Genomic DNA, 144,179 nt, shown 5'->3' with positions numbered 1-144,179 from the left:
CTTGAGAGCCTGCTAGCCCGGCCATACTTCCCTGCTCTCACACTTTTCTTCATCTTGATCCATTCCCAGCTGCCATGTCCCCCGTACAAATGAACTTTTGCTCACACTTTTAATTCAGCGTCTGAAAAGAAAAAGAGAGTGACAATTAAAATGAAAGGAGGTGCTGGTTTCAGGTGCCAGGCAGCAAACTCTGGCTAACGACTCTTGTTCAATGCAGCTCTAATTCATGGGTGAGGAAATGGGGGTGAGAGAGTGGAGGAGGGGGCACTGTTGGGGTGAGACCCTTTCAGATGATGCGAATTATCCTGGGTGCCTTGGTGGCTCTTGCGGGAAAACATACAGCTGGGTTTGCTCATGCCTGCTTTACTGGAAATGACAGTGTGCTGTGAGGAGCCAGGGACTGGGAAACAGGGGTCAGACAGTGTGGGGACAATGTAATCTCTCATTCGGATCTCAGCCATTGACTGCAGCACCTTCCAGAAGGGATAGGTAGGTAGGTAGGTAGATAGATAGATAGATGATGGGTGTGTATGGAGATAGATAGATAGATAGATAGATAGATAGATAGATAGATAGATAGATAGATAGATAGATAGATAGATAGATAGATAGATAGATGTGTATAGGGAGGATAGATGGATGTGGGATGAAGCACCAAGTCTGGCTTCTCTGATGCTCTCCTAATTAGATTCTGCTAATAAACATCCTGCTCAGAATGTTCCGGCAGGGCTGTGGATTAATTAGACGCACCCCCACCCCCACCCCAGTAGCTGGCCTTGCTTGGCTGCTCAGACCCACCGTTTTCAGCTGGGAGACATGTGGCAGCCAAACAAGCCAGAGGAAGTAGCACCGCTCGTCAGGCAGATGGGAATTTCCAGAGCAGATCAGACCTGCGCCATGTCTGTTCTGTCTGCTCGCAATGAGGCCTGATCCTCAGCTCGTGGAAATCAGCAAAACTCTATGGAAGCCAGTGCGACTAGCCAATTTCCACCACCGGGGGATCTGGCCACATGAGTCCCAGTTGTGTTAAAGTTTCCTGGGGCTCCTTACAAGCAAAATGAAAATGAGCACTCAGCAAACTTTGCTACCTCTCTCGTCACCCCAGGTCATCCTCGTTAGCACATAGGCTGAACAATAACCCAAATAGCACTGACCCAGAAGAACACCCCCCCCCCAGGTCATTTTTTACTTGCTGAAAATCAGCCATTCATTCCTATTCTCTCCACCAGTATTAATCTATCACAGGGATTTAACTTCCACCCACTGGTCAACACGTCTCCTTAATATCCTCTTTTGGGGGACTTTATGATAAAGCTTTTGAAATTTGGAGGACAAAATATCTCTCTTTATATATTCACTCATTCCTTTTTATCCACTGTTCTCTTAACTCTTCCAGGTCAGAGAGGCTCAATTTACTTTTGCACGAGCTACGGAGATTTGTCTCTTGTCCTATAGAAAGAGCTAAATTTAGCCTCTGAAAGCCCCCCGCGGTGGGAGATGTGAAAGAAGTTGTCCTCCTTTGAGGCCGTGACCCGTGCATTGTTCCTGCTAAGGACTGGCAGGTTGTGTCACAAAAGGGACAGTCTTTCACAGTCATTTGGAGAAGCCAAGAAGGATGTGCCTCTTCCTTTCCTTCTCGGTCTTTCTTTAGCTCCATTCCCTTGAGTGCCTCCCCTTTCTAGAGTCCTTCTGAGGGGGACTTAGATGGTTTCAAAGGGACCCTGGGGCCAAAGGCTGAAGTGGAAAAATGTAGCTATGGCGGTACTCTGCTAAACTCTGTCCACCAACCAAGCTCCCCCTACTTGTGACCCAAAGGTGAGAGGCTTCTCCTGGTAGATTGTGCATCTCTGCATTTATCGATAGGGCTTTCTACAGGGCTTGCCACCTTAGTATCCAAGCAGCTCGCAAACATTGACAGAATTAGCCTCACAGCACCCCAGGTAAGAAGGGGTGTTTTAATATCTTCATGGGATCCTGAGAGGTTTAGGGATTTGCCCAGGGTCATGCAGAGCTTCTGTGGCAAAACCAGGAATAGAACCTAGATCTCCTGAACCTAGAGCTCCAGTATCTCACCCACCAGACCCGTCTTCCTTCCCGACAAGAGTCTCTCTCCAGTGCTTTGATCAGGGGTGAAAGACTTAACACCCTGTTCAAATGCATCAGGCAATCTGCACTTCTTCAGACTCAGGCAGACAGCACTGTATTGGTTACACTCGGGTCATGCTCAGTGTTTTTCTTCACAGCCACAGAGGATAGAGACTTGCCTTATGGAAAGCTTGGGTCATGTGTTTCTGAGCCAGCCCAATCCAACCCTTACCAGCTGCAGGGACAGGCCTTTATGGCTCTTTGGTCTTTGGGACTGTGGCAGCCCAGGGGTCCATCCTCTCTCACCACAACCTTACAGAGGTAGATTAGGAGTTTGTGGGGCCCTGTCGGGGAGCTGGGTCGGTGTGCAGGGGCTTTTCCGGCCCTCCCGGTGTTTTTGGGGAGCAGGGTCAGGGCATGGGGGCTTCCCCCACCCACTCGACACTCCTGCTGGGGAGAGGGGGAAGCCCCCATGCCCCGACTCTTCTCCTTGGCAGACAGAGTGGGTCGGGGTGCCAGGGGGTCCATTTTTCCAGGGGGCCCCCAATTGGCTGGGGTGCTGGGGTACAGGCCCTGTTGGCCCAGTGGCTCATCTGCCATTGCTTTTATAGCACTAGCTGGCCCCCCTGGAGAGATATGAGGAAGCCAAATAAAGGATGTACCTCAACGAGAGGCATCCACAGAGCACGTCCACCCCTTGCTGTTCATTCCCAAAGTCTGTGAAGGCCAGGTGTGCATGACTGATCCCTGGTTTCAATTTCATTTCATGCACTTCCTCTAACTCGAAGTCCCCGGGGGAGTGTGGGGTGAAAACCCAGGCGGGATTACTCTTGCCCTCTGTGCCCACCTGCAAAGGAGAAACACAGCGCTTGGGACAGGAACCTGTATTATGACATGGAGCCTGGAGGAGTTGGGATGGGTGTGCAAACCAGGGGCGTGTTTGGAGGGGGAAGGGAGATCCTCCATAGAGAGGCCATGAACATTATACTGCCAAAGCTTTCTCAGGCCTCCAGCCACAGTTCTCCAGTGATATGGGGCACATCTACACCACAGCTAGGAGGTCTGACATGGGGTAGACACACACACACTAGTGCCGATCGATCTAGTGGCTAAAAACAGCAGTGTGACTGCCGTAGCCTGGGTGGTGGCTCGGGCTAGCTGCCCTCAGTGTCTAGCATCCATGACGGGCTCATCTGCGGGGTGGTTGTTCCTCCCACCATGCCGGCCACTATGGCCACACCACTGCTCTTCGGAACGAGTTCAATCAGGGTTAGCAGGTGTAGGTCTACCTGAGCTGGGAGTGGCTGTGGAGACATACGCCACCCACTGATCTGATGCGCCATTAATCTGCACCCTCGTGACATCTGTAGCACATAGCGTGAAGCCGCACAACCGGGGTCGTCCAGTAGGTAGCTGGATCAGGAGCCCAAAACCTTGGTTCTTTTCCTGTCATTGCTTTGCTGTTCCAATCCTCTTCTGCCCTCGGTTTCACCATCTATACAATAGGCCTAAGGGAACCTGCCTTTGAGATCTAGGAGAGCGAAGTGTTTATTATTATGATGGCACCTTGTGGCCATCTGATGACTCCTCTGCCAAAGCAGCGAGACAGGTTTAAACAGAGCTCAGGTATCTCCGGGCTCTGCGATCCGTTTCCTTAATGCGGCTGTCTGACAGGTAAATCTGCATGTCGTCTCCCAGGGAAATGCATGCCTTGTGAGCTCTGTGAGTTCAGGCAGCCCTGTAAATCTACTTGATGTATTCACTTCAACTCTAACCCCTGCCAAAGTTACCTAATGACCGGCCCTGACGCTGTCAGCTCGTGAAGGATAATACCATTACGGGACTAACGGAGAGCAAAGTGCAGGGGGAAGCAGCCTTGCTGTACGTTCTCCCTGCTTCGCTGGCAAAGCTGCATGTTCAGCCACACACACAGAGCCTTGCAGCCAGGTCTCTGCTTGGGCCGGTGGGCTCCATCCAAGGGCCTGAAAGCACTTTGAAGACATTCGCTTATTAACCCTCACAGCCCCACAGTGAAGCAGGCCCCAAGATCCCGATATTTACAGAGAGGGAAGTGGCGGGGCAGAGAGAGGGGATGGGTTCCCGTTGCAAAAGTGGACACTGAATTTAGGCCACTTTCATTTTTGGGTGCCTAACCAGAGCTGCCTAGAGGCTAGTATGTGCAGAGGGGGCTGCCGAGGGGCTGGTATGAGCACCCACAGCTCACTCTGCCCTGGGTAGGGCTGCCAACTCTGACTGAAGCTACTCTGGGAGAGTTTTTAGTCCAGCATGACATAATGTCATTTTCTTAAAATATCCTATTAAAATCTCATAGGCGCACGTAGGAGATGCATGCAGAAGGCCGATCATGCAAAGGACTGCATGTCCCTCACTCCCATGCCAGCATTCTGCTGGATCAGGCCCCTAATAAGCACCCGTGAACTTCTAAGGGAACATCTAAGGAGCATCTGTGCTCCATCTCTAGGATCTGCCACTCGTCTCTTGGAGGCTAAACCCACCCTGCTGAGGCCTGCTTTGGAGCATGATGAGTCAAGGACGACAGGTCTGTCTACATGGCAATCATGGGGTACTGGAGCCGTGAATCAGCAGCAGGCTTCAGTGCAGGCTGTATACGGCTGCCTGCAATCCTGCATACTGACTCGGGTGGCTGGCCCACACAGAAGCCCCAGCTGCTGCTGCAGATTCACTGCACCAGGACCCCGAGATAGTTACAAGTACCCAAGCTAGCTTTAATCTAAGCGAGCTACAATCACACCCCATGATTGCAGTGGAGACGTGCCCTGAGATCCCCCGGCTGGAGTTTATCCAGCGGCCATCACAGCTTTGATCAGCTGCATAACTTCTTTCTGAACCTTAGGATCCCCACAACCATCAAAGCTCAATGCAGGCCAGCCTCCTTTCTTTTGCCAGCAACTGTCCTTTTGCCAGCAACTGTCCTTTGGGCCCCTGCTTGCTTCCTCAGCGCCGAGTGTAATTGCTTCCCATCTCCGAGGATCCTGGGGAGGATTTATGTATCGCGCCAGGCGCGGAGGCAGGCAGCAATTTCGAAAGGCTGCTTTCAGATCAAAGATCTTAACGTTACACCAGCCTTGGGGAAAACAAGCCAAAATCCTGGGGAGGGTTTCTCAGCGTTTGCAAGGCGATGCTTAAGCAAAAGGCTCTGAGGCACCGTGGGCGGCTCTCAGAAATTCCCCCTCCCCAGGGTGGGGGTGTCTTTAGGCAACAATTTCGTTCCTTCCCTGTCTCGTTATATTTCAGCTTTACCCGGAAGGCGGGATCAGGAGGCAGCAGGCAAATGTTTAGAGTGGCTAAGTAGTTCAGAGGCAGGGGAGGGCATCTTCCACACTGCAGGGCTTGGGTGAGATTTTTTTTTTGCCCTGCTCTCCCATAAAGCCCCTGCTCACTTCAGAGCCAAGTCCTCTGCTGGTGGGACTCTGCTGACGTCCATGGGGGCGACACCAGCCTGTGTATTTTTATTCATTTCGCTTTCTTTATGAGGAAGGGGCGGCTTTTTGGAGCGAGATTATGTTAAGGCTCCCGAAACGGAGGGATTGGTGGCAAGTGCTGGAGCTCTGCACAGGGTCCACACGTGCAAACTTCCCAGGTGACGTGCTATAGGTACATATCACTCCTGACTCCCTGTCATGAAGTGCCTGTCATCCCGACCTGCAATGCCCCTGATATTATGATCATAGGTAACAACACACAGCTCTGATGGTACACCTGGATCCGGGCTCAAACATTTCCTGCTATCCCAGGCCGAGCCTTCCCCGGGGCTCAGCCGAAGCAGACCGGCCTCACCTTGGCTGGGTTCCTCTCACGCAGAGCTTTCCAGTCTTGTGAGAGGGTATCAGCCGTGCTGTTGTGGAACCAGGCTGTGTCCTCCAAGTTCTGTTGTGTCTTGGATCCCTCCAGGGATGATAGATGGATAGGAAGATAGGGTCTGAGCGGCTTCTTTTGAGCCACAGGAATCAGGTCGCAGTTCCCTGACCTGTGCAACCAGCAGGCCCAGAATGGCCCAGGCACCAGCAGAGGAGGTGTTAGCAAAGGAAGAAGACAGACAGATGACAGTTTAGAAGGGCAGCACACTGCTCAGCGTCCAACCCAGAAACTCTGACCTTTCACATGCTACCTCCAAGCCAACACATGCCCTCACCCACACGTCTTTCGGCAGTGTTCTTCGCCCCACGGCACCTGCGTGTGGAGGACACAGGGCTTGGGGGCTGCCCAAAGGCCACCGGCCATATGGAGAGGTATGGCTCTGGGCTGTTGTTGGTCAGAACAGACAGGCTGGAGCTCACAGCAGGATCTAGGCCCATTCAAGCTACAAAGTGCTGTGGAACACAAAGAATGACACAGCTAAATACCAGCGTTAGCTTGTGAAGAACAGCACACAGGGTTCCTCGGTGCTGCTTATCTCCCTCCAGCTTGCAGTCCTGCCCTCCCTGTCCCGGAGACAGAGGAGTTGCTTCACATCCATGCGGCGACCGAAACCATTTCAGCACTGCTTATCCCTGGCCTGCTGCAGAGCCAGTGTGCCCCACCAAGCCATGGCATCACTGTGTGAGAGGGGCCAAAGCCAGAGCCTTGTACCCAGCCCTCCCCTTGGCTTTGATGATTCGGATCAAATGGAACCCAGATGCAAGACACCCTTTGCTTTTGGTTCTGAACCCATGCCCCCCACCTCACCCCCACACACGAGCCAACCTTCTCTTCCTGTTCCTAGCCATGCTGCACAATAGAGTTCTTCTCACCCATACAATGTTGCAAAGACTCTCCCTTCTCAGCAGCTGGCATGCACCAGGCTTCTCAGATCCAATCCACTTCAGACTCTCCCCATCTGTGTCCGGATATTGAAATTCACCCTCGTGCAGAGGACCCACGCCAGGCGATAAACTACTCAAGGCAAGGCCTAAGTGGTTGCATTGGCCTTCTACATAGGGGATGAATTTCACCCACAGCCCTTAGCCCTTAGGAACTGTCCACTCCCTGGCAAGCCACCCTTCCTCTGCTGATGCTGTTACTCCCCCTTGCTACCTATAACATGGCATAAGAAGCTCAGCAGGCCTAGCAGCCTTTCTGTGGAGCTGCAGTGTGGCATTGTCACATTCCTCCCTCTCCAGGGGATGCCATGTGCAAAGCTGTTAGGCAGGCAGAAACGGCCAGAGAAGAGGCTGCCCATGAGAGAGCTATGGAGGCCCAGCGGGAGGCCCAGAAGCATGCTCAGGAGGAAAGAGAAAGAGAGAGGAAGCATGAACTGGAGTTAGAGATGGCAAGGGCTAAGCAAAATATACCAGACAACCCTAGCAATCCTTCTCCAGGTACTGCTTCCCATCCCAGAAAGTTCCCCGCCTACAAGGCAGGCGATGATACAGAGGCCTTCTTAGAAAATTTCGAAAGGGCCTGCCTTGGGTACAGGATCTCTACAGTGACCAGTCAGCTGGGCAATGTTTTAAATGTAATGAGCTGGGGCATGTGAAGGCCAACTGCCCCAAGAACCCCAACAGATTACAGTTCATTGCACCGGAGTCACCCCAAAGGTCCCCTGGCCCAGATGCCTCCTAGATACCCTCAAAGCGAAGAGAAACCATAAGTGTGGGTGGGAAGAAGGTTATCGCGTAGAGGGACACTGGAGAACAGGTGTCAGCTATCCACCAATCCTTAGTGGACCCCAAATTCATCAACCCAGAGCCCCAAGTGATGATTCAACCCTTTATGTCAAAATCTTTAAACCTGCCTACAGCTGAGTTGCCTGTCCAGTACAAGGGCTGGTCAGGAATGTGGACTTTTGCATCTATGATAATTATCCCATTCCCATGCTGCCGGGGGAAGATTTGGCCAACCATGTGAAGCTAGCCCAGAGGGTGGGAATGGTCACCTGCAGCCAGGCTAAGCAAGCCGTCCCGCCTAGCTCTGACCCTGAGCCTTCCACCAGGGCCCCGTCAGTGTTACCAGAGACCCCGACGAAGGTGATGGAACCGGATCCCCTGCCAACGACTGCAACAGCTGTAGTGGATCCAGTCCCAGAGACCCAGCCAAAGCCAGTCCCAGAACCAGAACCTAGTGAAGCAACCAGCACTGAGTCCAGCGCTTGCAACCCCGTCTACATCTCCAACGACAGAGGGCACCACCGAGCCTGCACTGGCAGCAGCAGATAACCCTACGCAAAAGGCTCAGCCGGAGCCTGAAATACAACTTCGTGCACCAGCGGAGAGCAGTTTCACAGCCAACGGAACCAGCCCCATCCCCTGCATTGCTTCCCGAGGGACCAAGCCCAAGTCCACAATCCAGTGAGGAACTGAGGTCTCCAGCATCAAGGGAACAGTTCCAGGCCAAATAGGAAGCAAATAAAAGCCTCCAGGGAGCTTGGACAGAGGCACGGAGCAACCCACCGCCTCTCAGCTCTTCTAATCTATCTCAGTTTGTTGTAGAAAAAGGACTTTTATACAAGGAAACTCTTTCTGGGGGGCACCAGGAAGACTGGCATCCTCAGAGACAGTTGGTAGTTCCAACTAAGTACCGGGTAAAGCTCTTGAGCTTAGCCCATGATCATCCTAGTGGCCATGCTGGGGTGAACAGGACCAAAGACCGTTTGGGGAGGTCATTCCACTGGGAGGGAATGGGCAAGAACATTTCTACCTATGTCCGGTCTTGTGAGGTGTGCCAAAGAGTGGGAAAACCCCAAGATCAGGTCAAAGCCCCTCTTCAGCCACTCCCCATCATTGAGGTTCCATTTCAGCGAGTGGCTGTGGATATTCTGGGTCCTTTCCCAAAAAAGACACCCAGAGCAAAGCAGTACATACTGACTTTCATGGATTTTGCCACCCGATGGCCGGAAGCAGTAGCTCTAAGCAACACCAGGGCTAAAAGTATGTGCCAGGCACAAGCAGACATTTTTGCCAGGGTAGGTTGGCCCTCCCGACATCCTCAGAGATGCAGGAACTAATTTCCTGGCAGGAACTATGGAAAGCCTTTGGGATGCTCATGGGTTAACCACTTGGTTGCCACCCCTTACCATCATCAAACAAATGGCCTGGTGGAGAAGTTTAATGGAACTTTGGGGGCCATGATATGTAAATACGTGAATGAGCACCCAATGATTGGGACCTAGTGTTGCAGCAGGTGCTCTTTGCCTACAAGGCTTACCACATCCCAGTTTAGGGTTTTCACCATTTGAACTTGTGTATGGCCGCAAGGTTAAGGGGCCATTACAGTTGGTGAAACAGCAATGGGGGGTTCTATGCCTTCTCCAGGAACTAACATTCTGGACTGTGTAAACGACCTATAAAACACCCTCCGAACCTCTTTAGCTCTTGCTAGAGAAAACCTAAAAGATGCTCAGGAAGAGCAAAAAGCCTGGTATGATAAACATGCCAGAGAGCATTCCTTCAAAGTAGGGGACCAGGTCATGGTCTTAAAGGCGCTCCAGGCCCATAAGAAGGAAGCATCATGGGAAGGGCCATTCACGGTCCAAGAGCCCTGGGAGCTGTTAATTATCTCATAGCATCCCCCACCTCAAACCTAAAGCCTAATTCTCTAAAGCCCTTTTATTCCAGAGAATTAAAGGTTTGTCGGTTTACAGGCCAGGGAGGAAATGACGCTGAGTGGCCTGAAGGTGTGTACTATGAAGAAAAAAGTCACGGTGGCATGGAAGAGGTGAACCTCTCCATGACCCTCAGACATATGCAGCGCCAACAGATCCAGGAGCTGTGCACTAGCTTCGCACCGATGTTCTCAGACACCCCAGGATGGACTGAAAGGGGAAACCACTCCATTGACACAGGTAATGCTTGCCCAATTAGAGCCCAACCTTACGGGGTGGCTCCTTAAGCAAAAACTGCTATAGAACGGGAGATCCAGGACATGCTACAGATGGGTGTAATCTGCCCCTCTAACAGTGCATGGGCATGTCCAGTGGTTCTAGTTCCCAAACCAGATGTGGAAATATGCTTTTGCATGGACTACCATAAGCTAAATGCTGTGACTTGCCCAGACAACTATCCAATTACTTGCACAGATGAGCTACTGGAGAAACTGGGATGGGCCCAGTTCATCTCTATCTTAGACTTAACCAAGGGGTACTGGCAAGTACCGCTAGATGAATCCGCCAAGGAAAGGTCAGCCTTCATCACCTAAGTTGGGCTGTATGAATTTAATGTGCTCCCTTTCAGGCTGCGGAATGCACCCGCCACCTTCCAAAGACTTGTAGATAGTCTCCTAGCAGGACTGGGAGAATCTGAAGTTGCCTATCTTGATGATGTGGCCATATTTTCTGACTTATGGGCAGAACACCTGGAGCATCTCCGGAAAGTCTTCGAGCACATACAAGAGGCAGGACTAACTGTTAAGGCTAAAAAGTGTCAAATAGGCCTAAACAGAGTGACTTACCTTGGACACCAGGTGGGTCAAGGAACTATCAATCCCCTACAGGCCAAAGTGAATGCTATCCAAAAGTGGCCTGTCCCAAAGTCAAAGAACCAGGTCCAATCCATCTTAGGCTTGGCCAGATATGACAGGCAATTTGTACCACACTACAGCCAGATCGCCGCTCCACTGACCGACCTAACCAGAAAGAACCAGCCAAATGCACTTCAGTGGACTGATGAGTGTCAGAAGGCTTTTAACCAGCTTAAAGTGACACTCATGTCCGACCCTGTGCTCAGGGCCCGAGACTTTGACAAACCGTTCCTAGTCACCACAGATGCATCCGAGCATGGTGTGGGAGCAGTTTTAATGCAGGAAGGACCGGATCAAGAATTCCACCCTGTAATGTTTCACAGCAAAAAACTGTCTGAGAGGGAAAGCCACTGGTCAATCAGTGAAAAGGAACGTTATGGCATTGTCTACGCTCCGGAAAAGCTACGCCCATACGTTTGGGGACGCTGTTTCCACCTGCAAACCGACCATGCTGCGCTGAAGTGGCTTCACACCGTCAAGGACAATAACAAAAAACGTCTCTGGTGGAGTTTAGCACTCCAAGGTTTTGATTTTGAAATACAACACATCTCAGGAGCTTCTAACAAGGTGGCTGATGCACTCTCCTGTGAAAGTTTCCCAGAATCAACTGGTTAAAATCATCCTTGAAATGTGGAAATTATTGTTAGTTTTTATATAATCAATAGTATATCTAGAGATGCATGTGTCTTATTAACTCTATTTTCTCCTAGAGCTCCAGGAAGAAATCACAGCCAGTGTAGAGTAGGCTGTCCTGCACTGTCTACACTATCTATGATTTGGGGGGGGTGTCATAAACATACAGCTAAGGGTAGCCTAGAATTCCTCCTTACCTGTAAGGGGTTAAGAAGCTCAAATAACCTGGCTGGCACCTGACCTAAAGGACCAATGGGGAAAGAAGATACTTTCAAATCGGGGGTGGGGGGGGTGGGGGTGTGTGGAAGCGGGGGAAGCATCAGGTCAGAAAACTCCTTCTCCTAAAATGAGTCTCAATATTGCAAAAAGAGTACGTAAATAAGGCAAGGCGCGTTAGATTATCTTTTGTTTTTAGCTTGTGAATTTTCCCTGTGCTAAGAGGGAGGTTTATCCCTGTTTTTTTGTAACTTTAAAGTTTTGCCTAGAGGGGAATCCTCTGTGTTTTGAATCTGATTACTCTGTAAAGTTACCTTCCATCCTGATTTTATAGAGGTGCTTCTTTTACTTTTTTTCTTTATAATAAAGTTCTGGTTTTTAAGAATCTGGTTTACCTATTTGGTTGGTAGATTATTCTCAAGCCTCCCCAGGAAAGGGGGTGAAGGGGATTTGGGGGGGGATATTTTAGGGAAACAGACAAAGATTCAGGAAAAGGACCACTTGGAGTTCCTAAGTCACTTGGTGGGGGGCAGCAGTACCCATCCAAGGACAAGGAAAGGAATTTGTGCCTTGGGGAAGTTTTTAACCTAAGCTTGTAGAAATAAGCTTAGGGGGTCTTTCATGTGGGTCCCCACAGCTGTACCCTAGAGTTCAGAGTGGGGAGGGAACCCTGACAATCTCGCATACGGAATGCGAGTGGAAGCCTTGTCCGATAAACACACTTGCACTTACCTTTCTCCTCTTTCTTGGGTATAAAAACAAACTAACCAAAAAACAAATCTCGAGTAAATTAACATTCTGGTTGAGATTTTACACGCACAGAAGTCAGGAAGTTCAAAGTTATGATTCCCCCATCGGGCACGTTCCCATATATATTAAGACATTACAGTTAGCCCCATAAACTGTAGCACAAAATACTACACGCCAGCAAAGGGGCCAAGTTACGATTGCTGGGGGAGCCATAACTCTGAATGTGCCGACGTCCTGGCGTGTGTTTTTGCCTCAAAGATGGAGAAAGTCAGTTCTCATTCACTTGCAATGCAATGTTCAGAATGCCGAAAGGAAAGAAAGAGAAAGAGAGAGAAGCCAGAGCACTCTCTTTTCTATCTTTTTTTATTTTTACTGCTCACACAGTTGCTGCTCTAGTTCCTTGCGATCAGTGCTCTCCCTCCATCTGACTTTGATAGATCGGGTAAAACATGGACATGTAATAGATAAGAGATGGCCTTTGATTGAATTTACTTAATTTATACAGATGATGGGACACAGGAGGAATATTAAAATACAAATTAGCGGCTTCATATTTCGTATGCATTGAAATCTCCCTAACAGATAATGAGCTTCTGGAAACTGAGTTGATAAAGGCATATCCCCAGCCATACCTGTTCCCATAGGAGCCTGTGGGGCTAGGAAGCTTGATACATTATAGAGCTACATTTTCAATCCTTAAAGGGACAGGAATGCTGCTAAGTACTTTTATACAGTGGGAACTGCTCGCGCAGCCCAAGGGTTCTCCACCGAGAGGTGTCTCCCTCAATAGGTTTGGAGGGGTTGCAACCATCTTCTCATTTTTTATGGCTAGATGCACGGGAGCTCCCCAGACTATATCTGTTCCAACATGGGACCAGGGTGTGGGAAAAGTTAAGGGCTGGGTTAGGACACTGACCAAGTCCATCTCTGTCCCTCTATAGTAGCTAAACCATAGCTGAGAGGCAATAGCAGACTCTATCTAAGAAAGTTGGGATAAAATCCTGGCCCCTTTGAAGTAAATGACAAAACTCCCACTGGCATCAACGGGGGTAGGAGTTCACACCTGTTGTTTCAATCTGTGCAGCAGGGACTCCTGCTTCTCCATCCAGGGGCCCAGGGCTGCATTTGGATGACCTCTCTGGAGAGTCATTACGCCTGTAGGACAGAGCCTACATTCACACAACATCTACCTCCCAACAAAGAACTGTCGCCCTAAACATGACGCATCCCTTTTTCAGTCTCAGAGTAAAGGTTCAGGTTGGCCATGAGGACCTGATCCAGGGCCAATGTCCTTAGCTTCAGTGGCCTCTGGATCACATCCTAGATGTACAGATACAAATATGGCCCAACTACCTATAGGGACATATTCCAGCTGTTTCCATATCAGATCACTGATCCAGTTAGTCTGGTGTCCTTCCTCCTGCCTAGGTGGATCACCCCATTGGGTCCATCTAGTCTTGAAGCCCTCATCCTGCATCACATCATTGGCCCATGTAATTCAGAGGTGTCTGGTAGACAAGGGCTAATACCTGCTGTTTCAGATGAAGGCCTGGGGACGGTCATGATGCTCTGAGTCAGGAGCCATGGGGCAGCTCCCTCCAGCATAGCATTAGAGCTGACTCTGACTACCCTAAACCTTTTCTTAAAGGTGCACGGTTCAAAATGGAAGGCATATGCCCCACTTGAGAGAGACCTTTAACCTGCTTCGTACCATGGGGCCACTGACAGCCCAGGTTTGGAACTGGGGTTGAGCAGAAGAGATGCACAATGGTATGGCCGTAAATTAAGCTGTGTCCTGCAAAGCTCAGAAGGTCTTATCATTCATAAAGTCAATCTGGAAGTCAGGCTAACCCTGTGTGTGTACATCAAAGCTAGGAATGATCCCGCTTCTCTCTCCAGAGCCTGTGATTATCTTTTTTCTTCCCACCTGGGCCACTATGAAGGCCATTCTCCCACCTGGGGATCAGGGGGATGGGGGGATTTCAGGAAGATGAGTAGTTGAACCCCTTATTCCATGCCAGGGGGCGGCTGCCCTCCCTAGCCGGAGAGGCTCTGGAGTGGTTTATTATTGCCGAGCTGAAGGCATCAGTAACAGGAGAACTTAATTTGCTTCACAAGAGATTAGACACAGCTCAGGTCTCATTGACGGTGATCAAGTGCAAGGTGGAAGATATTTCACATAAGCTCCTGGCGATGGAAGCCGGAGCGACAGACTTGAAGGGTACACCATCTGGCTGTGATTCACTGCTGTCTGTTGCAGGCTTAATGATAGTAAATGGCTGGCAAACCACTTGGACGAGCTCAGGATAAGAGCAGCATTAAGATGCGATGGTGAGCTCTAGTCATTGAAAGGCAGTGAAGTCACCTTGACAGGTGAGTTGTCTTTTCTGCCAATGGTTCTGAGGCCTGTGACCCCAGAAGGCCTCAGAACCATCGCAACCTTCAGCTCAAGGCAGGATGACTGCAGATCTCACTAGGATTTAGGTGGGTGACAGGAAGTAAAACTTCTTCACATAACACAAGAACTAGGGGTCACTCAGTGAAATTAATAGGCAGCAGGTTTAAAACAAACACAAGGAAGTATTTCTTCACACAACGCACAGTCAGTCTGTGGAACTCATTGCCAGGGGATGTTGTGAAGGCCAAAACCATAACAGGGTTCAAAAAAGAACTAGCTAAGTTCCTGGAGGAGAGGTCCATCAATGGCTATTAGCCAGGATGGGCAGGGATGGTGTCCCCAGCCTCTGTTTGCCAGAACCAAGCAGTGGTTTGGGAAAGAACTAAATGAGATCGCTTTCTGGTCCAGTGGATAGGGCCCTGACCTGGGATCCAGCAGATCTAGGTCCTATTTTTGCTGTGTGACTTTGGTTAAGTCACTTCCTTCTCTCTAGAAACGTCTACACTGAAATCCGGGGGTGTCACTGCAACACATATAGCGATATCCTGGCTAGCACCAATAGTGAGGGGAACGAGGGACTTTAGCATAGACTAGCTGTCTGGGTGGGTTCCCTGGTCCCAGGTGGGCTTGTACAGCTTAGGCTGACGTCCGCGCTTCTGGGTCTTCACCGTTATTGGTGCCTGAGCTAGCTGGGGTATGTCTGCACATGTTGTAATCACCTCCCCGGTCTGCAATGTAGATGTCAGATCTGTGCCTCGTGCCCCGCCCTGAAAAGCTTACAGGGTAAAAAGTCTCTCACTATGGGCCTGTACTAGGGCAGGTCAGCACAGATTTTCAATAGAAAACTGAAAGCTGAAAAATTTTGGCTGAAAACCTACAATTTTTCCATTTGTGGCAGTTTTCAGCTAAAAGGTTTAGGCTTGAAATTTTTTGGTTTTCGGGGCTTGAGGGCAAAGGCTGAATTTTCCATGGAAACCACCCACATATGCTGCCTAGCTCTGGTCCATATAGGCCACCTAGCACGAAGCCACTCTCGTCTGGTTTGGAGCCAGTAACAATGACAGTGACATTCAACCAGCTCCACTAACTACTAATGAAATCAGCCCTGTTCTGATGCAGTGAAACAAACAAGGTAGCTAAGGGTCTCTTCTCACTGAAAGGGTGGGTTTTTTTTTTATTTTGATCTTCTGACTCTCTTCTCTATTAGCAGGTAAAATGACCGCGGGAAGACAAGTCACTTTGAAAACTGATAACACTCAAACATGTTACTGTGTGTTAACAGCTCTCAACCCTTCCAAGCAGGAAGCTGGTGTTAATTCTATTCTCGCTGTCATGCTTCTTAGCCTCCTCCGCTGCTCCTGTTAGTCTGGGAGTCTCTGACATTCACATCTGGGAAGGTACTGGCAGGTGAAGCTCCAAAGTTCTGAAGGTTTGCTTCAGACAGGCGTCCTATCGACCATGGTTACCTGAAGCTCTGAGGTCTAAGTTGTCATTTGTATGGGGCGGGGAAGCAGTTGCCTTCCCTAAACCTTGGTTCCCTCCCCCTGACTTTTAAGCAGCTGCCTAAGGCAGCAGATTTGGTCATGACGGAGGGCGGCCGGGCCAGATCTGCTGCCCTAGGCCTATGAAGGGGTAGGCAGCTTCTGAAGCAGGCTGGGCATGGAGCGAGCCGGGCCATGTTTCCTGCCTTAGGCTGGCCATCAGTGAGGCACACACACCCGGCCCACTGCTCCCCCCTACTCCCCAGGACATGGATGGGACCAGCCTGCTAACCCCGGTCAAGCAACCGAGGCCTCAGCAGGGTGGCGGAAACAGGGCTGCTGACACAGCTTTGCCCCCTCAATGGAATTCCGTCCCAGTGTCATTGCACCACTCTGAGGTCATGGTCCTAGAGCAGGGGACAAGACTACCACGGAAGGCAGCAGAAGCTGGCTCACCTTCTTGCAACAAGCTGCTGCCTTCTCTGGGGAACAGCCATTGCTGCAACAGCAGACACCGTCTCATGGCTGCAGCTTCTGTGGTGGCTTGCCAAAGCAACCTGGCCTCCATGAACACTGCAAGCAGTCACTCCCCTGCAAAAGGCAACATGGGGTGGTGAAGATGGCTGTGGTGCTATGAGCTGTGGCATATGCTCCCCGAAACGTCTGTGCCTCCCATTGGCTGGGGCCATGAGGCTGGGGAAATGAGGGAGGGAGGAGCATGCTTCTGTGAGGGTTTATCTTTCCCACTTGTGGAACTCCACTGTTCTTCAACAGTGGTCACACGCAGTGCAGGGAGATATGTAACTCTGGATCGTGGCTTGTCCTCAGACAGGACCAACCCAGTGACCCAGAGACTTCAAGGCCAGAAGGGACCATCATGATCATCTCATCTGACCTCCTGCACATTGCAGGCCACAGAACCTCACCCACCCACTCCTGTAAGAGGCCCATCACCTCTGACTGAGTTACTGAAGTCCTCAAATCATGATTGAAAGACTTTAAGGTACAGAGAACCCACCATTTACAATAGTTTAAACCTGCAAGTGAGCTGTGCCCCAAGCTGCAAAGGAAGGCGAAAAAACCCCAGGGTTTCTGCCAATCTGACCCTGGGGGAAATTCCTTCCCGACCACAAATATGGCGATCAGTTAGACCCTGAGCAAGTGGGCAAGACCCACCAGTCAGACACCTGGGAAAGAATTCTCTGTAGTAACTCAGAGCCCTCCCCACCGAGTGTCCCATCACTGATGGTTGAAGATATTTGCTGCTAGCAGTCCCAGAACAGTTACATGTCATGGTAGGACATCTCATCACACCAGTCCCTCCATAAACTTGTCAAACTCAGTCTTGAAGTCAGTTAGGTTTTTTTTCCCCACTGCTCCCCTTGGAAGGTTGTTCCAGGACTTCGCTCCTCTGATGGTTAGAAACCTTCAACTCCAGAAGCATCCTCCTCTCCCTCTTTCACTTCCCCAACCACACTTTATCAAAGTGATGAGACCCTCATCCATAGCAGTCAGGCTATGGAACATTAGAGGGGATTCTGCCTGGTAGTTAAAACAAAGAGACAAGATTTATAGGTTCTATTCCTAACTGTACCACTGACTTGCAGTGTGACCTCTGGATGGTCACTTCACCGCCATATGCCTCAGTTTCCCCTCTGGTATAATGGGGATAACGATGATAACTTGGCCAAACAAAGAGTGTTGTAAATGGATGCAAAGAGCTTTGAGATCCTTAGAGCTAGCAGAGGGCATTGCATTTATTATTCTAGGATCCATCTGCTGTCCTCTCCCTGTAAGATGCCCAGTCCACAGTGATTAGAGGAAGACGTGTTTCCCCAAAGCTCTGTGGATCAGGTGCACTGCTGCTAGCATCCACAGATCCTACCAGGGTCTACAAGGCTGGCAAAGCTGCTGGAAGGTCCTTGTGAATTTACCTTATGGGTTCATCTCTGAGCACAGACCGCCCTGCTCTTTGGAAAGAAATGATCCTAAAGGGCCTCTTCTCTCTTCTTCCTTTGACCAAGTCAACAATCCTAGACCGTTGCCGGCCTTTGACTCTTTATTAGTTTAATTAGATTATTTTCTGCATGATTGATCCTGAGCGCTGCAATTGCACAATCAAATCACAGATCGGTTGACAACTTCATTTAAAAAATTAGCGTTTGGCAGCTTTGTTGTCTCTAAAAGCACTGTGGACATCTGTCAGCGCTGACCCCGTTCCTCGGATGACAAAGCATCCCCGCAGGCCAGCGTATCTGCAGGCTGCCCAAAAAGCAAGCCAGAGACGTTTTCCTGGCTCATTTCTGCACACTCTCCCGCCCTTCACTCTCTCGTCTCAGGCGCAGAAATGCTGCATGAACATTACCCTCACGTCAAGGGAAGAACAGCTCCATTGCTAAGAGACGTCTACATTCCCGACGGGCCTTCGGGTCCTGCTTGTGAGTCTAACGATTTGGTAAGTGACACCGGTGCAAATCCTGAGTGCTCTGGAGACCGATGCCAAGCATGAACACAGGGCTTGAAGCCGCCTTTCCTAGCCAAAGGAGAACAGCTGGGAGGGAATATAGGCCTAGCAGACCGGAAGTCTGGAGAGGGGGATGCAGCACCCGAGGGCTGGGCCTAACCCAGCTCGGGCACCAAAACACTGTTTTTTAAACTGAACAATGTACCCAAAACAGCTCCCAGAAGGGCAGAACAAACCCACTGAGGGTGCCTAACATGCCGCTAGCTCGCTGCACCTTCAAGAGCCAGGAAGAACTGGAGAGTGGGTAGGGCCAGGGCCTCCTGTACACCCAGGGAACCCTACCCAGAGGGGCAGAGAGTGGGTGGGGACACTGCGTTCTAGAAGATTCTGGGGTTTCACGATCCCAGGGGCAAGAAGCGCCAGGGCCAATCCTACAAGGAGAATCACTGACTTTGTGCTACAGAGAGACCTCTTGGACAGCAGGGCCCATTCCACCAGCCGCCCCTCACTTCCTCCCTTGTCTAGTTTGGTAGAGCAGATTGGCTGCCGTACCCCGTCCTGGAGGGGGCTGAATTTCAGTGGTGGATGGACGATCCCTGCCTATGTCAACACAAGGCCAACGCTAAAGACGTGACCCAGGTTTAACTCTGTCCTCCTTCTTCAGGTTGAAGTTGATGGAGTCACTCCTGGTGTAACTGAGAGCAGAACCAGAGGTGGGATTATCGAAGGAGCCTGGAGGGAGATAGAGATTGAACTCCAGTGGAAGCTGAGCACCGAATTCCCTCAGAACTCTTTGAACATCCCAGCCCCGGCTCTGAGGTAAAATCCCATTGACTTCCACGAGAGCTGGGGCTCGATTCAGGAGCTCAGGGGTTGGCCCACATTCTCGATCTTCGGCAGCTTCTGATGGTGGTTATAAGAACTCGGCCAACTAGACCGAATTAAAACAAAGCCCCAGCAAACCTGGTGTTATGTGGGACATGGGAACCTTTTATGAGGGGTCCAGTAGGATTTCCCCGGGGTACCTGCTCCAGATTTCTTTCTCAGAGTCAGACTCCACTAATGGGCCTTGCTAGGGAAGAGCCCAAAAGGTCACCAGCTTCCTCCATTTTTCACGTTGCCTCCTAGTGACTGAAGCGACAGCTGCTTCCCCTCAGATGAACCTCCTCCTCCTCCTCCTGGTCCTCCTTCAAATGTTTGCTTCGACCGTCGTTCAGTTTCACTGCTGAAAAGAAGGACCCGGAAAAGGAGCTAATTAGAAGGAGACAAAGGGAAGAGGATTAAGAGCGGGGACGAGGGAACAGGAGACTCGTCACAAAGGGAGATGCAGGCCTGCAAGGGACCACACAGAAGCAGGGGAAATTGCTGAGCGGTAATTTAACAATCTGCATCCCCCTGTGCAAGAAGCACCCTGGCTTTTCAGCTAGTACCATTAATACCCAGGGATCGGAGCAATTAACTGATTTGTTTTCATCCTGATAAGGTCAGTCGGAATCTGGTGGGACAGGGAATTCCTCAGGGAGACCGGCCTTTTGGAAGAGGCCGTTGTGTGTACCACCCTGAGGGCCCTGCGTGAGGTCATGGCCCCTAGCAGGAACATCGTAAGCTCTTCAGTGGCACCGGATCCCATGGTTCTCTCAAAGTTAACAAAGAGTCCCTCGACTTGGCACCACATCTATGGGACACACCTGTCTCGTGTCCAGCGCCTGCACTGATGCAGGGTTGGAGCCATGGCCCCTTTGGAATATGTCTCACCCTTAAGCACTAGTGTCATACAGATCCACAGACAATGGCTGGGAGCAGCGGGGAACTGAAATGCAGCGACTCTAAGGTGCTGGTTGCAATCCAGCCCTGGTGAGCCAACGTCACTGGTGTCGCAGGGCTGCTTGCCGGCCTCCACCATGTGTGAAGTGGATCTCACTTTACTTCCTACCTGGCCTGTGGTCACACTGAAACTGAAAATAACCCTTTCTCGCACTGGCTAGGAGAAAGGCTCATGGACTCTGTAACTCAGCAGTGTCCCTTGCGGCGTGGGGTTGACGCACGGATGGGGGAAGCTGCTACTGTCACTGCACTTGGCCCAAGAAACTCAAATTTCTCTGCAGATCATCATATTTCAGGCCAGATCCTCAGAGGGTGAAAAATGACCAAGCTGCACTGACTTCCATTGACACCAGCTGAGGATCTGGCTCACTGACGTCAATGGAGCTCCAGCCAGTTTGTACTAGCTGGCCTGAAGTCATGGGCATTCAACTGAAAATAAAAAAAAATCTCTATTTAAAGGTGAAAGGCATCTCACTAGCCAAGTCAGCTACTGAAATTGCCTGACAGTAAAAAGCAGCCAAAGGCGTTCATTCTCTAGTCATGCAACTGCCCTGGTTTTTCCAATGGATCCTGGGGGATTCATTAAAAAAGGTGACATGTAATCTGGAAAGGATGCCTTTTTCGGAGCTCTCTCAATCGAAAACATCCACATCTGGTGTCAAACCCCTTGACTGCTGATCACTGAGCCAGGTGTTTGGAAGATGTAAATAGCCACAGAGCAGCACGAGCGTGAAAGGGAAGATGAGGAAACCAAAGACACGTTCTTCTGGGAGAGAGGCCAGGCTGATCTGAGCAGCTACTGCCACTGAAGGAGTTAAGACACAGTGGTAGAGGGAAACGACAGCATCTGCGCTGACAGCTTGCATGCCGCGTCTCTGCCCGACAGCCGGGAGAGAGCTGAGAGCTGCAACAAATCGGGTTTTCTGATGGAAGCAACAAAGTAGCCGCAGCAAACGGAGGGCCAGTCTCTCCCCAGCATTTCTTCTCTGGTGATTGTCTTAAATGTGTGAGTGTATTTAATGCTCATGGATGATTTAGTTGGGGATTGGTCCTGCTTGGAGCAGGGGGTTGGACTAGATGACCTGCTGAGGTCCCTTCCAACCCTGATAGTCTATGATTCTAAGTGAGAGATGGAGCGGGCCTGCACAGAACAGGCAAAGTGCTGGGCAAGGTTCTCTGACACATGATGTACCTCAGTCCTGACCCACAGCTCTGCCAATGCACCTCAGTCTGGATTCACAGTCCCCCTGCTCTCCCAGTATACAGCTCTGTGAATGCCCCTCAGTCCTGACCTGCAACCCCCTGAAAAAGAAGTAAGTATATTTCGGGAAACGTTTGAAATAAATGAATATTTTTCTTCTTTTTTTTTTTTTGCAGAAAAAGTTCCCAGCCAAATTTTTTCAAACAATGCTATTTTGTTTCCGTTGAAGGGAAAAAACCACTTTCTTTCCATTTTTTTTTAACTTTCCTCCACTAAAAAAGCAAGAAGAGAAAGTAAAAACATGAGAGAAAGTGGGGTTTAGACCATTGAAATGCAATGAACATTTTCAGTCATTTTTGTAATTTTTTCACTGGAAGCCCCCAAAAATGTCAGCTGCAATGAAAATTTTGAGTGGAAAAGATATTTTCTAATTAAAAAAAAAAGATTTTGATGGAAAATGTTCCATCGGTTCTAGTCTGGAGCTTTGGACACGGAGCTCTGCCAATCAGAGAATCATAGAAGATCAGGGTTGGAAGGGACCGCAGGAGGTCATCTAGTCCAACCCCCTGCTCAAAGCAGGACCAATCCCCAACTAAGGGGATTCCCCAATGCACCTCAGTTCAGACTTACTGTACCCCCTGCTTTTCCAGTCCTGGTTCTGCGTGAAAGATCAGCTGATGCCTCTCAGCCTTGACCTGCCGTTCCCTGGTTATTCCAGTCCTGTGTCCCTACCACTTTATTTCAGCTGATACAATTCAGTCCTGCCCTGTGGCTCCCGCTGCTATTCCACACCTGATCCTCCCATGCGCACAGCTCTGTTGCACTTCAGTTATTCCTTGTCAGTAGTTTATCTGGCGAATTTAGCCCTGCATTAGGTTTAGAATTGATCTAGGAACAGGCTGTGATTTCTGCACACTAATCATTTGTACGAGCACATTCAATGTAGACAGTCTTAGTCGTGGTGATCTATGTCATATGATTGGTCCCACAGGTCACACGATGTTTGTTGTGTTCTCTGATTGGGTAAAGCCAGCCTTATAAAGAGAAGACAGTCCCATTTTGTAAATGTGGCTCTGTGTCCTGGCTGTTTTCTTGAATATTTTTGCCAAAAAAAACCCCAACCCCAGCCTGAAGCAGCTGCTGCTGTCACACTCTTGGGCTTCCGCTGTATAGGGCTGGCCCAAATTATGTAGGGGTTCACTAGCAAAGTAGTATGATCCAATGGTTAGAGCAGGGACCTAGCAACCAGGTCTCCTTGGTTTTGTCTGCATCTTCAGCATCCACTTACTGTGTGACCTGAAGCGAGTTGCTTTATTTCCCTGGGCCCCACGTTCCCCATTAGTAAAACATGAACGTTCATTCCTACTTCACAGGGTTGTTTTTAAGGCTTAATAAATATATGCCCCCCACACATGCTTTGAGATCCACAGATGAAAGATGCGACAGGAGAGCAAAGAGTTTTGCAGTGTTGATGTTTGGGAGTTGGGATGGGAGGTCCCCTGTTTCTCATGGCCCAGATCCTCAGCTGGAATGGAGCTACGCTGACTAACACCAGCTGGGACGGTGACTCTGTATCTGGCAGTCTGGGAATTCATCACACCCCCGCTTAGGCCAGAGGTGAAAGGAGCCGTGTACTAGCCTGCAAACCCCAACTCCCCTCTTTGTGGAACAGTCTCCTATTCCACGGCACCATGCCTCATTACTAAAATCCCCTTAAGACACCACTGATGATGGAGGACCAGCGCCCGTTTTGGAGAGGCAATTAGAAAGAAGTTGAAGTGAATTACATAAGCAGGGTTTATTTTCTGTTTTCTGCCGTTGCCATTGCCAATTATTCTGTAATTAGGGCACCTTCATTAGCAAATGAGATTAAAATTAACATTGTTAATTACTCGTTCTGTTAAGCAGGGGAAGCAGGCATTTAGGCGGACGATGCAGGGAAAGTTGTTGTCAGAGCAGATGGGGAATAACAATTTTCCTTTCAAGGCATCATTCCGCTTTCTTCAAGGGTTTCGCTGGGTTATTAAATTCCAGCTTATTTGGTGGGGAAGAGAAATGTTTAGAGCAATTTGAAAAGCAAGCCGCTAACGCGAGACCTTGTGGGAATGCATCTCGGGGAGCAAGAGAGACTCAGAGCTTAGTGGCAGAGAGATTGCCCTAATGGGTATGTTGATTAGCCAGCGGAATGCTCTCCCCAGAAGGTTGCTGGGAGCTCTGTTGCTTGAGTTATTTCCAAGCCAGTCTGATTGTCAAGCAGCCTCTCACTGACGTGTGCAAAACTGCATACACAATAGCATGTTATCAACCTGCAGTCGACAAAGGCACAATCAAATCAGGTGTTGTTATTAGTATTATTTGCTGTAGTGCCCTCCAGGATGCTACATGCTTTCCAGAGACTCAGGATGGTGTCTGCTCTCAGGAGCTCACAGATCAAGGTCAGGGGGAAGGGAATAGCAAGAGAATGCAACTTGATTGGAAGTCAACTTGATTGGCTGGGTAGCTGGATATATCTCAAACGCTGGCTGCATGTGCAAATCCAGGCTACTAACATAGACTGTGCAGCTTTGGGAATGGAAATGTGGAGACTGGATTAAAACCACGTGGAAAATTTGGCTTCAATTCAGAGGAACCAGAATTCCAGCTTGAAGCTTGTCAGGCCGAATTTTGCCCTCACATCCAAGCAAGCAACAGCCCCTGAGCTCCACAGGCCTCTCATGCAGCTCAGAGCAGAACTGGGGCCCCTTGACTGATATTTCCACAAGCTGGTGCCAGGGCTGTGTAGTAGGAAGAGAGCCTGAGACATAAGCCCTTGTAGCAGAGGCCTGGTATGAGGCAGGAGCTGCTCAAAGAATTTGGCAAGAACGGGGCTGATATTGCAGAAATGCACATTCCTAAGAAGTGCTAGTCACAGAGTGCTCACGCAAACACATCCCAATATCAAGGATGGAACAAAAACATTCCCCAAGGATAACAGGAACACACTGACCCCCTCCTAAAGATAAGGTCAGAATGACAGTACGTAGTAGAGATGTTTTGATCAAACCAACATGTACAAGGTGATGGATGATAACTAGCCATGTCAGGGGGCAGTAACTAACTTATTTGTATCAGGGTACAAAGATATATCTCAGAGGGAGTATCTTTGTCCGGCCTTAGGGAGGAATGGAAAGTCCCACTGTTCACTGAGCTGGTCCATTGTTACAGGCATTCATGTATTAATGGTCCAGTAGAGTCTGTGGGATACTAGTACCAGGCTTTGTCATCAATAAACCTGGCTGGATGCCTTCGTCTCTTAACAGATCTTGTGGTCATTGGGTGGTTTGCTCGAAGTCTGCTATGCCAGCTGTCTGCGCAATGCTGGGGCAGCACACAGAGGAAACACACACACACAGCCAAACATCTCTCAACATCTAACTACAGGCTGCATCTGCAAAATACACAAATGTGCAAACAACTATAGTGCACAGGCATGCAACACCCATCTGGACCTACGGAACAAGTACGCACACGCACCAAACTAAGGGCATTCCAAAACACCCACCCCTCCACATGCACAACCTGAGCATGCACTGAAGTGTGATAAGCACCTCTCCGCCTGTGTATGAGAGCAGCCATCTTGTTCAAAATCCCAGGAACTGACCCAAGGTCCTCCAGAGCTACAAGCGTAAGTGTCTGCAGACTGAGCTAAAGAGCTGGGCTTTGTAGCTGGGGGCTGTGACGTACCCACCTCGTCTGTGGATCAAGCACAGAGAGGGGTGCATAGCACACACGTCCCAGTGAGTTGCATGCCCAGCTGCCCGTCTGTGTGCATAATGCCCTATAATGTGTGCAAGCCCAATTGCTTACCTGCAGTGCGGTCACCTCCAGCGTCTGTGGGCACCGTTGCCAGCTTGTGCACACACAAGACTGGAGAGGGCAAATGGGGTCCCGATGTTTTAAAATGTTGCCCCTTTCAATGATACGTCTCTGGCCCCCATCACTCGAGGTAGTAGCCCCTGGGTTTGTTAACCTGGGGCTTGAGCATCTACACTCATTTGCAATCCCAGGTTAGGAACTGTTGAACCTGGATGCCAGTCTGGGGTTCCAGCATCTACACTGCATTATGCAGGCCCAAGGCCAGCCATATCCCAGACTTCCAAGTGCCCTCCCAGAAGGTGGCCACTCTAGCCCTTTGTTCAGGGTGCATTGTGGGCAAACTTGATGATCCACCAAATTTGACTGTCCTGAAGACAAATTAAATTGGCCTGTTGGATTGTAGGATACTTTTGGTGGACTCCCCTATCCTGAATCCAGTGTGGCTGTGTCTACACTAGAAAGAAATAGGGCTTGAACCCTGGGTCCCAGCTTGACTCAGGCTCACACCCTCCATCCCCATGGGGTCCTGGAACCCTCGGTCTGAACCTTGGGTTAGCGTGATATGTGTCTAGACAAAAGGTAGGGGATAAACTTGAGCCTGAGTTCAAACATGGGGCTTACATGGCAGTGTAGACATAGCCTACGGGTATGTCTGCACTGGAATAAAAGACAGGACCCTCCCCCTCACCGAGTCCCAGAGCTCGGGCTTCAGTCCAATCCTGAACATCTAAACAGCAATTTTACAGCCCTACAACCCGATCCTTGTAAACCCAAGTTAGCGGACCCAGGCCAGCAGCGGGTGTTTAATTGCTGTGTAGACATACGCTAAGTGACTTGCCCAGGGCCAAACAAAGTCTGTTGCAGAGGAGGCAACTGATCCCGTGTTTCCTGCATGTGAATCTATCACCCTAACCACAAGACGATCCTGCCTTGAATTTCTTTTGTAACCTCCTGAAAGCAGACACTCTTGCCCGGACTCTGAGACCGTGCATAGGCAGAGCGCTAAGCAGCGTTTCCTGTATGGCTAGAGCATTAAGGGCATCTTTAATAAGAGTGAGTCTATTGTGTGCACAAGAACGCCGCATGCATAGTAATGAAGTTCCTGGTTCTGCTTTGTAATCGTCAAAAATGAAAGGAGAAAATAACCAGACGGGGTGAGCCAGGGATTTCTGGTGCCCTGCCTCCCGGAGAGGAATAGCCAAACTAAAGAGCCTTTTCCATCGCTAATGACTCTGTGTAGAGTTAGATTGCGTGGGCCAGATCCCCAGCAGGTGTAAGTCAGCACAGCTCTATGACATCACTGGAACAGCTCCAGTTGACACCAGCAGAAGATCTGCATGGCTGCCCCATGCTTATGTGACACACTGGTCCTGCCCCGTTGTCTGCCTTGTGTTACGTGAAAGGAGTTCCCGGTAAGTGAAGCCAAAGGCCACCTGGGAGTCCGAGAGCAGCACTGGCTTCTTGCTGAAACTATTAGGGAGGGTGACGCGTCGGTTGCAAGAACGCAGAGCCTGGAGCTGCAGAGCTACCATGAGAGCAGCCCCGCTTCTGTGAACTTCCGGACTGCCCCACACCCTGGATTCTAACGAATCAGAGAACCATAGAAGATCAGGGTTGGAAGAGACCTCAGGAGGTCATCTAGTCCAACCCCCTGCTCAAAGCAGGACCAACCCCAACTAAATCATCCCAGCCAGGGCTTTGTCAAGCCGGGCCTTAAAAACCTCTAAGGATGGAGATTCCACCACCTCCCTAGGTAACCCATTCCAGTGCTTCACCACCCTCCAAGTGAAATAGTTTTTCCTCATATCCAACCTAGACCTGCCACTTGAGACCATTGCTCCTTGTTCGGTCATCTGCCACCCCTGAGAACGGTCTAGATCCATCCTCTCCCTCACACGTACTGCTCTCTCCTCTCCAGATCAGCGGCTGTTCCGAAGGACAAAAGCTTTGGCCACTCTGGGATAGGAGTCAAGTGGAGAATTGACAGGACGTTCAGAGGAGCCCCAAACCGCGACACCCAAAACTAGGACAAAGTTCATGAGTCTCGAAAGAGCAACAAATTTATGAGCGAGAGCACAGGCGACGACGCTGTGGGTGCTCCGGGGCTGGAGCACCCACAGGGAAACATAGTGGGACCTCAGCACCCACTGGCGGGCCTACCAATCACCCCCCCCCCCCGCCTCCCACCTGCCGCTGATCAGCTGTTCAGCTGCAGGCAGGAGGCACTGGAGGGGAAGAGGGTAGAGGTGGGGGCAGGAAGAGCTGGAGTGAGGGCAGGGCTTGCTCAGGGGCGGTGGCAGAACAAGGCAGGAAGATGCAGGGTGGGAAGAGGCGGGGCAGGGGTGGGAAGAGGCGGGGCAGAGGTGGGGCCTTGGGGGAAGAGGTGGAATGTGGGAGGAGCCTGGGGTGGAGCCGGGGTCGAGCAACCCCAGGGAAGTCAGGAAGTCAGTGCCTGTGAGCAAGAGAGAGCGAGTGTATTGAGGGGGATAGGCGAGGAAGAAGGAGACAAAAGACAATGATAAAGAGAGAGGTGTGTGCATTACAGAGAAAGAGATCGATATCCCCTCCGTGGGCGGGCTGGTGTGTCAGACTCCTCGGTGAGGGTAGATTTATCTCCCTCCTTCTCTGGAAAAGTCATTAGGCATTCGCGCTGCTCTCTCTCTCCCTGGCAACATGCACTAGCTTCACTGTGGAACCAAACGGTAATTCATGCCAACGAATTATCACCCCATAATAACAGCAACTCGGGTCCGCGGCACTCCAACCCCCTTTTGCTCTCTGTCCGGCTTGTGTGCGAGGCGAATTGGGGCCAGGGGGCAACAGGGCTGGTAGAAGTAGGCGTGGCAGAGACCCTCCTGGGCTTCGGGTGCGATGCAGCTGAGAAATGTATGGTGGGATTAGCAGGGACACACCTCAAGCTAACCTGGGCACTGCAACTCAAGACTGGTGGTTGGCCAGCGTGCTCTGCGGTGTGTACGGGCGGACGTCAGAGGAAGACCCCGGCTGCTGTATGAAATTTCAGCTTTTCATCCAAATTGGGGAGGAAAATAAATGCTGCAACGTTGGGATTTCTGGCGGGACCGAAATTCTGAATTTCTCTCGGCCCCAGTGACCATGTTTCAGATGCAATCCAGAAGTGGCTGGCTTGGCCTGGGCACTGTGGCTTCATTTCCAGGAAAGCACAGTGCCCCTCCATGCATCACATGATAGCAGATGCAGCTGAAAGCACATCTCCATGAACTGCATGCCCAGCAATTATGGGCTGAGGCTGCATCCTGCCTATACCTTGGCGTGTGATGACCATAACTTCTACTGGGGCAGGAAGGAGCCAACACTTCCAAGGGGGGTCCTGTAGGGCCTATAAGCCATGTGCCCCATACACACGTACAGCTGCTGCAGGAGGAGAGGGCCAGTAAAGCATGTGTTAAAACCAACTGCAGTGGAAGATCTGCTGCTCTGTAGGTCCGCTCGTACCCAGCCCCACTACATGGAGGGGTTGAGCGTCAAGGCACCAGCCGCCACAATGGATGGCTATGTGGCCTGGAGGTGATACTCACTTCCTCCTGCCCCTAGCACAACTCCCCTGTCTCCAGCTGGTACCGGCCAGGCCCCTTCCTAGACTGGATGGAAAGGACCTAGCGTGACCTAGCTCTACATCTAGCCAGTAGAGGACTCCATAATCCTGCTACTCAAAATGCTTGAGTGTTTACGGGAACCCACCAAGGGCAAGAGTCTGGAGCACTTGCCTCCGAGTGCATGGAACAACGATCACACGACCAGACATCAGCGGGGCCTGGTGTAGCACAGCACTCACAAAAGCGACACTCGGCCATGTGGCCAGGTACCACATGCTTCCTTGCAGTACACTATTCAGTGACTAGATATCTCTGTGAGCTGTAGAGAGTTCCTGTCAAGGTGTAGTCCTGGTCAACAAAAGAGACAAAGCTGGAACTCAAATTGTGTGGAAGCATGTTCATTTGTGTTTATAGTGCATAACTGATTCCTTTAATAGACACCTTCTGTTCGAGACTGTGATGGCGTCTTTCATGACACAGCACAGCTACCCTGTTCCGATTCCCTGGGAGAACTGACTCCAGAAAACCATGATGTGATTGTTCATCTCAGTTAGCGAAGTTACAAGCTTCTCTACTTGCTTTTTATTGAAATAATTATTGTGAAGGGATGACAGAATCATGGACAGTTTGAAATGGGGAGGGCTAGCAGGGGTACACATACCTCGACAGAGACACCAGCATTTTGCAATAGTAACGGCGGCAAAGCTGTGAGCACATGCCGCTGTGTCTGCAATGTGCTGCAAATTAAACGCGAACATTGGAGTTCACATGAGTGAAATGTCAGCTCAGGGGCAGATTTCGTTCACCTGACATTCCGGTTAATAACAATCCCTAATTAGCAAGGCTTTTAAGCATCCGCTACATTAATTTAAAGTGAAAATCTCACAGAGCTTTACTGGAATGTTTTTTTTTTGTAAAATTAACCCTGCGGGCTTGTTACACATGTTTTCATTCGGGATTGTGAGCAGTGGGGATATTTGATGAATTAGAATCAGGCCCTTGGAGTCTTGGAATAAAAAGCAAAATTAAACACCAAGTTCTTTTATCATTATAAAAGCCTGTTTTGCCCCTAATAGTTTAAATATATGGCTACAGTTGTCCTAGCTCTGTGGCTGGGGGCTAGAAATTCAAACTCACTACTGCCAAGTTCTGTGTAATGTAGAAGAAAAGCTCAGAGTTTAAAACCTCGAGACCAGATGGTATCTAGCAGTGGCCTGTAGCCAGTGGTGGTCCATGTAGAGTTTCTTGGTCAGGTGACTCTCCTCCTCATTTCCAGCTGCTAAGCCTCATTAAAAGAAGCTACCAATACATTCAATAATTCATTAACATTACTTTCCCCTACAAGTGTGACGACCAAGCTGCTGGCACAAAAAGGATTGCACCAGGAACCACCTGTCAGTGACTAGGACATGGGCAGTCATGCTACTGGTCAGAGCAGGAGTCAGGCCCAGCTGTTAGAGCAGGAATCAGCAGCCAGGAACAGGAGCCAGGGTTAGAGATGGAGTAAAGGCTAGGTGCCAGAGCCAAGGATCAGGGCAGAAGTCAGGAATCAGAGCTGAGGGTCAGGAATGGATTTCCTGCAGTAAGGTAAGACAAGGGCAAGGCTGAGATCAAGCCAGGAGCGGGACTGGGAACAAGCAGGCACAGGATCGATCACAGCTGCGGGGAAATGCTTTGAGAAGCCAGGGAATCACTGCCGCTGCTGGGCTTAAGAGCCGGTGTGCTGACTCTTCCAAGCTAGCAGGCGGTGGGAGCTATCAGGCAGCCTACTGGAGGCCAGCTGCACTTGCTAGGTTGCCCGGGCATTGGCTCTGCTGAAGGCCCTGATTCCCGACACGTCCAGAGCTAAAAAATATGAGCTGCCACAGCTTGCCGCGGAAGGGCTGTTACAGCGAGGAACTGTAACTACTCACCTCTTCCGTGGATGGGCCCAGAGTGGGACATGGAACACACGCTCGCCAGTGGGTTACCTGAGCAATTGCTGTCTTTGCCAGAAGGATGTGATTCAGTCACCATGGTTGCAAATGGATGACGAGGTGTCTAAGAGACGATCTCCCTCTTTGAATGTAAATCCATTGTGACAATGTTGGAGAACCCTGGTTCTAGCTCTGGATGGCATTCTAGAACCTAGAACTTCTAAGAGCTTTGTGGATTTCTAGCACTTGGCACTTCTTGTTGCATTAGACCATGGAGCTATTTAGAATTTCCTGACATGCTAGAACTTAAAAGGTGCTCAGAATCCTCTAGAGTTTAATGATGTTTAAAGAGTTGATAGGTGTGAAAGCGTGGGAGAGAGGGCCAGATTCCCAACTGGTGTAAATGAGCTGTGCTGATTTACACTAGTTGAAAATCTGGCATGAAAACTTTAGCTGCCTGACAAGATCTAAAAGTGTTGCTAAAGTTACCGAAACTGAAACGGAATAATAAGAGAATCATATGATCATAGAAAGTGCTGATGGAAAAGAACTTGTAGGTCAGCTAGTTCACCCCATGATCAATGCAGAAAGGTTCCTCACAGTACATTTTGCAGTCCCTGTCTAGATTTAAATTTCCCAAGCACTGGACTTTCACTGCTTCCCTTGGGAGACTATTCCACCGTTCAGTAGAGCAAAATGTTTTCCTGATATTCAACCTAAATTTCCCCTTTCTTAATCTTTGCCTTGAACCCCTGTACATAATTCCTCCCTATGCTTGGTGTTTATTCTATTTAAATATGTATAGACTCCTATCGTGTCACTTAGTTGTCACTTAGCCAAGCTGCACATAATTAGATTTTTTAATCTTTTCTCATTAGTCAGACCTTTTGACCACCTAATAATTTTTGACACCCTTATCTGAATGTTCCCCAATTTGTCACTATGTCTCCGGTAATGAGGTGTGTAGAACTGCATGCAATGTTACAGCAGTCCCACAAGAACCATACCAAGAGAGGATGTATTGTCTCCCTGCTTTGTGATGTGGTTTGGGGTTGTAGGCACATAGGCAAAATGTTAGTAATGTGACATAGCATCAATAAAAGACAGATGTGATGCCTAACATGACCCCCCAGCCCCAGCCCAGTCTCTTTCATCATTACTTCTCTGTGGGGATTAATTCTTGGAGATTCACCAGACAGATGCCATGAGAGGTGACTAGCTATTTTGTGCAAACTAGGTGTTCTCCTGTCTTCCTTCTATCCCTCTTCTTGCAGACAATGTTGTCTTTGACACCAAACTACAAGACCATCCATACAATCATAGACCTTAAAGAACCTGGGAATGAGCCGAGAAGATCATTGTGAACTTACTGTGCCAGATCTCCTCCTGGTATAAACCAGTGTAATCAATGCTGAATCACACCAGCTGAGGATCTGGCCCAATGTGGCCAGTGCTGAGAAATCTCTCATGGATATTTGTTCTGATAAGAGGGAAAATTCCACTCACTGCTCTACATCATAGAATCACAGGATGGGAAGGGACCTCGAGAGGTCATCTAGTCCCGTCCCCTGCACTCATGGCAGGACGAAGTATTATCTAGATCGTTCTTGACAGGTGTTTGTCCAACCTGCTCTTAAAAATCTCCAATGACAGAGATTCCACAGTCTCCCTAGGCAATTTATTCCAGTGCTTAACCACCCTGACAGTTAGGAAGTTTTTCCTACTGTCCAACCTAAACCTCCCTTGGTGCAATTTAAGTCCATTGCTTCTTGTCCTATCCTCAGAGGTTAAGAAGAACGATTTTTCTCCCTCCTCCTTGTAACAACCTTTTACGTACTTGAAAACTGTTATCACGTCCCCTCTCAGTCTTCTCTTCTCCAGACTAAACAAACCCAGTTTTTCCAGTCTTCCCTCATAGGTCATGTTTTTTAGACTTTTCATCATTTTGGTTGCTTTTCTCTGGACTTTCTCCAATTTGTTCACATCTTTCCTGAAATGTGGCACCCAGAACTGGACACAATACTCCAATTGAGGCCTAATCAGCACAGAAGAATTACTTCTCGTGCCTGGCTTACAACATTCCTGCTAATATGTCCCAGATTGATGTCTGCTTTTTTTGCAACAGTGTTACCTATTCAGATCAGAAGAAGGATTCAGATTCCAGTAGGATAAGTGTTTGCATTGAAATTATATTAGGAGGCTGTTGGGATCAAAAATGGGGTCAGGACCCTGCCAGTATCAAGAGTGGAGTGAGTAGTCTTCCCAGATGGGGTAGTGCTTCTACTAAAATCAGGCCCAAGTCTGAGATTACACTAGGATCAGACTAGTCATTGGGATTATAATGGGATCTGGACTGGTATAGGAATTCTGCTAGGAATAGCCATTGGGTTTGTAATGGGATCAGCATCACATTAGGAGTTAGATATGGAAACCCAAACCGAGCCCTAACATCACAGAGCGTGCCAGCACTGTATCTCATGATGACTATTAACTCTTCCTGGGGGCTGAATCTCACCACACATCATAAGGAGTCAAAGCAGGTGACAAAGGCTGAGAAATGAGTGTGCTAATTACCTGCTCTCTGCTGCTCTCTGGGATACTGGAGACTTCAAAATATAGGTGATGTGTGGGTCATAGAATATGAGCGTTGGGAGAGACCTCAGGAGGTCATCTAGTCCAACCCCCTGCTCAAAACAGGACCAATCCCCAATTTTTGCCCCAGATCCCTAAATGGCCCCCTCAAGGATTGAACTCACAAGCCTGGGTTTAGCGGGCCAGTGCTCAAGCCACTGAGCTATCCCTCCCCCCCATAAATTATCCTAGGAAAGCCCATCAAAGTCCTCCTTTGTTTGGAGTGGTTCCATGATTCCACCAAAACTAGGGATTCCTTACTGCAAGGCTCCTGCATCTTTTACACTCCAATGCATCAGCCTTTCTGAGAACATGCCTTCCTGTTTCAGCCGCACACCAAAGAGTAATGGCTACCAGGTAATTTCTGAAATGGGGAAGGGGGGTAAAGAAGGTGCCCTGCTATTTGGACAATCTGCAGCTCTCAAGGGTATCCACCACACCATATTGTGGCTGCACTATCCTCAGCCAGGGATTTGATCTCCCAGTGATCCAGAAGCCAGTGCCACAGGTAACTCCCATTGTCATGAAACTGGAGCATGCAATGCCTTTCCAACTCCATGCAAAGGGGGCGGAGAATTAGCCCCTATGAATTTAGGGAGTTGCAGCATCCTTGCCTCGTATTTTTGTGAGTTTGTCCCCAGAAAGAACCAAGTGTTACAGGTGCCTATTCCCACCCACGAGTGCAGGGAAATCACCCCCTGCAACACCTGATCGAGGTAGATGAATGTACAGGGGCTCAAGACAAAGGTTAAGAAAGGGGGAATTTAGGTTGGATATCAGGAAAATATTTTGCTCTACTGAATGGTGGAATAGTCTCCCAAGGGAAGCAGTGAAACCCCAGTGCTTGGGAAATTTAAATCTGGACTGGGCATAGCACCCAGAGGTTGTGTGAGATCAGGGCCCTTTTGTGGTAGGTGCTGTATACACACATAGTGGGTGACAGACCTGTCCTGAAGAGGTCACAAACTAAACAGACAAGACAGACAAAGGAAGGCTTGTTATCTCCATTTTACAAATGGGAAACTGAGACACGGGGTGATTCATGTGACTTGCCTAAGGTCACAGGAGGAGTTTGTTTTGGATCCAGGAGTTGAAGCCAGATCTCCTGTGTCCTAGTTTAGTGCCTTAGCCACAAAACCTTCCTTTCTGTCTAGAAGTGATCGCTTTTCCAGGGGCAAGTGAAACTCTTGCAAAATCCCTGTTAACATGCCCTGGGGGCAAACTCCACCTTAGACACCCCCCAAAACTAACAATCACTCCCTCCCAGAGCCTGCAGCCCCCCAATAACCCAGCACCCTGCCCCACCCCAGAGCCTGCACCCCCAGCAGAGTCCTCACCCCCTCCCTCACCCCAACCCCCTGCCCCAGCCTTCTCCCATACCCTGAACCCCTCATTTCTGGCCCCACCCAGAACCTGCACCCCCAGGCCAGAGCCCGTATCCTCCCTGCACCCAAACCTCTTGCCCCAGCCCAGAGCCCTCTCCCACACCCCAAGCCCATCATCCCCAGCCCCACTCCAGAGCCTGCACCCCAACCCCTGGCCCCAGCCCAGTGAAAGTGAGTGGGGAAGAGTGAGCAACGGAGGGAGGGGAGATGGAGTGAGCGGGGGCAGGGCCTCGGGGCAGGGGCGGAGCAGGGCTGTTCAGTTTTGTGCAATTAGAAAGTTGGAAACTCTATGTGTGATAGACGGATGCTAGAGAGAGGAATGTGGTTCCAAGAAAGGAAGTATGGCCCAGGGGCTAGGGTGGTAGCCTGGGGATTTAGGAGCCCTTCTTGTGCGACCCGGAGCAAGCCAATAAGGCCTCGTCTGCACCAAAAACGTAGGTCAACCTAGCTACACCGCTATGGGGTGTGAAACAGTAACACCCCTGAAAGACGTCATTCTGCTGACCTAAGCCCTGGCGTAGGCACCTCTGAGTCAACGGAAGAATTCCACCATCGCTACCGCCTTTTGAGTGGGCGGACTGACGACAGCGATGGAAAACACCCGTCCGTCACTGTAGCAAACGTCTACACGACAGCTGCCGGCAGTGCGGACACAGGAAAGGGGGCCATAGAGGTACCGTAGATAGAGAACAACGGTAGAATCCCGCCCCGCCGCCCCCCTCTTTAACATCTCAAACACCATCCCCACCATTTCCTTCCTGACAAACAAGGCTGGGAAATAACTGTTGAGTGAGACAAGAGCCAGCTTATTGGGTTTTTGGAAGGGGCGGGGTGTGCCAGACGGGGAAGGAAGGCAGAGTGGGGGGCATGGAACAAAGCCGATGTTTTGTTGGGAGAAGCTAAATGGTATAACGTGGCAAGCGCCTCAAAAGGCTCTTTGTCTCAGCTGTGCATGAGAATGAGGTAATGATGGGGTGGGCTTTTTCCACTTGTCAATTAGCACAGCGGCAGCTCCCACTTCTCTTTTCTTAGGCCCGTCTTCTCCCAGCAGGCTCTGAGCGGATTTGCATAATAATGCGCCCATTTGCACTTTGCTTCATTGACTCCCGACAAGAGACAATATTTTTGATTAAATATCTTCCCGGTTTCTGCCTTAAATCCCGCTTGCTCTCCCTGACCCTGGGTGCTCATTAGTGCTCCACTCATCCACCCTCCTGCTGGATGTTACACTCCTGTGTTTGCTCTTGCTCCAAATCAGACTGTAAGCTTGTCAGGGCAGGGGACACCTCGACCTGTGGGTTTCTACAGCCCCTGGCGCAGCCTGACCCATTCCTGACTGCAACATTTTGGTGCTGCCATGATATTAATAACAAATATCTCTGTTAGACACCGGAAATACGGAGTGAGAGAGACACTTTCATCCTCTTCTGTTTCCGAGCTCACCTCCCTCTATCACTCTCTGATCTCCCTCCCCCATCTCTCTCTAATATTCTCTCTCTCTCTCTCTCTCTCTCTCCTCCTCTCTTTTTCTCTCTCCATAATGACCAGCCAACAGACAGACAACCATAGATATAGTGTTAGGCCAAGGAAGGCAACTAGTCCATATATATTTGTGCAGCACTCAGGTACGAAAGTGAGAGTGGATAGATAGATAGATAGATAGATAGATAGATAGATAGATAGATAGATAGATAGAGGGGGTGTATGGGGATAGATAGATAGATAGATAGATAGATAGATAGATAGATAGATAGATAGAATCAGTAAAAAGGGAATTATATAGCTGGAAGCAGGTGAATTTATAGCCTCAATTTCAGTAGATTACCAAAAGTACCGTGGTGGCGAGAAATTGCATCCCAGCACTGCAGCTTATAGCGAAAACCCAGTATGGCTAAACAAGATTCATGAAATACAAGATAGAGAGCACATCACAGCACGACTCAGACAGACCCGACACCTGTTGGAGGAACGTTCCTCTGTATCTGATAAGCTTCACACAGGAAATATAAAAGAGACAAGATCTGCTTTGAGCTAAGCCTGGAGTGTATTGTGCCAAGAATGAAGTCACCCTCCTCCCTACACACGGACACACACTTGCTACACACAGTGCACACCGCATTCAGGCAACAAATCTGGCCCCTTATGCTCATAAAAGAGTCCCACTGGACCGTCCGTTGCTCATCCTTGTCAATGCAGAATTGTTCCTTAAAGGTCATTTTTTAGTGTTCTGGTTTTAATAGTAGGTACTTCTCCGTCCCCCTTCACTGCAGTGTCTGAGCACCTCACAGTCATTAAGGTGTTTATCCTCACAGGGCCAGGTTAACATCCTCATTTTGCAGATGAAGAACTGGAGCACAGAGAGGCTAAATGACTTGCCCAAGGTCACACGGGAAGTCTGCAGCACAGCAGGGAATTGAACCCAGGCCGCTCAAGTCCTTAATCAATGGCCCATCCTGCCTCTGTAGTGCTGCAATACAAAGCCGCCGATGTGTCTGTTGAGCTGCACGTTTGTGCGTGCACTTGCCCTTTACCCCGCTACAAGATGTGAATACACAGCGCTTAAAAAAACCCCGCTCCAGTAAAGATGAGCATGGAGCAGCTGGCATACACGTCCATAAAGAGGGTGCACAAAGGAAAATGTGCTAGATAGATGCAGCCTACTGGCTAGACGGTCGAACAGCCAACTTCTGTGGAAGCAAACGTGGCAGCTGAGACTGTGTGAGAGGTGGCAGAATGCAGGCCCTGTGCTAGAGAAACTTGAAAAATAAAGACAGGAGGAGCTAGATTCTGATCTCCATTGCACTGATGTAAACCTGCAGCAATGCAGGGAAGTCTGCCTAAGGAAGTCGGGGAATCTCCATCACTGGAGGTTTTCAAAAGGAGGCTGGAAAGCTACCTGTCTCGGATGGTTTAGACACAAGTACTGTATCTGGGCAGGGAGTTAGCTGAGATGACCCTTGCGGTCCCTTCTCACGCTTTGGTTTCTATGATTCTATGAATGCCAGGAAGCCACTGGCATGACTTCAGATTTAGACTGGAGTAAATGAGATCAGAATCTGATCTGGAGCAATGCCATTGGACTCAGTGGAGCGAGTCTGGATTTACAAAAGGGTAACTGAGATGAGAATCTGATTTGAAGCAACGCAATGTTACACCTGATCTGGCCAATGTACTTTTCCATGCGCCACCCTGGGCGATCAATGACGTCTTGTGACAAGTGGAATAGCATAAGCACCAGAAGGCAAACTGGGCATTAATGTGGCTGATGCATTTTAAAGAACGGCTGAAAAGCAGTGAGAGGGAGTCCAGCAGAAACCAACTAATATGAACAACTTCACACCAGGAGTGGTAAGAAGTGGATGCATTTGGTGAATATTAAGTAAATGAAAATTACAGGCTTTAGTCAGAGAAGCTCCACGAGCTGGAACACTGGAGAGAGGTCAGAAGTGACTCAGAAACTTCTAGTGTATTGAGCAGGAATAATTGAAGAACTAGCCGTATGAAAACCTTGAAAGGGGGCGTGAGCGCTGGGTGAGAGCAATATTTCAGTTTGCTGTATACTTAATTTTAGGCAATTAGCACTCATCCAAGGGAAAACAGCAGACAACCAAGACACGTGAGCCTGAATGTAATCAGCGTCAGCAGAAACAGAAAGAGCCAGTTTAGCATGATCGGCATAAACATTAGGAGGGAAAACATACCATGAGATGATTTATATTGCCTTATGCATCATTAATAAGCAAGTGCACGACAAGGGGATCCTACAATGCAAACATGATAACAGGCTGTGGAAGGGCCTAAGGGAGGAATGTGAAGGCACTAGTTTAGGTTGCATTAGGGGAAAAAAAAAGTAATGGGATTTTCAAGGAGATTTTGTCTGATCAATTAAGCAAGGAACATAAAGGGATGGAGTACCAGAGAGAGACGGAGCTAGTAATTGGACAAAGCCAGCACTGATTCAGGAAAGCTCTTGAAACAAATCCTCATGGTACTTAAGTGCTTTCCTCAATCAGGGCCCAGGAGAGGACCTAGTGAGAGATGTTTCTCCCAAGCTCCCCGTGCCAATCCATAAAACTTCCATATCATCTTCCTTCAAAAGCCTCCTTAAAACTCACTTCCGCAGTGATGTCTGTAAACCACTTGACAATGGCTCAGGAGACATGGCCTTGGCTAATCATCTCATTGCTAGCTTTGCTACCCCATGTGTTTGTTGTAGCCCCTTGTTATCTTGTCCTGGAAGGTAAGTTCTTTGAGGCAGGAGATCTTTTTGTTATCTATGTTTACAGCACCTTTTACAGATGGGCCACAACCCCTGGTTGGGACCTCTTCAGTATTATTATTAATTAATTGTATTAGGACCAAGAATTGAACCTTGAGGTACATCCACACATAACAACGGGTCACTGGGGTAAATGGTATCATAGAATCATAGAATATCAGGGTTGGAAGGGACCCCTGAAGGTCATCTAGTCCAACCCTGATATGGTCATCAAATGTATGATAGAGAACATTTGAAAAGTGACCCAATTGATATGATGAAGCTGAATATAGTTAACAGTGAAAATACAGGTTGAAAGCAAAGTTCTCTCCATGATGGTAAATATATTTCACTAAAAGGCTTTTTCACTTATTTTTTCCCAAACATTTTCGGGGGGGTTGTTGAGGCAAAAACAAAAATGGAAAACTTTAACTTTTCTTTCCCTTTTTGCCTCCCCTCTCTTCAGTGGCAAAATGAGGGGAAGAAAGAGGAGTGAAAAAAGGTAAACGAGGAGAAAAAATAAAAACCCCAAGCCCCCAAAATGTTTATTTTTGTTTTTTTAATTGAAAAATTGGAACATTTGGGGGGGGGATGAAAATTTCCCACAAAGTTGTTCCTACTTAAAAAGGCCATTTTTTCAAAGAGGAAATGTTTCAAACAAAAAAAAATCAAAACAGCTCCAAACCATACGATGCAAGCGAATCAGAACGGAGAGTGTTGTGCTCTGAAAAGTGACTCCACCCAAACCATATGATGTGGGTCCATATTTCATAGAATCGAAGAACTGCAGGGCTGAAAAGGACTTCAGAAGGTCATCCAATCCATCCCTCTATGCTGAGGCTGGATTAAGTCTTCCTAGACCACCCCTGACAAGAGTTTGTCTAACCTGTTCTTAAAATCGCTAATGATGGGGATTCCTCTGTGACAGATATGACAATTTCCTGCATTTATCCTGGGCAACCTTATTGAATTAAGTTTCGGTATTTTAGGAACTTTGGGAATATTAAAAATGCAAATGTGTATGTATCAGGGAGGAATTGTATGGAACATCTCTAGGCATGAGCAGCGGGTAGAGCTCCCCTTTGGGGAGGCTAGTCCCAGTTCTGCCCCTTCCGCCCTCCCCCACCCAGAGGAGCCCGAACATACCCATACAGACTCCTCGGCCAGAGGAGCCCCAAGCTGGCCAAAGCCCCGAGACCCTCCACCTCCCTTGGACAGGGCAGCTCCAAGCTGGCCAGAGCCCCAAGATCCCCCACCTGGAGGAGCCCTGAGACCCCGCCTTGGCCAGAGGAGTACCAAGACGGCTGAAGCCCCAAGTGTCCCCCCTACCTCTACCCCCCTACCAGGGGACAGTGGGATCGCACTGGCAGGCTCCCAAGGCCCAAGTCCAGAGGGCCCATGCCTGAGCTGCATCCAGACTGCAAAACAATGGAGTTTGGGCCCAATTCCCAGCAGGACCAAGGCTCAAACCCACCCACCCTGTGGAGTTCTGGGGCCCTGACCTGACTCAGATAGAACTGTGTATAGAGGGAAGGGGGGGTTGCACTCAAGCCTGCCTCTGAGGTTGGGCGTATGTCGCTGTGTAGACATACACACAATCAGCAAAGGTGCTGATATGGCTCTAAATACAGCCGGGACCGGGAAGATCAGCTATTTTGATATAGTCCCCATGGTGGTCACACTTTATAGTAAGGTTCCGTTTATAAATAGTTTCTAAGGGGTTAATAAATAATGAATGGATGTTTTAATAAATGACTAATCCATAGTTACAGATTGTTGTGAAGTCCAACCAGTCGTTAGATGACTTATAATCATCTGTAGCACCTTCCACTGATGTGCTTCTCCTCACTTGCACCTTAGTGCTGCAATTGTCTGAAACGTGCATACCGCACGTATGAATCATTTATTAACCTTCTATAAGCCATTTACAAAGGGAACCTTAGTATGAAGTGTGACCCCATTTTTCCAGGGAGAGCCACACATTATGAATCTTCACATGAGGATCTTCTGTAGAATGACAGACGGTTGATCTAAGACAAGAATTCTGAGAAACCACATTAGCCATTGGGCTATTTGCTGCCGTCCTCAGAATTTGAGATTAAAACAAAAATGGAGCATCTGGATGATAGCTTTGTGTTAAAGACGACTCTAAAGTGGTATTCTTCAGACAAGATGAAATGGTAACACACATAGATCCCCATAGAGAAGGATGAATTAACTATAAGAGTTGAAGCAAGAAGAGGAATTGAAGCAAGTAGGAAAGGGTGAGAGAAAATAACATCAAATCATTCCAAGTAATCACAGTAAATCCAAAGAAGTTTTGACATGAAGACAGTAAGAGGAAAAACAATCAGCAGCAAAAAGCTCAGAAACTTTTTAGCAAATAAGACTTATTTTTGTAAAATATATATAATTTCTCGAGAATGTACCAAGTTATTTTCCTCTACATTTGCCACCTGTGTATGCCTTTTATTTTAGGTAGCATTGCCGAGAGTTAAGGTTGCCCAACGGTTTCCATTTTAAGACCTGTTTTCGGCTGTTTATAACTTTAACCTTTAGGTTGAACTCTTCCATGCCAGTGGTCAGCCTCATATAGTATATGTATCATATATATATTAATTTCACTAAAAATGGGTCAGTTGTTTCCAGAATGAGGTTCGGGTAAAATACATTGGTTTGTCCTGGTTAAAAAAAAAAACAGTGAAATGACAGTACCGAGAAACTCCAGCATCCCTATGCTTTGGAGCAAGGACTTGAACAAAAGGCACATCCCTGACACAAGCCCACCTCTGCTCAATTTCATGTGGAAAACAGCTCAGATTTGGTCAAATGTTAAAAAATCTCAGTTTGCACAGGCTCAGCGGAGACTTGTGCGAGTTGAGCTACTAAATGCTCTGCAACCATGCAATCGTGCACCAGGCCAGGGCTCCGGCACGTGGCACAAGAACAGAGAGTCAGGAGACCATCTCGCCTATGCTCTTCATGCTCACGAAAAGGAAAAGGAAATGCACAGTGGACAAGAGCTGGGGGGCAGGTTGGGATTTTCAAGGGTGGGGCGAAGGCGGGGATGGATATTGGATGAGGCGAGGCTGGGACTGGCTGCGTAAGGAGTCTGGGGTAAGGAGCTGAGGGGTAGAGAGAGACTGAATTTGAGATAAAGGGGGAAAACTGGGACATGGGGACTAGGCGTGGGAACCAGTGGGGGAAAACTGAGTCTGGATGGAGACTGTAACTGGAATGATGCACCTGGAGCGGTGTGTGTGGAGACGAGCAGAGTCATCCTTACGTGTGGCATTTCCTAACTTCTGAGTGCTTGATTTCGACACCTTAATCATATTCTTTTAACACGGCTATTCACATGTCATGTTATACGTAGGTATCCGATAATAAACGGCATGTGTAGGAGACAGGTGCACAAGCAAATCACTAGTTTGGTGACTATCCCATCGGGGGATTCAGCCAGGTGTGTAACAGCACCCATCTGCTGTAACTGGACCCAATCTTTGGCTCCCACGTGCATCCAAGCCAGCTGGATCTGAGCAGAGTCCAGGCACTGTTTCAAGCTCTGGAACTGTCAGGCATGACCCCAGGGGCAGCCCCCCTTCTAGCACCTGCCTTGGGAAGAGGGACTCCACAGCCCAACTGCCCCAGGCCCCAGGGTTGGGCCTCCCAAGCCTGCCCAGTTACTTATGCAGAATCCCCCAGAGTGCTGGTTCCCCGGGGGTCCTCTGGTGTATAATTTAATCCTTTAGGGGCCGTGTGGCAGGTAAACAAGGAACACAGGCTTTGCACAGGACTTTCTCAACCAGTGTCTCAAAGCATACAAGGGTTACAGAGAAACAACAATAGTCTATACACTCTGCTCCCTGAGTCTATGCTCAACCCTTCTGTGACTCCTTAAATAAGGTTTCTGTCCCCTCTTTCATGCGGCCAGTTGACCAGCTTCGGGCCCCAGTCAGGTGGTGGTTAGTCAGGAAGGCCCAGCCCCTGCGAAGTCCAACCTGGGAGAATCAGTTGCCTCCAGCCTGGCTCCTCTTTGTAGCAAAACCCATTGTTCTAGGGGTGGTGGATAAACACAACTGATGACTCTTACAATAGCCCTTCAGGGAGGAGTCGTAATTACAATGAGTGGGCCTGGGTCCGCCCTGGACAGCTCTAGGCAGGTATGTTACATGTGCAAAACATAGGTCACGTTCTTCCAAATCGTGTTTACAATGTCAGTGGAAGGTCCCTATTTGTTACAGACACGTCCACCCCCAATACACACTGCTCCGTCACCGGTGCTTCCCTGAGATTTTGGAAGAACAGAGTGTGTGGTCGGCTGGGTGGTCATGCAGGGCAATCTGCACTTGTTCTGGTCCTGCCAGGGCTGCAGCCTCCGTCTTGACCCACCACACAGGGGGCAGATACAGTCGCTATCCCTGCGCTCTCCTGAATGCATGCTCTGTGCCCTGCTCGCTCCCTCGAGGGGCATGAGGGGCCCCCTGCAGAGAAAGCCACCTCCGGGCTCTCTGCATCCCAGCCAGTGGAACCGGACGGCTGCAGAGAGGAGTTCCTGCTTCACCCTCACCAGACGCGATGCCGCAGGCCTGCTCCCACTGTGAGCTGGGTGCTCTGAGGGTGATTGTGCCCGGCAGAGACAGAAGGGCTCTGGGAGCCCGCCCTGTGGCTGTACAGTGCCACACCCCCCTCACCCCCACCCCATGCCTTGGATTAGAGCTAGACAAGACCACCTAGGGCATTGTGTGCATCCCTCTGGGGGGCCAGGGCGGGATCCCGCCCTGCAGTCTGCCCGCAGGGGCCCCGTTTTTAATGATTCAAGCCGTAGGACTGCAGACACAGCTTCCTGGTCCAGAGATACAAACCCGCCGACCTAGCCCAGCTCCTGGGTAGCTCCCACCATCACTCCGCTACAACTGCCCACTCCTCCGCGAGCCCTTTCTCCCACGCCACCCCTTACGTGTGGGAAAAGCTCCCATCAAAACTCATCAGGCCCCTTCCTCCTTCTCCATCCAGCCCCTGCATCACCAACCCTCCTCTGCCTCCGGAAGCCCACAGCCAGGAGGGGGAGAGCTGTGATCAGTGTGACCCCTGAGGAGCTAAGAAACGAGGGCCTCCTGCTCTATTCATCCGTTACCCCCTCTACGACACCCCAGCACTAGGGTTGCCAACTTTCTAATTGCGCAAAACCAAACACCCTTCCCTGCTCCTGTCCCGTCCCCTCTCTGAGGCCCCGCCCCCACTCACTCCAGCCCCCCCTCCCTCCGTCACTCGCTTTCCCCGTCCTCACTCACTGTCACTGGGATGGGGCAAGGGGTTGGGGTGCAGGAGAGGGTGAGGGCTCCATCTGGGGGTGCGGGCTCTGGGGTGGGGCCAGAAATGAGGGGTTATGGGTGCAGGAGGGGGCTGTGGACTGGGGTAGGGGGTTGGAGTATGGAAGGGGGTGTGGGCTCCGGTTGGGGTTGTAGATGAGGGGTTTGGGGTGCAGGAGGGAGCTCTGGGCTGGTGCCAAGGGGTTTGGCGTGCAGGAGGGGGCTCAGGGCTGGGGCAGGGGGTTGGGGTGTGGGAGACGGTTCAGGGTGCAGGGTCTGGGAGGAAGTTAGGGTGCAGGAAGAGGTTCCAACCTGGGGCAGGGGGTTGGGGTGCAGGTGGGGGTGTGGAGTCTGGGAGGGAGTTAGGTTGCGGGAGGGGGTTCTGACCTGGTCAGGGAGTTGGGGTGGGGTACAGGTGGGAGTGCAGGGTGTGGGGTCTGGGAGGGGGTGAGGGGGGTGAGGGAGTTAAGGTGAGGGAGGGGGTTCCGACCTGGGGCAGGGGATTTGGGGTGCAGGCTCTGGCCAGGCAGCCCTTACCTCAGGCGGCTCCCAGTCAGCGGCTCCCAGACTCCAGAGGTCCCTTCCTACTCTGTTATTCTATGATTCCATGACCTAGTCCAACCCCCTGCCCAGAGCAGGACCAATCCCCAACTAAATCATCCCAGCCAGGGCTTTGTCAAGCCTGACCTTAAAAACTTCTAAGGAAGGAGATTCCACCACCTCCCTAGGGAACCCATTCCAGTGTTTCACCACCCTCCTAGTGAAATAGTTTTTCCTAATATCCAACCTAAATCTCCCCCACTGCAACTTGAGACCATTACTCCTTGTCCAGTCATCTGCTATCACTGAGAAGAGTCTAGATCAATCCTCTTTGGATCCACCTTTCAGGTAGTTAAAAGCAGCTATCAAATCCCCCCTCATTCTTCTCTTCCATAGACTAAACAATCCCAGTTCCCTCAGCCTCTCCTCAGAAGTCATGTGTTCCAGTCCCCTAATCATTTTTGTTGCCCTTCGCTGGAATCTCTCCAATTTTTCCACATCCTTCTTGTAGTGCGGGGCCCAAAACTGGACACAGTACTCCAGATGAGGCCTCACCAGTGTCAAATAGAGGGGAACGATCACGTCCCTCGATCTGCTGGCAATGCCCCTACTTATACATCCCAAAATGCCATTGGCCTTCTTGGCAACAAGGGCACAGTGTTGACTCATATCCAGCTTCTCATCCACTGTAACCCCTAGGTCCTTTTCTGCAGAACTGCTGCCAAGCCATTCGGTCTCTGGTCTGTAGCTGTGCATGGGATTCTTCCATCCTAAGTGCAGGACTCTGCACTTGTCCTTGTTGAACCTCATCAGATTTCTTTTGGTCCGATCCTCCAATTTGTCTAGGTCCCTCTGTATCCTATCCCTACCCTCCAGAGTATCTACCTCTCCTCCCAGTTTAGTGTCATCCGCAAACTTGCTGAGGGTGCAATCTACACCATCCTCCAGATCGTTAATGAAGATATTGAACAAAACCGGCCCCAAGACCAACCCTTGGGGCACTCCGCTAGATACCAGCTGCCAACTAGACATGGAGCCATTGATCACTACCCGTTGAGCCCGACAATCTAGCCAACTTTCTACCCACCTTGTAGTGCATCCATTCCGCCCATACTTCTTTAACTTGCTGACAAGAATACTGTGGGAGACCGTGTCAAAAGCTTTGCTAAAGTCAAGAAACAATACATCCACTGCTTTCCCTTCATCCACAGAACCAGTAATCTCATCATAGAAGGCAATTAGATTAGTCAGGCATGACCTTCCCTTGGTGAATCCATGCTGACTGTTCCTGATCACTTTCCTCTCGTGTAAGTGCTTCAGGATAGATTCCTTGAGGACCTGCTCCATGATTTTTCCGGGGACTGAGGTGAGGCTGACTGGCCTGTAGTTCCCCGGATCCTCCTTCTTCCCTTTTTAAAAGATTGGCACTACATTAGCCTTTTTCCAGTCTTCCAGGACTTCCCCCAATCACCATGAGTTTTCAAAGATAATGGACAATGGCTCTGCAATCACAGCCACCAGTTCCTTTAGCACTCTCGGATGCAACACATCCAGCCCCATGGACTTGTGCACGTCCAGCTTTTCTAAATAGTCCCGAACCACTTCTTTCTCCACAGAGGCCTGGCCACCTCCTCCCCATGCTGTGCTGCCCAGTGCAGTAGTCTGGGAGCTGACCTTGTTCGTGAAGACAGAGGCAAAAAAAGCATTGAGTACATTAGCTTTTTCCACATCCTCTGTCACTAGGTTGCCTCCCTCATTCAGTAAGGGGCCCACACTTTCCTTGGCTTTCTTCTTGTTGCCAACATACCTGAAGAAACCCTTCTTGTTACTCTTAACATCTCTCGCTAGCTGCAACTCCAGATGTGATTTAGCCTTCCTGATTTCTCTCCTACATGCCCGCGGAATATTTTTATACTTATCCCTGGTCATCTGTCCAATCTTCCACTTCTTGTAAGCCTCTTTTTTGTGTTTAAGATCAGCAAGGATTTCACTGTTAAGCCAAGCTGGTTGCCTGCCATATTTACTATTCTTTCTACACATCGGGATGGTTTGTCCCTGTAACCACAATAAGGATTTTTTAAAATACAGCCAGCTCTCCTGGACTCCTTTCCCCCTCATGTTATTCTCCCAGGGGATTCTGCCCATCAGTTCCAGGAGGGACTCAAAGTCTGTTTTCTGAAGTCCAGGGTCCGTATTCTGCTGCTTTCCTTTCTTCCTTGTGTCAGGATTGTGAACTCAACCAACTCATGGTCACTGCCTCCCAGGTTCCCATCCACTTTTGCTTCCCCTACTAATTCTTCCCTGTTTGTGAGCAGCGGGTCAAGAAGAGCTCTGCCCCTAGTTGGTTCCTCCAGCACTTGCACCAGGAAATTGTCCCCTACACTTTCCAAAAACTTCCTGGATTGTCTGTGCACCGCTGTATTGCTCTCCCAGCAGATATCAGGATGGTTGAAGTCGCCCATGAGAACCAGGGCGTGCGATCTAGTAGCTTCTGCGAGTTGCTGGAAGAAAGCCTCGTCCACCTCATCCCCCTGGTCCGGTGGTCTATAGCCGACTCCCACCACAACATCGATCTTGTTGCTCATGCTTCTAAACTTAATCCAGTGACTCTCAGGTTTTTCTGCAGTTTCATACATGAGCTCTGAGCAGTCATACTGCTCCCTTACATACAGTGCAAGTCCCCCACCTTTTCTGGCCTCCCTGTCCTTCCTGGACAGTTTATACCCATCCATGACAGTATTCCAGTCATGCGAGTTATCCCACCAAGTCTCTGTTATTCCAATCACATCATAACTCCCTGACTTTGCCAGGACCTCCAGTTCTCCCTGCTTGTTTCCCAGGCTTTGTGCATTTGTATATAGGCACTTGAGATAACCCGCTGATCACCCCTCATTCTCAGTATGAGGCAGGAGCCCTCCCCTCTCACGTGCTCCTGCTCGTGCTTCCTCCCGGTATCCTGCTTCCCCACCTACCTCAGGGCTTTGGTCTCCTTCCCCAGATGAACCTAGTTTAAAGCCCTCCTCACTAGGTTAGCCAGCCTGCTCGCGAAGAGGCTCTTCCCTCTCTTTGTTAGGTGGAGCCCGTCTCTGCCTAGCACTCCTCCTTCTTGGAACACCATCCCATGGCCAAAGAATCCAAAGCCTTCTCTCTGACACCACCTGCATAGCCATTCATTGACTTCCACAATTCGACGATCCCTACCCTGGACTTTTCCTTCCACGGGGAGGATGGACGAGAACACCACTTGCACCTCAAACTCCTTTATCCTTCTTCCCAGAGCCATGTAGTCTGCAGTGATCAGCTCAAGGTTATTCTTGGCAGTATCATTGGTGCCCATGTGGAAAAGCAGGAAGGGGTAGCGGTCCGAGGGCTTGATGAGTCTCGGCAGTCTCTCCGTCACATCACGAATCTTAGCCCCTGGCAAGCAGCAGACTTCTCTGTTTTCCCGGTCCGGGCGGCAGATAGATGACTCAGTCCCCCTGAGGAGGGAGTCCCCAACCACCACCACCAGCCTTCTTCTCTTGGGAGTGGTGGTCGTGGAACCCCCAACCTTAGATGACCTCCTGAGGTCCCTTCCAACCCTGAGATTCTATGGTTACAGCAGCACTGTGTAAGAATGTGAGTTCCTCCAGATCTTTCATTTCGGGGGGAGGGATAGCTCAGTGGTGTGAGCATTAGCCTGCTAAACCCAGGGCTGTGAGCTCAATCCTTGAGGGGGTTGGACTAAATGACCTCCTGAGGTCCCTTCCAACCCTGATATTCTATGATTCTATGAAAGTGAGATCATATCAGTCTCTATTTGTGAGGATTTGGACAACTTGTGGAAATTTTCTCTGATCTCTAAAGTCTCCCAAAATTATTATTTGACCATAAACTGGTTTCGGAAAAAAGCACAACTTGTCTTCACCAGTCTCCTATTTAAAATGTTTCAGACGTCCAATCAAGAAGCAGACGTGATATCATGTTGACTTTTAGCGACCAGCTGCACAATTTGAACAATGATTAGCAAATAGTCAGTTGGAAAAGGTCATGAATGTCCCACAGGATGAAAAGTGTGCAGCAGAGCTGCTAGGGAAAAGAAGGGTAATTTCATCAACAATTTGGGGGAATTTCCCCCTTTAAATATATAGATATAGACAGGTTTCAGAGTAGCAGCCATGTTAGTCTGTATCCGCAAAAAGAAAAGGAGGACTTGTGGCACCTTAGAGACTAACCAATTTATTTGAGCATAAGCTTTCGTGAGCTACAGCTCACTTAATCGGATGCATTCAGTGGAAAATACAGTGGGGAGATTTTATATACACAGAGAACATGAAACAATGGGTGTTACCATACACACTGTAACGAGAGTAATCAGGAAAGGTGAGCTATTACCAGCAGGAGAGCGGGGGGAGGGGGAGAAACTTTTGTAGTGATAATCAAGGTGGGCCATTTCCAGCAGTTGACAAGAATGTGTGAGGATCAGTAAGGAGCGGAAATAAACATGGGGAAATAGTTTTACTTTGTGTAATGACACATCCACTCCCAGTCTTTATTCAAGCCTAAGATTCAAGATTGAAGTCATCAGCCACACTATCAGAGGCTCATTCACCTGTACATCTACCAATGTGATCTATGCCATCACGTGTAAGCAATGCCCCTCTGCCATGTACATTGGCCAAACTGGACAGTCTCTGCGTAAAAGAATAAATGGACACAAATCAGATGTCAAGAATTATAACATTCAAAAACCAGTCGGAGAACACTTCAAGCTCTTTGGTCACTCGATTACCTAAAAGTGGCAATTCTTCAACGAAAAAACTTCAAAAACAGACTCCCACGAGAGACTGCTGAATTGGAATTAATTTGCAAACTGGATACAATCAACTTAGGTTTGAATAGAGACTGGGAGTGGATGTGTCATTACAAAAAGTAAAACTATTTCCCCATGTTTATTCCCCCCCACACACACACTATTCCTCTCACATTCTTGTCAACTGCTAGAAATGGCCCACCTTGATTATCACTACAAAAAGCTCCCCCCCCCCAGCTCTCCTGCTGGTAATAGCTCACCTTACCTGATCACTCTGGTTACAGCGTGTATGGTAACACCCATTGTTTCATGTCCTCTGTGTATATAAATCTCCCCACTGTATTTTCCACTGAATGCATCCGATGAAGTGAGCTGTAGCTCACGAAAGTTTATGCTCAAATAAATTGGTTAGTCTCTAAGGTGCCACAAGTACTCCTTTAGATATAGATAGATTCAAAATTGAAAAATTTTCAACCACTTCTATAGCTGGTTGAAAAACAGGGCTGTGTGGAGAACCACAATTTCACTGAAATTTTTCCTAATGTTGACCCATATTTTGAAATGTCATCAAAATGTTGGAATTCAAAAAATCACATCCAACTGTACTGTTCATTTGAACAGCTTGGCAAACACCTCGGAATAACAAAGACGTTCAGTGAACATCAAGAGTGGAGCTGCTCGAAAAGGAGACTAAATCTGCATCTGAATATCCCTATCCAGCATTGTCCCACCTCAACCAACCCTAAAGTGGAGGGACCAAAAGGCTCAACACAGCCCAGTCAGTCCTTGGTCTCTCTGTTGAGGCTGCCAGCAGGAGAAACAATTGATGGCAATATGATGTTGGCACCTGTGTAAGAGGATCCAGGATGAGATCAGCAATCTAGCTCACATAAATCAGCAAACCACTGTCAGAGGATGATGACTGTTGGTCACTGATGAGCCTGGTCTGATTCGAACCCGTGACCTAGAGGTTAGAAAAGACTCTGTTCTCATCATTAGTCTCCTCCTGAGCTACTCCTCCCTCCTGCTGCTGGGATCATTTGATGAATGTGGCTTGGTTAGCTGATTTGTGGCATGCCACAGATACAACAGTTGTCGAATCTACATGGGGTCAAGACATACTTAGGATAAATCGTGACCAGAACCATACGGGGCGGGGGGGGGGGGGGGGAGGTTTCCATTTTAGTATCCACAGTTAGCTCTGTTCGCACACCAGCCGAGGTCCTGAGATCAAACAACAGTGTCAGAGATCAAACATCACCTCAGCTTAGGTCCCATAATTGCTGAGCCTGCATAAATACTTTCCACCCTGTGCCAGTTCGGAGGGTTTAGGTGCCTCTAGGCAAACTGATCGTGATAAAAAACTCTTCTGTGCCCCACAATTCCTTGCACTCCCCGTCACCAAGCATTTGCTGTTCTGAATATATTGCCTATCTACAGGCAACCATCTGGTCTGCCCTGTATGATAGAGTTGCCCCCCTTCTGGCTGTACATTTGGGATCATCAGACACAATGGCATATACCAGGCACGCCCAAGCTTTGAGATGCAGCAGGTTACTCCTGCGACTTGCCAGGAGCTCAAGAGGTGTTACACGTTAGCATGTATTTAATCCCCAAATAATACACAGGATCTTTATATTTGCTGGTTGCTGCTTCTCCATAGAAACAAGGGCTTGAGCCTGCAAGGTTCTGCGTATGCCTGGCATCCCCAATTCCCACTGTATGGCGAAGGGCTTTCAGCACCATGCAGCTGGTGCTGAGTACTTCACAGAATCAGGCCCTCAGGTGAAGAGACTGAGGCAGAGCTGATCATGGTTTCCTGGATAGAAATTTGCATCTAAATGCTATTTGCAATGAACAGTTCACCCTACACTGTCCTACCCCACCCCACCCTATTCTGGAGGGGATTAGAGTTTGGAATTATAATCCCGTTCATTTTATCGACTGTAAAATACAGCAGAGGACCCTAACGCTCAGTGACACGTTCCTGAGCACGGATAATGTCAGTTCTTGAACGCTAAGTGGGATTGAACTTGATCAGTGCATGGCACCCAGCACTGCCCCATTGTCTTGCAGTTCAAGACACCTCGGTGCTGCAGAAAGTAGAGTTACTTTCTCCAGCTGGGACTGGGACTCAGGGTTACGTAGGGTACGTCTACACGGCAATAAAACACCCACAGCTGGCTCATGTCGGCTGATTTTGGGTGTGGGGCTATCAAATTGCAGCACAGCTGTTTGGATCGGGCTCTGGGACCCTCCCGGCTTGCGGGTCCCAGAGCTCCAGGATCCAGACTGAGTCCCAGTGTCTATACTGCCATTGTATAACCCTACAGCCTGAGCTCCACAAGCCACATACCCTGGGGGAGCTGGTGGCCCAGCTGCTGGTGAAGGACATTGTGCAGTTAGATGGGCCTTCTTTCAATCAAGACACCAGAGCAAGGTCTTCCACTGCTTGGGGCTACAGAAAGTCCCCAGGCACGTTTTGCAAAAGCAAGTGTGTGAACTGTGGTATCCTGCTTACAGTCCAACGCAGGTAATTCAATTCTGCTGCCCTACATTTCCTCTGTCACTTCAGTTCGCTGCTCTGTAATGTCTTCGCTTCCTGGCCGAGTCTTTTGGCTGGTATTACTGTGCGCTTTTCTTTTTAATTGCTTTTTCATAAGGAAACAGACAATGAAAAGTGCAAACCGGTACTTATCTACTAACAGCTTGTGCATGTTTCTAAATACCACGCGCTTCCCGGGATTGCCAATGGAATGAGGGAATCTAGCAGGTTTACGACTTGTCAGAGCTGCAAGACCGGACGATAGGCAGCCGGATAATACCACATCGACATAACGTGATAGGGTTGGGGAAACAGTAATAAAACAGGGGATGACATCCATGCTTGGGGAGAGGAGGGAAGGAGGGGCCAGTGCACGGAGAGAGAAAAAGAAGAGGGGTTAAGTGGAATGGAGGTCTGGCACTCCTGGAGCCGTCTGACCGTTTTTACCCAAGTGTATCTAGAAATGGGATCCAAATTGCTTCAAATTCCTATGCTGTACTTTGTTTAACAGCCGTCTGCAGCGCCAGCGACAGGCTGGAGGTGGAAGGAAAGGTCTTTGCACAGTTTATTATCAGGGCTCGGGGACCCTTCCAAATGGAAGATGCTGCAAGGGTCGGTTATCAGGTCCATCCTCACTGTGATTAGAGAAGGAGAGGGCTGCCAAAAGCTATATTTTAGGCCTCCAGAGGTGTATATAGCACTGTTATACACACACACACCTGCACACACGCTTTGCTTTGTCACCAACAAGGGCTGCAAAGCAGGCTGATGACAGACAGAGACTTGGGCTCGCAGCGGTGCCAGCCAGGAGTGACGCCGCTGTATTCACTGGACTTCAATCAGTATCAAGCCAGTGTAAACGAGAGAGGAGTCAGACCCATGGCACTCCGGGGAGAGAGAATGCGTTCCAGTGTTAGAGAAAGGGGCGAGGAATCAGGCCTCTGTCTGACTGACTGGTGTGACCTTGGGCGAGTCACGTAGGCTGGGCCTTTCAAAGGGGCTTAAACGAGTCAGGCCATCAAATCCCCCTGATTTTCATGTGCCCGTCTCCTTCCCAATCACCTCCGCGGCCTCTTACTCCACAGCTCTCAGCACCACGAGGTCCTGACATGCTCAAGCCAGCCCTGGCTCAGCACGAAGCTCTGCGGGCATAATTTTCTCATGGTGTTTCTGATTATTTTTATGTAACTCAAAATCGGCTCACGTTCTCGCTCAAGGTGAGAGAGACTATGTGAGCGGAGTGTGTGTGTGTGCACAGAGAGAAAGGGGACTAAAAGCCATTACACTGGCATTTATCCCTTGACAAGTCCTCCAGCTGCTTGACCTACATGCTCTTAAGATTTGCTGTGTTTGTTTTAGGTTTTCATACCCTAAGTGCCAGAGAAATTGATTCAAACCTTAGTAAAATACCTGTCCTTATCGTCATCTCACCAGCTGAATCCTTAGCAGGAAAAACAGAAGTTTTATTTTTTGGCTTCATGAATCCCTCGATCCCTTTTCATGGGATGTCAAGAACCTTTTGGATCATGACAAAAAATAAACAACACATTTTGGCGTTTCCCTGCCTTCCTTTTTATATTGTCCACAGTAATTTGAAGCAGATTCATTCCCGCTCTGATTTTCTTAAACAGAGGAGCTTTTTCGGCACAATATCCCGACAAGCAATTGTGATTCATAGCTTTCAACACTCTCAATCAATCAGTTTGAGCAGGTGCTTAAGACCATCCCCGTTCAGTAAATAGCTTTAAGCATGTGCTTAACTTTAATCTCCGGCTTAACTGCTTTGCTGAACTTCAGTCTCCCTGTGCATGTGTGTGTCTTTCACTTACTCTCAGACTCCCTCCCTCCTTCCGCTTCTCTGTTTTCCCTCACACGCTGTTACTTTATTTCACTCTCACTTCCTTGCTTTCACTAAGGCAATATATCACTTGCTTTCACTTTCACTAACCCTCTCTCTTTTACTAACTCCCTTTCTTGCTTGCAGGCATTCCCTTTCTCTTCCCTTCGGTCTCACCTGTTCCTTATGTATTGCAAAGAAGCTGTCAATATTTTCTGTTATTCAAATCAGATGGAAATCACCCACTTGGCATTCCATTTTGACACTGAAGCTTTAATTAGGTGAAGGACCCTATTCCCCTGGTGCTGCTCTGCCCAGGCTGGCTTTGCCTCTCTGCTCAGATATTTGCATTCTAATTAGGAAACCAAGGCTCCTGCTCCTGCTCAAATAAACTAGGGAGCAAAGGAAACCAACCCCGAGCCCTGGAAAAAATGAAGGCAGCCAATGTGCAGAGCAACCCTGATTGCTGGAGACATGAAGGGGAATGCTAGCAGGGGTGTGGCTGGCCAGATAAATTGCGTACCTATAGCAGGCAATGCAGTGCCCAGCCACTTCTGAGATCATTCACGCAGGGCCAGATTTCCAGGGGCTCCACACCCACAGTCAGCGACAAGCCTTCCAAAGAGCTCTCGCAATTTCTCCCCATCTCCCCAGGTTGCAGTAGCCTTATGGGTGGTTGAATGGATTTCTCTCTTAGTAATAGTTATTATTTGTATGGTGGTAATACTCGTAGCCTTTAAGGTCCAAAGGGACCATTATGATCATCTAGTCTGATCTCCCGCCCATTGCAGGCCACAGAACTGCACCCACTCACACTTTGCTAAAGTCTGTCCACATATCGGAGGACAGTTTCTGTCGCCCCAAAATTTACTATCCAACTATCCCCACGCTCTACCTTCTTTCTTTCTATGGTGTATGTGTCGGGCACCAATCACCACTGTGTCTAGGCACAATCTTCAGCCCCATACCTGCACTGTGATCTGAAGGCAGGAGGTCTGGTGTCCATCGCTGACAACAAATAGCAAATGCTTTGCTCAGTGCAACCTGCCGCAGCCCCCACAGTCCTATGGTAAATGCAGAGGTCCCTCCCTGATCTGAAGGGGCCATGCACGAACACATGGAAACCTGAAGAAGCCTGACTCCAAACAGGGCCAGCCCCAGGCCCCAGCGAACCAAGCAGGTGCCTGGGGCGGCCAATGTAAAGGGGGGCAGGACATCGGGCTCTGGGGTCGCAATCCGCCCGCGGCAGGGGCAGCAATTCGGCGGCGGGGATGCGACTCTTCTACAGTCGCCGGTGGCAATTCGGCGGCCGCACCATCACTCCGCCTCCCCGTTCGGCGGGCAGCACTCCACCGCCCCGTTGGGCGGCAAGTTTGGGGTTTTTTGCCCCTTGGGGCAGCCAAAACGCTGGAGCCGGCCCTGGCTCCAAAAGAGCTAATCACGTTCTTGTCCTGTTCACACCTGATGTCGGCAGATGTCAGAGAAAAGAAGCGGGGCCAGGGCACCTCCCAAACTGTAGGCGGCGAGGCTATGAGACGGACCACAGGAACGGCTATAATGTGCCAGACCAAAGGTCCATGTAGTCCTGTCTGCCGACAGTGGCCAATGCCAGGTGCCCCAGAGGGAATGAACAGAACAGGTCATCATCAAGTGATCCATCCCCTGTGGCCCGTTCCCAGCTTCTGGCAAACAGAGGCTAGGGTCACCATCCCTGTCCCTCCTGGCTAATAGCCATCGACGGGCCTATCCTCCATGACCTTGTCTAGTTCTTTTTTGAGTTCTGAGACAGGGAAAGAAATGCCAATGAGAGGGAGGGGCATCTAGCTTGCTTCTTATGTGGCCACTGTCACCATAAGCTCCGATCCTGAGAAGGGAACACATGAGGAGGGCAGGGGGAAGGTGATGAAGAGGGGAAGGAGACTGTGCAGCTCAAAGGGTTAGCGTTGGGTGAAAGTTTTTGCCTGGAACTTTTTTCAGCAAAAAAAAATGCAGATCCAGTGACACCAAAATGTTTCATGAATCTGTGGCAAGTTCATCAAGTTGTTTTGGTCAGAAAAAATCCCGCCACCCAAAAAAAAATAATCTGAAAAAACCGAAACATTTCATTCTGCCCTTTCTTGAAGGTGAGGTGCCGATATTTCAGTTTCAAAGGACATTGCATTTCAAAACTGGCCATTAACCGTATTTAAAAAACAATCCAGATGTTTTCAAAAGGTCAAATCCAAATAAAATATGTTGATTTGTTCAACCCAGCGTTCTTTTCCCCCCAGATTTTTCGTAATTGCCAGTGAATCAAATAATCCAGGATTCACCCAGCTCTGCAAAGAATAAAGAAGAGGAAGAATGGAAAAGGGGTATTATTATAATTAGTATGGAATATTTGTATTATCATATAGTCTAGGAGCCCTAAGCATGTTGTGCAAGGTGCTGTACAAAATGACGTTCCCTGCCCCGGGGTCGTACAATCTAAGCAGGAGAGGGGAGCCTGATCTTCATGATCCCCCTATGAACTGCTGGTAGATGGAATGTCTCCCTGTGAACTGCAGTTTCAGCCCCATGTCAGCCATCCATGCACTGGACCACTGCCGGCTGCTCCCTAAGCCTGGTGGCCGTGGGTTCAGGGGTTAGCTTGGCAACGATGGGCCAAGTTTGCTCCCTCCGTCCCAGTCCCGTTGTCCGGCTCTGGCCCCGGGACCAAGAGCTCAGCAGATTTCTCTTAGCCCCTTCCTGCTGGTGAACGGTTTCTCTGTTTGCCGTGGGTGAGCGAGCACACCGACAGCTCACAGGGGGCCTGACGAAAACCGGGAACCTGTCAAGTTGTGCACTGATCTTGCCGACATATGCAAGCCGGTAAACACCAGCCCGACTCTCGAATAGTGAACAAGCCACCACCAGCACTGCGTTCTCTATTACCCCAAAGTCCTTGAGGTTGCTACCCGGCCCCAGCTTTGCATTCGCTAAGGCCCTGGAGTCACAATGCTGCCGATTCACCGAGCCAATGCTAGTCTCCCTGCTTTCCCCATGGCCTCAACCCGGCGCTGCAGCCTCGCTTAGCCCTCTGCCTATCAGTGCCCCTGCCTAGAGCCTGCACCACTCTGCCAGCCCTCAGTGGGGCTGCCCAGGCCAGTGTTGCGTTACCACAATGTTCCCAGGGCTGTTGCCAAGAGCCAGCTCTGCACCCTATTATTCCAGTGAGTTTGGGGGTCACTGCACGGCATCACCTCCATGGCCTTTATCTCCCTTAAGCCCCGGGGGCTTCTGCCTAGCATCACATTCTGTCTTGCCCTGAAGTCCCCGGTGCTGTCTTCTCTTACCGTGGGCTGCTCCCTGGAACCACCACCTCCTCTCCTCCACAACGGGGGTGCCTAGCACCCCACAGACCTGTGCTCTGCATTACACAAGCGGTCTACAGCCCGGCCTGGCTTCCTAGCATCTTGGAATCCAGCTGCTGTAGCAGTTGATCACTGTGCTCCCAGAGAGGATGGATTTGTCTCAGAGAAATGAGAGAACCTATTCAGATGAGACAGCCCGGATCTCAAACCTCAGGTTTTTGGTGAGGTCTGAAAGAGTCTGGGTTGTTTTTCCCCCTTCCAGCTGTTTTCATGGTGGTGTCTACACCTGATGGTTCCGGGGGGGCGCAGAATTATCTCTGGCATGACCGATCTTGCAGTGTTCATGGCACAGCAAGGAGCAGGACGTACTGTCGCTCTGATGCAAAAGCCCCACATGCAGGGCCGGCTCCAGGCACCGGGGTTCCAAGCAGGTGCTTGGGGCGGCAGTCAGAAAGGGGCAGCAGAGTTTCTGCAGCGGTGGCAATTCGGTGGCAGCTTCTCTCCCGCCTGCCATTGCAGAGGTAATTCGGCGGTAATTTCACTGCTTGGGGGGGCCAAAAACAGTCATAGAATCATAGAATATCAGGGTTGGAAGGAATGTCAGGAGGTACCTAGTCCAACCCCCTGCTCAAAGCAGGACCAATCCCCAACTAAATCATCCCAGCCAGGGCTTTGTCAAGCCTGACTTTTGTCAAACCAGTCGAGCCGGTGCTGCCCACGTGTGAGCAATGGGGAAGCTGGAGCCTACAGAAATGCCCCTGACTGGTAGTACAGAATACTCCTTTTTATCCGAAGCCCATTAGCCGCCCTGACCAGCTGCCAGCATGCAACCCCCAGGGAAACCCCCTGCCACCTCACCTCCTCCCCGCACCTCTGCCATGGGGTTGCTCTTCATCTGGTTGGTGGTGTAGCTCGGGCCCTGGCTGATGCAGCATTGAGGTGACCGGCTCCCTCTTCAGCTCACCCTCCATGCTTCTCCTCCCCTCCACGGCCTGCAGAGGCCGGTGCTGGGACGCACGTGCCCCGAGCGGAGCAGCCACAGGAGCAGTATGGGTGCTCGGGAGTCTGCTGCTTTGCTGTTACTGCGCGTGCGTAGTGTCAACAGGAAAGTCTGTAACACGTCCAGCTGTATCTGATTCCAAGGGAGAGCGCTGTGGGGGACCGGGGCAAGTGGCTGCTCTCTCGATTATCCAGACTCCCAATTAGCCAATTAAAATCGGTGTTCCCCATGCTATTTGGATAAACGGGAATATACTGTCCGGCACGTGACACAAATTCTGTTCCATGATTGTGTGGATCACAGTAGCTCAGGGAGGTCCCAACTGAAATTGGAGCCCCACTGTGCTAGGCGCTGTACATAGACATAGTGAGAGATGGACACTCCTGCCCCACAGATCTTCCAGTCGAAACAGACAGGATGGACAAAGGCTGGGAGAGGAAAGAGAGGCCATGGAGGTGAGCTGTAACATATGCAAAAGTACCTAAGTGACGTAGAAGCTTAAGAGTCCTGATGTCAAAAGTGACTGAAGCATTTAGTCTCACTCTCACTGAAAGGCACTTGGACTTGGGCTCCTAAGTCACTTAGGCCCAGCTCCTCAAAGGTTCGTTGAGATCAGTGGGAGTTAGGTGCCTACATACCTTTGAGGAGCTGGGCCTTTGGCACGTAACTGCAGTGACTTGCTCAAGTTCCCACACAGCAGGAGAGCAGCAAGCCTGGGCTAGAAGCCAGGTAACCTGACAGCCAGCGCAGCGCCCTAGCCACTAGCCCACACTGCCACTCAGTAACGGCGTTGTCTCATACTGTTGTTCGATTGCACTTGTGCTGTATTATGCCTCATCGATGGGCATCTCCCTGGCTCCGCTGCTCGCTCGCTGATGAATAGGCATGCGTGCTCATTTGTATGCTGCTCCGCTGCTGGTCCGTGAGCAATCGGGAATGATGGCCTCCCACACAGCATCACTTCTGACCTTCCAGGCTGTGACACCTGTGACTGAATGGCAATCGAGCAGGGTGTTTTATTTAACACTGGCTAATGCTGAACAAGGCCTGATGCGTAACCACAGAGTGTGTCCCATTCGCCCTTTGCCTGCTTGTACCAGTGACCAGCTATCTGGGGCAAAAATTGGGGGTTGGTCCCGCTTTGAGCAGGGGGTTGAGGTAGATGATCTCCTGAGGTCCCCTCCAACCCTGATCTTCTATGATTCTATGATCTGGTCTCAGCTGCTCTTGCCAGGCAAGGCAGAGAAGCTGGATTCAGGATATGGGTTACTCAGAGAGGCAGGTAAAGTCACAGCTCTGCAATGGTACATTTCAATGCATGAAAAGGGTGATCGCTTCAGGACATGAGACAAATTCAAAGGCCAGAAAAGATCCTTGTGATCATCTAGGCCACAGAACTGCCCCCAAATAATCCCTAAAGCAGGAAAACACCCACTCTTGGTCTAAAAACGGTCAGTGACAGACATCCCCGGGAAATCACACAGAGAGCCCAGCTCAGCTCTCTGCCTGAGATCTCTGCTGTCAATTAAGTTTCCTCCCCCAGTTTGTGTGGGAAAGATGGAGAGAACATGCCAGCTGCTGCAGGGCACTCTGAACAGAGCCGGCGCGTGTGCTTAAAGCACTAATAACTCCCTTCTTGCTGAGGGAGTGACGGGATCTCTCTTCCTCCCGCGTGCATCAGTAATGAGAGAGCAGCGCAGATGGTGCCAGCAACTTCGTTTGAAGTATAGTAACGTGCCCATTACAATAACCTCAGCTGCTGACAAGTTACCGCTAGATCCCATGCATCAAGCATCTCTTCCGGGAGCCGTGTTCCAGTGGAAAGGCTGCACAAGAGGCTCTGTGGGGCCAGCCTACGCGGAGTCCTCCTGCCATGGACCCAAACCTGCAGCCTGGTAACTCTTGCTGGTGGAAGTTTGCCCTCCAGGCATCCTGCAAACGATACACAGATCCCACTCCTAGAATATGAGGGTTGGAGGGGACCTCAGGAGGTCATCGAGGCCAATCCCCAGCTCAAAGCAGGACCAATTCCCAATTTTTGCCCCAGATAGCTCGTCACTGTCCAATTAGCACATCCCAAAAGATGAGCCAGATCTGGGCCTAATTACCCAATATAAACCCACTGAATTTCAGCAACCTTCCACCTCTTAAATAAGTTTCTGATGGGCATTTAATTACTCTGCAATAATGACCTCATTAAAGCTTCAGGAAGGGTTTCCTCTTCCCGCTTCACCCTTATTTTTAAAGAAACAGAACTCCTTTAAATTTCCATATTGCTTGACACAATGGTGTCAAAAGTCCATAGGGGCAGAAGCATCTCTCTCCAGACTCAGCTGTATTCCAGAAGGAAGCACTGGTGAACAATGAATGACACCTCTCGATCCACTACTAGAGGCAGGCCATGGAAGGACTTCAGCCGGTGGTGAATTGAGAAGTAGGTGGAAAATAGGTTTTGGTATTTTCCCTAACTTTGAACCCACTGGCAGATCCAGGGCTTGAAAGCTTGACTCAGACTCAAGCATTATTAGTAGATCTGGTGAGAAATGTTCTAATGGAATGTTTTCCCCCCCCCATTGGAAAACGCTGAATTATCGAAGCTGAAATGCTGATTTTGACAAAACTTCTGGGGAAACCAGTTTCTCATGGAAACCTCCCGGGCTTCCTGCCAGCTCACCTACTCGCCTGGCTCCTCAGCAGCCGGCCTGAGGTGCCTGGAAAACATATTCAATGCCAGAAATGCAACTGATGCGGGAAACGTTCTGATGTTTCCAAAACATAACGAAACAGGCTCCCCATTCCATGGGGGGAGGAAATCAAGGATTTACACAGTCATGTGTAAATTCATTCAGGATGAAAAATTTAAAAAAAAAATTAAAATTTTTGCAGGCTTGGGAGTCCCTGCAAACAGCCAGCTTTTGGGTCCTTACACTGCAGACTCTGAAATGGAACATCTGAAATGGATGCATCTGAAGAAGTGGGGTTTTTACCCACGAAAGCTTACGCCCAAATAAACCTGTTAGTCTTTAAGGTGCCACCGGACTCCTCGTTGTTTTTGTGGATACAGACTAACACGGCTACCCCTCTGATACTTGAACTGGATCAGGCTCCTGGCAGATTCCAGGGCTGAGCTGTGCCTTGCCACTGAGAACTCCCAAAGCACAATGGGAGAAGGCGATGGGGAAAGCAGAGGGGGATGCTGGATGCCAGGCTGGTGGGGGTAGCTACACTTCTAGAGTTTTATTGCCCTCAAACATGAGAACTCAATTCCAAAGCACAGCTGCAGAATCAAATGAAAGTCCGACCCAGGGGCAGGAGCTGGACTCAGGGTGGCTGCGGGGCATTTGTTAATTCTGTAAGGTTTCCCCATTGCGCTACTTCCCGCATCAGCCTCCATTCAGCCCAGTACAGCCGGCGTCACCTCTGATGAGAACATCTGCTCCGTGGGCAGGCGGGTACCATGGGTGGGAGAACGAGCGTTTCCTGTCTGATTCCACCTGGGAAAAGTCCCTGGAACTCATTATTTTGGCTCTCAATGCATATGGCTTGGCTTTGGTATTGCGATCAGCCATTAAACGGTACTCAGCTTGGGACAGCCTGTTACTGGCTCTAAAGTATCTGCTGCCCTAGACAGCCTGGGAAATGTTCTTCACTTAGCCACTGACGGGTTTGCTGCCTGGAAGGTTCTGTCTACACTGCAGTCAGAGGTGTGATTGCAGCACTGGCTGCTAGCCCCATGCTAGCTTTCAGCTAGCTAGCGTGGCTAAACTACCAGGGAAGACGCAACAGTGCAGGCTCTACAAGCCTGCCTGGAACCCTGGGTAATTTCTCAGGGTTTCTGCCCCATCGACACTGCTGTTTTTAGCTGTGCCAGCTAGATCAAAGCTAAGTCAGGTATGCCAACCTGTACGTCAACCACACCCCCCGACTGCAGTGTAAACATACCCTGACTCAAAGCGTCCAGCACCCACTTGTTCTCAGTTACATAGAATCATAGAATATCAGGGTTGGAAGGGACCTCAGGAGGTCATCTAGTCCAACCCCCTGCTCAAAGCAGGACCAATCCCCAACTAAATCATCCCAGCCAGGGCTTTGTCAAGTCTGACCTTAAAAACTTCTAAGGAAGGAGATTCTACCACCTCCCTAGGTAACGCATTCCAGTGTTTCACATGGATGACTCCAATGGTAATCATGGGTGACTCCAATGGTAATCATGGAGCTGAAAGCAGAATCTGGCCCAACGTTTGGAAAGTCAAGCTGCCCATGGGATTAGAGACATCAACAGCCTCAATGAGGAGTGACCGCGTTAGGCCTCTGGTCCCTGCTTTCGCTCTTGCCCGTGGCAGTGGGCTCATGAAGAGAACCATGAATGTCCTGGGGCCAGAAGCCAAGAAAGGAAGCAGCATGTCCAGTTGATGCCACTTAACAAGGCATCAGGAAACGTATGTCCTCTTCCTAGCTTTGTTGCTGGATGACCAAGAGGAAGGCATTGCCCCACTCCATGCCTCGGTTTCCCAACTGTAAAATGAGGATAATGACATTTTAACTTCTTTTGCAGAGCACTTTGGAATATATAAATAAAAACACTACATGGGGTTGCTCAAAAGCTAGTTGAAATCAATGGATCATACGCTCTTCAAGCCAGGGACCATCTGTTACTAAGTGTATTTACAGTGCTTTGCACAGCAGGGCCCTGATTTTGGTAGGGCCTACTGTAATACCAGTAATATTCCTGCCCTTCGCCCTTTCATTCCTTCCTTCTAGTTTTGGAGGACAGTTGAAGTTAGACAAATTCAGACTGGAAAGGAGGCATACATTTTTAACACTGAGGGTAATTAACCATCGGGACAACTTATCAAGGGTCATGGTGGATGCTCCGTCATTGAGCAAAACCTCCAACCCTGATTTTAAAATCGCCAAAGATCTGCTCTAGGAATGACCTTGGGGAGTTCCCGGGCATGTGTCGTGCAGGAGCTTGGCCTAGGGAATCACAATGGTCCCTTCTGGCTTTGGCATCTGTGAATCTTTCTCTCTCTTTTCTCCTCCCTCCTCCCACTTAGTTAAAAGTAAAAGGTGACGGTCAGAATTGCGTCCCCAGTAGCTGACACATCCCTACCCCGAACAGTGCTGTTCCATTCATGGAATTCTGTGCTAGCCAGGCCTGACCAGCCTGGCAGCTACGAGGGAGGGGAAATAAATAAATAACTCTCCCAAAGTCGACAGAACACACAGGCCTTTTCCTTGCAAGCAGGTTATTTTCTTTGATCTTCCCTCCCCGCCCCCCCCAGGTAACAGGCTAGGGGCTATATTTCAAACCGTATCTAATTTGAAACACAGAGATGAAGGGGCGCGGGATGAAAGGAAAGCATTAATCTCGCTCGCTCCTGCAGTGCCGCAATAAATTTCATCTCCGAATTGCTTTTGCTCTCGGCCGGAGGTTGGCATTTTCTGCGAGAGAGACACGCAGAACGATGGAGTATGAAAATGGGACATTGTACGGGAGCGGCTGATTCCAAGTCCCATCATCCCAGGGCATGTGCATCGGCCGGGTCTGGCACCGCTCATCTGCATCAGCTAGGCAAAGTCACGTCCGTCTTTGCAACTGACTTGTGCTTCACGTAGGGTGACCAGATAGAAAGTGTGAAAGATCGGGACACGGGGTGGGGGGGGTAATAGGCGCCTATATAAGAAAAAGCCCCTAAACTTTCCCTATAAAATCAGGACTTCGGATCACCCTAGCTTCACAGGCCTGATTCAAAGCCCAGTGGAGTCTTCCTATTGATGTCGATGAGCTTTGGCTTCCAGTCTCAGTTCCTTTAGGGCCCCATTGACATCAATCTACCCTGTGGCCAGATCATGGCCTGGCTTGCGCTGTGGACACCTCCTTACTCCCTTGTGCCGGCTCCCCAGCTCATGGGTTGCAGCGTGGCTAAGAGAGCAGGCACCACGGAGCTGCTACAGGAGGACGGTTGAGAGAGGGCAGACCCCGGGGTCCTCCCCCACAATGCAGGATAGTGTAGCTACACCAGCGTATTGGGGGCAGTAGGCTGCATTCGGGTACAAACTTTGGGGTAGGGCACTTCCCTGGTTGAGTCACAGGGCTGGCCCCCAGGCTGCTCCGGAGAACATTTAAATGCACTCTGCACCTGGCACAGCCATGATGGTACCCACGGGAAACAAATGCAATCTAAGGATCCCCGCCTTTTTCATCCCTAACCCCACACCTGTCCCGCTTGCCATTCTGATCAGCAGAAAGCAGACAGTCGCAGCAGTACACTCAGAGGAACACAGCTCATTCCTAAACCCCCAGGCCCAGCAGCCCCTAGGAACTGCAGGGAGTCAACAAAGCTCATTTCACATTGACCACCAACCGGGGAAGATCTTCAGTAGCTTCTGGAGACAGACGGGCTAGCTTAGATCAGAGCAGGACCTCTCCCAATAAACACCTTCCCCCAAACTCAAGACGAGGCTTCGCTGATGTTTGAAAACACTCATTTCGCTTTGCATTCTTGTGAGCGACTGGTTCAACCAAGGATGAAGAGCAAGAATTGCCACCAATTGTTCTCATGTTGTTTCCAGCCAGAGGAAAAGCAGGACGTACCGAGAAACCTTACAGGAGAGCCTTTCATTGAGAAATCTGTAGGCCCAGCTTTGCAGACATGGGGCTCCTGCATCACTAAAATCAATGGGAGTTTGCCATTCATTTCAAATGGATCCAGCCCTAGAGGTTCAATTGAGCTTAAAACATCTCCAGAATCTGGAGGGCTTATCCCAACCAAACCCAAGCAGCAATCCCGGGGGCTCGGATTCCCACAGAAGTCATTGAGATTGCAGAGTGTAAATCTGAGCAGAATCTGTCCCCTCTGAAGTTATTATTATTTATTTGTATTGCGGAAGCACTTAGAGGCCCCAAAAGAGATCAGGGCCCCATTGTGCTAGGGGCTGTACGTACATATGGTGGGACAGTCCCTGCCCTAAGGAGCTTCCTGTTGAAATAGACAAGAGAGGCAGAGGGTGGGAAAGGGAAAAGAGGACCAGCTGGGAGACTTGTCCAAGGGTGAAGGTTATTGATGACTCATTGCTACAGACCTGGGCTGCATTTGAACCCTGGATTTGGTGGTCAAGGGCTCAGAGTGCCATAATCAGCCCCTCTGGGAGATTCCACATGAGGTTTCCTTTTTCTTCTGGTGGGAAAAAAATGTTACCATCTGCAATGGTGTGATGTAAACTCATGACAGGAGTGAAAGGCACAGGAATGACAGGGTCGGGGGCTCAGACTTGTATATTCAGTATTTCCCTGTTTGTAGGTTTAATGGTGCTTTTCATTTTATTATTGATTTTTTTTAATTTTACAAGGCACGTTTCATTAAATTTGAATTATGGGAACCCAGGAGAAGAAATATCCCATTAAAATTACAATGAAAACATCTTTAAAAAAGGGCTACCAATTGCTATTTCTGCTCCACTAGGTAAGGAAGCAACAAAAGGAGAGAAGAATGTTGCCACTTATTAGAGGTGACGTGAGTTGGATTTGGGGTCCATACGCTCAACAATCTTGGCCTAGGGATCCTTCTGGCTGGGGAGGTCTATGTGAGGAAATCCAATTGAAAATGCTCTTTTTAGAGACCTTTCAACCTTTGGAATGTTGCCACAGAAATATAGGATTATTACACTAAATTCACACGTGGGTTATCTTCATTCAAGTCAACTGAGCAATACCACATTAGCCGGTGGAACTCATTGCCACAAGATGCTACGACCAAGATGCTAAGACCAAGAGCTTGGCAGATTTCAACTAAGGACTGAACTTTTGTACAGGCAGTGAGAGCGGCAGTAAGGATTTATTTTAAAAAAGTTTGTAAAGGATCTAACCTCTCATACGTCAGGACATGAACCCACCTCTAACTGATGGGAGTCAGCAAGTAAATCCCCTAAGGACATATTATTCCATAACCATCGACTGTGGGAGGCTTTGCACCTTTTTCTGAAGCATCTTGTGCTGACCACAGCAGGAGACAGGACACTGGAGTAGATGGGCCACCAGTCTAATCTGATCCAATGGTTATGCTGTGCTCATATTTTCATTGCTTTGTCACTACTGTAGCAGTGTTGTTTTCAACTGAGTGAAAAAATGGATTAGAAATTAAATTTTAAAAACCCAAGCCCGCTCATTTATCACTATTTGTAGCTGAAAGTTCAGCTCTAGTCTCTGGTCCTACGGCTTCATGAGTCCTGTCACTGTCCTATTATCTCGCACCTTCTAAGAAAACAGAACAGAAACCTTCCTGTGCGTTTCAGCATTGTCATAAATGTGTTTGCGGAAGAAAGTCTTCACCTAGGAAGGAATAAAGGCCCGTTCGGCTGAAATGAAATAGAATTGGAGACTGCGTGTCAATTAGACACATACAAAAGAAACTAATAAAGTTAATCCACTAAACTGGAAAGCTGTGATAAAACAGCCCTGCAGGGTATGTATAAAAGAAGCTGTGAAGGGGGCAGCAAACAGACAGGGAATGGAGGGGAGGAATAAAAGGAGGAACAAGCAACAGCATAAAAGAGAGGGGAGAGATAAAAGTGATATTTATTTATGAAAAGGCAAAAGCAAATGAAAAGAGATTAGAATGAAAAATGGGGTCCAAACAACCAAAAATGGGCAATTCTGAGACACTTCAAGACTGGGGGCTGGGACTGGCTTGTCTAAGCAGCCAGGACAGCAGAATATGTTGCTCCACATCCCCAGGAGAGAGACAGATAGAGAGTGTAGGTGACAAGAGGGAGGGATAGCTCAGTGGTTTGAGCATTGACCTGCTAAACCCAGGGTTGTGAGCTCAATCCTTGAGGGGACCATTTAGGGATCCGGGGCAAAAATAGGGGATTGGTCCTGCTTTGAGCTATTATTATTGGTCCTGCTTTTAGACTAGATGACCTCCTGAGGTCCCTTCTAACGCTTATATTCTATGACAGGCAAGGATGGGGGAGGACCAGATGATTTTAAAAGTTTTGATGATGAGATAGAGCACATTTCATTTTTAGGTCACTGGTGCCAAATCTTATCCAGCTTGGTAATGACCAAAAGTCATGGTCATTCTAATAATCACTGGTCTATATCTGATGAGTTGAGGGTCTCAGTTCAGTTCTTCAGGGAGGCATTCACATAATGTCTGGCAATAACCTCCAATTTTATTAAGAGTCTCAACGAAGCAATGGAATGGACAGACCTAGAACTAATGCTCTGATCCAACAAAACATCCATGGAATTTCTAATATTACAGAGGACAATTTTCTAACTCAAAAGATGTTGCATCCAACATGTGGGGATTCTATAGTAGACCTTGTCTTCACAGATAAAGGGGAACTGATCACAGAAATAAAAATTTATGGGAACTCAGATACATATGATCATGACTTGATCACATCTATAATGTGCAAATCCAACAAAATCCAGACCAGTGATATATATCATATGCTTGTTGCTTTAAAAGGGCCAATTTCACAAAGCCAAAAACAATTTTGAGCCAGATCATCTGGGAGGAAGAATTTAATCAGAAAAATGTGACTGATAATTGGGAATTATGAATCCTTTACTAGATGCCCCCAAAGCCACAATCAAGGAAGGAGATTGTATTGGTTAAAAAATGCTGGTTTAGAGAAGAGAAAACAGCCACAAAAATATAATATATAACAAATGAAAGAAAGGGGATGTGGATAGTAATGAATATGAATCAGAAGCAAGGAATAGTAGAAAATTGACAAGGGAAGCAAAGGGACACAAGGAGAAATCTAGGGCCAGCAGAGTTAAGAGCCAGGAGGAGTTTTTAAAGTATATTTGGAACAAAAAGGATCCTGACAACAAATATTTCTGTTCCGTATTTGGGGGAATACAGATCATGTAGTCATATCATATGATAACACACGCTTACCATTCCACCTGTATCTCAGGAGGTAGTTAAACAACAGAAACTCAAGTCAGACATTTTGAAATCAGCAGGTCCAGCTAACTTGCAGACAAGGATTTTTTCAAAGTCTGTCTGAGGAGCTTGCTGGATCATTAATACTGATTTTCAATATGTTTTGGAACACTGAGGAAGTTCCAGAAGACTGGAAGAATGCTAATGTTGTCCCAATATTAAAAAAGGCTAAATGGGATGATCTGTATAATTATAGTCCTGTCAGTCTGACATCAGTCTTGGGCAAGATAATGGAGTGGCTCATATGGGACTCCATTAGTGATGAATTAGAGATTAATATAATTAATGTCCATCAACATGAGTTTATGGAAAATGGATGCTGTCAAACTACCCTGATATATTTGTTGATGAGATTACAAGTGTAGTTGATAAAGCTAACATTATTGATGTAATATACTTAGACTTCTGGAAGGTGTTTGTCTTGATTCTACATGACATTTTGATTAAAAAACTAGAAAGATATCAAATGAACATGGCACACATTAAATGGACTAAAATCTGACTAACTGATAGGTCTAAAAATATAATTGTAAATGGGGAATCATCATTATTTGGTTCTTGGCCCTATGCAAGTAACCATTTTTATTAATAAACTGGACGACAACATAAAATAATCCCCAATAACCTTTGTAGCTGACATAAAAAATTGGGGGAGTGGTAAATAATGAAGAAGACAGGTCACTGACATAGAGCGACCTGGATCACTTGGGAAGGTGGGCACTAGTAACCAATGTATTTGAATAAGGCTAAATGTAAATCTATACATTGAGGAACAAAGGATGTGGGCCATACTTAGGAGATGAGGGACTCTATCCTAGGAAACACTGACTCTGAATGAGATGTGGGGGTTGTGGTGGATAATCAGCTGGACATGAGCTCCCCGTGTGACCCTGGGGCCAAAAGAGCTCTTTTACCTCTGTATTTGACACTCGTAAAACTGCCGCTGGAATCCTGTGTCCAATTCTGGTGCCAACAATTCAACCAATAAATTGGAAAGGGGTCAGAGAAGAGCCATGAACATGATTAAAGGATTAGAAAACCTGCCTTATAGAGATGCAAGGACCAAATCTTCCAGTATGTTGGGTGTACATTGGGTGCTGATCCCTTGTGATAGTGCAGCCCTAAGTGTCATAACGGGAGTGGCTGGGTGCTGATCATGCCTGAAACTCTTGTGCCTTATGTAGATGCTTACGTGGGTGCTGAGTTCTTCCAAAAATCTAACTCCAGGTGGAGGTGCCTAGTCCTTGGCAATCGGGCCTGCTGCCTTTTTGAACATCCGCCCCCACACCACCCACCCACTTAGACGCTAAGGTAAAAATGTTCTAGTAAGACTCCATGGATTTGTAAAACAAAAACACACCAGGGTCCTTGCAATGTTTCAAGTTCGCAATAAAACTGCCTTTGTCCCTTCACTAATCAATATAAAATAAAATACAGAAGCAGGTTATAGGCAATAGGGGAATACGCTTGTGTAACTCCCATTACTGTTTATTGCATGCTTTTCATTTCCCCATGTTGTCGGGAAGGAGGAATTATCTTGCTTAATATATATGCATGCTAAGATAAATGGAACACGGGGAGATGGTGCTGCATTTTGCCTGGCTAATGTGCAGGGTCCTGGTTACCTAGGTGGGTACATACCAATTGAAACTATATCACTTGGGAAACAATCTGGGTCAGATCCCCAGCTGGTGTATATTGGAACTGCTGCAATGAAACCAAGGGGGCCATATTTCCATCTGGAGCACACTGAAGTCAGAGGAGTCAAGATTCCCAGCTAGGGCAAATCAGCATAGCTCCATTGAAGTCAACAGGCCAAATCCTTAGCTGGTGTAAATCAACATAGCTCCATTGGAGCCTGATCCCAGATTAGGGTAAATCAGCATCACTTCACTGAAGACAAGAGCCCTAGCTGGTGTAAAGCACCATGAAGTGCTGAAGTCACAGCAGACAGGCCAATTTACACCAGCTGAGACGTGCCTCTCATCTCATTTGTATCTCATAACAGCAATAGCTATCTTGCTGTAGCATACTTCCTAGGTTTTAATGACCATCCAGAGGACCTTCTTCTGTACCTTGAGTCATCAGCTCCTTCCAGCGGGGAATGACCCACCAATGAGCGATTATATTCTCTCTTTCTTAAACTGACCTGTTTCCATATCTGAAAGCGCGTGATCCTGAAAATGTTGAGTCATAAGCCAAAATGCCCAATGGTGTGTGTATGAGAGGCCAACTGACAGAGAATGTTCCACCATGCACATGGCCTCTTTGGGCCAGGGAGCTTAGGACCATTCGGTAGAAGGACCATTCGGTTTCAGCACCATGGACAGAGGACATTGAGTCAATTTCCTGGATGATGAGATTCATCACCCCCATATGACAGCACACAGGAGCTAAGCAGGCCATGGGGCTGATGCCACCATGAGCAGTGATCAGGCCTCTGGGTCCCTCCTCCATGATGCAGGACCGAGGGGAAATCTGTCCATAAACTTCCTGATTCTTTTCTGTGGGAGAACACAGTGACGGGAGTTTACAATGGAAGAAATATTCAGATTTCACCAAAAGAGAGGCAACCATTGCCATGAATGGCTTGTTCTCAAGAAGGAGGGTAGATTAAAGGTTGGATCAAGAATTTTCACAATAATCCAATTAAATTAATGGCCAAGACAAGTTCTGTGTCTTTCAGAGGAGTCGCTCTCTTTCTCTTTCTGCCTTGAAAGAAGTGTGGGGGCGAACCAGCCTGTTTAGTAAAGTAAGACAAATTCTATGTATCTGATAAAGATTTCATAAAGAAATGAATTTTATCTCATTACACTGGAAGTTTTCCATAAACAGTTTGTGTTTTTCAATTAAATATTTCATTTTTTTTTTCAATTTTTATTTTACAAAAATCAAAAGCTTGTTTTGTTTCAGACATTTTCTCCAACGATGGCTTCCCCCTTTTTATTCCACAGAAACCAAGGGAATGAGCGAACGTGTGGGTGTCCTACCCACACACACGCTGAAATGCATTAAATTTTCATTGCCGGGTTTTTTTCTTTGAAAAATAATCACAAAAACAACAACAGCCCTGTTTCAGTCTAAATGGCATTTTCTATTTCCCCTTTCCCCCCCAAAAAACAATTTTAAGTGAAAAATTGTCTACCCGTTCTACTGTTTCATCCGTTTCTGTCCTCTGGCCCCATTGTCTCTTAGAATGCAAAGATGTTAAAAGCAAAAAGTTTTGCTCCCCTCCCCATCATCCCCCACCCTGAGATGAGAACGGCAAGGAGAGGAAGGCATCAATGTAATAAACCCCAAATGAGCTACCAGGGAGCCTCCAGGTACCAAGACCAGAGGTGTCTGCACACTGACCAAGGCTACGTACTCACTACAGCTGAGGTCGGTATATGTGATGTCGCTCAGGGGTGTGAACAAGCCACCCCCTTGAGTGACGTAATTTATACCAACATAAGCACTGGTGTGGACAGCGCTACGTTGGGCGGGAGAGTTTCTCCTGCCGATGTAGCTACCACAGCTCGGTAATTAAAACTCTCTCCCATCAGCTAGTGCAGATGCTTTAAGAGGCCGCTGGTAGCACAGCCATAGCCTTAGGCCTTGGCTACACTTGCAAGTTAGATCGTATTAAATCAGCCCCGGGTGCCCTAACTTCTGAGGTGTCCACACTGGCAAGGCACTTAGAGCACCTGGGCTCTGCAGCTGGAGCGCCCCTGGTAATCCACCTCCCCAGGAAGCAGAGAGCACCCGGGTGTCAGTGTGGATGACGTGTTGCATTACTGCGCTGTGATTGGCCTCCACAAACGTCCCATAATCCGTTGAAGTCAAGTGGCCGCTCTGGTCGTTGTTTTCGACTCGGCTGTAGGCGCGCGGATAGCCCCTTTCAAAGCACCGTTTCTGACAGCCGGCTGCTTATCTGCTCCGGGACACAAAGCAAACCGTTACTGTGGCATGTGCCTGCTGTAGAGGCAGGTGTGTGGGGGGGGGGGGGGGGGGCTGATGTCGGGTTTCTCCCTTCCCCTTGCTGCTGTCTCCGAGGGCTGGTTTAACTCCCAGCGCTCTACATCTGCAAGTGTAGACGTAGCCGGAGAGTCCTAACTGAGGGAGCATCAGGCCGGGCGAACTAGCCGTGATGAGACAGACAGCCTGGCATGGGTGCCATGCACAAAGCACGAAGTGGCAGAGAGGAACCCACCAGGAAGCACTCGTGGTGCACAGAGCTGGGTGTCCTGTCCATCAGGGGGCAGAACGGCTGGCAAAGCAGATCCCATTCATGCTCAGTGTGCCACGATGCCAAACCGCAAACACCATTGCACGGTCCATGGGTAGAGACAGCACCAACCCCGCCCTGGCACAACGCTCTCCACGCACGCCGGATCATGGCAGGTATAAATCTGACCAGGGGAGATAGGTGTAACAATTGGCACACCCAGCTGCAGAGAGGTTAACCGTAGCCTGGATCCCTGGGGAGCAATGGGTTTGCACAGGGTGTGTTGCATCCACAGAGCGGGTTTCCTGAGACGTTTGCATGGCACCAGGATGCTACCACTGATGACTCCCAGAGGAGACAGGAGCCAGGCTTGCAGCTGCTATCTCCCAGAACATGGTCAGTCCCAATCTGTCTCACTGTGCATCCACCACAGCCTGCCATTGCTACGGAACCCTTTAAAGGAGCCCAGGGCTGCTTTAGTTTGCACACACCTGCCTGGGCTGATGGGGTATAAGGGTGTTGCCTTGTGGGCCACATTCTTGCAGACATCCCATCTCCCCCGTCCCTACCCCCCCGATTCCTCCTTTAGTGGGGGGAGCATGCCTTTAATGTGTGTATGTACACAGTGTGACCAATGCCTGGGACAGAAGGGTACCTGGGACCATCCTGGGTCACAGCAGATATTACACGGTCCCTCCACTGTCGAGCACCAGGCAGCGAACGGGTGCTGTACACAGCCATCCTTCATCGTTGAACGCCAGTTCTCTTGCTGCGGGGTCTTCTTGCACCAGCAGGGGGAGCTCTGGCAACGCAGCGCACAGCATGGAACCAGACAGCCCTGAAAGCGTGGAAGTCATACAACCCCCCAAATGTAAGGGCATGAGGCGTTGTTTACCAACTTAAGCCTGGTTATAGCCAAGTGAACCTTTGCGTTGAAATAGTTCTGCAATAATTATGGATTATTTTTATTAACATCTCTCATTTCTCTATCCTCTGCTTTAAGGCACTAATTATAACAATTGCTATCCATCCAAGCTACCACTAGATTGATTCACTGCCTGCATTTAAAGTAGCTGTTCGCGCTACTTACTCGTGAGAAAAGACTAATTGGCCATCATGTTTGTAATGAACGACGCAGTGATGTGCAAGGCAGTGCATGAAAATTACATGTGATGACTGCAAAAAAACCGCAAACCTGCCTTGGGTTGACACAAGCCAAGCACCACGCTCAGGGTGTGATCCAGACTCCACTGGAGACAATGGGCAGCTTTCCCTTACCTTTCCTGGGCGTTGGATCAGGGCTTTAATTCAGAACAGGAGCACAAGGCTGAACTCTGGACAAACAGGCCTGTCAATGCTCATGAGAGCTGCCACTCTCCTTCACACATGGTGCAGCGTGCTTTTCGTCACGCGTGTGAATAGGGCAGTTAGTCATGCTACAAGCCGTGCCCCCTCTTAGGGCAGGATCCTGTCAGATCTGACACGTGAAGCATGGTGATATTGTTGTCACTCTTTTCTTTCAGTCCATCATGAATTAATACCCCAGGATGGTGAGAGGGGGGCTGTGTGTTATTGGAGGCCCTGCCTTTTAGAGGATTATATGTATAAAAAACAAGGTCCAGACCACTTGTGCTCATGAAAGATTGATGCACTTTTTGCAAGAGTAGGGATGTCCTGGCCAGATGCCTGTGCAGTTGAATTACATCCTGCCTTCATGATTTCCATCTACAATTTCAATTGGGGATGGTTTCCTTTGCATTCCTTGAGCTTAATCGCTGTGTGCTGTTTGAGATTTGTAGTGTTCAACCCCAGAGGTGGCTGCATTTCAGTTGGGAATGAAGTGATTCTTCCTGGTCTAGTATGTAAAGTCCTCTAGGAGCTTTTGGGATGAAAGGTGCATCCAGTGCCTTGCACTATGGGGCCCTGTTCCTTGACTGGAGATGTTGATGATGATGATGATTCAAGGAATTATTAATTTCCTTCCTCCTGTTTTGAAAAACTGTTTATTTAACTCAAGGTAAGAGTCACCATTTCATGTTCCTCCTAAATAAGTGCTATAAGATTCCTCAATCATCCTCACAGCATGCTTCCGCTCAGACTAGAGAGACCATCTATGAAAGCAAGAGCATATTTCGGTCTTCTTGGCAGTCTTAGCAAAGTGGCCAACAAAGCTAACCTGTACCGTGGATAATCACAGCAGCTGGACCACAGAATAGTCATCAGCCGTTGATGACTTTTAGACACTGCTCACCTGGGCTGGATTTGAACTGGTACCCGATAATGAAGCACTCCATTGCTTGTTTCCAATCCCATGGGCCAGCAAGTCTATGAAAAAAACTAAGAAAAAGTTTATCTGGTCAGAAGCTAGAGACAATGAAGATCTGATCCTGTGAGATTTCTAGCCTGCTTCCCAACCTGGAAGTTCAGATAAGCAATGTGGGATCTGTGATAGTTCCGGCCATGGACTACCAGAAGACCATGATGCATCATGGGAGATGTAGTCCAGCCAAGCAGTCTGTCCTAAAGATGAGAATGGGGGCAGGCAGCAGCTGAACTACAACTCCCATGAGGCACCGAGGTGGCATTTCCAAATTCAAATGTTTGGGTTTTAGCTGAAATGTTTCAGCTTTTGGGTGAAAAGTTGAGCATTTCTATGGAAATTTTCAATAAAAAATTATTCCCCCCCCTTTTTTTTTGTTGAAACTTTCTGCTGAAAAAAAATGCCCAAATATTTTCCAACCAGCTCTCATCATAGCTAACACAATTCCCATGAGAGAGGGATGGAGTGAAAGACGGCGGGTCTGTATTAGAGTGAGCCGAGAAATATTTGCCACAAAATCAATGGTGCCACTTTCTAAGTGGAATTAGGCACTCCAAGGAGTGCAGTTGTTGAGATAATGGCCCTAGGGTGCTAGAGGCACCCAGCAAACCTTCTCACCCAAGTAGTGCATTATTCCTGACCTAAATACCATACACTGGATAAAGAGTACCTAGCAATCAATCTCTTTCCCACACATCAGCGGCTGAGAATTAACCGGTTCCGAGTCTTTCTTTACTGGGCTCTCAGGTCTGCTTGCTGCAGTGACTGATCATGAATTCACAGACCGATGGAAGCACACAGACAATTTACAAGGCAAGTGGATTTAGCTGTGTGTGTAGAAAATGAATGAATCAGTGAGCTTCTGGGAAAGGGAACTAGGCAAATTTATGTTGATGTGCAATTTAATGTGCAACCCAGAACAAGAGTTCACCTTCAGATGAATGGCTGGGAAGCAATGGCCATTGATATGTACAAATTTGAGCCAATTAAAAAAATATATGGGAGGGAGGGACACTTAATTATCTGGAGCTTTGGATTTTAACTAAGGGCAGAACATACAGTAGAAGGGATGGCTGAAACAATGCAGTGTGAAGAAGAGCTTCTTAATGCCAACAGTAAAACATTTAATAGCACTGCATGCCATCGATTCATAATAAAGGTAATCGTTCCATTCTTGGGAAACTGAATATTCCAGCTAAATCAATGTCCCCAGAAGCTAAACGGCATCATATACTGGACATGTTCATCTAGATCGCTTACAACTTCTTATAACTGCTTCCTAGGTTATAGCAAAGGCGAGCTTCTCAGATGCACCAAAGGGATATTCATAAATGACCTGGAAAAAAGGGGTGAACAGCGAGGTGCCAAAATGTGCAGATGATACAAAATTACTCAGGATCGTTGCATCCATGGCTGACTGTGAAGAGTTGCAAAGGGATCTCACTAAACCGGGTGCCTGGGCGACACAATGGCAGATGAAATTCAATGTTGATAGGTGAAAAGTTAATGCACATTGGAGAAAATAATCCCAACTATACATACAAAATGATGGGGTCTAAACTACCTCTTACCGTTCAAGAAAGAGATACTGGAGTCACTATGGATAATTCTCCAAACACATCCGTTCAATGTGCAGTGGCCGTCAAAAAAGCTAACAGAACTTTAGGAAAGGAATAGTTAATAAAACAGAAAACATTGTAATGCCACTATATGAATCGATGGTACACCCACATCTTGAATACTGTGTGCAGTTTTGGTCCCCTCATCTCAGAAAAGATATATTAGAAATGGAAAAGGTGCTGAGAAGGGCAATGACAATTATTAGGGGTATGGGAGACTTGCACTGTTCATCTTAGAAAAGAGACAACTAAGCGGGGTCTAGAGGTGTGACAGAGATCTATAAAACCATGACTGGTGTGGAGAAAGTGAATAGGGCAATGTTATTTACCCCTTCACAACACACAAGAACTAGGAGTCACCTGGTTACTAGGCAGCAGGTTGCCTGCAATAAATCCCAGGGTAGGAGGTGTCTTCCAGTCCTATGTTCCTCAGTTTAAATGGTACCCAGGGATGCTGTGGATTTGCAATCACTTACAAGTCTTTAAACTACAATGGGACACCTTTCTAAAGAACATGCCCTAATCCAATCCTAACTTACCGAGCTGGTTGCACGACTCACCGGGTGGAAGTCTGTATGCTGCAGGAGGTCAGATTCGCTGAACATAATGGTCCCTTCTGGCCATAAAAATCTAGGGAACACCCAGGAAGGCGCCTGTAAAACTAACCCTGCTAGTTTTTTCACAGCATTTTCTTGTGCAGCTCTCAGCAGCCTGTGCACCCCCCACCACTCCCTGATATATTGAAGCTTTTGTATTTGGGGGGGAGTTGAGGTGGGGGAGGAGAATGGGTTGCTCATGAAAATATTTCTGATTGCACCTTTCATTTCTCACATTGCACGCTTTTGTTGCATTTGAATGCCTCAATTAATTTCACCCACAGTACAATGTTGTAAATTACCATAATCTACTTGACAAGGACACACATCACAGCTTTGGTCAATACATTACAAAAGAGTTGTAATGCAGAATATAGGCACAGGCTCCAGCTATTACAAATATTGCCTTTTTACAAACAGGGATTTGCAAAATGTGTGTCTTCTTACCTATCATGACCTAAAATCAGGCTTCTGAGTAGTGCTGGACAAATTACAAGTTTTTTTGGTTCACTGACAATTTTCAGAGCAGGCCAAAAATGAAAAAAAAAAAATTGTCAAACTGAAGTTGAAAATATTTTCACTGCAGATGGCACAAAATGTTGTTTTGACAAAATCAGAACGTTTCATTTCCATTTTGACCATTTTCAGTGTTTTAAAAATAAAGCTAAGGGAAAGTTTGGAACCAAAAGCTGTTGCCAACCTTTAGATCTGGTTCCTCTTGTCAATATGACAATTGGATACCTATAGCCATGTCCACATTTCCATTGACAAGCTGCACATCTCGGTTTGGGTACCTCAAAGTCTCTTCCCCACTGTGACAAAGCTCCTCCTCTACCTTGGTGGGTCCTGCACTTATTGGCGGATTTTGCTCGCCTCATCGATTCACAGTAGCCCTCAGTTTGGCCACTTTCGTGGCTCAAATCTGCCGTTCACTCAGATAACCTCATCACTGGCCAGCATGGGGAAACAAGAGTAAGAACAATCCCCACAGTTTCTGCTGATCCACCACGTGGGTCAGGGACCAGCTCAGAGACCTCCCCTCTGGTGGAAACAACAGTCCAGGTCAACTCCTCCGGTATCAAGTAGGGAGTTGGGGGGGATGGAGGGATGGGGGGATCCCGGGCCCGCCCTCTACCCCAGGTTCCAGCCCAGGGCCCCATGGAATGCAGCTGTGTAGAGTGCCTCCTGGAACAGCTGTTCGACAGCTACAACTCCCCGGGCTACTTCCCCTTGGTCTCCTCCCAACACCTTCTTTATCCTCATCACAGGACCTTCCTCCTGATGTCTGATAATGCTTGTACACCTCAGTCCTCCAGCAGCACATCCTCTCCCTCCCAGCTCCTTAGACGCACACCTCACTAACTGGAGTGACAGCCTTTTTAAACCAGGTATCCTGATTAGCCTTAATTAATTCTAGCAGCTTCCCAGTTGGCTGCAGGTGTCCTAATTAGCCTGCCTGCCTTAATTAGTTCTAGAAAGTTCCTGAGTCTTCTGGAATAGTCCCTGTTATCTTACCCAGGGAAAAGGGACCTGCTTTAACCTGGAACTAATGTATCTACCTTCGACCACTCTCTTGTAGCCATCTGGCCCGACCCTGTTACACCACCTAAAGCAAAACCAAGCCACTTAGCAGTTCCTGCTCCTATAAATTCTTTACATTTTCTGTCATCTTTCTCATCCACTGCTGCATCCTGTATGCCTTATATGGCAACATCTCTTATTTGGCATTCAGGACATCTGGGTAATATAATCCAGTATCTTGCTTGCCTTTTTTATTCAGGTTTTATTTATTGGGCTGATGGTTTTCCTGCATCTTCAAACATTGTATCCTGTTTCCACACAACTCCCCCAAATGTGTGTGCTGAATGGTTGTTCAGTCCTTATAGAAAGGACAATGAGTTGGTCAAGTTCAGGATCCTGACACAGGGAAGAAAGGTAAGTAGCAGAATACGGACCCTGGACTTCAGGAAAGCAGACTTCAACTCCCTCGGGGAACTGATGGGTAGGATCCCCTGGGGGAATAACATGAGGAGGAAAGGAGTCCAGGAGAGCTGGCTGTATTTTAAAGAATCTTTATTGAGGTTGCAGGAACAAACCATCTGATGTGTAGAAAGAATAGTAAATATGGCAGGAGACCAGCTTGGCTTAACGGTGAAATCCTTGCAGATCTTAAACATACAAAAGAAGCTTACAAGAAGTGGAAGGTTGGACATATGACCAGGGAAGAGTATAAAAATATTGCTCGAGCATGTAGGAATGAAATCAGGAGGGCCAAATCACACCTGGAGCTGCAGCTAGCGAGAGATGTCAAGAGTAACAAGAAGGGTTTCTTCAGGTATGTTGGCAACAAGAAGAAAGCCAAGGAAAGCGTGGGCCCCTTACTGAATGAGGGAGGCAACCTAGTGACAGAGGATGTGGAAAAAGCTAATGTACTCAATGCTTTTTTTGCCTCTGTCTTCACGAACAAGGTCAGCTCCCAGACTGCTACGCTGGGCATCACAACGTGGGGAACAGATGGCCAGCCCTCTGTGGAGAAAGAGGTGGTTAGGGACTATTTAGAAAAGCTGGATGTGCACAAGTCCATGGGGCCGGACGAGTTGCATCCGAGAGTGCTAAAGGAATTGGCGGCTGTGATTGCAGAGCCCTTGGCCATTATCTTTGAAAACTCGTGGCGAACGGGGCAAGTCCTGGATGACTGGAAAAAGGCCAATGTAGTGCCAATCTTTAAAAAAGGGAAGAAGAAGGATCCGGGGAACTACAGGCCAGTCAGCCTCACCTCAGTCCCCGGAAAAATCATGGAGCAGGTCCTCAAAGAATCAATCCTGAAGCACTTACATGAGAGGAAAGTGATCAGGAACAGTCAGCATGGATTCACCAAGGGAAGGTCATGCCTGACTAACCTAATCGCCTTCTATGATGAGATTACTGGTTCTGTGGATGAAGGGAAAGCAGTGGATGTATTGTTTCTTGACTTTAGCAAAGCTTTTGACACGGTCTCCCACAGTATTCTTGTCAGCAAGTTAAAGAAGTATGGGCTGGATGAATGCACTATAAGGTGGGTAGAAAGTTGGCTAGATTGTCGGGCTCAACGGGTAGTGATCAATGGCTCCATGTCTAGTTGGCAGCCGGTGTCAAGTGGAGTGCCCCAGGGGTCGGTCCTGGGGCCGGTTTTGTTCAATATCTTCATAAATGATCTGGAGGATGGTGTAGATTGCACTCTCAGCAAATTTGCGGATGATACTAAACTGGGAGGAGTGGTAGATATGCTGGACGGCAGGGATAGGATACAGAGGGCCCTAGACAAATTGGAGGATTGGGCCAAAAGAAATCTGATGAGGTTCAATAAGGATAAGTGCAGGGTCCTGCACTTAGGATGGAAGAACCCAATGCACAGCTACAGACTAGGGACCGAATGGCTAGGCAGCAGTTCTGCGGAAAAGGACCTAGGGGTGACAGTGGACAAGAAGCTGGATATGAGTCAGCAGTGTGCCCTTGTTGCCAAGAAGACCAATGGCATTTTGGGATGTATAAGTAGGGGCATAGCCAGCAGATCGAGGGACGTGATCGTCCCCCTCTATTCGACATTGGTGAGGCCTCATCTGGAGTACTGTGTCCAGTTTTGGGCCCCACACTACAAGAAGGATGTGGATAAATTGGAGAGAGTCCAGCGAAGGGCAACAAAAATGATTAGGGGTCTGAAACACATGAGTTATGAGGAGAGGCTGAGGGAACTGGGATTGTTTAGTCTGCAGAAGAGAAGAATGAGGGGAGATTTGATAGCTGCTTTCAACTACCTGAGAGGTGGTTCCAGAGATGATGGTTCTAGACTATTCTCAGTGGTAGAAGAGGACAGGACAAGGAGTAATGGTCTCAAGTTGCAGTGGGGGAGGTTTAGGTTGGATATTAGGAAAAACTTTTTCACTAGGAGGGTGGTGAAACACTGGAATGCATTACCTAGGGAGGTGGTGGAATCTCCTTCTTTAGAAGTTTTTAAGGTCATGCTTGACAAAGCCCAGGCTGGGATGATTTAATTGAGGATTGGTCCTGCTTTGAGCAGGGGGTTGGACTAGATGACCTCCTGAGGTCCCTTCCAACCCTGATATTCTATGATTCTATGATTCTATGAAAAGAAGCTTACAAGAAGTGGAAGATTGGACATATGACCAGGGAAGAATATAAAAATATTGCTCGGGCATGTAGGAATGAAATCAGGAGGGCCAAATCACACCTGGAGCTGCAGCTAGCGAGAGATGTCAAGAGTAACAAGAAGGGTTTCTTCAGGTATGTTGGCAACAAGAAGAAAGCCAAGGAAAGTGTGGGCCCCTTACTGAATGAGGGAGGCAACCTAGTGACAGAGGATGTGGAAAAAGCTAATGTACTCAATGCTTTCTTTGCCTCTGTCTTCACGAACAAGGTCAGCTCCCAGACTGCTGCGCTGGGCAACACAGCATGGGGAGTAGGTGGCCAGCCCTCTGTGGAGAAAGAAGTGGTTAGGGACTATTTAGAAAAGCTGGATGTGCACAAGTCCATGGGGCCGGATGCGTTGCATCCAAGAGTGCTAAAGGAATTGGCGGCTGTGATTGCAGAGCCCTTGGCCATTATCTTTGAAAACTTGTGGCGAACGGGGCAAGTCCTGGATGACTGGAAGAAGGCCAATGTAGTGCCTCCTGAGGTCCCTTCCAACCCTGATATTCTATGATGCTATGATTCTATGAAAGTAAGTCTATAGTAACCTATATAGACAGCAACAAACAATGTAATAACATCCATGGTGAGCTTCACTGGGTCTAGCACTGTGGAATATTGCACTGAAATTCCCTCATGTCAAGTAACATCTAGTGCCGAGCATGAGTCCTAATTCACAGATTAAAAAGAATATTCAGCTAGAATGATTTGGGTCCATTTTTAGTTGTCTGTCTTTTCTGCTGACCACTCCTAGGGATGGTAATAAAGACTTAACTGGGTTGTTTTTATGATTGATTAGCCACCTGATAGGAGAGAATATCGATTGTCCTGTAGTAATCCTAGTGGGCAGAGATTATGTTCAAAGGACAAATGAAATTTTTGCATGGTTGGTACTTCCAAGATAAAGCCAAAGTGCCCTTTTATAACACGCAATATATCACACCGAACACAATCAAGCCTGTCAAACAAAGGAGTTGAACTAGTCCTGTTTATAAATGATAAGTCTAGGAGTATGCATTTTGTATAACCTTATACCCTGGTGAGGGAAGGGTGCTTTCTCCAAGCCAGCCCTGGATTTATTGTCCCCATGGTTAATATTGCTTTGTTCTGTCAAAATAGAAATAGTACAGATGTTCATAAAGGTGAACCCTGTAAATCAATAAAAGACATTCTTGGTAAATCCTACTCTTACTGATAGAAAGATCTAAGCAGTATTGGGGTTTTTGTGCTGATCCTTCCAAAACACGGAAAAATGCATGTCACGGAAAGAAATGCTTTCCCCTTCAGGGGCCTGAGCGATGGAGGGAAGTCACTTTGGATTGGAAAAAGTTAGATCCTCCAAGGTCTTGTCAAGCCCTCAAAGTCCAGCTGTGTCAAAATGTATCCTACTCAGCCAAGATCGATAGGAGCAGCTCAGAGGAATCTTTCCAGTGCTAGATGTCTCTGCAGCATTGCTCAGAACTTCACATGATCTCTGGGAAGGGAACATGGTGCTTTTCACAACTCCCTAGGTTTTCAGGCTGGCAGAGGTCAGGAGGGATGTGATCGTTCCCATCTATTCGGCATTGGTGAGGCCTCATCTGGAGTACTGTGTCCAGTTTTGGGCCCCACACTACAAGAAGGATGTGGACAAATTGGAAAGCATCCAGCGGAGGGCAACAAAAATGATTAGGGGACTGGAACACATGACTTGTGAGGAGAGGCTGAGGGAACTGGGCTTGTTTAGTCTGTGAAAGAGAAGAATGAGGGGGGATTTGATAGCTGCTTTCAACTACCTCAAAGGGGGTTCAAAATAGGATGGCTCTAGACTGTTCTCAGTGGTACCAGATGCCAGAACATGGAGTTTCAGTGGGGGAGGTTTAGGTTGGATATTAGAAAAAACTTTTTCACTAGGAGGGTGGTGAAGCACTGGAATGGGTTCCCTAGGGAGGTGGTGGAATCTCCTTCCTTAGAAGTTTTTAAGGTCAGGCTTGACAAAGCCCTGGCTGGGATGATTTAGTTGGGCACTGGTCCTGCTTTGAGCAGGGGGTTGGACTAGATGACCTCCTGAGTTCCCTTCCAACCCTGATATTCTATGATTCTATGAGTTCTAGCCTGAGCTCCTGCATGATACACACTATCATATGAACAAGGAGCTTTGATTGAAACTTCTGATGATCTGAAGAGCAGAAATAGTGCTGATGACTAAATATTGCCTGGCACTCACAGGTCCAGAGTTTCTAACCATTCTGAGAGAGACGCACACACGCACTTTATTTTCTTCTGGGCTTTGCAATGAGTGTGTGACTTGTTAACAATAAAGGAACAAGGTCTGAAAAATAAGCAGCAGTGTAGCATTTCCTCAGCATCACTGAAATAGGAGGAACCTCTTAGTTGTCAGCTCACCACAAAGTGATCCAGACCCATATTCCAGCACTAGACTGTGGAGAAGAACAATGGATTACACACATCATGGCAGTACATAGATCTACTAAAATCCATATGAGGTTCCTGAAGAGCACAAGGAAGAGTGGATGAATAGTGGTCACTGCTTTAGGGATAACAGAGCATGTCCAGCTGAGCAAACAACAAAGCAAATACAAGGAAAAATGGCCTTGTAGCTAGGCTACTGGATGGAGATCAGAGGTCAATTTCTAGTTCTTGGAAAGGACACTTAGCTTCTTTGTGTCTCAATTCTCCATCTGTTTAAACCAATGGTTCTCTACTGTGGTCCACCGCTTGTTCAGGGAAAGCCCCTGGCGGGCCGGGACGGTTTGTTTACCTACCGTGTCCGCAGGTTCGGCCCATCGTGGCTCCCACTGGCCGCGGTTCACCGCTCCAGGCCAATGGGGGCCGTGGGAAGCGGCGCAGGCCAAGGGATGTGCTGGCTGCCCTTCCTACAGCCCCCATTGGCCAGGAGCAGTGAACCGCGGCCAGTGGGAGCCGCGATTGGCCGAACCTGCGGACGCGGCAGGTAAACAAACCGACCCAGCCCGCCAGGGGCTTTCCTTGATAAAGCGGTGGACCACAGTTGAGAACCACTGGTTTAAACTATAAGCTCTTTCAGTCAGAGGTTGTCTCTTACTAAGTATCTGTACAGCATCTGGCACAATGGGCCCACAATGGGACTACTGTAAATAAAAAAGGGGGAATGGGAATATTCCAAATTTTCTTCTCCAGCTGTCAGTTGGAGGGGTTTGTTCTGCTACTGTTGACTTGATTTTTAACTCTCCAGGAGATCTACAGATTAGAAGACAATCACTGTTTTCATCCAATCTCCATACTCATAGTTAATTTCAGGCGGTGAGGATCCATTGGCTGGAAGCGGAAATTGAGACATTCAAACTGGAAGGGAGACACCAATATTTAACCGTGAGGGCAAACAACCCCTGGATCAGAACACCAAAGGGATCCGGTGGATTCTCCATCACTTGGGGACTTTAAATCCAGACAAGATATCTTTTTAAAGAATATACTAACAGACCCACAGCCTGTAGGGTTGGATGCAGGAATCTCTGGTAAGCGTATGGCCTGTACTATGCAGGAGGTCAGACTAGATGATCACAGTGGGCCCTTCTGAGCTTAGAATCTATAGGCCTGATAGTTATTTACACTAAGGCCCTTTACATCACTCTAGCAATGTAACAGGACCTTAGAGTGGATCTAGCTGTAATCCACACCCACCCCAAAGCTCCTTTAGCATGAACAGAGCGTTGTAAAGGGGCCTCAGTGTAAATGAGAATCGAACCTTATGAATCTAGGAGTTTAAGCAGGAGGTACATCACTTACAGCCATTGGCGATATCGGCGTCAAGCCTGCCCATTGGTATCAGAAATGACAGGAGAAGAAGCCCCAGAAACCCAAAACCCTGAAGAACAGTTTTCTTCACAGGGTTCCTTTGTTGCTGCCCAACTTTGAGGGTTGTCAGGATCCCAACAAGGGCAGTCAGGGCCAAGAGCCAAAGCAGGGGCAGACCTGGGGCTCGGAGTAGCCGAGGGGTTCATAGTCAGATCCAGGCCAGGGTTGCTATCAAGGGTTGGGGTCCAGGTTTCAGAATCCGAGTCAGGAGGCGATGTGCAAATCAATCCAAGGTCAAGCCGGGAGTTCAAAAGCATAGAGCAGGAACAGTCATGGCAGCTACAGAAGATCTGCTCTGCTCCCTGGACACTTCCTGGAATGCCTCTTGGGTTTATATAGAGCATGGGGCCAATCAGGATCCAGGGGCTGCAGCCTGTCAAACCCTTACGGCAGAATTTCCCATGGTCGGTGTCAGCAGCAGGTCATAGGAAGGGGAGCACAGATAGGTTACAGCTGCTCTTGGGTGGCAGCAGGGAGCTGGGAGCTCTGCAAGCTTGGGTTCTATACCTGTGGAGCTGTGCTAGAGTCCCTTGGATGGGGAATCAAACCTAGGGAATCAAAACTCCATCGAGCCCAGAAGACAGGCTGCTAGCCCTGGCAATTTGCTCCAGATGACAGGTCCGTTTTAAGCAGCGTGGGCACGAGAGAGAAGGAACCCAGTCCTCTGTGAGTTAACTCAGAATCCTGCAGGAGCATGAGCACTGATGTTGATAGCAGTCCACCGGATTCTTAACCTCTGTCGAAAACTGTCACACTAAATATACGGCTCGCCCTGGTGCGTGCCGCTTTCACTGACTTGTCACGTAATATCTTTGAGGGCCAGAGGCCACCCCAGTGCTTCTATCAATCCAGCTGCGTACCTTGCCTTTTTGCATTAGTCCCTTATGTTGCTGTCAGCTCTGGTAGCCAGGCAAGGCTGTTTACTGATATCCACCACATAGTCAATTTCAGAGTGATCTTGATAGTCGTGACCCCTCTCTTCACAAATCACATGGGTTGAAGGCTATAATTATGGAACGTAATTAGAAGTGGACTTTCATTTAATGGAGGAAGCAACATGTCAAGAACCCCAAGAGCCCACTGAGCTGAAGGCTATGAATTTTCCCAGCTCCCATCCCCCTGCTGCCCTTGCTTCGGAGCGCTTGAAGGCATCCGCATATTTGTTGCCAAATGCCAGTTGCACTGGGGATGACCTGGACTAAGATGATGCTCTCACCTCAAATATACTGTCTCCTGGCGGAGCACTGCGCTTAATCACTGCAAATGCTTTTGATTTAGAGATGTACCTGACGGGATCTACCAGGAGTATGGGATGCCTCGCCAGCCAAAGCACCAACCCAGCGGTTCTCCAACTTTCCCACACTACAGCCTCCTCATCTTGATAGGCCTTCCCCCCAAATATGGGATGGGCACAGTGATCACCACCTGTAGGTTGAGAACCAGGCATTACACTGATGCACCAGTGAACGTGGTAGTCGGGTGCGGTCCTCTACTGGCAATGGGATGGAAGAGATGACTTTCCCGGTCGTGTCCCCTGATTTCTGTGAACTGCTTGTTCTGAGGGATGTTTGTACTGTATTTGCCCTTTGCACAGAGGTGAGTTTCACCCACTGAAAGTGACAGATCAAACCTTGTGTGATGCAGCTGAGCGCTTCAAAGCTGCCTAAGGTAACCGGATGCTCAGTTCTCATCAAAGTTACCAAATCTCCTAAGGTCTGTGAAAATCTGAGCCTTGATTTTTCAGTCTAATGTAACCCTATACTTCCCAGTGTGTTCTACAGTTAATTTTGCCAGGCCATCAACTGGCAACTATTAGCCATTAGAGAATTATTGCAGCAAAATCCCAAACAGAAAATGACAACACGTTTCCCACTGGGGACAAGCATGATCACAGCCAATGCCTGTTTCCTCTACGTTGCTCCACCAACATCTTACCCCTGCAGTGATGGGATGGTCCTAGGAGACAGGCTCTGCAGCCGGCTTGACCCATTCAGTCCGTGATTTCACTGATGAAAGGCCCAGTTAGCATCAAGTGCAATGCTGGCTTTGAGATGTGAGCTCCTGTCTATTGGGCACTGGACTGAAATCAGCAATTTGTTTCTCACAGATCCATAGAACAGTAATCTGGAGATGGATTCAACTGAGTAACTTAGAAGTCCATGGATCTGAACCCTTTGAGCCATCCAGTCCACCCAAATCCAAGCTGCTTTTGGCATGACAGCCAAAATGGAGACTCATCACTAGATCGCAGGTCAGCTTGGGAAACTGGCACGACCACTAGGGGGCTCAAGAGAGACAGAGGTAATTAAAGGGTCTCTGGCACTAAGAGGAGTGTGAGTCATGGCTCTCAGCAGGGTCTTGGTTTTGATGGGCTTAATGAATATGAGAAGCTGCGATTGTTTATATGTCATAAAACTCTGAGAGCAAATGCTGTGATTCCCAGCGTCCCCAGTGCACTCAGAAGTCCAGCTCCCGCTCAGATGTTTGAAGCAATGCCAAGTGCCAAGAGAGATGGCACCAGGACACAGATCTTTGATGTCTGGATGCCCACTGCCCATGCTGCCAATCCAAGTCCCAGTTTTCAGGAGCAGGAGATGGCACAAGAATGCAAATGTGGATCTAAGGAGACCTGGGATTTCAAGTCGCTCTTTGAGGGGTAGGCAATGGGGGCAGAGATAGAAGGCACTGAATGCTGTACACATTTTGCTGTGGTCCATGCCTTAGAAATGTAGATTAGCCTGTGATATTTTCACTCCCCATGTCTCTGATTAAAAAACATTAAGAAATCTAGCTTGGAAAATATTATAATAATTCAGAGTAACAGCCGTGTTAGTCTGTATTCGCAAAAAGAAAAGGAGTACTTGTGGCACCTTAGAGACTAACCAATTTATTTGAGCATGAGCTTTCGTGAGCTACAGCTCACTTCATCAGATGCATACCGTGGAAACTGCAGCAGACTTTATTGGGAGGAGGTATTGTTTCACAGGACAGTGGGGTGGGAGGAGGTATTGTTTCACAGGACAGTGGGGTGGGAGGAGGTATTGTTTCACAGGACAGTGGGGTGGGAGGAGGTATTGTTTCATATTCTCTGTGTATATATAAAGTCTGCTGCAGTTTCCACGGTATGCATCTGATGAAGTGAGCTGTAGCTCACGAAAGCTCATGCTCAAATAAATTGGTTAGTCTCTAAGGTGCCACAAGTACTCCTTTTCTTTTTATAATAATTCATTAATTAAATAAATACCAGAGAGCAGAGAGAAATATGCCAGGGTGCTAGGATCATAGGAGCTAGGAAAGACACAACCATATAGGATAGGAATTAGATGAAGACCACCAATTCCAGCAAAGCCACGTCCACAGTATGCATCCCTCGGCCCCTCCAGGCAAAGTCCTGCCTTGCCCCCGTGAAATCATTCAAGCCAAAACCATTGCTGGATTCCAATCAGAGATGAAGGAAGATTTTTGAAGCTACTTCCCAACTGTCTTGAGTGAACATCCCATCTCACTTTCCTCTCCCCTGACAGAGCAGGGACCAGGGAAAATGATGAGGTTTTTATAGCTCTCTGTGGTAAGCAGTTAATATCTCTCCACGGCTATAGCTCTGGACTCCACTGCAGGGCTGGACTAATTCACCGCAAAATCTGACTTTTCATTTATCACCCTGACACCTAATAAATATTTCTTGGTAAAGCCCAGGAAAAGAGGTGGGGGGAAGGGAGAGAGAGAAGAATACATGCTTGTAGTCACCAAGTGCTTTCAGTTCAACACAGTGTGTGTGGTATTGGGAGGGGGATTAGGAGAGAAAGAAACTGGCTGGAAAGCAGGGGGCTGAGACTTTCCTGACTGGACAGCATCAGCCAGTGGAGGCACATTTTAACTGGAATGCTTTGTCATATCAAGAGAAATAAAACTCTTCATGACCTTGTAGTCAAGGTGCTAGATGGAGCCGTAGGTCCAACTCCCAGCTCCGCCACAGACTCCTTGAGTGACCTTGGTCAAGTCCCTCCATCTCTCAATTGCACATTAGTAAAGTAGGGTTAAGGATCCAGTAGGAACTGTCTCTTGCTATGTGTCTGCACTGTCCTAGCACACGGGCCTCTCTTCTCAGCTGGGACCTCTCGGAGCTACCGTAATGTCAATAGTAATGATTCAGGACAAAGGACCCCACGTGCAGTAAAGACGTGATGATGTGTACACGAAGATGAGAGATCCCACAGAGTCCTAGAGCTGTATTCTCCTCCCACTGCCCCGGTGCGCCACCACCGACGTCTGTGGAGTTGAGTGACACCTCTGAGAGGAAAACCAGGCCCTTGTTGGCTACTGCATCCCTACAGACCTAGCTGCCTCTACAGCCACCATCTCTACAGCATGTGAGGGCCTCACAACCATCCCCCCGAGCCTGCTGTGAGACAGGCAACTATCACCCCATTTTCAGAGGCAGTACTGAGGCACAGAGCGATTAAATGACTTGCCCACGGTCCCGTGAAAATCTGCGGGCAAATCAGGAACTGCACACGGATTCCCCTAGTCGTAGCCCGTGACTCAACCCTGAACCCAGCTTTCCTGGCACTAACAGCTGTTCTCCCACGTAGATGATGAGTAATCCCCACTGAATTCTGGGGAGGAGAATAGAGCCCTTGGAGTTCAAAAATGCCACAGGAATTCCTTTTCCACGGGAACTCTTTGTCAGTGAATGGCACTTACCCTACAGGGTGAGAAATCCCCTACAGGAGATGCCCCCAGCACTGCACTTCATAGAATCATAGAACCATAGAAGATCAGGGCTGGAAGGGACCTCAGGAGGTCATCTAGTCCAACCCCCTGCTCAAAGCAGGACCAATCCCCTCGGCCCTCCCCCCCCAACCCCCCCGCAATCCCCTCAGCCCCTCTGAAACTGCAGCTGCCTCTGGGGTAAAACTCAAGAGTTCCGTAATGCTCACATGCTTTGGGTTGCCCATGGCCAGCCGCTTTGAGTCAGGCTCACGGCAAACGGCCGCTTGGAATTTGCTCTGCAGGGTTCGTTTGCCTGGAGCGATGAGTGAAAATAGCCACAGATGCTAGTCTCTGTTACAATGTTGGGTATCCGAGCACGGTTTACCACAAGATATAAAGCAATGGAGATCCAACCGCGCCGGAAGCCTACAGCCTTCTTCCCAATCATGCTGCTTCAAGCCAGGAAGGGATCTGTCCCAAAGGAAGTGCCTGAGATACATGCCCATCAGTCACTCCGATATCATCACGCTTTGTTGCTTCATTGTGTCTCACACAAGGACAGGGTGAAGATTTCTTTCTGTGAGACAACCTTGCCTTTCTCCCCCCCGGGGGCAGGCTAGCCCATGCTGCCAGCCCTATTTAAAGGGACAAGCCTGAGCAGAGCTAATCTGGGCACGTCTGCCCACACTGGGACTTACGTTTCCCAGCTGCTGTGTAGACTAACCCCACGACAGCCGGATTTCTGCCCAGCACAGAGGGCTTCTGGGAGTTGTAGTCCCAGGACCGATGAGAGTTAGAGGCAATCATGGCAAGGAACCCTGGGAAGGCATGTCAGAGGACGAGTGACCCATTGTGGGGAAAAAATATTTGATAATGGGCTCTTCAATCTAGCAGACGAAAGTAGAACAAGCTCCAATGGCTGGAAGTTGAAGCTAGACAAATGCAGGCTGGAAACAAGTGAGGGTAATTAATCATTGGAGCAATTTGCCAAGGGTCATGGTGGCTTTTCCATCACTGACAATTTTTAAATCAAGATGGGATGTTTGTCTAAAAGATCTGCTACCATGCAAACAGGAGTGATCTGGGGGACATTTCCTGGCCTGTGTTATACTGGAGGTCAGACAATCACAGATGATCACAACGGTCCCTTAGAATCTATGAATCTTCTACAGAGAGGCATACAGAGTGACGGAGAATACAAAGTAACTAGGGGACCCATAGGTGTTTCAGCCTCACCAGTCCACGGATCTGAAAAAGGCCTAAAAAAGACAGCTGAAGGCCATACTAAAATAGTTGAGGGCAGGTTAGATAGAGAGCTAGATGGAGCTGAGAAATTCAGGGCATGCAGCAGAGCAAAGGAGGCAGGTTTGGAGGAAGAGAAGCGGGGGGTTTTGGGGTCAGGCCTGCTGCCCGTTTCATCATCTAGCTCCCCAAGGCTGGATTTTACAGAAGAGGGAAGGTCTGATTTCTCCCACTGGGTGTTGCTGTATGACTGGGAGAAAGGAACTGGGTGGAGACCTGCTTGTCCTTTGGACTATGGTTATTCTGGAAGAGATGGAGTCCTGGATCAGTTACCCAGGCAGGGAGACAGAAGCAGTGGCCTTCCCCCTACAGGGAAAGGGAAAGCCATTGTTGTAACTGTTATGGAAGAGTTTTAGCAACAAAGACAAAACAAACATTATGTCGGGCACAATATTGACTCATTTAATTGGTGAGCAAGATGTTGGACCGGCCTCCCACATGGCTTAAATTGTACATTCGCAGAGCACTGTCTTAGCTTATCATGCTCTCAGTGGGGAAGGCTCCATGCAGAGCAATCACATGCTGCCTCAAACCAGATCTTCGCAAAACTGCAAATCAAAGGAAAATAGCACACAACAAAGTGGGAACAAAAGGGATGGGGAAGAAGGGCCGGAGGAAAAAAACAAACCTACTCCCAGGTGCACCTTGTTGTGGTTCAGAAAGGAGCAGAAAACTCTTCTGTTGTACTCATGCTGGTAGACATGTCTGTTCTCCTGCTTCCCTTGGCCAGTCCATGCCAATCTACTGTGACGATTGCAGGGTGGGATTGCAATTAAGGCAATGGAACTTGGGAGATCTGGACCCAAATTCTGGTTCTGCTACTGACTCCCTGTCTGAGTCACGTAGGCCCAGATCCTCAAGTGTAGTTAGACGTCTAATCTCTCTCTGGGCCTCTGTTCCCCATCAGTAGAGTGGAGATCATGAGACAGACAAAGGACAGATTATTGTCTCTAAGGGCCAGATTTTCAGAGGTGTCTGAGGTTGCACATAAACACCTAGCAGTGAGGATCCTAAGTCACTAACGGTACATCTACACTGCAATAAAACCCCCGCGGCTGGCCTGTATCAGCTGACTTGGGCTCACACTGCAGGACTATAAAATTGCTCTGTAGACATTTGAGCTTTGGCTGCAGCTGGGGCTCTGGGACTCTCCCCCCTCACAGGATCCCAGAGCCCGGGCTCCAGCCTGAACCAGAACATCTACGTTTTAATTTTATAGCCCCAGACCTCGAGCCCTGCAAGCCCAAGTCAGCTGACACAGGCCAGCGATAGGTGTTTTATTGCCATACCAACATCCCCTTAGGGCCAGATTTACAATGGCATTTTGGTGCCTAAGATTACAAGTGGGATCTACAAAGGTGCCTAAGGGAGTTAGGAGCTCCTGTAAATCCCACTAGGCACCTGTCTGCAACCTCAAGCACCTAAATCCCTTTGTAAATCTGGCCCTAAGATCTTTGGGGCAGGGGACTGTCTCTTGCCATGTTCATGTACAATGACCAGCACAATGGAGCCCTGATCTCAGTTGGTGCCTCTCGGTGCTACCGTAACACAAATAACAGGGCAGCTGTCCCATGGTATTTTGGTTCCAATGGGACCCTCCTAAGTGTGCTTGAAACCTGCTAAGAAACTTTGATCTCATGAGATCTCAGACCTGTGTTTTCCCTGCAGGTTCTCATTGCAGCCATGGGGTAAAGGAGCTTGGAACTCATAGACTTTAAGGCCAGAAGGGACCATCATGCTCATCTAGTCTGACCCTCCTGCACAATTAGGGGCATGAATCTTCCCAGCCTCTCACCTGGGGCATGTCATTTATTCCAGTGCAAAGTACCTTCCCATTCAGATCTGAGGAGTCCTCGCCTTCCAACTCTGTGCGGCAGAGGAGGCATGGTGCATACTCCTGTGAGTTTTCTCTCCTTCTCAGGGGCCCTACTGGGCTAGGACCCTCTCCCAGAGCTAATAAACCACCGGGAGGCACAGTCAGACCCAGGGAAGCCAATCATCTTGCAATCTCTTGACACATGAACATGGTCGATGGCACAGTGGGTTAATGCTGAGGTCCCCGCAGATGGGCATTGAATCTAGACTTGGCAACAAATCACACCAGTTTGGCTCTCCCAAACACGCTAGAAGCTTTTTCAGTCACATCAGCACCACACAGCTTGGCTCTGGGTGGCAGGAATAGCTCCTAGTAGGAGAAAGTCCATCTATCCCTCCCGCACTCTGGATTGAGTGCAAAGGTTCTCATGTTCAGGGTGGTGGAATTATTCTCATGGGATTTGAAAGAAGCTTGGAATAGGATTTAGGGATGTCTGCTGTGGAACCTCTGCAAGGCGGTCTGTGACTTCCTTGTTGAACATGAGCTCGTGGGAATGCCAAAGAAAAGCTGGCAACGGGCCATGTGGCCAATCGACATGTTTAATGTGGAGATTATAGTTCTCTGGTTTAACGCTGCCATGTGAAACTTAATCTGTTAGTGCAGGACTTACTGTCTCCGTTTGTATGTACTGTGCCTAACCCAGATTGCAGTCATTTGCATGAACAGGGCTTCAAATTTGGTTCTGTCAACACTTCCATTCCAATCCCAAATTCTGAGGAGTTTTTCTAACTCCCCATAAAGCATCTGCTCCCAGATGGAATGTAGCATACCAGAGGGGGTGATATAGCTGCATAATTCCCATTAACGCTAATGTTCATGATCTCCTGGGCCCTGTAGAGAGAAAATACTTGCAGAATTCAGACCGGGAGCCGATGTCCTTCCCACATGCAGTCTGCAGACATTTGGCTGGGGAGTTTTGCTTACGCCGTCACTAGGCTGGCAGACTTTGCTGACACGTATACTTCTCGTACTTAGGGGGAGCCTAAAATTGGACCAGAAGTCAGCCTGAAAGGCAGGGCACAGTGGGCATGAATTATGAACTCCAAGCATGCGCTCAGTGGCAAGAAGATATTCCATTCACAAACGTGCCTCACTTTCTGACACACGCCTGCGTGTCTAGCTACCATCGAAGTGGAAGAAAGCTAAACAGGGACCCGCAATGAAGAGACGAGAGGAGGCCAGTGCACTAAAGAGCTGTGGGGGAGGGGCGAGGAATAGCAGAGCGGAAGGGGCTTAGGTCCGGCTTGGGGTGCCTCGGTTGATCTGTGGGAGCACACCCAGCATTGGAAGAGAAAGATTTCTGCAGGTCAGGGTGGAAGGGCCAGGGCAGAGCTGTGAGAGCTCCTCTGGAAGAGCAGGGGCCACAACCTACGTTGACCTGAAGTCTTAGCAGAGCTGTGCGTGGGGAACCACGGCTGGCATAGCAGGGGTGGTTCTGTTCATTGCATTGGGAGAGCGGGGTCAGGACTAGCCGTCACGTGGATTCACGCACAGGCTGCGGGGACAGGCTGAGATCCTTTACAGGAATGTTTGCACGGAGCAGAATGCAATCAGTTCCTGCAAAGGCAGACCGAGGGCTGTCCCTGTTCACCACCATGGAAGGGGTCAGCCACCTCCTCGGAACAGCTGGGGCCAACCCCAGAAACCCATTTTAAACAGAGGGAGATGCTTGGTGGATACAGTTTGCCACCGAGATCAGACAGAAAATTCATTTCCCATGAGGCTGCTTCCAACCTTGACTCCCGGGGGTACAGCCGCCAGGAGAAAACCAGAGATACTGTTTCAAGGCCACAGCCTCTTCCCCTCCTCCCCCTCTGAAGTTCTATTATTCTCTGAGGCCTGGGATAGCCTCTGAAGTGGTTACAAATTGGGGGGAGCATTTCCAGCAGAAGGCAGGTGACTCGGAGCAGCAGACATGCAAGGCCATTGATGTAAATATTGTGTGGAGATGCGGCTCTGGGAGTCCTGCAGTGCCTGGGGGAGGTTTTTCTCCTCATCTGGGAGCTACTGAAAGGTCAGTGTCCAAAGAGGAGAAAGGTGCTAATCAGCGCTCTCACCGCCTCCCACCCCAAAGCCGCATGATTAGCGCCCCAGGGCAGCGAGCGGGGGAGGAGAGACCTACTGCTTTCAGGAGACCTTTCCCCACTGCAAATGGGATGGGGAGGGGGGTATTGGCAGCTTGTGCCACCTCATCCCCAAGCCCATGCACAGAGCATGGAGGGAGGCAGGCTGAGGCGTGACATGGTGGGGAGCAAGAATTTGCCAGGCGATCAAGTGGGAGATCTCCGCACTTACCCTGTGCTCCGATCAGTATGGAGGGGGATGTTAGGACAGATGAAGGAAGAGCTAGAGGACAAGCCTGGACATTGACAGATCCCTGAGAGGGGCTCCAGAAGCAAATGCTTGGGGCCAACTGAGAATGGGGATCCATCGTGCAAGGTGCTGCACAAACACAGAGCAGGACAGTCCCTGGACAAAGGGTTTGTGGTCTAACAAGACGAGCCAGGGAAGGGGAAAGGGATGGAACATACAAGCAAAGGGATGATTGCAAATGTCATGTTAGTCCCACAATATCTAATATCTATCTTCTTTGGGTGGTGTTGCGTTAGGAAGGGGGGAGGGAACCAATTAGCGGCCCGGAGCCACCCTCTTCCAGCCAGCTCTGAGTAGTGTTCACTGTGGGTAGAAGCTCCAGGGGTCAGATTAACAGAGTCATGGATTCAAGGCCAAAAGGGGGCCACTGTGAGCATGTTGTCAGATGCAGCCTGGCCGGAGGTTTGATGCAGTAGCATGCATTCAAGGACTGGGGGGAATCTCACAAACAGAGCAAGGCCCAGGACAGGTCACCTCTCAGAGGGGAGACTTCCAAAGGAAAACCCGGGAACTCGTTAGGTGACCCTCTTGCCTTTCATTCATGGGTGACCCAGCACGCGGCGTTAGCAGATGTGCTACTGGAAACACTGTCCTTCTGATAGGATGTAAATCAGACTCCATGGCACTCGTGCTCATTGAAGATCCCATGGAAAAGACTGCTCAACAGAATGGGGTGTTATATTCAGTGTCTGGGCTGAGTGCTTTAGACATTGTGGTTTGCTAGTATTATTCTTTCTTGAATACCAGCGACTGTGTACTTGGCATGTTTCAGATATATATGGAGGCAGAACCCCTTCCTCTGAAAGTTTACAGTCTAGATTAGACTCTTAGACACATCCCACCCAAGAAGTGGCTGCATTTCAGCAGTGAGCGAAGGGAAGTGATCATGATAAGTATCTTATAAGTTTGTCAATGTCACCTTAATGTCTGCCTTTGGCTAGGAGTATGGTGAATCAATATGATATTGGTACAATCCAGCATAACATCTCCTCATGTTAAAGCCCCAACATCAAGGGTATGAGAAGCAGAGTGCTCCCAATGGCAATTCCATGGCTCAGGGGTCTTCTGTAATGCAGATCAACACAATTATGGTCTATACTGCAGGTGATTATATGTAAATGATTGGAGCGACTCATATTTCCTCTCCGATTTTCATCAATCCCATTGATAAAGAAACCAGGAAACCATTAAGCACAAATCTACCTTTTATTAAAGTTTTGTTTCAGGAGCAGAGTGTTAAATCCGCACACGGCTACAATAGCTCACAAGGAATTCACGCCCCCCGTGTATGGTCTCAGCACAAAAGCCTTTCAGGCTTGCAGTCTGGGAAGTGTACCAGCCCAAAGGGGGCAGTAATAAAAAGGGTAATACAATGTGTAGTAACTTATGCCAGAGACAAGGTTGAGCAGAGGGGGCAGTGCAGTGGGTTCGTGTACTTGTCTTTCCCCTCTGCAAGCCTGAGCTCAAATATTGCCTGAGGTCCCCGGCCTATGAGATTCCACAATCTATTCCCCATATTAAAGATGCAGCCAGAGCTGGCAGGGCAGAGCTAGCTACCGCGGATCAGCTCAATGCCGTGCTCTCTTGGGTCAAACTATTACTGTCTTTAGCATGGCTGCATTAGCTCAGCGACGGGCTACTTGCAATCGCCCCCCCCCGCCCATATAGTGATTATTTGCAGTTTATTACTCAGCCGCTAAAGCCTCCGCGTGTTACAGAGTTCCAAACAGGGCGTGTGCCATGGTAAACAGAGGAGGCAAAGGACACGTGCTAACCACGGGGTTAACCCATGTCAGCTTGTGGTAGCCCAGACCACCAGAGCAAGGCCACACACACTGTGCTCTCACTGGCTCTGGGTCTGGCTGTGGCCAGCCATACAGCTACCTGGGATCGTATCCCCAGACTATCACCGCAGCTCTCTCAGTCATTCTGTGCTGACATTCGCAGGGTTGGACAACTGGTCTGCCGGCTCTGGGGGAGCAAAACTCCTTGTTCTGGGTCTATAGCGAATACCAGCCAAAAGGGGGAATTGGCATGAACTCAAAAGAACGTGAAATAAGACAAAGTGAGTCAAAAGAAAACTGCTTTGGGAGCTTGTCTGCGCAGAGTTTACGATTAACTCTGTGTGCGGACACACTTATAGAAGAGTGTGCTTTAAATTCACCTCAACCCACATTAACCAACCTTGATTCTCCTCGTGATCTGTATGGAAAGCAAAGCTGGAGAGAGGGAAGAGCTTGTAAAACCTTGCACTGCTCTGTCTTTACCTAGGTTTAAATGCTCAAGCCAGCCTTTATAGTAGGCTAGCAAGGTGTTAATGGCGCTCACTGAAAACTCAGCTGCAGGCACTAAGGTTTTGTCCACACTGTCAAGCTGGTGCGCTGTAGATTCACATCCTGGTTTGCGGCACACTACGCACCATGTAGACAAGCCCAAAAGCAGCATCAGAGTTATCTGCAGGTTCCCCCAAGGGCAGTGGAGAAAGGTTTGGAACCCAGTGTCTGAAATCTAGTAAGGGTTTGTTCACACAGAGACACTCAGGAAAGTTAATCCAAATTAAGTGAAGGTGTGAATTTAAAGCAGATTAGTTAAACCTGTGTAGACACGCTAATTCAGAATTAATGTGGCCTTCATTCTGCTTTAATTCGCTTCACATAGGCTTGTTAACGGGCACTGTTCTGCTGCATCAAACACTGGGGATCCATGAAGCCGGGCAAGCGGCAAGCAGAACACTGAGCAGAGGCAGAGTGATCATCCACATTCAGTCAGGGGACAGAGCATAGGTAGAGATCGCAAGATGGTCCCCAGCAATGGGTGCCCCGGGGGGCTTATGGGAAGGGATTGCAGGACCGTAGCAGCTCGATGTGTGAGATTGCCCGGGGCTGCTCATTTTCACTGCAATTACCTCGGGGTAGCCACACGTGTAAACAGCTGCCTCAGGGTCTGCCCTATAGCTCCGGGAATGGTCTCACCTTGCCGTGGGCACTCACTAAGACTGTGTGAAGCTGGAGCATGTGAAGGGGAAACCCAGGGCCAGGATTTCACCACTCCTGTTTTAAGACGGAATGTAACCGTCTCTGGTGCACTTCCAGAGCCAACGAGCACTGAACCCTTAAAGTCCCAGGAGTTAGGAAAGGACAGTGTAATAATGATAATAGCAATATGGAGCCGTCTCTGTTTGCAGGAGATAACCAAGTGCAAGGCGACACTCCGATGCTGTTTATAAGAACCTGGGACTTTCTTTTAAAGAGACGGCTGGGGGGCTTTTTTCAACCTCAGGAGTCCAGAAACGTGAGGCAGTAACAACCCCTGGCTGTTTGAGGAACTCCAGTCACACCCTGACGTGTTATGTTGCCCTCCTTTGCTTGCTGCAGTTAGCACTGCTCTCTCGAGGCTATTTAAAATGGCTGCATTGACTCCCTCTTGAAAGAGGAGGCTGGAAATGCAGCATTAGGAGAACGAAGACGGCAGCAGAGCAAGCTAACCGCCTGGCGTCAGGCTGTGACAGCAAGATTAGAGAGCCACATGCCACCCTTCCCATAATCCTCTGCGCTGCTGCAAATGGGTGCCAGAGGAATTGGCCCAGTGGCTTATGAGAAACTCCTGGGCTCAAGTCCATCCCTGGTGTAACTCCATTGAAAGCAGTGGGAGTACACCAGGGATGCGTCTGGCTCCCAGTGATCCAGCTGCAATTTTGATTGAGCCGGGCTGCATCTGAGGAAGGCTGGACGTTGGGAAGGGGAGCAGGGAAGTGACTTTCCTCCTCCCTATTCTCACACAACTCATTTAGAGCTATCCCTGGAGTGGAGCAGAACTCATCGGCTTGGGAGCCCTGGGATTCGCACATACGGTTCGCTCTGGATGGGTTCACCCTCCCGGAGTTCCAGGTTCGAACAACCCCGCAAACGCAAAGCAATCCACAGCAGAAACAGCCACGCTTCCTGCTTTCTCCCACTTGACTCCATAAAACCAGCCCAGGTCTGCCCAAGACGTCAGCCAGGCGCGTTTGGATCTCTAAGACTCGGGTTAGATGTGGCTAGAGTGTTCTCCACTCCGATACCTCGGCATGCAATCACCCCATCTCTGAGCTGCAGCCCCCACAAGTGACCCAGACCCTGCTCTGTGGAACAGGCTACCGGTTCCCCAAACCCAGAAAAAACCCTGTATCACGTGAAGCAAGAATGAGCTGAGGAGTGGCTAATTGTCTTAAGGGGGATAAAACCCAAGGATGAGGATGGATCACTTAGGGCAGCCCATGGGGTTCTAACTAGGAGTGGTGGGACTCAGTTAAGCAAAGGGAAATTTAGGCTGGCTATGAGGAAAGCTTTCCTAGCAGCGGGGAGGTGGAATATGCTCCCGAAGGGGCATGGTGGCAGCAGCATCATTTGGGACATATATAACTAGACAAAGCTCAGTAAGGAACAGGTTACGCACACTCCCACAGGCCCTGCTTCTGGGCAGGGCAAAGGAAATTAACTAGATCAGTGAGTCTCCGCTTTTTCCTTACCAAGATCCCATTATGATGTGTATTTCCACAGCTCCGCAGTCAGGGACCACGACCCCGTTGCACTAGGCCCTTCCCTGCTAGCTAGTTTGGATCTTGCCAGGGTTCCCCTCCCATTTAGCACTACGGGGAGATGATTTGGAGTGGGGTTGGGAACCCCTGAACTAGCAGATTTAACAGGGAGGGATCCAAGCCTCAGAGTTAGGATCTGTGGATCAGGGAGGCTGCAGTTCATGGTCCATCTCTGCCCTTCCCTGCTCAGGCCTTGTTGTGCAACGGTGCCTTTAAGAGACCCAAAGAGGCCAGTTCTTGGCAGGTGTGTAAATAAAGATAGCAAGGGCTGCTCTCCTGAAGAATCCCTGCCCAGAAGTGGTGCGTAGGGGGAGAGGGGTGGTAAAAATCATTACCTCCAGCCCAACAAATCCCCCCCAGTGACCACAGCAGTCAGACATTGCCTGGTGGCAGTGGCAAGATAATTAACGCCCATAACTCTCCTGCCTGTGAACCACGGGGAATAGCTGGCAGATCAGTGCTTCCTGCCTAGTCCCGTCACCTCGAAAACTCCCTTCAATGGAAGAGAATCATTCCTCCTGGTCCCTACTGCAGTCCCAATCCCCCATCCTCCCTCCGCTAGGCTAGGCTCCTCAGAGAGGCCAAGGGCTAAATGAATACAGGCACCACACTACCCTCTTGTCAGAGGTGTCCAGAGAATTGTATTGTATTTAGAGGGGAACGGAGTTGAAACCACTTCTCAAATCCCATCAGCACAGGGGTGAGATCAAGATCCAGCCCACCTCTGCCTGAGCCAACAGCCACCTTCCAAAGCTTTGCCCATCTCTGGCTGCAGCCCAGAGTTTGGTCTGATGCACTAACATATAGCTATCCACATACGTTTATATACCTCTCAGAGGACCATTTTGGGTATGCGCTGAAAGCAGGGGATGTAGAGTCAGGAGAGCTTGGGCCTAATCCCAGCTCTAACAGTGACTCTGTCTGCAACTTTGGGGAAATCACGTATTGTCTCTTTGCCTCTTCTGCAAAATGCAGGTAACAGTACTCACCTGCCTCACGTGGGTTCTGTGAAACGTTATCAATTAATGTCTATGGCACTCCATTCAGTCTTCCAGCAGAAGGCACTAAAAAAGTGTTAAGTGTCTTATTCTGCAAAAGTCAACTAAAATAGTTAATACTCTGGGGCTGGGTACTCTATAGAAGATGTTCTATAGAAGTGGAGAGCTGTTCTTCTGACTCAACCCTGCCAGACAGATCAGGTGGGTCTCATTTGCTGCAGCTCAGGAGAAGGATAGGCTGAGTATCTGAGGCAAAAGAAGAAAGGAGATAAAGGAGGAGATATCATTTCTATAACATCATGAATGGTGTGAAGAAAATGAATAGGGCAGTGTTATTTACCCCTTCATGAAACACAAGATCCAGGAGGGAGAGGTGTCACCCAATGAAATTAATAGGCAGCAAGTTTAACATAAGGAAGAACTTCTTCACACAACACACAGTCAACCTGTGGAACTTGTCCACATGTCTGTGGAACTCACTGCCAGGGGATGTTGTGAAGGCCAAAAGTGTAACAGGGTTCAAAAGGAGAATTAGATAAGTTGATGAAGGACAGGTCCATTGATGGCTATTAGCCAAGATGATTAGGGTGGCAATCCCATGTTCTGGGTGTCCCTAAACCTCTGAGTGCCAGAAGCTGGGACTGGGTGACAGGGCATGGATCACTTGATAATTGCCCTGTTCTGTTCATTCCCTCTGAAGCATCTGGCACTGGCCACTGTCAGAAGACAGGACACTGGGCTAGAAGGAATCACAGAATCATAGAATCATAGAATCATCCCCCCATTCATCCCAGCAGTCCCACTTCACAAGCTACATATGCACAGGGAGGCCGATTCAGGCATTGGCTGAAAGGCAGCAGCCTCTGAGGTGGAACGTAGCAGCTGATTAATGATGTGCACCGACACCACACGTGAGCTCAGGACAGATGCAGGGAAGGAAACCGGCTCCAACCGGGAGGATTTGACGGCTGTTTCTATTGTGACAGCCAGATGGAAACGGATTTTTTACAGTGTCTCATGCCAGCCTCCCTCACTGTTACCATTACGAGGCTGGGAAATGCCGATTGCAATTAAACCTTTCATTCCTCAGTGAAAGGCAGAGTTTGCACACAGTGAAAAAGGCGCCGGTCAGCAAAATAAGTCCAGCATTCTTTGCAAGATGGCCGTTCCCAATATGCCATCGCTTTGCTTGCCAGCCGCCCCGAGATCTCCCCCGGGCTTCCTTTATCCTTTCTGAACTACAGCTTGGCAGAGACGCACGGTAATCTGAAGGGGTGGATGCTGGCAGAGGTGGGAGGGCACTGCAACCCAGCCACGCCGGTCATTATCATAGACTCATAGAATATCAGGGTTGGAAGGGACCTCAGGAGGTCATCTAGTCCAACCCCCTGCTCAAAGCAGGACCAATCCCCAATTTTTGCCCCAGATCCCTAAATGGCCCCCTCAAGAATTGAACTCACAACCCTGGGTTTAGCAGGCCAGTGCTCAAACCACAGAGCTATCCCTTCCCCATTGTTAACTTCTGCTGGAAATCTTCCTCCCAGAAATCTCTGCAGACCTGCTCCTTTCGATAAATAAATAGTGTCTCCCCAGTGAACCATCAGCTGCAAAGCACCATCCTGCAGAGACGCTGCCATCATAATTTGCCGTGTCCTGACTGCCCGACAGCCTCAGTACAGAGCCGTCAGGTTTATGTGCCACTTAAAACCAACCTATTAGCAGCAGAAAACGTCCTTCCTATGTGTGTTGACTTGAACGCGAGGGAGTCAGCAACACTGCGAGCCATGTGCTGTCCATGCCGCGTGGCAGGAGTCCCAAAGGAGCCGATAGGTCCATATATATATGTATATGACCCGATCTTCACTGGGGGCAGCTATGTTCATGTATGTGCAGGTTCTCTCTGTGCAGCTTATAGAAAGGCATCGCTCACATCCCGCAGTACACAAGCAGACTTTGAACACCAAGGTCAAGAGGCACCTGTAATTTCCCAGCCATGCTTGTATTCTCTGTATATAGGTCACGAGTCGAGCTTGACGCTTTCTACATTAAGACACTGAAATATTTTTAACAAGATTAAAAATCAAACGTAGGGTCAACCCAATTATCCCAAACTGTCCCTCCCGCTTTGCGACATGGCCTTTGGAAAAATCTAGCCTTTCTCCTCGAAGAGCACAGGGCCCTATTTTCAAGGACCGAGCACATGCATTCAGAGCCAGCTTTTCCACAGAGCTCAGTTCCTCTTCAGACACAGACATCGTTTTCCGACGGTCTCAGCCCCTAGCCGCTCCGCTCTCAAAAGAGCTCCTTGCCAAACGCCCCAATGCACTGAGGTCTCTTGCAAACCCGGCCCTGGTTATGGGTGCTGAAAAGCTGGCCCTGTGACCCAGGACTGTGACGCGCTCATTGAAAATACACCGAGGGCTGAAATTCAAACAAAAAGAAATAGAAGAAAGAAAGAAAAAGAGTTGAATAACTTTCCTTTTGGTTTTAGCCTAGTAGCATCATAAATGCTGCTGCATAAATCACCCCTAGACCAAGGAACTGAAATAATACAGGGGAAAACACTGACTTCCCATTCATCACGCTCCCCTTGACATATAATAAATGCTTCTCATTCAACCAAAATGAATTAGCATGGTAGCTACACCAGGCTTACAGACTGATGCCCATAGATTACTCCGCTGTTTGCACTACGGCTAAGGTACCTTTTCCCCTCCCACCCGCTCTCAGAAAGTCATAACTCAATCCTCTATACAGCGAGCCAGGCTTGTCTGCAGGGATCGGCAGCATGAAGCTGCTGCTGTGAAGGGGCATGCGAATGCTTAGAGCGAGAGTAGCACCTAGAAGCCGCAACTGCGATGAAGGGCCCGTGATGTTAGGTGCGGTACAAACACACAGGGAGAGGCAGTCCCTGCCCCAAAGAGATTGCAATCTAGCTAGGAACCAAGAGGGGATGCAACTCACCTAAGGTCACGTAGCAGAGCTGGGGAAAGAACCTAGGTCCCCTGACTCCCAGTCTGGTACCCTGCCCACTGAGCAGCACTGCCCCTCCGAAAGTCACTGGTATCCGTTTCTAGGACCCACCAATGTAGGTCATGTTAGCACCACTCTGCAGCGACCTTGGGAGACAGTCTCAAGGAGTGGCAGCCGTGTTGGTACCATGTTCATGGACCCAAGGCAGCAGGGCCAGGCCACAATGAACATGCTTTCTCCAGGCTGCAGGGACCCTGCAAAGCAAGTTGCTACTCTATAGGGGGCCACAAGACAGGAAAATGGAGGGACAGCCATACTGGCTCCAGGATGCAGTTAGCCCATGAGCTAGGGATGGAGCAGGGAAGCCATAAGGGCCTCCAGTCTGCAGATCCTAGAAGACTATCCTATAATGGCGAACCCAGGCCAGCACCTGCCTTGAAGGTCACAGAAAGAAAACCACATCAGCGCTGGTCTGTGGTGTCATGGCAGGAAAGCTATACTGGTACCCATCTGCAGGAAGCCTGAGAGCCAGGGTTACAAGGGGCCGCCATCTGGGGGCTCCTGATGGAGAATCCATCCACATCAGTCCATGGAGACGGAACAGAGCGAGGCCACCCGCAGGGACCACATCAGCCGGGGTTGTGTTAGGAAAGCCACATCAAGGCCAGTTAGAGGGACCCCCCTCCTGGGCACGACCGTGGTGAGCGAGCCAACACGATGGGGCTGTGGTGCGAAATCCAAGCCCAGTTTATTGGGACCCCTGCTGGGCCGGGTTGTGCTGCGGGAGGCCATGATGGCACGCCATTTTAAAGCAGAGTGACGATGACTTTCACTGATGCGCTGAAACTTTGGTGGGTTAAAACAGTTTGGAAGCTGGGAGGGGCGAGTATTGTGTGAGGGGTGAGTGATTCCTGGGTGTCAGACTGGAATGGTGTGAAACAGGTGATAAATATTTAAGCGACTGAGAGGAGAAGTGTGTAATGGAACTGCTGACAAATCCCTAATTAGAGCCTTGTATACACACCGAGAAAATACATTTAGCCAGATAGCTGTTCTGGGGGTTTAGCGCCTTTTCACAACGTGCTCAGGTTAAAATAAACATTTATTTTCAGATTGGGCAAGTTGTTCACCTAGTTAGCTTAAGGCGGAGGCAGGCGAAAAATTCACAACACATAATTTACCCCATTCATTTAATTTAGCTTCTTTTTCTTCTTGGGAATATTTGGCAGCTATTTTGCAAACCCCTGACTCACAACAGGGTGCAATTGCTTGTGTGAGTTGTCTGCCACCTGCCTGCTGGGTGACCTTGGCCAAGGCACGCACTCTGCCTCAGTTTCCCCACACAGCCTTGGCTATTTAAGCTCTTTGGGACAGCGTCTGTTATGATGTGTTTGTACGCAGTTGGGATCTCTAGATGTTCCTGTGATACAAATAATTAATAATACCTAGATATTATATAGCATTTTCCAGCAGTAGATCTCAAAAGCGCTTTACAAAGGAGGTCAATATCATTATCCCCATTTAACAGATGGGGAAACTGAGGCACAGAGAGCGGAAGTGGCTTATCCAGGGTCACCCAGCAGGCCAGTAGCAGAGCCAAGAACACAACCTACATCTCTAGAGTCCAGTGCCCTATCTACTAGGCCACATTGCCTCTCCCCACTGAAGTCAGTGGGGCTATACCTGTGAGTCACTGCCCACCAGTATGAGTCAGAAGTTCATAGTCAGATAGCAGGTGGCAGCTTACCCAAATGTATTTGTTGCTTAAAACAAAATGCCCCCCAACAAACCCAACATGTTGAATAATTTCAAATGATCTCTGTTGATTATGAACTGTCCTCTGCCACTGTGCAGTAGATGAGTTCCCTAGTTCCGTTGCCTTTGGTCAGATAAGGCCCATTGGATCCTTTCTGGTCCCTGACTGGCTGAGCGGGCGCTGCCCATAAAAGTACTCATGTTTGATGTTCACCCTCTGCAAACATCCACTGTCCTCAAGACTCGCTGCGAGACCTCCATTCTCACGAGATCAGATCACTGAATTGAGCCAGCGCTTTTTCAGCAACTCTTGCTTCTCAGTGTCTCTTTCTCGTCATCCATTTGGCCTGATATTCTGACCTGACTGGCAGATCATTAGACCCAATTGGACCATGTTTTGCTGTTGTTTAAGACTCATGGAGCCAGAAGGGACCATTACGATCATCTAGTCTGACTTCCTCTCGCAGTGGTTCCTGATAGCTTTTGAATGTCAACACCATCTGCCATCTCAGCTGTTTGGAATGGGCACTCGTATAAGTGGTTCCATTTTGTATGTACTGTAATAAATAAATTAAATACGGAAGCCAGCCATTTGTGGCCAGGTTTTCAAGAGAGCTCCGGCATGTTGGACCCCAAGGTCTTGATCCTCAAAGGTATGTAGACCCCTAACTCCCAGGATCTGGGCCCATGTTCTTTGGAAAATCTGACCGTAAGTATCACAAACAGGGGCTGAGCACTTTAGCAAACGTAGCTCCAACTTGGGGTGCTGAGCCTTTGAACTGCTGTTCCTTGGTGTCCACAGCAACATGGCAATGCTCTGGGAATGCCCAAGTCCACCCTGGTAGACAGGGATGTGTTGGGTTGTGGGAGATTGATTACCCTGCTGTCTTTGCTTACTGCTCTTTGGTTGCCAGCCAGTGGAACCGATGTCCTGCTTTGCATAACGCTTGTACTGCAAATATTATTAACCTCATATATCACTGGGGCATGTGCACAAACAGGGAGCACCAGCGCTATTCAATCTGCTTCTATAAACAGAAATGGGGCCATTTAATAAGCGTGAGGCATCTGGTGTCTTTAGTTTTTCCAAAAGACAAATGTGTCCAGGAAATATTCCACCTTGGGTTGTAATCTCATCAGCTTTTACAAGCTAAGCAGGGTCAGGCTGCGGTCAGCGCTTGGATGGGAAAATCCACAGGGCTGAGAAATATGCTGTTTCGTTGACGCTGTTTGCGAAGCAGGGTCAGGTTTGATCAACTTCCTGACTTCAAAAAAAGGTTTGAAATTATCTAAATGTTTCATTTTGACCTTTTCAAAATGATCAATTCTAGTTCAAAATTACTTTCATTTAGAAATTTAAGCGAATTAGACGGAAGGTTTAAGAAAAAAAGAGATGTAAACAAACCCAAAACATTCTGAAATTATCATATGGAAACATTTTGATTGACCCAAAATGCAAAGAATTCCATTTTTTCCATTTGCAAATGTTTTTGAGATTTTGACTTTTCATGCCTATTCGGGTAGGGGGAAAATGTTCAAACCTTTGGAAATATTTGTGGGATGGGAAAATTGTCTCCCACCCAGCTGTATTCCCCAGTGCTCAATGTTTCTTTTTCATGTTGGGGGACAAGTTAATACAATTAGTTAGTCCTAAACTAATCTTAAAAAAAACCAAACCCCACAAACCCTTCAAAAATGCAACAGATCAAGTTGCTGGCATGGCTTACTAATGATTTACAAATACTAGACTTAGGTAAAAAGTCTCCTGAAAACCCATGCTTTGGGAAGGTAAATGTTGACATTGTGTTCCCCATAACTTCCCCAGTCAAATAAAAAGTAAAGGTTACGATATGTATACACATATTAATATACATTGAAATATAAAAATGATGAATTGTTGAATGATAACGAGTTTTATTAGCTTCGTTTAATAGTTTATAATTGATAGGGAATGAGTCTGGCAAAGGTAACACTTATTTCAAGGCCTTGGCTTGTATTGTTTTGCCAATCTCTTTCTTTTGATTTGTTAGATAATGCTTATTGCTGACAGGGCAAAGGTGATGTTTTGTTCTTGCATTGGAGGACTTTGATAAAAGGAAGTTAATTAATATAATAAATACACAACAAATGTAATGCTAAAAGTCCTTGTGAAGGAAGGAAGAACTTACGCTCCAATCTGCGCGGGGAGCCCCTAGGACGCGTGGAGGGGTGCAGGGGACTCTGGCCATTCGGGACAGCTGACCAGGCAGGACTCCACCGCGGGGGAGTCCTCTGCGGCGCTATATTCTCCGCGCTTATCTCGGGGTTACATGGGGTCAACAGCTGGTTACATTCTTATATATATAATTTATGCTTATTACATAAACTGACTCGTTTACAGGCAAAAATATGCTGAGCTAGGCTACAGTATCTTTTGGCAGGGTCTGTCAGACAAAGTTCATTGAAACTGCCTGCATCCACCGCTTACCTCCAGTCACATACTCAGTCCACCACTTAGCTCCTCGCCAATCTTCCGCAACCTTGCCCCTACAGCCCCAGACGGAGTGGAGGCCAGAGACTGAAATGACCATCACGAAGTACAAGAGAGATTCCTGGTACCCTGGAATTCAATAACTCAGGCCCCTACCTATTCACCCTTATCTGTTTGTTGTCTGTCATAAATATATGATCAGAAACTATGTCATAATAATTCTGTCTAAAAATGTATAAATAATCAGTTTTCACCTTCAAGTCTAAACTTGGTGAGCTCATGACTCAGTTTCCCATCTTACATTCAGATGGGATATAAAACCGGAAATGCCAGCCTAAGAGAGGTCAAAACCTCAAAGACATCTAAGGGAGTTGGGCGCCAGTATCCGATGTGAGTGGGACACAAAGCTCCCTTGAGCTTCTTTGCGAATCCCAGCCTTGGTCATCAAAAGCCCCATGAGGCTCAAGGAGGACTGTTAGCCCCAGGGTTGCAACAAAATTCCCCATTGCAAAATTACATGCCGCTCCCTACATTTCCCCTAAAATTTCAGATGCATACAGTATTTTTGCTCCCAGCACTGAACTTTCCTGTACTGTTAAAGCTACCCTCATCCTACCTCAGTACTGGCTTCATTTCCCTGGTGGGCGAAAAATGATTTCTGTGTTCACTAGTCTGTTAATCACTTTGAGATGAAAGGCCCTATAGAAAAACGTATAATAAGGCTTCGATATTGTATCATTAATCATCATTATCGCTTACCGCAGTTGTTGCATACAATGGTCTTCATGAGATCAGAATGCAAACACCCCAGGCCGCATCAATCGAAGAACAGAGAAAGGGTTGGGAAACAGGCCACCGCAGGGCATTGTGCTGTTCTAAACTCCCCATACATCTTCTCTGGTTTTTTGAACATTTTAATTAGGAGCCCATGCAACAGTGTTCCAGGACCTGGAAAGGATCCAGGGGTCTGAAGTACAACAGGTGACAGCTCTGCACATGTGAGAACACGGGATCAGTCTGGTAATAGCCTTCTTAAGACGCAAATGAAAAAGCAGGTCACAGAGGCAGCTGCAGCTTACGCTGGAGGCCCGATGATGAGGAGGAATGGAGATTAGTGCGATGCCCGGGGACTGTTTGGATGTAGGTGGGCTCTGCTTTAAGGCTGGGTAGGTGGGTTTTAAAGGAGATTGGAAGTGAGAGGACAAAAACAAACCACCGAGGCTGGAGAGAGGGTTGGGAGAAAAATATGAGGCTACAAAAGTGAATGTGCACCAGTGCAAGGAGGGTGGCCGTGACCTAGCAGGGAGAGGTGGAAGCTGAAATCACGATTCTCATGAGTGGGATGTCGGGACAATAGACAACTTGCAGGAGAGAGGCAAACAGGGACGCAGACCTGGCTGGTTGGTGTTAGTCTGTGTTAGGGAAAGTGGCCACAATGCTTGCAAGACACCTTGACGATCAAGAGTAGCCTGGTGCCTTTTGAAATACTGTACAAAGGCAACAATTACAGACCACCGCCACTATCCCTCCGGCCCCAACTGAAAAAGAGGATGAAAAATTTCTGCAGCGATTCTTGAGGGACTTGGTTTCTCCCGTGCGTGTCGTATCCTGTGGTTTCAGCTACCTGATGTCTCATGAGCAACATCCAACCTAAGGCACGTCAAAGAGGATTCTTTGTTAAGTGGTGGAGAAGACAACTTCTTAGTCTTGAGAAAGTAGAGAGACTAGCCAGAGAGAAGTCATCTGCCTCTAACTGCAAGGGCTGCTCTATCCAGATCCCAATCTGGATTCTGGAGACACTTATATTGTGGTGTATGGAGGACTGAATTGCAATTGCAGGCTATCACTTTAAGGGTGTGGGGCAGGGGCATTCCTGGACCTGCTAGGGGGCAGGCTAGGGGGCTCTATAGGGAAGCCTGTGATAAGAATTGGTTCTGCAAAAAGCCAGTCCACAGCAAGGTGGGTTGAGTTGGGCGTCTCAGCTGGCTGCTCCCTAAGGCATTGTCTCTCTCTATTTTGGGGTTCTTGTGTTAGGGTTCTGAATTCTAAGAAATCAAAGAGTGTTACATTGCAACCTTCCAGCAAGAGAATTTTACGTTATTTAATCTAACTTCTCCAGGTTTATGCCTTGAACGTAACACCTATGTTCCACTCTAAGGGTCTAGACAAAGCCCATTGTTAAGATGGGAGCCAATCATAAGCACTGGAGCTGGATCTGCATTCAAATTTCAAGCCTTCCCTCCCCTCCCCCTTCCCTTCAAAGTTCTAGGATATTCAAATCCAAGCTTTGGGTTGAAACCCATCTCTAGTGAGCAATAAGGAAGGTAGGGGACCAATGATCACAAGCAGCTGAAATTCACCAGGCTAAAGAATGGGTTTGCAGAAGACAAGAGTACAAAACGCTCAGATTTCTCAAAGGCACTGTTGGGGAATTAAGACAACTAAGATGCAATGCAAGGAAGTACTTACAAAAAGCCAGTGTTGTCACCAGTTATCACTGCTCCAGCTGCGTGGTCGTAATGCCACTGAAATCTGGATCCAGAGTTCTGGCTCCTCTCTGCAAAGGTAAGTGTAAACCAGTGGACTCTCACCCACTCCAGGGAGCTCAGCAGACAATCACTAAGGTGAATTGGCCCTCTGGCTGAGCCCAAATCCCATAGCTCCAAATGGCACCACGCCTGGCCCGGTGGGCCAGGATGACCAGATCACAGCAGAAATGGGGGTGGAGGGGAAAGGACATCAGCGAGAATGAAGCTGTATTTGTAAGAGGGTTTATCAGTATTCAGTTTATCAGGAATTCCGAAAGCCTTTCACCCCATTTCCCCATAAGTTCTCTTACCTCTTAGGCAAATCCACAGTTTCCCATGGAAAGCAAGCCTTATCTGGTGCCCAAACTCAGGATATTTTCCCCCAAGGTGACGGCCATCCTGCCTTTGTCTTCCTATAGCTGTTTTTCTCCCATTGCCTCTTTTCCAAAATCCCAGTCTCCTTTGGTATTGCCTCTCCACCACTCTGCCACATTCATGGAATGACCTGGGCCCGGCTTATATAGATGACAGAGTAGACCCCGCCCCTCCCAGTAGTCTCTGAGAGGAGTGGTTAATTGGAGTCAGCTGACGGAGGGTTTTCCTCCCCCCAAAGTGCTTTAAGCCCTGTGTTTGGAAGAAAGGAGAAAGGTAAGCGCTGGGATGTATTTATGCTTTTGCCTCTTTTTAATAGCAGGTGCATTTATAATGCATGATTAATTATTTTTCATTTCCATGTGTCCCGTGAAATGTAAATGATATGCAATGCGGCCTCCCCGCCCCCCTCGCTATTCAGCCCTGCTCCATGTAGATGTAACATTTGTCACTGCTGTAGGATGCAGGTTATTTATGAACCTGCTATTCACTGAAATATGTGCAGGTGGTTTTACACTGACACCAGGGTGAGAATTAACCACATTTCGCTGCTCGTGTGCTGCTTTAACCACGTCACCACTGCTCTATTCACCAGGTCCGTGTCTCTGACGCACGCTTGCCACTTTGGTGGTGAATCAGGCATGTTCAGCAGAACCCCCTGGGGGAGTATCCCAGACCCAAGCTATTGAACAGGCATTGTTGGGCATTCACCTCCTACCACTTCATTCCATCAGCCTCATGAAAACAATGTCAAAGAGGGGCCAGGAAGCTCCAGCAGCCATTTGGGTTTGACAAAAACCCGTGTGAAGCTGAACACATTACACTTTCCGATTGCTGGAGAAAGACCATCCTAAGATCTCTTAGCGTAGGGTGACCAGGTAGCAACTGTGAAAAAACGGGACAGGGGGTGGGGGTAAATAGGCTCCTATATAAGAAAAAGTCCCCAAAAATGGGACTGTCCCTATAAAAATAGGTCATTTGAGTTATTGGGGGAGATTTTCAAAGGTGCAAAGGGCCATTAGCTGCTCAACTCCCCTTTGTGTCTTAGAAAATCTACCCGATTATTATTAATATTTATTGCAGACCCCACTCAGGGATTTGGCTCCTCCTGTGCCATCCACACACAACCCCAAGATGATCCCTGCCCTCAAAGCGTTTACAGTCTAGGGAAGACGATCAGTGCCTACAACAACGAGACGGGGAGTGCACAAAAGTCACAGTGAGACGCCAGCAATCCATGTAAAAAGCCACAGTCACGGCAGACCAGCTGCTTAGCCAAGAGTTCAGGTCTGTTATCTGCTGCGGCGCTTGCATGGAGACCGTCTGTTGGCACCAACATTGCTTCTTGCTCTGAGAGCGGCTGTGTCAAACCCACTCATGCCATCTTTTGCAGTACACCCCAACTGGTGCCCGAACACTACCGAGCATTTACAACCATTGAGCAGAATCACCAGCTGGTAGATGGACCTGCCGTGCCCTCAATGTGTTTCTGCCGATGAATAGAGACACTCATGGGCCATACAAAGTAGTTTCATGAGGACAGCTAAAGAGTAGCAACCTCAGCCCAACCACTAGGAACTGTGCTGAGCTTGTCTCTCTCACACGTCTAAGCTTCACCCCAGTTACCCCTAGCGAACGGCTTCTTTAAGGAAGACATATTCAGACCAGAAATAAGGTGCAAATTTCTAAGAGTGAGGCTAATTATCCATTGGAACAGCTTTCCAATGATGGAGAATCCACCACAAAACGTGGTATTTTTTAAATCAGAATTGGATGTTTTTCTACAAGATGTGCTCTAATGCAAATTGGTCGGTCCTATGGCCTGTGTTATACAGGAGGTCAGACGAGATGGTCTGGCTGTATGAGCTACGAAAATGCTTTTCCTCTCTGTTAAGACAGCCTCACACTCATCTCCCCTAGAACGCAAAAGGTTCAAAGCTACATTCTGTTCTTCGCTTCCATTTTCTTCCAACCAAAGGTTTTCACACAGATTTATTATACTACAGTAATAGGGCCAAGTCTTTCCAAGATCTCAGCGCCCGTTTAGGCAACTAAATAAAGGCCAGATTTTAAACAATGGTTAGCTCCCAATGGAACAGTTGTGACCAGATTTTCCAAAGAGCCTGGCGCTCAATGAGCTGAGCTCTTGTGAAAATCTAGCACCTTATCCAAAGGTGCTCAGCTTCCGTTTAGACAGCCGACTATCTGGCCCAAATTTTGGCTGCATAGCACCTTCGGAAGTTCCCGACATATAGTGAAATTAGGACCCAGCAACGGTGCGTTTTCTTAATTTCTGGAACCTCTAACCAATGATCGGGATCATACTTTATTCTGGATTCCCATACACACAGAGCAAATATATTGGTTCAGACAGAATGGCTTTCCCTGTGGCATTGTCTCTTAACTTTCATTAAGCTCTACACACACACACACATACAAGCTGTAGCCACATTACTACACAGAGCTGGTTGGAGAATGTCTGGGGGCTTTTCTGTGGAACATTTAAACGAAAGTAAAAATAAATAGTTTTCACTGAATTTTTCAGTGGAAAATTCTAACTTTTCATCCAAACCTCAAGAAAATATATCCATTTTCAGCAACTGAATTTTTGGCTGAGAACCAAAATGTTTATGATTTTCAAAAAAAAAAATGGCCCCAAATTTTTGACACATCAAAAACTTTTGAGGACAGCAGGTGCGTCCCGTGAAAAATTTTCTTTTAGCCGAAAAGCCAAAATCTTCAACCAAATCTATAGCACGATATGGGCATGCTCTAGCGCCCCCTAGTTAAGACCCCTCACTACAGATAAAACAGAACAACATTCAGTGACCATAGGAAAATTCAAGCTGTATGCCACATATATATCATCTTACACAGAGGCATAGATACTTGTGCTGTGTTTGAAGTACACTGTCTGGGCTAGAGCAAGTCAAATATTTCCCCCCCAAAAGTGTTTTTTCTGTCAGAAAATGCCATTTCATCAAAATGGAACATTTCCTGTCACCTTCAGCCCCCAACTAAAACCTCTCCAACGCATCATCAAGGATCTACAACCTATCCTGAAGGACGACCCATCACTCTCACAGATCTTGGGAGACAGGCCAGTCCTTGCCTAAAGACAGCCCCCCAACCTGAAGCAAATACTCACCAGCAACCACACACCACACCACAGAACCACTAACCCAGGAACCTATCCTTGCAACAAAGCCCGTTGCCAACTGTGCCCACATATCTATTCAGGGGACACCATCATAGGGCCTAATAACATCAGCCACACTATCAGAGGCTCGTTCACCTGCACATCTACCAATGTGATATATGCCATCATGTGCCAGCAATGCCCCTCTGCCATGCACATTGACCAAACTGGACAGTCTCTACGTAAAAGAATAAATGGACACAAATCAGACGTCAAGAATTATAACATTCAAAAACCAGTCGGAGAACACTTCAAGCTCTTTGGTCACTTGATTACAGACCTAAAAGTGGCAATTCTTCAACAAAAAAACTTCAAAAACAGACTCCAACGAGAGTCTGCTGAATTGGAATTAATTTGCACACTGGATACAATTAACTTCGGCTTGAATAGAGACTGGGAGTGGATGGGTCATTACATAAAGTAAAACTATTTCCCCTTGTTTATTCCCCCCCTTCCCCCATTGTTCCTCAGAGGTTCCTGTTAACTCCTGGAAATGGCCCACCTTGATTATCACTACAAAAGGTTTTCTCTCCCCCCACCCCACTCTCCTGCTGGTAATAGCTCATCTTAAGTGATCACTCTCCTTACAATGTGTATTTTTTCATGGTCTGTGTGCATATATAAAATCTCCTCACTCTACTTTCCACTTTATGCATCCAGTGAAGTGAGCTGTAGCTCACGAAAGCTTATGCTCAAATAAACTGGTTAGTCTCTAAGGTGCCACAAGTCCTCCTGTTCTTTTTCCATGGGAATGTGTCGATTTCAATGAAAATTCATTTAAAAAATGGAAACGAAGCATTTTGGCGAGGTTGAAACAGAGCAGACCATTTTGATTTTTGGTTTGGCGACAGCTCCTTTTTTGAAGTGATTTTACACCCTAATATAAAATGACAACAGAATATAAAACAGTGTAAAAGCTGGAATCATCTTGATTCTGACTTGCTCGAAAGGAAACGTTTCAGTTGAACCAAACCAACTTTTATTTGTTAAATTTCATTTCAATTTTGATTTGCGATTTTGTTTGTTAAGCTTTGAGACAAAAACCAGTTTTGAAATGTCAGAATTTCCTGCTGAACAGATTTGCTGGGTTTCAGCCAACTCTCACCTGGGTCTGATTCTCCACTAGCTTCCCCACTGCAGAGTTAGCTATTTACACTTGTGCCAAATGGATGTAAAATGATACCACTCTAGTTTAAGCGCATTTTGCGCCACTTTGCACAATTGTAGATGATTATACAGTGTGCAAGGCAATGGAGAATCAGGTCATCTGTATACAGGAAGGGGCCTGATCCTGAGAACTACTAACCGTCTTCACCACTCCACCACTTCTAAGGCAATGGAGCTAGTCCTGATATATACCTGTGTAACGAGATACAACTTCATTTGGGGTTGCTGGTGCACAGGATCAGAACCAAATATGGGATCTCCTCCATGAGACTTAGAAACTGTGTCCTCTATCACACTGAGCTCAATGCTGGTGTTTAATACAAATATCATTATTCCAAGGAAGTGGCATGGTCCAGAGGATGGTGCCCTGGGCTGAGCATCAGGAGACCTCAGTTCTAATCCGAGCTCTGCTGGCGACCTTGGGCATGACCTCTCTCGGTGCCTCAGTTTTCCCATCTGTAAAATGGCAATATTGAACCAGAAAAGAAATAATATTCAGCTCTTCTAGTAATGAGCATTCCAAATCACAGTCAGACCCTCAGCGGGGTTTCTTCATCTCTTCCAAGGCCCATGGAGGATATACTTAGGATAAAGTCAGGCAGATTGCCAGTGTTTAAAGTTTGTGGGAGATGTTGCTCTCCAAATCAAGGACAGAAAGTGCAAAAGGCATCAAAATGGAGTGAGCTTGTCAGGGTGAAGTGCGGGATGACCATCTCCTTGAAGAACAACAAACACGGATAATAAACCGGTCCTAATTCCTATTAAGGAGTGTGATCAGACCTTATCTATATGCAAATATTGGTGCTGTCTTTCTCCCCTGTGAGGGAGGGCAAGCTGGTTAAAATGTGGCTGATAATGGCAGCGCATTTCCATTTCATCAGTAGCCATTATAAATGTCTCCTCTTTGTTCACGGTGACTTCTGCGGTATATAAAAACATCCCATTGGATTAACAACAGCCCGGTCCTGCTGCCACCTGTTACAGGCTCACTGGTGCCTTGGGGAAACTTTGAGAAACAGTTCCGCATCTCTTGCCTCTTTGTTCTTTGTCACCGGCAGACATTTGCATGGAAATAGGCTCTTTGTTGCTTAGGAATCCATCTATTCCTATTGCTTATTCCACACCTGAAGGCAGGAGGCTCTAGTGTGGTTGGTGACAGCAAACAGAATATAAGAAGCTAGAGATGGGAAGGGCCCATTACAAAAGCCACTTTTCCCATCTCTCCACCCCACAGTGTGGGATTGTTCCCTACCGTATATTCTCCAGCGCTTTGTCCGACCCCCAGGAAATAACTCAAGGGATGGGATTTCCATCCAGTGAATTATGAGGAGGACACAAGAAGGGATGGGCAACTAGTGAGGAAAAAGCAAGGACCGACCCAAACCTTTGCCAAATACAGCCAGTCCCTCACTGGCTGCCCAATTAATAGAGTCCAGTTCCAGGTCTCCATTACAGCTGGTCAAAAATTTTCCACCAGAATATTTTTTGTCGGAAAATGTTGGATATTTTCAGGAAGCAGAATTCCATCAAAACATCCATTTGCCGATCAGAAATGTCAGTTTTCTGAGTCAGGTGTCTCTCATCAGAACCATCTAGAGGGGCCACCCTGGCCCTCAAAAACCTTCCCGTTGAAAACGTCGCTGAAATCGATACATCTCACCAAAGCATTTCAGCTTTGAAAAACAGCCTGGCTTCAGCAAAAATCCATTTTGTCAAAAATCTTCTCACCTGCTCTATAAATCAGTATGTCCTCCTGTTTCCCATGGAGCTACCCCAATTTACAGCAGCTGAAGACCCTCCACTTAGTCCTGAAGACAATAGAGCTCATGGTGAGTTGCGACCCATTATGCATCCAAACTTCTTGAGTCCAAATTGTAGAGTCCTTTTGGGCCTTTCTCCAAACCCCAGACTGATCAGGTCCTCTCGAGGTTTAGTCTGTCTTTAGGGGACTAGTATGCAGCATGAGCAGGTGATTTTTAAAAAATACATAACTTAGTGTTTTTATGCAAATAGCCTTATCAACAAATAATGGAGAGGAATCCATTACAAAAAATCTTTCCCCTTCTATTCTTCTTTTTCCCCCTGTGTCCCCATTTAGCCTTTCAATATGGTTTGGATAGTTCCTGAAAGATGTACTACAAAGCTTTTAATAAAAGCAAGAATGAAAGAAAGAATACTATTTAAGATCCCAAATCCGTCCCACAGTACATGTCTAGACTCCCACATTACCAATACACTTATTGCTTTTCAAGAAGGTATTTGAAAAAATCCGTTCCTCTTTCAACTCTTCTGCTAGACCTCACACTTGGGAGTCAAAGCATTCCTCATTGGCTATGTATCAAAATGACAATACAAACAGTGACCCCTGTTGGATAACACTGCTGTAAATCATACATAGCACTTATATTATACTTTTCAGTTCTGATTCTCATTTACACCACTCTGGGAGCATACATAGCTTTCACGTGGGTATAAATCTAAATCATTATTCATGGGGGATCCTGCTTTTAATTCTGCATTGTGCACCGGCACTGTGCTCAATTCTATACAAAATATAAAGTCTTATCAGATGCATCTGACGAAGTGAGTATTCACCCACGAAAGCTTATGCTCCAATACGTCTGTTAGTCTATAAGGTGCCACAGGACTCTTCCGCTTTTACAGATCCAGACTAACACGGCTACCCCTCTGATATTTTTTGTTACTGATATCTGCAACTTTAGGGACATGGTTTTGCATCTTGGATAGTTCCCATCATAGAATCATAGAATATCAGGGTTGGAAGGGACCTCAGGAGGTCATCTAGTCCAACCCCCTCCTCAAAGCAGGACCAATCCCCCATAGTTGCCCCAGATCCCTAAATGGCCCCCTCAAGGCCCCCTCACTCCTACATCATAGCACAGCCCCATACAGAGCTGGGTGAACAGGGTTGTGAACATTCCTTCACATCATGAGTGCTTCGCTGGTTTGTCTAGTATTGCCCTCTTTTCGTCAGCTTTGCACAAACATTAGTGCAAGCAGGTTTTTACCTGTACAAGCATTTGTGGAGTGGCTATTTACATGCAAATACTGATGTTCGGCCTCAAAAGGGTATGTGAACCTATGTATTTGCTATTCACCATCCTCATGTTCATAACATTTCAGTCAGCCAACCGGGAAGCAGATAATAATACCATGTGACTTAGGTGACCAGTTACACACCAGGAATAGCAAATAGTCCAGTTAAGCTGTTTGGGGCAGGGACTGTCTCTTGGTGATGTATTTCGTTCTGCACCTACAACAGTGGAGCCCTGATCCCTCATTCAGACCTCTAGACCCTACTGGAAAACCAGTAAATAATAAATAACGATGATAGATTGGAAGCTATTAACTTTATGCTCAACTAAAAGGTCTATTGAACAATTACGAACAGCAAATGCTCCAAAGTCTGTTTCTTAATTTGCAAAGAGGGCAACGTCTGTTGGTGAAAATAGCTCGTTTGACCAGCTCGCGCCCAGATGCTGCTACAATTGCCCGGAACTGTTCTGTACAAGCAGAGCTAGGTGACTACAATACCGACCCTGCAAGCACTGGCATTCTCCAGCGGTTAGGACGAAGCTCCAGGTAATGACAGTCCTACCACTGCATGGTTTGTCCCTTTTGGAGGCAGAGGTCAGCCTTGGGGGTCAAGGCTCTGGAATGAGTCTCAAGAGATCTGGAGTCAGTAGCACAGACTTGCAAATATGATCTTTGGGCGAGTCGCTTAATTTCTCTGGGCCTCCGTCCCCCACCTGTACGAGCCCCGGGATAATGGGGCTTCTTTTCTCACACCCCTTCTCTGTCTTGTCTGTTTAGACTGTAAATGTAAACCACAGACCTCCGGGGTGTGGTGCTCCGAAGGGTTCAGAAGAGCGTCTGGGTGTGGGGTTTAGCAAATAGGCTCATTTCTCTGCATTGCTCACGGCCCTCAGATCCAAGAGCCAGCCTCGGAGCTCCAGAGCGCCTGGCAGCACCTGATCAAGCACTTACATATCTCGGGGGTCTCCAAAACCACAAATCCATGGAGCAGCCTGCAGCTAAATTTAGAGCCCCATCATCCATGCCTCAGCTGGGGTTTTTTAACTGATTGATTGGATTTCCCCAGTGCAATCGGGGCCTCTCACAGGAAATCCTTGTTTCTTTGGTGAGCTATTTCCTGCCCTCTTGCTCTGCGAACTTCCAGATAAGCCGTTCTGAGCAAAACACGAAGTGCTGTGTCCCAGGTGAGTTCCTTGAATCAAAGCGTTGAGGCTTGATGTTCACATACATACCAATGAATGCTAGTAGCCACATGGCACTGACTCACCCTTGCCTCAGCTTGCGCTGACCTCTGCGGCAGGCAAAGAAGAATCTGCCACCAGAGACTACAGAACTTTCTGCCTTGAGGTATCTGGAGAGGAGATCTCCCAGGGTTTTAGAGGAATGCTGTGCAAAACACAGTCATTTCCATTCACAGGGCTCACTCCACCTGCCCGAGTATGGCTCATAGGGTCAGGTTCAACAGGATCCAAAATTATATAGAAGAACTCAGTCCCCCAAACCAGGCAAAGCTCAGTGAGGCTGACCCATCACTGCTCTATGGCCACTGGATGCCAGCTACAATGTGTCACTCCCCGAAGGCCAAGTTTCTCAAAGCCTTCCAAGGAATTTGAATGCCTATTTCTCATTAAGATTAATAGGAACAGGATTCCTGGGATGGCTTTGAAGAAGGCTTCCTAAAAGCCCCCTGTTAACTAGCGGTTTCTCCCCCAGCCTCCTCAAAGAAAAGAACTCTGGTCTTTGTAAGAAGGAAACTGCATTTGAGTTTAACTGGTAGTAATAAACTGTGAATCACTAAACATAACCCATCGTACTGCTCAGTGGCTAAGACCCATCGCTGCATCGCCATTCAGGATCACCAACCACATCGATTTACCTAGGTTTCAACCGAAGCTGTGAACCAACGTTTCAAAGCCAATTAAAATATTGTTAAGCAACCGTGTGAATAAACCTGGATGCAGCTACAAACGGGAAATAATGATAGACCAGCAAACCTGGGAATCCTAGTGTATCTAACCTGCTGTGGGTATTTAATGATGACCTCAGTTTGCAGGGTGTCATAGGAATAAGATTGTTAGGGGGCTTATTCCTTCACCCACTTACTTCCCTGGTCCTTCTCACATGAACAGAGAGCAACAATACCCCAAGTCCAAAGGTGCAAACAATTCGATGTTTATTGGGGTGAACTTCCAGCAAGCATGATTCCAGTTTCCTTCCTTAGTGTCCCCCTTCCCAGCTCTGACACCACAGAGCCTTACACCTGTGTCCCTGTTCCCATTTCCCCCTTTAGCAAAATATGATTCCAATTTCCTTACCCCCATTCCCTGTTCCCATTTCCCCCACCCACACACCCACCCACTCACTTCCTGATTGACTGCAGACTATAGAGTAAAACTTGAGTTCGGCTTAGCTATACCTTAACCAATCATTTTCCTGAAATTTAACTAACCAATCCTAACATAGTGTAACATGATTATGTAACCAATTATATCCCACCACCTTAATTAGTTTACACCCAGCAAAATTAATGATACAGCAGACAGGAACAATCACAGAACCAGACAGAGATTATACAGACAAACAATAGCAAAGTGGGAACTATAATGACAAAACAATACAGAAGTGAGGATTTCACATCCCAGCTATTGATAAGTGAGTTCTTGCCAGACAGGATGCTATCAAACTAAGTTTCCTTTTACATCTTCTAGGCACTTCCCTTTCTCTGGAGGCGATAGGCATTATCAGGACAGCAGTGTATCCTAACAGCCTACTAGCACCTTCTTTCAATGGGACTAGTTCGGGATGTGAGGAGGTGACCGGTCGCTTCCCAGCTTATGGCTGCCTTAGCCTAAGAACAGGGCCTCAGACTGTCACAGGGAGAAAAGGCCTTATGCAGTCAGACAGTTATTTTGAGTCTCTCTTTTGTACTTCTAGAACTAACTAAGTGATAAGAATACACCTAAATTCTTAGAGTATAGGCCTTTACAGTCAGGCCTGAATATCTATAACCTAACAAAGATAATGGCTGTTTCCCCATGTGTACCTTAGGGTGAATCAGAGCTTCAGTCGGCTCTGGGTCTTGCAGGTTTGTAGGGAGCTATTATGAGGAGTATCAGGAAAAAGCCCAGTGCAAGCAGGCAGGTGGGTGGCGAATGGCGCGGAGTCGGGCTGCCAGCTCAGAGAAGAGACACACACGTGATTCAAGGTCTAGAAGCTTTTCAGTGAAAGACGTACAGAGCTCAATCTTTACACGATACTCCCAGTCTCTAACAGGGAGAGGCAGAGTACGATTCAGAGGCTTGAAGTTGGAAGTTAGATAAAGTCATATGGGAAATGCGGGGTAAAATTTTAACCATGAGGATAATGAACCAATTGGAACATCTTACCTAGAGCTGGGGTGGATTCTCCATTACTTGGGGGGTCTTTAAATCAAGATTGGAGTTCTCTGGCCTGTGGCATGCAGGAGGTCGGAGTAGGTGACCATACTAGCCCTTTCTGGCCTTGGAATCTATGACTCTATAAATCTTCTCTTTGATTCAGCTCCAGCCAGTACTGTCCTCTCAGCAGTCACTGAACATCAAGCCCGCTTTTTTTTCTCTCCCTCTGCTCTGTGTGTGTGTGCGGGCAGGGGTCATTTGTAGTCCTGAATTCATGGTTGGCTCCCCTGACACTCTGAAGTTCACTCGCTCAATTACTGAATTCTCAGGTCTCGGACTTAGCTGGCTGATTCTTCACAGGGAACCTCACGGTCTCTCCCTTCAGGGTCTCTGACCTGGCACACTTTTCTCTCTCACTACAGCTCACTTCATTAAGCTTCACAGTGCCGGCCTCTCTCTTTGTTGCTTCCGGTACTTGGTCTTTGCTCCTTGGCTTGGAATGTTACACTCAAAACAACACCTAGGGTTTTATCAAAGCAGATCCTCCAACGCTGATGTTAACACCACTAAAACCAAATAATCTAATAACTGTAAAGCCATTTCATATTAGGCTGGTGGTCTGACACCTGTTTTATAGTGTCTGCAAAGGGGAACGCCTGTTCTTATTTGTGTTATGTTTGCAATTTCTGTGGGAATAAAAACAATAGCTTTCTCTTATTCTTGGTAGTAAATATATAAAAAGTGCCAGTGATGTTTATAGAGATTTAGAGATATATAGAGTGGTAGTTTATAGAGATTTTTAAGACACAGGGGGTGAAGTCTTGGCCTCACTAAGGTGACTGTAAATTCAAGGCAGAGAGCCTAGATGAAATCTTGTCCCTGGTGAAGATAGTGGGTGTTTTTTCAATGTATTGCTCCAGTCTTGAAATCAGATCTGGCTAAGGTACTTATACGGTCTCTATTACCGTAGTGCCTTACAATCGCTCATATCTTCACCCTCACGACACCCTGTGAGGCAGGGCAGAGCTATTATCCACATGTAACAGATAATTACTCAGAGGGTACGTCTACACTGCAACGACACACCCGTGGCTGGTCCACGTCAGCTGACCCTCCCCCCTCGCGGGGTCCCAGCGCCCCGGCTCCAGCCCAACCCACGATTCTACAGCCCCTCAGCCTGAGCCCCAGTCCGCTGACACAGGTCAGTCCCAGAGGTTTAACTGCAGTGTAGACGTACACAGAGACACTCAGTGACATGCCCAGGATCACGCAGTCTGTGAGAGCTGCAAATTGAGCCCAGATCTCCCACGCCCCAAGCTAGTGCCCTCACAGCCAAACCCTCAGCCCGCGCATGGGAGGTGTTTCTGCACCGATCCACCTGCAGGATCGGGGCCTAAGTGAGAGATGCACGGAGCATGAAGCTAAACCAAGGCAGGGGGGTAAGGAAGGGAGAAGCCAAGGTGGGAAACGACCCGTCAGAAGGCTCTGCCGTGAGACTCATACTTAAGGTTGATGGACATTTTTCAAATTTTTTTTTATGGAAAGTGCCTTTTTTGCCCAAAAAGCTGTTTTCACAGGAAAACTGTCATTTCATTGGAAAACTTTGAGGTTTTGAGGTTTTTCATTGCAAACCAATATTTATCTGGAGCGGGGGGTTGGTTTAATTTTTTGCATCAGAAAAACCCAACATTACATTTCACCTAGGCTGAAACTCGAGCCCCCCCCCCTAGTGCACAGCAGGGCAGCCCTAAGTGGCACCTTATTTGCGATGACCCTGATGGGCTTTCTGATGGGGGCAAAATAGCTGGCCTGCAGGATGTCCCCCAGCCTGCCCTAACCCCTCTGGCCCCTGAACCAGCCTGAAGCCGGTAAGTGATGCTCTCCTTTGTGCCTATGCAGGGGAATTCTTTCTAACTCTGCTAAGTTAATGTTTCCATCCTGCTTCACTTGCCGTGTCAAGCAATTCAAGCACTGGCAGCATTAAGATAAGGAAGTTCGAGTTCCCAATATACAGATTGACAAATTGAGGCTGCTGCTCTCACCACTGGACTCTACCACCTGCATGTGTTCTCCCTTTTCTCCCAGTCAGTTCCCTTAAGAAGTGACTGTCCATTGGCTTGCCATCCCAATAGGGACACGCCACTCTGGGATGTTCTGGCAACACCAAGGACCTGACCTGTGAGGTGCTCAGCAACTCCTGGAGGTGCTGGGTGCTTTTGACTCCCATTCGCTCGGGGCTGAACCTTCATGAGTCCCTCAGTGCTTTGCAAAATCATGCTTCAAGCACAACCCACTGGCAAGTGTGTCCCACAGATCCTCTTCTGTGCTTTTTATTTTAAGCTCTGGCGATCACCAGTTCTATCCCCGGTATGGCGGCCATCACACAAGAAGGTGATGGGCAGGCAGTTCGCAGAGGCAGGGTCTGGCGGATGGCAGGACTGTTTGCTGCAGGGCCGATGCCAGCACAGCGAGCTGGGGTATGTGAGGCTGCTCCCAGACACTTTCATCTGCTGTGTGGGGATGGTTATTAATGCTGCTTCTCAAGGGATTATGGTGGTTTTCATATTTCTCTCCGACAATAGACTTATTGGGAAGGGTTCACAAGGAAAGGAACCAGACTTACTTTTAGGGAGCCTATTGGTAACTTCAAAGATGGAGGGGGGAAGGCGGAATTGGCCTGAGCTATTTCCTGTTGCGTTCCCCTGATATATTTATTTGAGCAGCTTGGAGCTTCCCTGTCACTAGCTCAGAAGTAACAGAGCAGCAAACAACAAGCACCGACATTCTGCACTGTATCTCATGGGCCGATCCCTGCAGCCAGCACATTGCATCTGTGTTCCAGGGCAGTAGTGGCTGCCCCTCCAACTCAGGAAGGAGTTTAAGGGGTAGATTTTGACCTCAAAAGCCCCGAAAGGATTCAGGACCAGATTGCTACAGAGTTCACCCCCTCGAGTTACTAACCCTCCAGGATTGTCCTGGAGTCTCCAGGAATTAAAGATTAATCTTTAATTAAAGATTGCGATGTGATGAAACCTTCAGGAATACGTCCAATCAAAATTGGCACGCCTATCACCCACACCTCCTCATGCCGTACTCCACCCAGCTGTGATCAGAGGATGCAGTCGTGCAAACAGCCCCCTGTTTTAAAAGGAGAGGGCTGGCAGCAGGATGCTCTCTGAGAAGCATTCGGATCTCTGCAACAGGCCCTGCAGGAGAAAAAGTCACGGGCCAGGGTCCCATTGTGCTAGGCGCTGGACAAACACAGAACAAAAAGACAGATTACTTAGACGGTAAAATCTTTGGGGCAGGAGTTAATTAACTAGCATATTATTGCATTATTCTATACATACAGAATATAGCAGTCAGGCCAACAATGAGTGCTTTTGAAAACCGCAGTTTAAAATTCCAGCAGCATCGTTTCTAAGAGCACAGCATACCAAAGATGGCGGCTCCCTGTGTGCATTCCCTGTGTACTATCTGGCAGTCACCCTCCACCCCAGAGGTGGCTGCAACCAGTGCCGTCGTATATGCATGGCCATAAAGTGGGTTTGGAGCCTGCAGATTCAAAAAGAATGAGGACTTGTGGCGCCTTAGAGACTGACAAATTTATTTGGGCATAAGCTCTGGTGGGCTAAAACCCACTTCATCAGATGCATGCAGCGGAAAATACAAATTCAAAGACGCTTTGCAAATATTTTTTGGAAAATTACTTTTAATAACTCAGCCACTTTAAGGAATATCAGAATAGGGTTTTTTATGGTTTGAGTTCTTATTTCATTTATTATTTATAAAAAAAAAAAAGTCTCCTTTTTTGCCAGAAAGAAAGAAAACTTGCCTGAACTCATTGGTGGGCTGACTCAGTGATTTAGTTTTTTGCACTGGCTACTTTTTCACTCCTCTCCTTTTGACTGCTAATTTCTTTAATTTTCCACTTAAATCCTTTATTTGTGTGATAGCACTGTCCAGCCTTAAGCACGTTTTCCTTGTCTTTGAGTTTTATCTCTCTTGGGTTTTTTTAATTAAAAAGCAGCCCCGAATTAGGTCACTGTAAAACATTTCCACTTCCCCACCCCTAAAGAGAACCTCACCCTACACTGAATCCCTCCAGACCTTTATGTTTTTTCTGAGCTTAGCATCAGGAAATAAGGACCTCCATTCTGCATTTGACTCATTGCTGGAGTTCCTTAATGGAACCCTCTCACCGCAGTGAGGAAACATAGAAGATCAGGGTTGGAAGGGACCTCAGGAGGTCATCTAGTCCAACCCCCTGCTCAAAGGAGGACCAATTGCCAATTTTTGCCCCAGATCCCTAAATGACCCCCCAAAGATTGAACTCACAACCCTAGGTTTAGCGGGCCCATGCGCAAACCACTGAGCTATCCCTCCCCCATATATAAGAGTATAAAGCACTCTTAGCAAGAGCTTGTAAAGAAAGGATAGTGTAGAACAAGACAGGATAGGAATCAAAAGTGCTACCGTGATTCTGGAATAACTCTGCATTTTATTCCACAATATCTGTAGCAGACTGTTTATTCCGCAGTAGCTATTCTGGCCAATTTCCCCATGCAGACAAGCCCTAAGCTTTCCTCTGCTCTGACATTATTAGAAATGGGCCTAAACCAAACCCTCAATCAGAATTTTCGTATCTTTATAATGCGTCCAAAGCCCAGCCATGAGCAAACTCTCCTGAATTGGAAGGACAGGGAATTTGAAATCAATTCTCAGCTTCCCCCGAGACTTGAAATCCTGGGGTCACTGAAGCTAATGGCAAAACTCCCACTGATTTCAAATGGGGTCAGGATTTCACCTGGGGCATCTGCTTTGTTGTTTGGCTTCAGACCATTACGTATCCATTACCAGTCCTCAGTGGATGCAAACTGGTGTAGGTCCGTTGATCTCACTAGGGCTGCCTCAGGTTACACGAACGAGGGAGCGGGATTATCAAACACATCTGCAAACTGAAAAGGAGGACTTGTGGCACCTTAGAGACTAACAAATTTGTTTGAGCATAAGCTTTCGTGAGCTACAGCTCACTTCATGGGATGCATGAAGTGAGCTGTTGCTCACGAAAACTTATGCTCAAATAAATTTGTCAGTCTCTAAAGTGCCAGAAGTACTCCTTTTCTTTTTGCAAATACAGACTAACACGGCTGCTACTCTGAAATCTGCAAACTGAATCCCACCCACTAGCCACAATCAGACCCTGCATACACATAGAGCCCCATTGACTTCAGGTCAGTTTTCAGGACAGAGACCTTGGACTAATTGGGGATTTAGAAGCAGGGTTTTGGCTTGAGCCCAGCTCGAATTGTTTAGCTATTGCAAAGCTATTACATTGCATGAGGCTTTTCATGGGAAGCCCCCGTTTTTCACGGCTTCCTGAGAAATTCTCCCTTGAGAGAGAAACTTCCTCTGATTGGTCTTTAGCGGATTTGCTGTGCTGAGTGTTTCAGTCAAATCCCCATCATCCTTTCTGAGTTATTGGAGGGTGAAAAAAAATTACCCTGTTAAGATTCTGCCTCTTACCAGTGACCCAGTCCGGCAGTCTGCTTTGATTTTTATCTCCCATTCCTCACCCCCACAAAGAGCTGACTCCTCCATTAAAATTATTTCTATGGAAGGAGTTGCAAGCGACTGGACAACCAAGGAATCCCAGGAAGGCTCATTTGGGATCTGCTAAGATTTGAGCAGATCCTAAAGAGGTCCAGTTTCCCACCTAGCCTGGCAAGGCCCAGAGGCCACCACTGGGAAAATCTGCAGGAGAGAGACTGCAAATGCCTCCTTGAAATGTACACAGCATAGATGACCAAGAGATGCAAAACAAACCAAATTTGGGGGAGGGATAGCTCAGTGGTTTGAGCATTGGCCTGCTAAACCCAGGGTTGTGAGTTCAATCCTTGAGGGGGCCATTTAGGGATCTGGGGCAAACATTGGGGGCTGGTCCTGCTTTGAGCAGGGGTTGGACTAGATGACCTCCTGAGGTCCCTTCCAACTCTGCTATTCTATGAAATTGGAAGGCCAGATTCCCATCCTGGTGCAAACCTGGAGTAGCCCCATTGACTTGGACTGAGTGGCTGCAGGTTTACACCAGAATCTGACCCTCTAGCTTCTTCTGCTGCTGCCAAGAAGACCTGAGCAAAAACCAGACCAGGCTATGAATAGCTTCTTTTGCTACCCTGGATTGTGCAGCTTCTGTTACTGACTCCCACCACGGCTCAGGGCTCTGTGGGAATTATGGATATTTGCAGACCAAAGTATATTAAATAATACATTCACCCAGTTACTGCTCTCCATTCATTCACCTGCCCTGAAATGCTGGCTGCTCAGCAACGGGACAAGTGACATGTATTTCAGCTTCAAGCTACGCTGAACAGAGAGGAGGGATGGTGGGGGCCTGAGAGAGAGATTAAGGCCAGGTCTACCCCTAAAAATTAGATTGACCTAGTTACATTGCTCAGGGCTGGGGGGAAATTTGCACCCTACGAGGCATAATTAGATCAGCCTAACCCCCACTGTAGATGCAGCTAGCTCGACAGAGGAATTCTTCCATCCAACCTGCTACCATCTCGCAGCGAGGTGGATTATCTACATTGACAGAAACCCCGCCAAGTATCTACACTACAGCCCGACAGCAGCCGTCGCTGTGGTGTAGATGTATCCCGATTGTGCATGTGTCTGAACCAACATGATCCAATAGGGCCCAAGCCAGGAATGTTGCTGCAACTTTGCAGCTGACCAAGTGAGGCCGAGATGGTAGGAGAACCTAGCATCACTCCCCTTTCATTACAGCCCCTGAGCTTGGACTCTTCAGTGTGATTAGCCACTTGGACCCCTGTGTGATGGGGGATGAGAGGCAGTGTGGCCTAGTGGCTAGAGTATGGGATTGGTCCTCAGAAGGCCTGTGTTCTATACCTGGCTCTGCCACAGGACTGCAGGGTGACCTCAGGCAAGTAACTTCCCCTCTCTGTGCCTCTGTTTCCCCAACTAAACTAAGCTGGGATTGCCCCTCTCCCTTCTGCCCACCTTCTACATACAGAGCTCCAGCCAGCCATGTGCCCTGCAAAGGGCACCATCCTCCTAGACGATCCCTGCAAGGGACTGGTTTGTCACCGGCCTATGGAGGCCCCACTGCCACACCAGAGTCTTGCCAGGCATAGATACAGGCAGGCACACAGAACAGCTCCTCAGCCCAAGCGGGGGCTATACCTCCCAGGGGATTTCCCCCCTTGCCTCCCTCCGGCTCTCCTGCTTCAGGGCTTATGGCAGGATTCATCCTAGCTCTTTCAGCTGAGCACCATCTGCCCCCTTCCCCGCCACCGCTGCCCAGCACTTATAGGGAACCCCTGTCCTCTCCTCAGCTGCACCTGCTGCATTCATGAACCAGGCTGGCTGGTCCCAGGCCTCTGGCACTTCACGGGGCAGACCTCCCTGTTCCCATCCTCCTACAGAGTGGAACTCCACTAATCTCCTCGAACACAACCTGTTGCAGTTAGCCCCCCAGCTCTGATGCCTTGTCTGAAGCTGGTGTCTGGCCAAATTTGGAGTGCCTACAAGAAGAAAACCAAGCTTTCAGTATTATCTATTTCCTCATTCTTATCTCCTCCCTTTGGGAATCTCCTCGACTTCGGGTAACCTCCTCCTTTTTAATTTCTAAAAGCTGATGCTAAGTAATTGTTTAATATCTTCATTGCTTCCACTCTCCTCTATCTTGGACTCCCTGCTGTAATTCATGGATGGATCTGCATTTTCTCTCCCCTGTTCCGCCTTGTGTGTACTCGAAAATCCTTTCTTTGTTGACTGAGATACTCAGCACTAATTGGCACTTATTATTCCTTTTAAGCCTGTAATTGCTTTTTCTTTTTTAAACTTACTGGGTTTTTTTCCCTAAAATTGCTCTGGCTTTCTCTTCTAATCAGCCCAAATCTTGTTCTGTGCGAAGGATGCTTTGAGTGTGTGCCAAAGGTTTTCCATTGCTCTACCACCTTGACTCCACATATCCACTGAGTTTGCTTCAACTTCTTGATATTTACAGTAAAAGGTAGGGGTCAGGGGACTGGTATTCTCTAAAATTCCTATGTAGGCACCTAATGCAGAGAGTTTAATGCCAGAGGGAACCATTAGATAATCTAAGTGTGACCTCCAGCAGAATCCAGGACTTGGATTTATATCCAATTACTCCTGTAACGAGAGCAGATTTCACAAGACCTCAAGCACATTAGATGAACATTGGGTGCTGAGCCGTTTTGGAAATCTGGCCCCAGGTGCTTTATAAAGGGAGCTAGACAAAATGTTATGGGTAAAATAAGAACTGATCCAAACTTTTGCCCAAAACTGAAAGCCAAAGCATTTCTGAGTTTGGAAAGGATTCACTTAACTTGTTTTCACAGACTTCTGAGCACTGGGAATCTCAGCAGAGGTGCAGAGCAGACCTAGTGAGGCTTATTTGTCACTTAGAATATCAGAATTGGAAGGGACCTCAGGAGGTCATCTAGTCCAACTCCCTGCTCAAAGCAGGACCAATCCCCAATTTTTGCCCCAGATCCCTAAATGGCCTCTTCAAGGATTGAACTCACAACCCTGGGTTTGAGCAGGCCAATGCTCAAACCACTGAGCTATCCCTTGCTCCCTGTGAGCCCAGGTTGGTTTCTTCCTGATCAAAAAGGGAGAGATTGAAATTGCTTGTTAAACCCCCTTCCCTGAGTTCATACTTTGTGCCCTCTGAGTTTGCTTTTCCTACACACATAATGCTCCCAATGTGTCCAACTAGTGAGAGGGTTGGGGGTGAGCAAACTAGGACATGTAGATGTGGCATTAGAAAGAGGGATAGAATCCTCTAAAGGTGATATTGAGTTGTGGGTGATTTAGAGGGAAGATTGCACTGATCGTTAGCCTGGAGACACCATGATGGCACTTTGCAAATGGGAAGGAGGTCCCCAAAGGCACTAAGATCCTCTGGTGATCTCAGTGACTGATCTGCATCATGCCTTCCATACACAGAACTAAAGGAGCTCCAGCCTTGCTGTGCACAAGTTTCTTAGAGACTCTGGAACAAGTTATATATTTTCAGCTGAGCACCACATGAAATCACATTCCTTCCCAGTGAAAACAGCCAACAGGGATTGTTCCTCACTGCTCTCTCTGCAACTGAGTAAAATCAGATCAAGCTTACCCCGGCCTGATTTAGAAGCAGAGCCGAGCGAATAATTGGGAATTCGTTTTGAGCAGAAACTGAATTTTTTCCAGATTTTAATTCATAATTACTAATTCTTTCAGCCAAAGCTATTCACCAAGTTCAACGAATAGTCACGAATCATTTCAGTGCTCTGAAAAAAAAAAATGTCCAGCAAATTTACTGTCCAGCCCCACCCAGCTCTACTCAGGAGTAAAATCTTGAAAGCGTGCTGTAACCCCGCAGTGAAAAAACACAATGAGGCAATGAGCCTCGGGCGACCGGATAGCAAGAGCGAAAAATCGGGACGGGGGTGGGGGTAATAAGTACCTATATAAGACAAAGCCCCAGGTATCGGGACATCTGGTCAGCCTAAATGAGCCTAAGTTTCCACTGCCCATGTTGTCATTGACACCTATGTCAATGCTGCCAGCTAGAATTCTCCATTCACACACACTGGTGGCATTTGCACAGGAGTAAATGGCTAAGCCAGGCACAAGGCCATGGGGAAATTAGGCCCAAGGTGTATTACACCGCACTGCACCAACCAGCTGTTAAGGTGAAAAAGGTACTTTACAGAGCCTTTCCCACAAACTGAGTTTCAGGCCAGGGCCCTATCTACTGGAGCCCAGAGACACTGTGGCCTCAGGACACCTGGGTTCTGTTCCCAGCTCTGACCTGCTGTTTAATTTTAGACAAGTCACTTCCCTTCTCTGTGTCCACTTTCCCACCCAGTCTTGGTTTTGTCTCCGTCAGCTGTCTCTCAGTGCAGACAATCAGAGGTGTGATTGCAGCTCACATAGGCATAATCTAGCGAGCCTGGCTAAAACCCGTAGTGAAGATGCAGTGGCATGGGCTGTACAAACCCACCTGGATCCCTGGGTATGTATTCACGTTGCTAGCCCCCACTAGGGTCCATGCTGCAGCCTCTTCACTGCTATCTGTAGCTGTACTAGCTAGATTAAAGCTACCTCTGGTATGCCTACCTGAGCCGCAATCGCACTGCCACCTGCAGTGTAGACAGACCCTATCTCCTTGTACAGCACCTAGCACCATAGGGCTGAGATTGAGGTCAGGGCCTTTAGGTGCAACTGTAATATAAATCATAACCATAACAAAGTCAGAGTCACTGCAATATGGTCCTTGAACTTCTTGCATCCCAGGAGCAGGTTGTGTAAGAGCTGCCATACTGGGCCAGACATATGGTCCATCTAGCCCAATATCCTGTCTCCAACAGTGCCCAGTACCAGAGCTTCAGGAAAACTGTACACAACAGGGGTGACTAGCTTCACCCCTGTCTTCTACTCTCAGCTTCTGGCAGTCAGAGATTTAGGGTTGCCCAGAGCAAGGGGTTTTATCCCTGACCATCTTGGCCAACAGCCATCGATGGACCTATCCTCCAGGAACTTCTCTAATTCTTTTTTGAACGAATTAAATCCAAATGCATCAACAGGAGCGGAGTGGAAACAATGGGCTTAATTACAAACACAGGAAGGTTTCCTGTGGGCTTTTCCTTTTTTTTAAGAAACAGGTTTCTCTTTCAGCACCAGTAACCCGATGGGAATCTGATATGAACATTAGCAAGGGAACAACTCACTAACAGATTCTAATGAAAGATTAACTAATGGAATACAATGTGCTAGAATGACATCCAAAGCAACAACATCAATAAATAAAATCACAATTAATAAATTAGTTTTAAACTTTTCATAGTATTCCACTGGGTTCTCTACCTCTCACACCCAAGACACAGTGGCTGCACGGACTTTCAAGGTACATTCGGGATTATGATCATTAAGCCTGTCTGACGGTTTGTGTGTTTTCACCCCACAGGAAAGAGTGCCATTTTTCAGAGAGCAAAATGGCAAATTTCACAGGGCGTCATCATGAAATGTATCAATGGCCAATGCCCAAATATCATCTCCATCGACTGTAAGACTTTCCCATCACCTAATCTCTTTCAGAGGGATTATAGCTGTCCTCTGCTTTCGCGAATGATGCTTTCTTTAGCGTATAGCCACTCTGCAGTTGGAGTCGTTATTTCCAGCTCTGATCGACGTACTCACACCAGGGCTGATTGAGCTTGCACGCTAAACACAGCATTGTAGCTTCAGTGGCCCAGGCACTGGAAGGGGTGAGTCACCCTGAGTACGTACCGAGGGTCTCAGACAGGGTTGTATTTAGGTGGCGAGCCCATCCCACCGGCCACACCACCGTGGTGGCAATGCTATCTTTAGGACACTAGCTCGAGCAGAGCTAGCATGCCTATGTCCACCCGAGCTAGGAATTTTGCCTCCAGCTGGGTTGACAAACCCTAGGTCAGATGCCTTCTAGCCATCAGAGGTCTGACCAGAGTCAACACAGATTGAAGTCTCCACAAAGTGGTGCCCTTCAGGTTGCAGACAACTGCTAAGATGCTCGAGAAGAGGATGTACCTTCATGAGGGGCCCAAGCATGACCTGTGGCTGCTAATTCATCTATCATATGAAGGTGCAGTCTGCAGGGGTGACAGGTCCCAGAACGCACGGCTCCTTTTCAACCCAAGCTGGTGGCTGCTTAGCTCAAAATGTTGTGTTGCACATGGGATCTGTCCTCTCCGTGTGGCCACGTTACAGACGGCAGCTGCTCTAATTTATGCCAGGTAGGTGCGGCCCTATGTCTCCGAGCCATTTGCTTGGCAGATTTTTGGGGATCTCCTGCTGTCCTGGATCTCGTTGAGAGACCCATAGCCATGCTGCGGTTCACAGCCCCATGGCAGCTAATGGTTGGTCACATCTTGTCCAGCATCCCAGGAGCCAATGCAAGATTTGTCCCTGCAGCACAGTGTGTTCACTGCATTGGCTTCAGTGGCGTTACTCTGGATTCACACTTCCTGGGGCCAGTAAGAACAGAGGACCAGATCGTCAGCTGCTGCAGCTCAACAAACGCTCCATTGACTTCAGTGGGGTGAAGCCAGTTTACACCAACTGAGGATCTGGCCCAGAATCAGGTCCGTTCGGCTGTCTCCTAGTCCTAGATGGTGGAAACAGGTGCCACAGTTCAGGGCAACTGGACCCGTATTTCCCCCTCCTTGTCCAGCCAGGGCACCCACTCTAGGCTTCCGGCTCCCCAACTGCTACCTCTCCGCAGCGGAGCATCGTTCTCCCTCTTGACCAGGGTTTCCCCAGGTTGCACAGGTCCCTGCCCAGACCTGTGCATTCCCCAGCCAATCAGACTGCCTAAACCGGCCAGCATCTGTGCTTTGCTTTCTCCGCAGGGCTCTGAACAGCCATCATTGCCCAGACCCCTTTCTAAGCAAGCTCATTTCACCCTTAAGGTGACAGCATTACAGGGAAACCATAGTAAAGCAATAAAAGAACCTACACACATGCTGACAAACTTACCAGAGAGATCCCCCCCCCCCCCCGATCCCCGCCCAACTCCAACAGAGGCTCTGGTAGGAGTCAGTCCTTCAAACCACACCAAAGGGTTTTCCTGTGGTCACAAGTTCATCACAGCTTTTGCTCAGCGCAAACACACGTACGCACCGCCATTCCTTTATTCAGCTGGACTCTTTGATATTCAGAGACTGGTAATAGGTAATCGGTCTGACAATGGTTCTCTCCTCAGGGCGAAGCTTCAAAAAGTTGGTCCAGGCCCCGAAAGGTGGAGAATTTGCTTTCCCCACCCCCCAGATATTTCCGAGGCAACTCACTTAACTTTGTTTGTTCCCAAAGTTTCTTCTTGTTTAGCACACTATTTAAATAGTCCTGTGAGTCTCATAATGCTTCCCAGGGTTTACACTGGCCACGTCTCCCGCCTTAGAGACGTTACACCCAAGCCCACACTAATATATAAACTTCGCAATTACAATACAATGGATTCCAAAGCTATTGAAATTGAATTCACGAAGCCCTTGCAAAGATACTGGAGGAAATTGACCAGGAACCTGCTGTGACAGAGGTGGCAAAGTTAAGGTTACAAACATGGGTGTCACAAGGAAAGAGCAGAGAGCTCATTAGATATTTCTATAGTGCACTACAAATAATTTTGCTTTTCTTTTAAATCCCTGCTAAAATAGATTCATGTGAGATATCATTTATTCATCCTACAATTGTGGCAGTGGCCACAGATTGAATATGAATCTGTCCAGGAAATTTTGTGAGGGTTTTAGTTATTTATAATGTGATGCACACTAGGGATTTATTTCACACCATAACTCTGATTGGATTCCAGTGGAAGGAGCCCACCTAGAGAGAGAATGAAACCCTCACCAGCCTCCATCACCCTGGGACTGCAAGTAGAAAGGGCCAAATTCAGACTTGATATTAGTAAGTAATTGCAAATGACAGACAACATGGCCTAGTGGCTAGGCCCCTGGCTGACAGTCAGGAGTCCTAGGTTTCGCTCCCAGCTCTCCTGCTAACCTTAGACAAGTCACTTGTTGTCTCTGTTGTCCTTCTCACCTTGTGTCTGCCTTGTCTATTTAGACTGTCCCCTCTTTGAGCAAGGGACTGTCTCTTGCTATGTGTACATACAGCACCTAGCACCTTGGTTGGGGCCTCTACATGCCTCATAATCCCAATAACAGTTAATGATTGAGCTGCATTTCCTGACATTGGGTCTGAATTTGACACCATGCAGCTGATGAAGATGAAAATGAGCTGAGTGACGAGTATAAGCCAGGCCTGCTCGGTGTGGTGTTCTGTCCCCCTCTAGTGATGGCTAGGCCAACTGGAGCTCAAGGAGCCTGCTACTGGCATGGCTAAGAGACAAGGGTCTTTTTGCTTAGGCAGTTAGTGGCTCACACATTAAGATCCAGAAGTCTCAGGGTCAATCCCTGCTACTGACAACCCCACCCAGGAGTGTCCATGTTACCTGATCCATTCATGCATCCGATGAAGTGAGCTGTAGCTCACGAAAGCTTATGCTCAAATAAATTTGTTAGTTCTAAGGTGCCACAAGTCCTCCTTTTCTTCACGTTACCTGAGTTATACAAAGCGTAGCCTGCCGGTTCCAAGGTTTCTACTAAACAGCATACAACACCCATCACAATGGGAAATCTTCAGTCAACAAGAGAGCTTTTCATGTGGAAGAATTTTCCTTTGGAATAAGGGTGGGGGGGGTTGGTTTTTTTTAAAAAAAGGAAAGAAAATTGGAGACAGGGGAACTAGCTGCCACCAGGGAACTGGGAACCAGCTTCAGAGCCTCTCACCTAAGCTTACCAGTTCAAATCCAGCCTAGGGCAACCCTGAAAGTTCTTTACTGTCCAATGGCCAAGAGGCATTGCATCTGGTTTTCAGTGAACAACACAAAAACCACCATTGCAGCTGAAATTAATTGTCAATCTGAGCTGACACCACATTACCTGAAAGCTATTAGAAACCTTATCAGCTTTATATGAAATGTGGGGAAAGCCATGAAAGGAAGAGATGCCTGTTGATCCCCCACAACATGGGTATTCCTCGAGCCCCAGCATCCTGCTGGTGCAAGTCACTCCTGGGTGGGTCACTGTGCATGTGAAGGATGGATTTTTACAGCATTTCGCATGGGAGATGGCATTTGTCCCCAAACATCTGAAATGATAAATGCAGAAAGAGTAAGGCTGACACCAGGCAATGAGGAACCTTTTAAAAGTTCAACCTGAGGCTCTGGGCCAAATGCAGCAGTGTTGTAAGTGGGAGTGCAAGTTACATGCTGGGAGTAAATAGCACCATCATGTACTTTGCATCTGACATTTACGCTGGGTGTTCCAGATGAGTAATTTACAAGCCAGAGAGCAAAATGAGGAGGTTAGCAGAAAAGACGAGAGGTAGCCACTCAGACACTACTGGGACAAGTGTGGTGTAAGAATCAGAATAGAATAGAATAGAATAGAATAGAATAGAATAGAGGGTGTCAAACAGAAAAGTAGAAGGAGAAAGTCTATTCCGCTGCCCGTCGGTTAGTTGCTTCTCCTGTTATCTCCCAGCCAGAGCCCCGGGCTAACTGGGCATTATGTGGGCACAGGAGTCTAGTTCATTACAGGATTGGAGCCTAAGCCCAATGATTTTCATTAAACTAAATCCTTTCTGTCCTCAAAACACTATCTGTTGTGTACCACAGGCAGAGAACAGGAGAGACCTAATTGATTACATGCAATATACCTAGATAATCCATGCCCCACACTGCAGAGGAAGGTGAAAAAAAAACCCAAGATCTGTGTCAATCTGACCTAGGGAAAATTCCTTCATGACCTGAAATCAGAGCACATGAGCAAGACACCAGCCAAGCATCTAAGAAAGATGATTTTCTGTACTGTCTCAAAGACTGGGCCATCCCACCCAATGTCCTGTCTCCAGCTGTGGGTAAGCACTGATGCCAAGATGGGGGGGGGAGCTAAACTACCCAAAATACATCTGGTCAATCATCATGGTGGGTAGGGAGAGCAGAATTCCTTCCTGACCCCCAACAGCTGACCAACTGAAGCCCTGAAACATGAGATTTAGTTGTAGACATTTTCCTTATACAAAGCTGCAAGTGCTGTGAGCATTCTGAGAGCAGAGCAGGCAAATTCAGGGGAGGGATAGCTCAGTGGTTTGAGCATTGGTCTGTTAAACTCAGGGTTGCAAGTTCGATCTTTGAGGGGGCCATTTAGGGATCTGGGGCAAAAATTGGGGATTGGTCCTGCTTTGAGCAGGGGGTTTGACTAGATGACCTCCTGAGGTCCCTTCCAACCCTGATAGTCTATGATTCTATGCACTTTGTTCTCCCCCTAGCCCATGAAGGAAGGGGATGAATAGGGGGAGTCATAGATTCCAAGGTCAGAAGGGAGAACTCTGACCATCCACCCCAATACCCCATCCTTCGCTCACACACACACACATACAGTGAGAGAGAGAGGCTGGAGAATTTGTGGATTAATTACTCCGGAGGGGATTCTGCGCCAAAAAAATAAAAAATCTGCACCAAAAAAATTAAAAATTCTGCATATTTTATTTGTCAAAACAATGCAATATAATCACCCCAGTTTCAATCGTTTCAGTAATTTATTTAAACTATAATACAGAAAAAAGTCACAATAACTATTCAGCATTTCCTAAGCACCTGAAAGTTAAGTTACAAGCACTTGGTAACTAATCCCCTGCATTCCAGTTATAATCCTGAATTTTCATTTAAAGTACATTACAGAACACCAAACAGCAGAAAAAAAATAGTAGAATGTCCTTTTCATTTGCTCAGGCTTTCACCCATGAAAGTCACACAGTTTTGCTTATCATTGTCCTGGACCTGGCTGGGTACTTTAGGATGTGCTTGGTTCTGAATGTCCTGATATTTTATTGAGTGCCTGGTAAATGTTTTATTTGCCCTCAAAGTCTTTTTCTTTAAATGAGTAAGTAAAATAAATCCTGAGCTGTAATCTAACCCCATTGTGCCACTTTGCCATGGGAAGAAAGTGCATAGATTGTCCTCGCTGATTCCCTTCCTGTCATTTATAAGGCTTTACCTCACTCTGGCAATGTAGGGGCCTTACAACTTTAACAGGTTGTATGCACCTGGGGGAACTGACTGAGAATGGGAACAGTCAACTAACAATAGGAACTTAACAGTGTTACTAGGCAGGCAGGCTGCTACATTTCTGCCTCAGTGACAGAGCCTGCTTCATGCACAATAAAAAGCCCTACCCCTCCACACCCGGCGAGCCAGAGTGGCAAGCGAGAGGGACAGAGTCTGTCTTGCTTGTTGGCCAGCCCCGCCCCTTGACGGTGATTGATGTCTCCCCTGCCGGTACACATACCCAGCCCCCTGCAGTGATTTGCACTCTGAGGCTGCGCCCGGAAAGCTGGAACAGACGCAGTGCATGGGCCGCCGGGGAAGAGGCATATTGCCCCCTGCAGATTTCTTTTGCATTTTTCTGCACGGGGGGCACAGAAATATGTGGACCATATGAATTCTGCACCCCCGCACAGGGGCGCAAAATTTTGTCAGAAGCAAAAAAAATCACATCTTTTAGAAAGAGCTAGCCTCATTTTACAGGCACAGGTTCAAATCCTAATATAGTCAACTCAGCCCTTCAGCCTTCCAAGATGGATGAATAATGCTGACTTTGGTATGCACATTTCAGGGGACCCTTACAGAATGGAAAAGTCCTGTCTCTCGTGCATTGACATTAAGGAGTTCATGGCATTTTTCACAACCTCTGGCCTGTGTGTATAGTGGGCATTTTGGACCAAGACCCACATTGGCAATGAACAACAGGCTGTGTGCTAGTGGGCTGCCATCCTCCACTCCCAGAGACAGCTGCATTTCAGTTGTATAATGTGACTACTCTGTTGTAGGTGAAGTGCTTTGGGATCATGCTATAGAAATGCAAGTTAAAGTCCAACTGGCTCGTCAGAACGATTGCGCTGTGCTTGTGCTTATATCCACTTGAGACAATTTGTCTGCCAAACATTCACTCGCCAGCTGGTACAGAAATGATTGACACGAAGCAATAGCAAATTTCAAGAAGTGGAGTTATATTAGCTAGCCACACTGTTGAGTGCTTATGAGCACATGGAGGCTTTCCAATTTCCCTGAAATAAGCAGACACCCAATATAACAGCACAGAACTTGCGGGCATCTGTAAAACCTATTTTTCCTTTTTGTGTAGGACACATTTCTTTCATTCTTGGATTTCAAAATAATTGTGAAGATACTACGTCAGAAGATCCACTTGGATTTCTTCTGTGGACGGCAAATGGTATTTCATTTTATTTTTTTATTGCAAGTCAAATACCAGGACATCTGTCTAATCTATCCAGGCAATCATACTACTTTAGTCCATTGTTGGACACCCCAGGATAGAGCGGCACAGTTTTCAGTTTTTATTTTATTTAATTTTTCCTGAGAATGTATCAGTGTTTATTACCACCACAACAAAAACAGGTGAAAATCAGCGCAAAAAACTATTAATTTTTCTGCATAAATATCGAGGTTTATTTTGGTGGATGGAAAGACCCGGGCGGGGGGAACTATTCTGTAGATTAATGCTCTGAATTCCGTTCATCAATGTGGTTTGCTGCAATACTAAAACAGAAGTCAAAACACAAGGCCACCTCTGAGTTTAAGAAAACAATGAATCGCTAATCCCTCAATAAAACTTTCATTTGAATAAACAGTTTATTGCTATAGACTTAGAACTATTCGCCTATAAATAGTTACACTTAATAACTGGGATACACCATTTGCAGCATGTACACTCAACTTCATCCTCTTCTCCTGTTTTTTGTTTTTATAAACTTTCGAATACTTCCTTGTGGTCTGGACCATATTCTGATAAAGATTTTCATTTTCTTCCCATTTTAGCATGTCAGATCTTTAAATCGTTACCTGCTAACACCTTGAAATGTGTACTTGGTGGACGTGAAATTATCAGTATGTTCAGATGCATAGGCACTTCAGAACTTGCGTTCATGCCTGTTTGTTTATTGGGTGTATCTTCCAGAGCAGGGATCGGGAACCTTTGGCACGCGGCCGGTCAGGGAAATCCACTGGTGGGCTTTGAGGGTTTGTTTACGTGCAGCGTCCGCAGGTTTGGCTGATCGCAGCTTCCACTGGCTGCGGTTCGCCATTTCAGGCCAACAGGGGCTGCGGAAAGCGGTGGCCAGCACATCCCTCGGCCTGTGCCACTTCCCGCTGCCCCCATTGTTCTGGACCTCCCCTGTTACCTTACCCAGGGAAAAGGGACCTGCTTAATCTGGTGCTAATGTATCTGCCTTCTATCACTCTCCTGTAGCCATCTGGCCTGACCCTGTCACAAGAGTAATACATACTTCCTTCAACAGGCACTATATATATTACGATAATGCATTAGTCTGTGTGTATATCTCATGCAACGTATTGTATTTTCCTAATAAAACCAGTTATTTTTTATGTATTTGAATGATGCAAAAGTAGGATGAAAATCAGAAAAAACTGAATAATACTTTTTGGAAAACCCGAGATTTTTTTGGAAAACCGAAAACAAAGGGGCTTAGTTATAGCATGCCACTGGGTGGGCACAACTGTGCTGTAACACTCCAGCTGAACAGGACCCCACACACAGAACATACTGAAGGTGCTGACCTAGACCTCAATTCAACTATATCTAAACATAGTAAAGATCAAGCTACAAGAGAGACATTCAACCTTGGAGTAGATAGGGATAATTCACTGTCAAGTCAATGAGCAACATTCTGACTCCACTGGTGTAAATCCAGGGTAACTCTGCTGTAAACTTGGAGTAACTCTTCCAGTGAAACCTATATCAGAATCTGGACCAGTGTACATTTCATGTTTACCCCAGGGCTAAATTTGGTCCAGGAATTGCATTTAAACCGTATGTGGTTGATTTGTTTGTTTAATCTGCACATAAGCGCCATCATCTCCCGTGCTGTGTGTCTTGTCAGGCTACATGTAGCAGCTGTTAAAATTTGGCAGATAAGATGAAGCCCCAGATGTTTTAGTTTTTTTTGGGGGGGGAGGAAATATCACTTAGAATTTTATATTTTAGAAGATTAATTTAAGACATCCAGAAAATGTATTTTGTTTCCCATTTCAGACATGGGTCCTCCCCCCGACACATGCTACCAGCTTAAAAAAAACAAACAAAAGCTGCTTTTGTTGAAAAAGAAAAACAAATGTTTGCAGTTCGCAAGTCCCTTTGTGTAGATGGATGTCTTTTTGGTATCACAGAGGAAAGGGGGAAAAAATGAAGGAAGAGCCAATATGTTCAAAGCACCCCTAACATATTCTGACACCCTAGTCTCTTTTCTGGAGCCATAACAGGTGGTCCTCTTATGACTGTCTCTTTCTGGACAGAGATTTAAAGCAATCACACCTTCAACCGCATGAAAGCCCCCAAATGTGAAGCACTTTTCTCCTTTCCTTAGGTTTTTGATAGCTCTTGTCTCCGGGTGCCCAAGAACAACCATCCCCTTTGGTTTAGCTCTGTCACACTGGAGTGGCTCACAAGAGCAAATGCCAACTTCACGGCAGACTGTCCGAGAACAGAGCACAAACCCCAAACTGGCTGGCTGTTTTATAATTAAATCTCATCAACCAAGTAACAATTGTGAACTCCTAAAGCACTAGAATAGCCTCCCCATGGAGTCACAGACAGCCCTCTGCAGCACTCAGGTCTATCTTACCACCCCAGGCAAGCCAGCCTCTGCGATAGATGGTCCCTTATACCAAAAATCACAACAATATTCAGGTTACTCACAGTCCCAAAGTACCAGTCACTTACCCCAGGTCAATTGTACGCTAGATCCCCCACCAGAGACAGCGCTTGTAGCCAAACCTGTAATAAACTAACTAAAGGTTGATGAACTAGGAAATGGAAATAAGAGTGTTATTTACAGGTTAAAGCAGGTAAACACACACCTGAGTTGCAGTCTTAGATTCCAAAACATAATAGAAATTTCTACAATAAGCAAACTCCATATGCCCTTTAAGCATAAGCTAGCAGTTTTGCCTGGGTTAGCCCTAGTCACTTAGGCCTGTCGAGGCTCCTAACTTCCATTTAAATCAATGGAAGAGGAGGAGCTGGGCCCTAGCCTCTCTGTGCCTCAGTTTCCCCTGCTGTAAATTGGGGTCAATAGCCCTGCTCTACCTCACAAGGGCGTTGTGAGAATTAACCCAGGAATGGGTGTGAGTCGCTTACAGGGCCCCCATCACCACAGCCCCTAAAACAGACCGACCACTTGGCAAGTGAGATTATATTAGGCACACATGCTAGAAACAGGCAACAGTCGTTAGAGAGAGAGCAGGCGTCGATAGTGGTCAGCTTGCTTCATTTGAGGAGGGCTGCACGTGCGGTTTGTGGAGTCCCAGAGCTGTCTCTGTCCTCTGGAGAAAAGGCGATTTGGTGCCTTTTAAAGCAAAAAAAAAAAAAATTAGGTGTTTTAATGAGCCCCAGAGAACGTGGCTCTAGCAGGGAGAGGTCAATAGTACCCAGGGAAGGAGGAATGGCCACCATCCACACTGGGCAATTGTCCAGACCCTCCCTCCCCGCTGACCAGCAGGTATCGCCTCTTGGGTGACAGGGAGGCTGCGTCCAAATCCCTAATGTCCTGGCCAAGATGCAGCACACTCTAATAGAGGGTGGTAACAGTGTGGACATCTGGGCAGCAGGGAATGAGGCCCAACCTCCATGATCTTCTATGTAACTGTGACAACCTCCATGATCGTCTATGTAACTGTGACAAATAGTGCTACACACCCACACACACACACACCCATCGGGAGATTAGCTTAAAAATCGTGAGGGTTTTTTTTTTTAAATAATAAATTTGCAGGACGGGATATTTTCCTTCTGGTTTCTAAGCCTTTAGCAGGCACTCGGGTCCCGTTTTCACTCTTTTCTCCGCGACCATAGACTCAGAGAAACATAGGGCAGCCAAGAGGTCCATCTCCCCACACTGAAGCAGGGCCAAGTAAACCCAGACCAGCCCTGACAGGTGTTTTTCCAACCTGTCCTTCAAAGCCTGCAGTGACAGGGATTCCAAAACCTCCCTTGGAAACCTGTTCCAGAGCTTAGCTTGAAAAACTTTTAACTCTAGGGTAGCTATCAAAGCTCAGTCTCCTTGCTGCATTTAAGCCCATTACATCTTATCTTACGTTCAGTGGACACGGAGAATGCTTGATCACCATCCTTTTTATAACAGCCCTTCAAATATTTGAAGACTGTTATCAGATCCCTTCTCAATCTTCTTTTCTCCAGACTAAACGTGCCCAATTGTTTAACCTCTCCTCACAGAAAACTTGACCTAAATCTTTTATTATTTTTGTTGCTCTCCTCTGGACTGTCTCCAATTTGTCCCCATCTTTCCTAAAGTGCGGCACCCAGAATGGGACACAGCGCTCCAGCTGAAGCCTCGCCATTATTGAGTGGAGCTGGACGGTTACCTCCCATGCCTTACATATGACACGCCTGTTAATACACTCCAGAATGATGTTAGCCTTTTTTGCAATGGCATCACATTGTTGACACATATTCAATTTGAGAGCCACTATCACCTTCAGATTCTTTCCAGAAGTGCTACCCCCTAGCCAGTTAT

The sequence above is a fragment of the Eretmochelys imbricata genome, chromosome 17 (assembly GCF_965152235.1).
Source record: "Eretmochelys imbricata isolate rEreImb1 chromosome 17, rEreImb1.hap1, whole genome shotgun sequence".
NCBI classification, from domain to species: domain Eukaryota; kingdom Metazoa; phylum Chordata; order Testudines; family Cheloniidae; genus Eretmochelys; species Eretmochelys imbricata.
Note: the sequence above shows the minus strand (reverse complement) of the source record.